General features: G+C 39.5%; 7 protein-coding genes across 12 annotated transcripts; 4 read left to right on the top strand and 3 right to left on the bottom strand.

Moving 5' to 3' along the window:
* Positions 1 to 11171: 11171 nt before the first annotated feature.
* On the top strand, positions 11172 to 30963 carry LOC128317149 (uncharacterized). Of its 4 annotated transcripts, XM_053227702.1 has the most exons (4): positions 11428 to 11791; positions 12071 to 12172; positions 28402 to 28450; positions 29267 to 30963. In XM_053227702.1, the coding sequence occupies exon 4, from the start codon at positions 29594 to 29596 to the stop codon at positions 30560 to 30562; it is 969 nt and encodes a 322-aa protein (XP_053083677.1). In that variant the 5' UTR covers positions 11428 to 11791; positions 12071 to 12172; positions 28402 to 28450; positions 29267 to 29593; the 3' UTR covers positions 30563 to 30963. The 4 variants fall into 4 exon arrangements, with proteins under 4 accessions (XP_053083679.1, XP_053083677.1, XP_053083678.1 ...); XM_053227704.1 differs by lacking the exons at positions 11428 to 11791; positions 12071 to 12172 and adding an exon at positions 11172 to 11258; XM_053227703.1 differs by lacking the exon at positions 12071 to 12172.
* Positions 30964 to 63222: 32259 nt separating this feature from the next.
* Positions 63223 to 69857, top strand: rpp40 (ribonuclease P/MRP 40 subunit). The gene is made up of 8 exons (XM_026941264.3): positions 63223 to 63464; positions 64807 to 64948; positions 65040 to 65105; positions 65931 to 66026; positions 66129 to 66254; positions 68020 to 68212; positions 68290 to 68424; positions 68552 to 69857. The coding sequence occupies exons 1-8, from the start codon at positions 63348 to 63350 to the stop codon at positions 68748 to 68750; spliced, it is 1074 nt and encodes a 357-aa protein (XP_026797065.1). The 5' UTR covers positions 63223 to 63347; the 3' UTR covers positions 68751 to 69857.
* Positions 69858 to 77258: 7401 nt separating this feature from the next.
* cdyl (chromodomain protein, Y-like) lies at positions 77259 to 92435 on the top strand. Its single transcript, XM_026941262.3, has 7 exons — positions 77259 to 77556; positions 82594 to 83320; positions 84169 to 84440; positions 84738 to 84910; positions 88592 to 88802; positions 90424 to 90567; positions 90962 to 92435. The coding sequence occupies exons 1-7, from the start codon at positions 77530 to 77532 to the stop codon at positions 91115 to 91117; spliced, it is 1710 nt and encodes a 569-aa protein (XP_026797063.1). The 5' UTR covers positions 77259 to 77529; the 3' UTR covers positions 91118 to 92435.
* A 316-nt stretch (positions 92436 to 92751) lies between these two features.
* Positions 92752 to 102245, bottom strand: trnau1apb (tRNA selenocysteine 1 associated protein 1b). Its single transcript, XM_026941265.3, has 9 exons — positions 102068 to 102245; positions 99453 to 99550; positions 99252 to 99351; positions 97871 to 97923; positions 97575 to 97706; positions 97023 to 97142; positions 96465 to 96702; positions 94946 to 94988; positions 92752 to 93057 (listed from the first exon to the last, which is right to left on the bottom strand). The coding sequence occupies exons 1-9, from the start codon at positions 102101 to 102103 to the stop codon at positions 92930 to 92932; spliced, it is 948 nt and encodes a 315-aa protein (XP_026797066.1). The 5' UTR covers positions 102104 to 102245; the 3' UTR covers positions 92752 to 92929.
* A 4453-nt stretch (positions 102246 to 106698) lies between these two features.
* Positions 106699 to 123344, bottom strand: crsp7 (cofactor required for Sp1 transcriptional activation, subunit 7). The gene is made up of 3 exons (XM_026941261.3): positions 123000 to 123344; positions 110880 to 110954; positions 106699 to 109884 (listed from the first exon to the last, which is right to left on the bottom strand). The coding sequence occupies exons 1-3, from the start codon at positions 123069 to 123071 to the stop codon at positions 108283 to 108285; spliced, it is 1749 nt and encodes a 582-aa protein (XP_026797062.3). The 5' UTR covers positions 123072 to 123344; the 3' UTR covers positions 106699 to 108282.
* A 5687-nt stretch (positions 123345 to 129031) lies between these two features.
* LOC113543252 (bone morphogenetic protein 2-A) lies at positions 129032 to 137564 on the bottom strand. Of its 3 annotated transcripts, none has more exons than XM_026941351.3 (4): positions 137491 to 137564; positions 136860 to 136949; positions 132358 to 132590; positions 129032 to 131813 (listed from the first exon to the last, which is right to left on the bottom strand). In XM_026941351.3, the coding sequence occupies exons 3-4, from the start codon at positions 132506 to 132508 to the stop codon at positions 131056 to 131058; spliced, it is 909 nt and encodes a 302-aa protein (XP_026797152.1). In that variant the 5' UTR covers positions 132509 to 132590; positions 136860 to 136949; positions 137491 to 137564; the 3' UTR covers positions 129032 to 131055. The 3 variants fall into 3 exon arrangements, with proteins under 3 accessions (XP_026797152.1, XP_026797153.1, XP_026797151.3); XM_026941352.3 differs by lacking the exon at positions 137491 to 137564 and adding an exon at positions 137090 to 137301; XM_026941350.3 differs by lacking the exons at positions 136860 to 136949; positions 137491 to 137564 and having other exon boundaries at positions 132358 to 134003.
* Positions 137565 to 137739: 175 nt separating this feature from the next.
* On the top strand, positions 137740 to 140486 carry rps28 (ribosomal protein S28). The gene is made up of 4 exons (XM_026941535.3): positions 137740 to 137848; positions 138316 to 138363; positions 139787 to 139909; positions 140374 to 140486. The coding sequence occupies exons 1-3, from the start codon at positions 137810 to 137812 to the stop codon at positions 139907 to 139909; spliced, it is 210 nt and encodes a 69-aa protein (XP_026797336.1). The 5' UTR covers positions 137740 to 137809; the 3' UTR covers positions 140374 to 140486.
* Positions 140487 to 144179: the final 3693 nt, after the last annotated feature.

Genomic DNA, 144179 nt, shown 5'->3' with positions numbered 1-144179 from the left:
TTGCAGATTTTCTGGATTCATTAAACTGTATGTCTACCCATTGTTCAACCGGTATATGGCTTCAGGTGTCAATCACCTAGCAATCATAGTAAATATTTGGGACTATTTTCTTTTCTTTTTTTTTTTTTTTTTTTCAAATGTGCAAGCTTCTTGTTATTGACCAAGTAAATTCAATATGTGCTACCAGTGTTTAACTGGGATTTTTTCGTGTGTGTGTTATTTTCCAGTCCCACCTTTTCTGTTGCGGGCCGTAACACTGAGCAGAAGGAGGGCCTGGCTATATTGGCGACACACATTTCTTTGGTGACATTCTAGTGAGTGGTCCATGCTACTAAGGTTCGTAATAATTGATTCTCCAAGGCAGCATGCCTATAGTAGTGGCATTAGTTGCTCGCCTCCTTTTGATTTTTTCAGATTAATTGATCTCGTAATTGGCAGGACTGGAACAAAACTTTTCCTCTTTGGTAACATGGTTTGTAGGTTTTAACCGAGCTTGAACCCCTGTGGTGTAACCGGGTAACACGTTCACTGTCCAGGTGAAAGTACCAGGTTCGAGGCCTGGCGGGAGATTGTGAAGCACACAAGAACCAACGTGTTGAAACGACTGATGAAGATTGTATTATGATAATGTGAAGACTACTGGTAGGAATCAACTGCTCCTTTTCTTGGTCGACCTGCACCATTAACATCTTTGTCCAATCCGCGGGTGGGTTTGTGTGAGGCGCTAGCCAATCAGCTGTACGATGGGGGTGGGACATGTTCGGAGTATGTAGGTTGTTGTTGTTTTGCATTGAGGTTATTTGTTTGTTTGTTTGTTTGTGTAATAAGAAAACAGCCAAAAGGAGTGACCCAGAAAACACTAAGAACATTTTCTCTAACATTTTTATAGACGTTGTGTGCGTTTTTGAGTCAATGAATTCTTTTTATTTATTTATTTATTTATTTATTTTTACTGTCGATGTGAAAAACAGTATCTGTTATTGCCGCGTCCAGACTGTGCCACCTGAAAGAGCATGGCACAAATCTTACCTCTAGACTTTAGGCTTTTTTTCAGTTCTCTTTTTAGGAAGCAGTTTCCCACTGAGTATCAGGGAAACACTGTCCAACTCGTTCCTACAATCAGGGATAGCGTTCGTGCGCCATCTAGCGGCTACAATACCGAGTTGTAAACTATGGCACCAAACAAGATGGAAATGGCTAACATAATGGTGAGTGAGTCAGGCAAGTGACTTTGCAGTATAGCAAATAATTGGGACTTGTTTTATAATTTACTTGACATATTTGTTTCCAAAGAAAATTTTGCAGATTTTCTGGATTCATTAAACTGTATGTCTACCCATTGTTCAACCGGTATATGGCTTCAGGTGTCAATCACCTAGCAATCATAGTAAATATTTGGGACTATTTTCTTTTCTTTTTTTTTTTTTTTTTTTTTTTTTCAAATGTGTAAGCTTCTTGTTATTGACCAAGTAAATTCAATATGTGCTACCAGTGTTTAACTGGGATTTTTTCGTGTGTGTGTTATTTTCCAGTCCCACCTTTTCTGTTGCGGGCCGTAACACTGAGCAGAAGGAGGGCCTGGCTATATTGGCGACACACATTTCTTTGGTGACATTCTAGTGAGTGGTCCATGCTACTAAGGTTCGTAATAATTGATTCTCCAAGGCAGCATGCCTATAGTAGTGGCATTAGTTGCTCGCCTCCTTTTGATTTTTTCAGTTTAATTGATCTCGTAATTGGCAGGACTGGAACAAAACTTTTCCTCTTTGGTAACATGGTTTGTAGGTTTTAACCGAGCTTGAACCCCTGTGGTGTAACCGGGTAACACGTTCACTGTCCAGGTGAAAGTACCAGGTTCGAGGCCTGGCGGGGGTAGCACTGATGGTTTCTGTTATTCCTCTGAGCAGTAGGTCAGACGTGGTACGTTGGTTTGTTCCGAACGAACAATTTGTAAACCAATTAGGTGAATGGTTGATCTTACGATTCGACGTTTGCTGTCTTTTGTAGAGCCATTCCCCCCACCAACGAAAAGGACCGTCCGTGAGACACAAAAGGAGCTGTCGACGGTAAGATTGGAAATTTGTTAGCGAGTGAGATTGTGAAGCACACAAGAACCAACGTGTTGAAACGACTGATGAAGATTGTATTATGATAATGTGAAGACTACTGGTAGGAATCAACTGCTCCTTTTCTTGGTCGACCTGCACCATTAACATCTTTGTCCAATCCGTGGGTGGGTTTGTGTGAGGCGCTAGTCAATCAGCTGTACGATGGGGGTGGGACATGTTCGGAGTATGTAGGTTGTTGTTGTTTTGCATTGAGGTTATTTGTTTGTTTGTTTGTTTGTTTGTGTAATAAGAAAACAGCCAAAAGGAGTGACCCAGAAAATACTAAGAACATTTTCTCTAACATTTTTATAGACGTTGTGTGCGTTTTTGAGTTAATGAATTCTTTTTATTTATTTATTTTTGCTGTCGATGTGAAAAACAGTATCTGTTATTGCCGCGTCCAGACTGTGCCACCTGAAAGAGCATGGCACAAATCTTACCTCTAGACTTTAGGCTTTTTTTCAGTTCTCTTTTTAGGAAGCAGTTTCCCACTGAGTATCAGGGAAACACTGTCCAACTCGTTCCTACAATCAGGGATAGCGTTCGTGCGCCATCTAGCGGCTACAATACCGAGTTGTAAACTATGGCACCAAACAAGATGGAAATGGCTAACATAATGGTGAGTGAGTCAGGCAAGTGACTTTGCAGTATAGCAAATAATTGGGACTTGTTTTATAATTTACTTGACATATTTGTTTCCAAAGAAAATTTTGCAGATTTTCTGGATTCATTAAACTGTATGTCTACCCATTGTTCAACCGGTATATGGCTTCAGGTGTCAATCACCTAGCAATCATAGTAAATATTTGGGACTATTTTCTTTTCTTTTTTTTTTTTTTTTTTTTTTTTCAAATGTGCAAGCTTCTTGTTATTGACCAAGTAAATTCAATATGTGCTACCAGTGTTTAACTGGGATTTTTTCGTGTGTGTGTTATTTTCCAGTCCCACCTTTTCTGTTGCGGGCCGTAACACTGAGCAGAAGGAGGGCCTGGCTATATTGGCGACACACATTTCTTTGGTGACATTCTAGTGAGTGGTCCATGCTACTAAGGTTCGTAATAATTGATTCTCCAAGGCAGCATGCCTATAGTAGTGGCATTAGTTGCTCGCCTCCTTTTGATTTTTTCAGTTTAATTGATCTCGTAATTGGCAGGACTGGAACAAAACTTTTCCTCTTTGGTAACATGGTTTGTAGGTTTTAACCGAGCTTGAACCCCTGTGGTGTAACCGGGTAACACGTTCACTGTCCAGGTGAAAGTACCAGGTTCGAGGCCTGGCGGGGGTAGCACTGATGGTTTCTGTTATTCCTCTGAGCAGTAGGTCAGACGTGGTATGTTGGTTTGTTCCGAACGAACAATTTGTAAACCAATTAGGTGAATGGTTGATCTTACGATTCGACGTTTGCTGTCTTTTGTAGAGCCATTCCCCCCACCAACGAAAAGGACCGTCCGTGAGACACAAAAGGAGCTGTCGACGGTAAGATTGGAAATTTGTTAGCGAGTGAGATTGTGAAGCACACAAGAACCAACGTGTTGAAACGACTGATGAAGATTGTATTATGATAATGTGAAGACTACTGGTAGGAATCAACTGCTCCTTTTCTTGGTCGACCTGCACCATTAACATCTTTGTCCAAATAAAACAAAACAAAAATAAAAGTATACAATACACTCGAATAATGTTTTAAATTAAAAAAAAAATTAAAAATTAAAATTAAAAATTAAACAAAGGCGTGACCGAGTACGCAATTCCCAGCGTATAAGCAAACCCTTTTTTAGAAGTTGCTTGTGTAACGAGTGTCTCTTAGGTTATGAGCCTTTTATTTTGAAAGGAGCCTCGTGTGCAATAGCTGCCTGCGCCTTCCCTTAGCCAAGGTAGAGAATTTCTATGTGCACGTACTGTATTTTCCTTATTTCAGCGGTTTTCTGTTATTCTACTGCTAAAAGAACATCTCCACAGTGCTCAGCTTGTTGTTGTTTTGCATTGAGGTCATTTGTTTGTTTGTTTAATAAGAAAATAGCCAAAAGGAGTGACCCAGAAAATACTAAGAACATTTTCTCTAACATTTCTATAAAAGTTGTGTGCGTTTTTCAGTTAATGAATTCTATCTATCTATCGATCTATCTATCTATTTATTTGTTTATTTATTCATTTATGTCAGTTTCCCGACAGGTCGACAAGATAGCGGACCAGGTGCCTTACATGTTTTCAGCTCTCCAGGCTTGTCCCAAATTTTTTGTAAATAATTCGCCATTAATTATCACCAAAATTTGCTCCTTTTGAAATAACAATTATCAGATAATTGTAGAACACCGAAAATGCACTAGCACCCTGACAACTAAAAAGAATCTTGCTTTTTTTTTTTTTATTAATGCAAGACAAGAATACAGAGTTGACATTAGATGCTTATACATAATACACAAAGTATCAGAAATATACATTATGTCAACTGAAATCAAAGAAGTATTAAAGATTACAAGAGAAAAAGTAGGAAAAAAATAAAGAACAGAACTTGAGGGTACGGACATTTAACCATCAATTACAGTATACAAATTAAAGTCATTGCGAAATGAAATAGTTGTTCTTGCTTTCTTATTTTCTGACAATGAGATGGTATTTAGATAATTTTTAAATTCTTTCAAAAAAACAATAAAATGCGGTTTGTTGTCAGTAAATTTACATTTGTGAATATAAAATTTACAAAGAAAAAAAATTAAGTTTATAACAAAACAAGCATTGCTTTTAGTAGAGTCAGATTCGTAATGTCCTAAAATAATTCCTTTGAAAGTAATGGATACATCTTGCTGGATATTCTTATTAATAAATGAACCAATATTTTTCCAGAGTTGTTCAGTATAATGACAAGTCCAGAATAAATGAAAGACAGTTTCGGTACAAAATTGACAAAATCAACATTTAGTATCAATGTTATAAAAGCCTTATACTTCTTCATAAAATGTTTAACAGGGTAAAATTTATTAATTAATTTAAAAGATACTTCTTTAACTTTATTAGTGAAGAAATATTTCTGTTGCAAAGACCATATTTTTTTCCAATTCAAATTTCTAAATAAACTATTCCAGTAAGAAATTACAGGCGATAAAGAAGCAACTTTTTCAATAAAAAGAGATCTAACTTTGTAATTTCTATATTTTACCTATAATGGTATGTATTGGTTCAGGAAAAGGTTTTTTAAGTGGGGAGTAATTGCTATTTTTGAAAAGCATAGTAATTCCTGATGTTATTGCTCCCATAACAATGGCGAATTCCTTTGAACTAACTGGTATGTTATATTCTGAAATAAATTCTATATAAGTCATTAATAAACCTCTGCTGTTAAATAACTGACTTACTAAAAACAAACCATTATTAACCCACTGACTAAAAAACAAAGATCTATTTTTATACAAAATGTTTTGATTATTCCAAATAAAAAATTTATGGAGGGTAAAATTGTGTTTATATATTAACGCCCAGGCCAAAAGTACCTGTTGATGGAAATTTGAAAGCTTAACAGGTATTTTGGATATGTTATAATTGCAAATCAACAGAAATTTAATACCTCCAACAAATGAAAATACTTGTTGCGGAAAAATATACCAGATTGACTGTTGATTTTTCAAAGCCAATTAAGCCAATTTATTTTAAAGGCATAATTTAAAGAATCGAAATCAATAAAATTTAGGCCACCGTTGTTATAGGAATTTAGTATAACAGACTTTTTCCATATAATGGCATTTGTTTTTCCAGACAAAGTCTACTCAAGTTCTATCAGTCAGTTTACATGTTAGCTTATCTACATAGAGAGATTGGGCTGCATAAGAGAGACGAGATAACCCCTCAGCTTTAGTGAGCAAAATTCTTCCTTTTAGAGATAAATCTCTTTGTAGCCAGCCATTCAATCTTTTCGTTTTTATTCTTAGTTATATTAATGCCAAGTATGTTACTGTGTTTTTAACAGCTACACCACAGATTGAGGAAACACAACAATTTTTAATGGGCAGTAATTCGCATTTATCTATATTAAGATTTAGACCAGAAGCTTTGGAAAATGCTTGGAGAGTATTTAAAGCTGCCGAGACTTGAGAGGAGTCTTTTAAAAACAATGTCATCAGCTAGTTGACTGATAATTAATTCTACATTTCCAATTGTAATGCCTTTTATATTACTCCTTTTAACATACAAATTAAGAAATTGCACTGCAATTAAAAACAAATAAGGAGACACAGGACATCCCTGCCTAACTCCACAGTTTAAAAAAAAACCTTGGAGAGGTACCACTGCTTAACTTAATTGAGCTATTTGCATTTTTATATAACATTTTAACCATTTTACAGAAAATAGCACCAAAGCCGATTTCTTTAAGGGCTTGAAATAAAAAAACATGTTCTAAAGTGTCAAAGGCTTTATAATAGTCCAAAAAAAAGATGAAACCATATTCATTAATTATATCAGAATAATCCAAAATGTCTAATATTAATCTTATATTATTAGATATGTGTCTATTTTGCATAAAGCCCAATTGTGTTTCATCAATGACAGAGTGTAATATCCCTTTTAATCTTTTGGCTAATACTAGAGCAATTATTTTATAATCATTGTTTAACAACGTTATTGGACGCCAATTATCTAATAAAGTAGGATTTTTATTTGGCTTGGGAATTAAAGTAATCAAACCCTGGCATAAAGTAGGTGGAAGAAAAGATTTACTTATACTTTCCTTATAAACTCTTAGCAAGAAGGGAGCTATATTTTTACTGAACATATGAGCTTGATCAGTATTACTCAATTTATTTATGTAAGATAATGATTCAAAAAAATCAAGAGCACGTTGTTTATTAAATTTAGATGTATATAAATCATTATAAAATTTGGCACATAAATTGGCAATGATTTTCTGGTCTTCACAGAGACTTTCATCAATCATAAGCTTTCCAATCAGATTTTTTTTTATTTGTTGCTTTTCCAATCTAAAAAAATAAGAAGAATTCTGCTCACCTTCTTCCATCCATCTTTTCCATGATCTAACAAATGCACCCTCAGCTTTTTGTTTGTAAAACTCATCTAATATATTTTGGTAATGGGCAAGTTCAATTTTTTCAGCTTCAGATAACACAGATTTAGATAGAAGATCTGAAATTTTGTATATTATAATACTTTCATCATTTTTTTTCTTTTTCGCCAGTTTACAGCTAAATGTTTGTAAAAGTTTACCGATTTCATATTTTGCTAACTCCCAGTTATTTTCTTTATTTGCTTTTTTCCAATAACTGCAAATTATAAAATCTATTTTTTCCCTTTACTTCTTTATAATTAAGCAGTGAAACATTTAGTTTCCAATAGGACGTAGTTCTATGCGAATAAGCAGTATCTGAAAAAGGAATAAATATAGAGATGCATTTGTGATCAGAAAGTGGTGATGGAATAATGTCAGACATAGTATTACTTAAATCTCTAGAGATAAGCCACAAGTCGATTCGAAACTGCTTTGAAAGAGAATTATTGCACCATATAAAATGTTTTTGAGAAGGATGAGTCTCTCTCCAGCTGTCAACTAAAGAAAATCGTTCCATGAACGTCTTTAAATAAAAGATTTGAATTATCAGGTGACTTTGGAGGCCATCTGTCTAAGATGTTATCCAAAGCCACATTAAAGTCCCCTCCAAAAATTAAAAAAGAATTTGGGTATTTGGTTAGTAAATTCAAAACGTGTTTTTCCACTTGATCAATAAGTTTTTCGTTCTTTTTTTGTTGATTAAAACCATAAATATTAACAATAATACACATTAAATTTGAAATTTCTATTACAAGGCAAATATAACGGCCATTTGGGTCACAATCAGAGCATACAATCTTCCCATTAAACTGATTTTTAAGGATGCAAACACCAGCTGAATTACTTGTTCCATGAGCCATCCATAAATCTAACCCCCACTGAGATCTCCAAAAATTACAATCATCTTTGGTGGAATGACATTCTTGCAAGAAACAAAAGTCAGTTTTAAAATGTTTAAGATACAAAAAAATTGCTTTCCTTTTTGTAAGGTTTCTTAACCCTCTTGTATTAAAAGAAATTATAGATAGAGGCATGAAAATAGAAATAAATCTCTAATATGAAAGTAGATAGAACAGATCTCCAAAAAAGTATTTGCAAAAATACACTCAGAACGATGAGAACAACAAACTCTATACCATTATAAATTATGTAGTGCAAATCAAAGTGCATATACACTATATTACCAAAAGTATTCGGTCACCTGCCTTGACTCACATATGAACTTAAGTGCCTTCCCATTCCTAACCCATAGGGTTCAATATGATGTCGGTCCACCTTTTGCAGCTATTACAGCTTCAACTCTTCTGGGAAGGCTGTCCACAAGGTTGAGGAGTGTGTTTATAGGAATTTTTGACCATTCTTCCAAAAGCGCATTGGTGAGGTCACACACTGATGTTGGTCGAGAAGGCCTGGCTCTCAGTCTCCGCTCTAATTCATCCCAAAGGTGTTCTATCGGGTTCAGGTCAGGACTCTGTGCAGGCCAGTCAAGTTCATCCACACCAGACTCTGTCATCCATGTCTTTATGGACCTTGCTTTCTGCACTGGTGCACAGTCATGTTGGAAGAGGAAGGGGCCCGCTCCAAACTGTTCCCACAAGGTTGGGAGCATGGAATTGTCCAAAATGTTTTGGTATCCTGAAGCATTCAAAGTTCCTTTCACTGGAACTAAGGGGCCAAGCCCAACTCCTGAAAAACAACCCCACACCATAATTCCTCCTCCACCAAATTTCACACTCGGCACAATGCAGTCCGAAATGTACCGTTCTCCTGACAACCTCCAAACCCAGACTCGTCCATCAGATTGCCAGATGGAAAAGCGTGATTCATCACTCCAGAGAACGCGTTTCCACTGCTCTAGAGTCCAGTGGCGGCGCTTTACACCACTGCATCCGACGCTTTGCATTGCACTTGGTGATGTGTGGCTTGGATGCAGCTGCTCGGCCATGGAAACCCATTCCATGAAGCTCTCTGTGTACTGTACTTGGGCTAATCTGAAGGTCACATGAAGTTTGGAGCTCTGTAGCAATTGACTGTGAAGAAAGTCGACGACCTCTTTGCACTATGCGCTTCAGCATCCGCTGACCCCTCTCCGTCAGTTTACGTGGCCTACCACTTCGTGGCTGAGTTGCTGTTGTTCCCAAACTCTTCCATTTTGTTATGATAAAGCTGACAGTTGACTGTGGAATATTTAGGAGCGAGGAAATTTCACGACTGGATTTGTTGCACAGGTGGCATCCTATGACAGTTCCACGCTGGAATTCACTGAGCTCCTGAGAGCGGCCCATTCTTTCACAAATGTTTGTAAAAACAGTCTGCATGCCTAAGTGCTTGATTTTATACACCTGTGGCCAGGCCAAGTGATTAGGACACCTGATTCTGATCATTTGGATGGGTGACCGAATACTTTTGGTAATATAGTGTATCTACACCATGGAACAGCCATTTTTCAGAACATAAATAAACGACTCCTTATTTTGTAATGCAGATTCAATTATTAAAATAATACAGTTATCAAACTGACCTTCATTTTTCCATAGAAAACAATACCTCTAAAGAAACAAAGATCTTTTTCTTTTTTTTAAGAACAACAGGCCTTTCAAGAAATGTTCCAGGTGTCAAAATATCAAAAAGGTCAAAATCAAAAGTCAAATTAAAATTAAGGTGGCATTAATTTGTGTTCATTTTACCTTAGACTACCAGCTTTATTTCATAAAATAAAATAAAACTTAAAAAATTAAATTAAAAATATGAATTCAATTTTAAATATCCTGAAAAAGCCACCAATCTCTAATTTAAACAGACTCTTGTTAGCCTACTGTCTCAGTACATATTGAAATAAGCTTCTCACAGAGCTTATAGAGTATAAAGTCTCAGGCTGGAGGGAATATTTCGATTCCTTCTACAAAAGCCCTACCTCCAATAAAGTAGGCACGTTTGTTATCTTTTCTTGCTTTCTCCACTGCTGGCCATAGTTTATTTCTTCTTTCTTTATCCGCAAGAGACAAGTCCTCTGACATTTTCATGTTATTTTCCCGTAGAAAGGTAGACTCCTTTGCTGCACGCCATACAGCGTCACGGTGGAAACGGGAAGCAAACTGCAGAATAATTCCTCTGGTTTTGTTCGGCTGTTTGCGACCTAACCGATGTACAGTGTTAATGGCATTTGGTAGTTTGTCCTTGTCCTCTGGTAAGAGATGCTGACAAACCTCGATGACCCTTCCGCGAACATCTTCTCTTTCTCTTTCTGGAATACCATAGAGTCTTAAATTCCACCGTCGCGAGTAACTTTCCAGCTGTGACAGCCTTCTGTCTTGCTCCATGGTAGTCTGCTCCATTTTGCCCAGCGTAGATTCCACCACTCCGTACTTGGCTTTCAGACTGTTAACTTCAGCACTCATGAATTCGATAGCTTCCTTCACACTTGTAATTTGCCTGGTATTTTCATTGATTACCTCCTTCATGCCAGTAATCGCTCGTGTATTTTCTCCGATCATGTTTTCCAGAGAATCAGACCGAGTGTTTATTAACTGCGAAAGAGCTCCGAGTTGAGAGAGAATAGCAACATCCGAACGCTCAGTTTTCCGTTGTTTGGCAGCAGAAGACTTGCACGGAGTGTCGAGAAGTGCAAGGAATTCCTCCTCATATAACAAATTCGTAAATTTTCTGTCACAAGACTGCCGGAAACTTGCGGCAGGATTAGCTAGCAGGATTAGCCTTCACCTGAGACACGCTGGTCTTGTTCTTTCTTTTTTCGGATTTGCCCATTGTGTCACACTCACGTAACGGGGCAGTTATTATCTAAATAATATTCTAAGTTAAGACCGAGTGGGGAAAGTTGTTTCTCAAATGCACTACAAGCAATTTATGCTATTTGAGTTTGCGGAGCACACCGATTCACATGTCGCTAGAGCGCCATCTTGAACCGCCCCCCAAGAATCTTGCTTTATCCCGCTGCAACGACGCTACTGATTGTCATGACTATGCGACGAAGATGGAAGATTCCACCGAGAAATGTAAAAGAAAAGACCCTTTGTCGCCGTTAAAGAACACACCAACAGCTAAAAGGAAGGATACAGGGTCAGAAGGGAAAAGAGGTATGAATGCGGTCTTGGAAGCAATTAAGCAGCTAACTGATAAGGTGGATACACTCGGCACTCAGATACAGCAGAACTCCATCATGTTAACTAACATAGCCAAGGTAGTCGAGTTCAACACGGCAGAAATCAAAGACTGCAAAACTCAGTTACAGTCAGGGGCGGACTGGCCATCGGGAGCACCGGGACATTTCCCGGTGGCCTGACGTTCATTCTGGCCTGCCGGCTGTGAAGTCGATCAGCCTGACCTGCGATAGGCTGGTATGCAACTGCGAATTAATTGACAGACCTCTCAATCTACGAATCAGGCAATCGCGAAGTGAAAATGACACCACCACATGACCCAACATCAGCGACGAACTGCCTAATTGGCTATATCCAGAGGCAGGCTATATTTTAGAAAATCGTGCAAAAAATGGAGCGTAAACGCAAAGGAGGAGCAGAGAGGGAACGTATAAAAAGGAGAAAAGCCCTGGCCACAGATGCAGCAAGTTGCGGCAAAATCCCAGCCATGTTCGCCAGTAAGGTAGCAGGTCGGTCAGAATTACATTTACATTATATTTACGTAATCATTTGGCAGACAGACGCTTTCATCCAAAACGACTTACAATAGATAAAATCTATTCTAAAAAAATATTATATATATGTAATGATAGAAGTTTTAAAAGAACATGTTGCAACATCTTAATGACAAACTAGCACACTGTTTTACAGATGGGGATACAGTATTTTTTAGTGCCAAATTTGACCAGAAATTTTGATTTTCCATTTCAATATGTAGTCTACAATGTTTATTTATTTATTTTGAAAAGGTAACGAAGGAAGCAACAGTAGCACTAGTGCTGCAAGTGCTCCTGCTGTTGAACTATAGGGGGTGGACAGTTCAGCTTTTGAGTCAGAGCAGGAACCTTCAGGTAAAGTTTAAGCTAAGCAAAACTAAACATGCAGGCTATACTAATATGTGCTTTTATGATTTATAAGATCATCAGTAGTAGGACATACAATTGATGGCTGCACAATTAATATAAGTATAGATTATTGAACGTGCTTATTAAATATTGCAGAGCAACTAGATGTGCAGAGTGAGAGAGAGGGATTCAGGGAAAGATGATGAGACAGTGAAAGCCAGAGGTGGCCTGGGGTGGAGTCAAATTCCCGGACTGATTTACTGTCCCAGTCCGCCACTGGTTACAGTCTTCTGTTCACTAAGTATCGGGTTTAAAGAAAGACAACGCAGAGTTAATGGAACGTGTCTTAGAGCTTGAGCGATACAAACGCCGGTGGAATCTTAGGATTCGTGGATGGAAAGAAAAGGAAGGTGAAGACATACATGAGGCAGTTGCTGAACTACTGGTGAAAATTTCCCCATCGTGGTGCTCAAGCATCAATCACATCGTGAACTCAGTTCATCGAATAGGCCGACGTGAAGAAAACAAAACAAGGCATGACATCGTTCAGTTCACTCAGAGAATACACAGTGATGCGCTGTGGAGAAAGACCAAGGACCACGCGATCTGCAAAGATCTTCATATCAGCTTTATCGAAGACCTCTGTAAAGCTGACAGGGAGACCCAAGCTGCACTATGGCCTAAGATAAAAGAAGCAAGGGATGCTGGAAAACGGGCGTACTACAGAGATGGTGCTGGATACATTAACGGACAGAAAATTACTTAAGCGCATACAAGGTATATGTTCAAGCCAAAGGCCTTGATGTTTAAGGTTTGAAAAGACCTTTTCCACTTTAAATTTGTAGATGATAAGAACTGATTGGATGGTTTATCTGTATTAAGTTCATATTGAAGGGATATTGCCTGTTTGGGTTTTCTTTTCTTAATTCTCTTCAGAGTTTAGTCTGTTGGACCGTTTGTAATATTTGCTGGCATTTGCTAATTTGTTTGTTATGAATCCTTTTTTTTCTTGTATTTCACTTAATGCTAGGGGCTTAAGAGAGATCACTAAGAGGAAATCATTATTTTTGTTTGGCAAGGGCGAAAAAGCACACTTTATTTTTTTGCAAGAAACACACTCAGAACAAGAAGATGAAAAATTTTGGGTAAACCAGTGGGGAGACAAAATTATCTTTGATCATGGGTCCACTAGATCAGCAGGTGTGGCTATCTTGTTTTGTAACTCACCTGGTAAATTAGTGACATCTAGATTTAGTAATAATGGTCACTGGCTAATTTGTGTCCTGAATATGGATGATCAGTACTATATTCTGGTCAATGTCTATGGTTTTAATAATGTAATTCAAAACAGTCAGTTGATCTCAGATGTTTCCAATGGCATCGGAAGCCTTAAACTTATGGTTAGTGATGAATGGCTTGATAGATATCCTTCCAGGTGTTATCACAGTTCTTACAACCCTGTGTTAATAGACTTTTGTCGTACTCACAATTTATTAGATCCCTGGCGATTTAAATATCCTAACACTAAACAATATTCCTGGTTTAAACCAAACAATGTAGTGAGGTCCAGAATAGATTTTTGGTTAATTTCAGTCTCTGTTATGAATTTTGTTGATGACTGTTTTATGTCAGCAGCTCCTCTCACAGATCACATTGTTATTAAATTGAGTTTTAAACCTCCTGATGTTAGCCGACGGAATAAAGGGTACTGGAAATTCAATTCTAGTTTATTAAAATGCCAATCTTTTAATGAGGGGATTAGGGCCATGGTCTCTAAGGTGATGTCTGATGAATCCATTATATCCTATATTTCTAAATGGGAGTTCCTTAAATTTAAAATGAGGGAATATTCAATACATTATGGAAAAACGCTCAGTAGATAGATTATCTGAAATTAATATTATTAAAGAAATAAATATCTATTATAATAAAACACCACCTACTGATAATGATAAACAGAAACTACAAAATCTTCTAAACAAACTTGATAAGATTTATCTTTGTAAAGCTGAAGGGGCTTTTATCAGGTCCAGGGCTAAATGGATTGAGGAGGGAGAAAGAAGTACCTCATACTTCTGTCGATTAGTTAGAGAAAAGAAGGCAAGAGAGACTTTCAATCAAAGCCTTGTTGATCCAGGGCCAGCTAATTACAGATCCAGCTCTGATCATAAAGGAAGTACAATAACTTATATTGCTCAACCTTTTCCTTGGATGATGCAACATCCTTTTTCAATCATATTAAAGATCTGATTCCCTATATAGATGATGAATTTGTAGTGCTCTGTGATGCTGATATTACTTCTTATGAGTTGGATAAAACAGTAGGTAGTTTGTCTCTAGACAAATCTCTAGGGAGTGATGGCCTTACTGCCAATTTTTATAAACACTTTTGGTCCTTACTAAAGGAGCCGTTTCTGCTTATGTTAAAAGAAGCAACTGAGACTATGACATTCCCTCCCACTATGAAACAAGGTATATTAACTTTAATTCCCAAACCTGATAAGGACCCCAAAATTTTGGATAACTTTAGGCCAATCACATTATTAAACACTGATTATAAAATTGTAACCCTTATATATGCTAATAGATTAAAAATGTTTTTACATAAAATTATAAGCGATTCCCAATCCGGTTTTATGAAGGGGAGATCTATACACAACAATATTCATTTAGTGTTTGATCTTCTGGATTACGGACATCTAATGGAAGACGATGGTTTTATTCTCTTCATGGACTTCTTGAGGCGCATGTAGATAATGTAAGCAGGTTAGCATTTTTCCACCTCAGAAATATTGCTAAGATTAGAAATATACTTTCGCTAAGTGATGCTGAAAAACTAGTCCATGCATTTATCACGTCCAGATTAGATTACTGTAATGCTTTACTATCTGGATGCTCATCTAGATGCATAAATAAGCTTCAGATAGTTCAGAACGCAGCAGCGAGGGTCCTGACTAGGACTAGGAAGTATGAGCATATCACGCCAGTCTTATCTACATTACACTGGCTCCCAGTAAGATTCCGCATCGATTTTAAAATATTACTCCTAACCTATAAAGCATTAAACGGTCTCGCTCCGCAGTATTTAAGCGATATGTTAGTACCTTACGTTCCGCCGCGCCTACTTCGCTCTAAGGATGCAGGCTGTCTATCAGTACCACGCGTTGCCAAAACCACGGCAGGGGGCAGAGCTTTCTCTTACCAAGCCCCAAAATTATGGAATAGTCTCCCAGTTAATGTACGTGAAGCAGACACGGTCTCAGTGTTTAAGTCGAGGTTGAAGACTTATTTATTTAACCTAGCATTTAGCGACTAGTGTTTTTATCAAAGGAGTAGATCTGGGGGACTCGTGGATGTTGAGTTTTATCTCCACACGGTGACTGTGAGTGTACCTAACCACTTTCCTTCTCCTTCTGCCGAGCTACACTCCTGAGCTGCCGGTGATCCAGACCTCCCCCCCTTCACTCTGGACCTGTCCACCGGCAATGCTTCATACTGCCACGAAAACGCTTCAGCTGTTTTCCATGGACTACACCAACACACATTGTGCTCACACACACGCACACTACAGTGTAAACCCATATGAGGATGGGTTCTCTGTTGAGCCTGGTTCCTCTCAAGGTTTCTTCCTATCACCATCTCAGGGAGTTTTTCCTTGCCACCGTCGCCCTGCTTGCTCATCAGAGACGGCACACACACACACTTCACTTTACTTTTGTTTGTGTAAAGCTGCTTTGAGACAATGACCTTTGTAAAAAGCGCTATACAAATAAAAATGAATTGAATTGAATTGAACTATAAAGCATTTGATTCAATAGAACACCTCTTTATTTTTGATTGTTTAAAATTGTTTGGTTTTGGAGATAAATTTTGAAACATTATAAAATCTCTTTTTTATACCAGTTTCTTTACCAGGAGGTACATCACCTAGATTTCCCATCAATCGCGGCATTAAACAGGGTTGCCCTATTTCCCCATTTCTTTTTATTATAACCACAGAAATGCTTTCTATTTTCATAAAAATTTAAATATAGCCCCATTAGATGCATTTGGCTTGCCAATAATCATTCATTTTGCAGATGATACTACCATCTTTATGAAGCAGCTAACGGAGGTCCCCAAACTATTACAAACAATTCACATCTTCTCTAAAGCCTCTGGTTTAAAATTAAATTTGAGCAAGTGTGAATTAATGCCAATTCATCAATGTCACTTAACCGAGGCTTATAATATCCCTATAAAATCCAAAGTTAAATACTTAGGAATACTTATCTCAAAAGATTCCATCGAAAACGAATATGTGAATGTGTTGAGATAAGATAAATGTCAAATTAAACTTAACTCTTGGTTATTACGTGATATAAGCTTATTAGGTAGAGTATTTTTGACTAAGATGGAAGGCATTTCAAGATTAATATATCCTGCACACACAATAGCCATTTCAAATAGAGCCATAAAAAAAATCAACCAGGTTAACTTTGGTTACATATGGAAAAAGAAAACCCATTACATGAAAAGAGTAGAGATGACAAAAGATTTTAAAGATGGAGGTTTACAAGACATTGACTTTTATTCTATAAATGGAACTCTAAAAATAAAATGGTTGAACTCCTTTGTAAACAATAACAATTTTTGGTTTCATATTCCCAGAGAATTATTTAAGAAATGAGTCAGATTCAGCGAATTATGGTTGAACAGCGAGGAGAGAGTGAGGACGTTAGAGTCCAAACATGGCGTCCGCGTGAGGGTGGTGAGAGAACACGAGTGGCTCGAGATGAAAAAATCTTGCGATCGTGTCAAAGAGTTTCTCCGTACGTTTAATCCTCCGGAGCCTCTGGTCCCTCGCGCCGCTCTTTACGGAGGTCGAACGAGCGCTCTTAAGCTGAGACACACAGCGGGGCCTGGGGAAAAGGTGCTCTACGATGACGTCACCTCTCTATATCCATACGTTAACAGCGCATGCTCTTATCCCTTAGATCACCCTACTATCATATACAAAGATTTCGGAGACCCTAGAAATTACTTTGGTCTCATCAGAGCCACAGTCTACCCGCCTCGTGGGCTCTTTTTCCCTGTTTTACCGTACAAAAGCAAGAGCGGTAAATTGCTCTTTCCTCTGTGTCACACATGTGCAGAATCATGTATGCAGAGAGACCCTTGCTCGCATGACGATGACGCCCGAGCATTGACGGGTGTGTGGGTCACTGTAGAATTTAACAAAGCCTTGGAGATGGGCTACAGAGTGGCTAAAATCACGGAGGTATGGGACTTCGATAAAAGCAGTGACTCTGTGTTCACAGGGTACGTACACATGTTTTTAAAAGGAAAGCAGGAAGCGTCCGGTTACCCGCCCGAAGCTAAGGATCTGGTCAGCAGGGAGAGGTACGTCAGTGAGTATCTGGAGCGTCAGGGGGTCCGATTAGACCATGAAAAGATAGAGGCGAATCCGGCCAAGAGACAGGTGGCTAAACTCTGTCTCAATAGTCTTTGGGGGAAGTTTGCTCAGAGAGACGATCTGCTCCGCACCAAGATAGTATCGGACCCTGAAAAGTTTTTCAGCTATCTGTTTTCCGGTAAATACGTGATCGATTACTTTGATGTTCTGGACGACCAGAGAGCATTGATCAGGTGGAGATTCAGCGACCGTTGCATTCAACCCCCAGGCAGAAGGAGTATTGTGTTCATAGCCGCATTCACCACAGCCCATGCGCGTCTCAAACTGTACAGCTACCTGGAAAGGTTGAGGGACAGAGTTCTTTACAAAGACACGGATAGTTTAATTTATGTGGTGAAGGAGGGGGAGACTCCTTTAGAATTGGGTAATTACGTAGGTGACCTGACCGACGAATTGGACGGGGATAGCATACAGGAGTTTGCAGCAGCGGGGCCCAAGAGTTATGCCTATCAGACAAAGAATAAAAAAAAAGTGGTGATGCGCGTCAAAGGGATCACACAGACCGTAGAATGTAGTGAGAGAGTCAACTTTGACAGCGTCAGAGATCTGGTGGAGGATTACCTAAAGATCTCCGGGGAGGGAGGGGTGCCGGGCGTTATCGAGATCCCTCAGCACGGAATAACTTGTGATAAAAAGGGTTTCTCGTTAAAAAACTCATTTCATTTCAGAAAAAGTTTCGGGTTGTATACGACAAAAGACAACTCTTTCCAGACGGTACTACTCTGCCGTTCGGATATTAATCTATATTTTTTTTGGAGGGGCAAATAAATAAATAAAATGTCACATCTCGAGGTTATAGAAGAAACAGATTTCGAACACAGGTTCGTCTGTCCTTTCTCTTGTATAATAGCGGGCCCTAGTGGCTGTGGGAAAACCTGTTTTGTAAAGAGTGTACTGGAATGTTCTGAACATGTCATGAATGTCGTACCCGAAAACATTGTATGGGTCTACACTTCTTACCAGCCTATGTACGATGAATTGCAGAAAATGAATAAAAAGACAAAATTTGTCAAAGGGCTTCCTGATTCTTTCGAAGATGAAAACCTGTTTCCTCAGGACTTAAACCATTTGATCATTCTGGACGACGTTATCTTTCAAGCATCCGAACATCCTGAAGTGGTTAAAATTTTCACTCAGTACAGACACCACAGAAACATGAGCGTCATGATGCCGACTCAAAACGTGTTTCAGCGAGGTAAACACAACCGTACCATCAGCCTGAACAGTAATTATCTGGTATTGTTTAAAAACCCTCGGGATAAACTACAGGTGAGCGTATTAGCCCATCAGATCTTTCCTTCACAAAAGGGTTATTTCTTGGAATGTTTCGAAGATGCCACCAGAGATCCTCACGGTTATTTAATCATCGACCTCACCCCGGGGTGCCCAGACAGATACAGGCTGAGGAGCGGGCTGCTCCCTCACCAGAGCTCGACCGTGTACGTCCCAAAAATGTCATGACGGCTCGTATAAAAAGGAACGCTCCCTTGCTCGCGGCTCTGTACTACGCCGCTCCCCGGAAACGTAAGGAGATTCTCAAATACTGCTCTCCCGACTTCGTCAGAACCTTGTGTGAGATCTCTTTAAACCTTCTCAAGGGTAACATCCCCTTAACACCTTCGCAGTACAAAAAACTCAAAAAGTGGAGAAAAATTATCAGGCTGTTGGCGGATGAAAAAACCTGTTTAAAGAGCAAGCATAGGGTTCTGAAGAAACTGGAGGGTTTCTTTTACCTTTGCTCTTGACCGTCATACCTCTGATAGGGAATCTTATCGGAGGGCTCTCTAGTAGACAATAAAAAATAAAATGACTTTGAAGAAAGCTCGGAAAATGTTTCTCGTCTCACCCCGTCGGTTAAGTGGTCTGACCCGGTCTACGGTCAGAGAAAAGGCCGAAGACGATAAAGACGATAAAATGAGGGAGGTGTTAAACGAGCCGGGGCTGAGTTCTTATGAAAAAATTAAAAAATACGACGCTTTGTTGCAGAGATATTTGATGTTGCTGAAGCAGGATCGGCGAGACGAGCGTAGAGTCACTCTGACATTACGGGAGCGAGCCGAGGATGGAGAGGGTGGAGAGGTTGACGAGGAGGAGAGGGCTCGGATCCCCGCCCGTGTGGGAGATCCACACCCCTCCTCTTCTCCCGCTCGAACCGCGTGTGCGTCAGACGGGGACGATTTCGACCGTACGGGCGATGAAGTTTTGAAAAGCCTACCCCCTCGGGGACGCAAGAACGCCGCGTACATTGTCGAGAAATTAAAGGAGAGCGGCGGGGGATGGAATTCGAAGGGGGAATTTGTTTATAAGGGTGAGACGGCGAAAGGGTCTCATATGATCGATTTATTCAAACATCTTTCTCTCTCCTATAAGAAAAAAACACCCCCTCCCACCGGTTGGACGCAATTTCTGAATACTTTTTCGGAACTGAACGTCCCTTTATCTTCGGTAAATAACCCGCACGCTCGAGAACAATACCATTCCCTGAAGGAGGGTAGCGTTACCGGTTTAAAATCACATCCTAAAAGCACCTCAGCTTCGTTATCCCCGCGATGGATCGCACCCCCTGCACCTCTCACCTCTAAGAAGTTCAGGAGCAATAAACGAATCGTTCTATCCCCTCGATGGATCGAGTATTCGCAATAATAATAAATGTCTGAGACAATTATTTTGTCAATAAAGAGTTTAATTAATCGAATCATTATGCGTACAGTCTTTCATTTTTCACAACTTGTATTCACATGCGGATAAAGAACAGCAACCCTGCCCCACTGCAGTAATCGCTTTTATTTTTAAGCCACATTTTTTCACAAAGTCATACACCATAAGATCGTTTTTTATCAAGTCCTACTCGTTGTACAAAGACAATACTTGGTCAAAAGATAAGCCTCTGGCTCGGTGGTAAAGATAATAGACGCAGTGATGACCGCATATGGTAGACATAGACTGTTGTAGCTGAGTGCTGTGGTACTTGATGTTTTCGGAGCGTTTTTCCAAAAACTGCAGGATGGTCGAAGGGTAATGCGCAAAGTCCGGGGGAAATCCGTAAGAGTCAAAAAATGTGGCTTCACCCTCCTTTTCCAGGGTTAATGCTAACCAATGCTCGCCGGGCATGTGGGCAGGGTGCGTGTTGACCACGAAGTAGGCGGGAGGTCTAAAGGAAGGATTCAGAGAGGGTAGGTGGTCGGAAGCCCACACGCCACGAAATACGTTCCTCGGAAGATGCCGCAAAAGACTCTCTAGCTGAAGATTATCCATGTTTAGTAATAATCCACCAGCACCTGTCTTTTAGAGTCAATCTCTAGAATAGAATCATAACAAGCGTAGACGATAAGAGTAGTGGTATTCGCTAAAGGCGCTCTGAATCTCATCTCCAGTCTCAAATTACCGCTCGATACGACCGGCAACGCATCGTTGTCGTCGGCTGGGTTGAGATTAAAAACGAGCAGGGCGTATCCTTCGTTAAATTCGCTGTGGTTAATACTCAGAGGTAAATCTTTCAGATGTCTCCCCGTAGCCATGAACATGTTGTAAAACTCCCTGACGGATTGTCTGTTGTTGAATTGGGGCTGGAAAGCCTTGGCGGGGATCTGTCTACCATCCTGACAGAGAGCCAGGTATTCTATGTCGTTATGTACAAAGTTAAACGGGGATAGGTCTCTTCTCCCCGTGAACGCTTCGTGGTGCACCATACCTAAAACCACGTATTTAGGAGTGGTTCCGAGAAATAGATTCTCCTGGTTACATATCCTAGAGTTTGCTGGGATGGAATAGGATTTCACGATGACGCGTGAGAGGGGATAGAGAGCGTTGGCTTTCATCAGGGCCGCCGCGTGCCCTAACCGCACAGCAGGGGCTACGGTCACTTTTTTCACAAAGAGAGACGCTCCCAGCACGTTCAGTCGGAATCCCGAGTCGCGCGCCCCCATAAGACAGAAAGCATCTCCGGCGCGTGTCAGTTTGACCCTCAGGTCGATCGAGTTCAGCAAAAGTCTCTCGCAGAAAAATATGTCCCCGTGGAGTGGGCCGAGCAGGTGCACTTCTCTAGAATTAGCGCTGAATTCGGTTTAATCCTCTGTTAGGACCATTGGCGATCGCTACAGAATCCATTGCTCCCGCATTGTGTTTGTAAAAAAGACCGGCTGTGAATTGACTCCCGAGGGTATCCGGTGAAAAGTTGAGCAGAGTCTCGATCATGGCATGGTAGGGATGTGTGGCACTCGATTGTGAGATTAGACGGTCCCCCAGAATGACGTCGCATTGACTGAATATCGTATTCAGAGGGTAATTGATGAGCCCTACCGCGGCCGCGTCGGCCAGGTCCGTGTCATCGGCGTTGGTGATTTTTACGCGGAGATGCAGCATGGTGTCATTCAGATCGAGATACTTTTCCCCGTCTCCAGGGATGAAAAACTCGATGGGCCCCGTGTCCGTGATGGCAGACACGGGAGAGATTTCGGTGTATATTTTATCTTCGATCGAAAGCTGTGTCATAGGTGCAGAAAATAGATCTAGCTCGCGCAGCGTGCACTCGAGGGATTTCTGATGCAAGAGAGCCATGTTTTTTGTTTGAATTTCCCCTACGTCGGTTAAAATATATCGGAGCTCCGGGAGGGTTTCCTCTTCGAGCGACCGCTTCTGCCGACTGTTTTCTTCTTCTTACCCGTCGAACATTTATTAGAACTCGACGAGAGGTGCTCCCCCGGAGGTCGTCTCCTCACCCTTCGCGACAAAACCACGATGCCCCCTGACCCCTCTTTTTCCGATCGTCGAAGTTCGACATTTTCCCCACGACTCTACCGACCGCATCCGTAGCGATACGGGTGGCGGCCGTTTTAAGATGGGGTTTGGCAATGTCGAACCCTTTTTTCAGCAGAGGAGATACAAAACGAAACAGTTTTGAGAATATAGAGCCGATACCGCGACCGTACATTACAGGGGCTCCGTAAAATCCTCCTAAATCGCCTCTGGCCTGATTTTCGTAGTAACGGATGAATCTGTGAGGGTCTTCCATCGCTAGTACCCGAGCCATTTTATTTTTTAATTAGTTCTCCGACACCCTCAAACGTAGCTTCGTTTGTTTTCGGTCTAAAGTGAAGCGTCACGATGACCTTCCCGTAAGTGAATTCAACCTCTTGGTTCTGATCCGTTTTTATCTCGACCTTTATGTTCTCGATGTGGCGCTTGCTCACGGGTAAATAATACGGCAGATCGAAGCGTAAAGTTACTACATCCCCGTACGCTCCGCGCACGTCGACCACCCTCACCCTCGGAGCATAAGCGTCGCCTATCAACTGAGCGCGAACCGTGTCGCAGTAACAGAACATGTGATAAAATCCCGCTCATAGATCAGCTGGGTAATCGGCCAGCTTCCTGTCGAATTCTATCCATTCTCCCGGTCTCACACCCATAATATAAGCGAGCGGTGGGTAAAACCGCACGAGTCTGACCGCCCGCTTGGAAATTGAATTTCCTCAGATAATTGTTGTAGGACAGGTAAATATCGGAGTTGATTTTTCTAAACGAAGCCTCCATCTCCGTTTTGAACTGTCCCATGTTAGCAAAAACACCCGTTGGGAATTTGTGATGACGCACCTTGCTCTTCGTCTCCGGGGTTTCTGGCTTAAACTTATATTCATAGTATGCTTGTTCTTCGGGTACGGTATACCACGTGTGAGGATAGGAAATCTCCGTCAAGGCGACCTCCCATTCCCCTTCCAGATCGATATGCTGAGCCAGATCCACGCGGTAACTGGAGATTTTGTTATCTTTAAAAACATCGAGGCTGGCGTTGGATGGTAGGGTGATGTAAAAACCCGCGTGTTTCTGGCCGTACATGACTGGGAAATGATGAACCCTCACGGACGTCGTCCGTTTTTTATATATTTTTTAAATCGCTCTCTCTGATCCAGCTGTTGAATTTCTCGGGCCAGTTTTTCCACCGTACAAAGACCTGATTTTCGCCCCTGACCGTACGCCTCTTCAGAATCTCCTCCACGTGGTAGACTTTGCCCCCGTCCGTTTTTACTTTTTGCAACTCGGCCTCATAGAAGGTGCCTTGGACCGGTTCTCCGTCGTAATCTTTCAGTCTGTACACCGGAGGGTCACGAGGGAGGCGTTCGGCCACCGAAAAAAGCTCGTCTGTAAAACTCTGTTCGTATTTTTTATCAAACACCCCTCTTAATTTCGATATCCTGACAAGATCCCCCGTCTCAAAACCCATCTTCAATCTAGCCTTCCGGAGTGGCGGCTTACCGTACAGGTTCTGAAACACTCGATCGATGTTCTCGAAGCTCACCTGAGCCGGCGCCATTTTAATGCTGCTGTGAAAACTGTTATTGTAGCTTTTCACCAAGTCCTGCAGCACGTCGAGGTATCGCAAGGTGTTGTTAGCTGTGAAATATCTCCACATTCGACCTTTTAAAGTACGATTAAATCTTTCCACCACCGAAGCTTTGAGTTCGTTGTATGTGGAAAAATGCACAATGCCATGTTTTTTCATCAAACCTTCAAAAGCCTCGTTAAAAAATTCTTTTCCGGCATCGGTCTGTAACTTTACAGGTGTCTGGCTTTCAGAGAAAATGGATTCTAGAGCCTTTACCACCTCCGCGGATGTTTTTCTTTTGAGAGTTCTAACGTAAGCTTTCTTGGAAAATACGTCTATGACCGTTAATAAATAATTGTACCCGTCGTTATAATCCGATAAAGTCTGCATATCGCACAGGTCGGCTTGAAATTGGTTCAAGGGACGCGGGGCAAAAACTCTATTTCTAGTAAAATGTATTCTGGCCGGTTTGTGTAGAGTATAAGCATCCTGCTCCGATAAAAAATCTTTTACCCTTTCCACAGACGGCGGCTTCCCCTTTTCATCTCGCACGGGCCTTCGCAGTCTTTCTACCCCTCCGAAACTACCGGGGTCGGACGGATCGTAATACGCTTTTTTTCATCGCACGCTTCTCAGACATGGCTGAACCGAAATGAGAGAAAAAGGCGAGGATTGAGATTCAAATTCTTTTTTATACACACAGAGAGAGGCGAGATTCTTTATTCAGACTCTTGTAGTAAAGTGGGTTTATGGTTCAGCTACCCTCTAGATGGCAGTAGTAGCTAGTTGTAAGGGGATTTTCATGTTTGCAGGGAGTGAGGAGCGAGTGGGTGTATGCGTCAGAAAAAAGCAATAATGTTGTTAGCTTGGGCAACTTATTTTCATGTCTTCAGGTATTGTTAATAAAGACATAAGATACAGAACTGATGGCTCTGCATTACTACAACTTTTTATTCAACTTTTTTTTTTTTTTTTTTTTATACTCACAGAGAAAGTCATGATTTTTTATTCAGACTTTTTATTCAACTTTTTTTTTTGTACACACAGAGAAAGGCATGATTCTTTATTCAGACTTTTTATTCAACTTTTTATTATTATTATTATTTTTTTTTATACACACAAACACACAAACGTTATTAATGTTTTATCATAAACAAAGTTTGAACCAAGATGGCCCAGAGTACCGCATAGTAGCTGCAAAAACACACTGAATAATCGAATATATAATAGTATAGAATAAAATATAAGAGGTACCAGCAAAAAAAAACATACTGAATAATTGAATATATAATAGTATAGAATAAAATATAAGAGGTAGCAGCAAAAAAAAAACATACTGAATAATAGAATATATAATAGTATAGAATAAAATCAAACACACGCGTGCAAAAACTATATACATATGCGTGTCGGCAAAAAAAATCAAACTACAAGCGTATATAATAGCTAGCAGCACAGCAAAAAAAACCACACTGAATAATCGAATATATAATAGTATAGAATAAAATATAAGAGGTAGCTGCAAAAAAACACACTGAATAAATGCATATATGACGGCATGGAATAAAATCAAGTTAACAGGAATAGTGGCAGTCCATGACCAGCTTTATGAAATGCTCTATTCTCTCCTCGTCAGGTTTGATTTCATCGTACATTCGGTAGATGCGCTCGTAGATCAGTCCTCCTGATCTATACCCCAGCAAAAGAATCTCTGCTGCAGGCCCAATTATGTCGCCCTCGCACGTCTCGTAAAACCCGTAGCTCTCCATATATTTCTCAAGGGCTTGGATGAACAGTGAGTTCCACAGCTTCCGCATCACACCGTGAAAGCAGGTCTGATATATGTCGTCGGGTGGGTCGAGTAAGCAGGCTGTAGGATGGCTGATCTGACAACCGTTGCATTTGGCTTCGGCGTACATTCTCAGAACCTTGTTGAGTAAATGAAGCACCGCTGATTCCAGACATTTGAAAAACTCGATCCTCTTCAACCAGCATGTGAGCGGTGCGTCAGGGTCGTCGATGAACGTCGGCAACGGGTCATCCGATCCGCAGGGTGAGTTCTCATTCGAAGGAGTGTCCTGAACCTCCATCCCCGCAGGATCCTCGTGCCCCGAGACGACAGGTTCCTCGGAGCGAGGGGGTGAAAGCTGTTGCGAGAGCTCAGGGCTCGGGGAGGGGTCGGCGGCAAAGGAACGGCGTAACTCTCCTCCGGAGATGAAGGATGGTCGGACATTCCGTCTTCTTCTTCTATACCCCTCAACACGATCGGCGGTCTTCCATATTTCTCTTTCTCTCTCTCTCTTTTGCTCTCCTCCTCTCTCGGGCGAGTCTGCTTTTATACCATAAAACGAAGTAGAGCACGACCCCCCGCCCCCAAACCCTCCAACCCCCCAACCCACTGCAATACGATCCGTGTTGAGGGCGAGTGTGCGCACGTGTTCAACAATGGCTCATTTTTTCATCGCTCAGGGCATCGTTCCACTCACGACAGCTGCGAAAGAGCGAAGTAATTTTATAGTCAATCTCCCCCATCTTTTCCCTCCACGTTACAAACGGCACGTTCAACACGGTATGAAAAACATCTGAAAAGAGCTGAAAAGATCCAGGACAAAGTACTCTCTGGGTTTCTTACATACCCCTTCTCTCTCCATGTTCTCCACACAGCGACTGGCCCTGTAGAACCAGCGAGCTGTACCTGAGGCTCTAGTCAACCATACAGCCATAAACTTGACTTTTCGCTCTGAAACCTCCGCGGTGCTGGGAAAAGTCTCCGGGAGAGAGGCCCTCCCGTTCCCTCTCCATTTTCCTTCATCCTTGTCAAAATTCTCAAGGACAACCTTCTTTAACACACCCCAGTCGTTAGAGGATAACGAGGCTAGACACGTCAAGACCCCCGGTCTCTCTCCACACTTCGCCTGATAAAACTGCAATTCCCCGGTTTCGTATCTAAACACATAGCCCCATCGTCCACCCTGTCCGCAGAAATCCAGAGGCCATTCCTCGCACAACGGACCCACTGGCGGTGCTTGAGTGCGGCGAAGATACGCGCTGGTTTTCCACGGGCCGTCTTTGTCAGAATCTTGAAAAATTGAAATAATAGTCTCACTGATAATAGAACACCCGTGATGGGCCATTAATCCTCTTTTTGCATATAACAGGGATACCGTTTATGTTGCAAAAATAAATAAATAAATAAAGTATTAATAAAAGATCCGAAATGGCACGATACAGGGGAAAAGGGGAAAAAAAAGTTTAAGACCGGAACGGCATGACACTAGCCGCCTGAAATCCGACCTTGTGCGCCGGCCGGATAATTTGCACGGGGCCCCAGACCAGGGGGTGAGAGAGAAAGGGGGTTGAAGCGCGTGAACGGACCCCCGCACGGAACACAGATGAGCGTGAACGGACCCACAAAAATTAGGGAGGGGGATCGGGGCGGGACATCCGGAAAAAAAGAAGAATCTCATCGGTCGAAAGGGGGGCGGGACTTCCCGCCACTGTGCGCTCTGATTGGATAAAAAGGGGAGGGACTCCATGACGTGGCGCACTCTGATTGGACGAAAAACTGTCAAAATGCAGTTTGATGAAAGGGGGTTAGTTCTCTCTCTAACATCTGTTTTTTCATTGTATGTATGCGGTTGCTTTATGGCCCGATATTCATGACTGGCTTTACCCAAAGGTTATCTTTGGACTTGTAATGAACAATAACAAAGATGACTTCCTTGTTAATAATGTACTTCTGCTGGGAAAATATTATATACACAAATCTAAGTACTTGAAAGTTAAACCGACGTTTTGTGCATTTTATTATGAGTTTATTTCTTATACAAAAGCCCTCAAAGTGATGAAAAAGAAAAATGCAATAAATCTTTTGTCCTTTATAGAAGAATATGATTTACAGGATAAACCCTAGCCCCCCTTTTATGTTTTTTTTCTAATTAATATATATGTATATATAATTGTATTTCTTCATGCACCTGTTCTGTATATTCTAATGTAAAAATGTACTGATATTGCCACGTTGTTTGTACATGGCTAATTGCTTAATAAATAAATAAATAAATTTAAAAAAAAAGGAAGCAGTTTTTTTTGGCCAGGCAGTGTATGTTTATATGGACTGGAGTGTACTGGAGTGAAGAACAAGTATTTTTCATCTAATATGTAGGCAGTTGTACTGTTTCAGTCTTATTAAAAGAAATAAATTGATTAATGACCTTGTACTTGTACACTGTACTTGTACTTGGTAAACATAGGCAACGAGCTTTTAAACGCTTAAATAGTTACAATCTCATCCTTTTATGGACGTGCACAAAAATACACACTTCCATAAGAGCAAAGTGTAATTTTTAGACAATCTAGCTTTTATGTACTCTAAACAAAAGTTGGCCATTTGTATGTTTCTTCATTTTGTAATCAACCATTACTGAGTTGTCTTTCTATTCTTCTTATTTATTTTAGCCAGGCAGTGAAGTTGATGGCAGTCAGGTGGAGCAGCAACTTTCAGCAGGTAGTCTACATTTAAAAACAGGTTATTATTATATATTTTTATATTGTAATCTAAAGGCTGTTCAACATTAACATAGAAAATAGATTCAAGTCCTTATTAATGTAAGTATACAAAACTATTAGCAATGCTTTGCACACAAGTTTACACTTGGGCGGCCTGTCAGAGTTTATTGACAGCCACCAAGGTATATTTTGTCCCATTAAAAAATAAACTATTTTATATTTTATGCCATTCTGCCAAACCCAGGGGCACTGTTTTCAACTTTTGTCTGTTTAAAGAACACACTTTAAACAGACAAAAGTTGAAAACAGTGCCCCTGGGTTTGTCTGTTTAAAGAACACACTTTGAGTGGAGGTAGGAGGGCTGTAAGGAAAGTGGTGGCTGAGCAGACTCTTTCCTGTCAGCATAGCTGACTGTAGTAACATCGGTCTGACACAAAAACAACATGGGGAAGCAAGAAACCCAATGAATTCACTTGATAATTTCACACTTTTGTTCTTTGACATTAGCCAGTACTGCTATTCACTGATAAGTGTTTGTCATGATGAAACCACGAAGACACCAATATAAAAATATTTTAGAGGATTTTAGACAGCTTGATAAAAATCAAGTGAGGCTTCTGGTATAGGCTCTTTACTCTGTACTTTAAACTTCTAGAAATACCCCTGCATCCATGTATAGTTTCCAAATGTAATTCAGAGAGTAAAGCATTTTTTTCTATAACTGGTGTTTATGGGTAAATTTGGACACTCACTGTTTCTTCCGTTCTTGTGTGTGTGTGTGTGTGTGTGTGTGTGTGTGTGTGTGTGCGCGCAGGTATAAGGTTTGTGGTGAACCGGTTCTTCTTTCGAACCAAGGTACCCTGCATTTGGGGAACACTGTTTAATAATCTGGTAATTTGGGTGCTAAAATATAAAATCAGTTCCTAGAGTGGTGTAGTTATGCTCATTACTTCTAGCTCTGTCTACCACTGGTCCATGAGTCCACAATGTGTTTGCATATAATAATGATTTTACCTTTCATGAATCCTATGCAGTTAGCTTCACACAACTGCAAACCCTTCTTAAATAGAAATGATTCACACTGGATCCACACCGTCTACAATAATATCAACAAATCTTCGACTAAGGTGCGTTAAACAACATGTCAAACATTCAGCTTGTTCAGTGTGTTGAGTGCAGGATGTTTAGTCACTCTTCCTCCGTCGTTAGCAATAGCTTTATTTGTGATAAATGCATGTTAGTTAGCTCTCTGACGGAGAAGATTGCAGCATTAGAGGTGCGCTTTCAGACTCTAGAGAGGGTTAGTGAGAGTGAGAGCAGCGTAGTTTCTGTAGGGGAAAGTCTGGATGCCTTAGGCGGAGTTAGTAATCCCCCAACTCCGGCATTAGAGCCCTCACAGGGGGGAGAATGGGTGACGACTCGGCGGCATAATCGCAAAGCCAAAGCTAACGCTAAGGCTCGCCCACAGGAGCACCACTCCTCTCCACTTCACGTGTCCAACAGGTTTGCTCTCCTCAGTGAAGCACCCGCTGAGAAACCTGAAAGAGCTCTGGTTATAGGTGACTCTATCTTGCGGCACGTGAAATTAGCTAGGCCTTTAGGGGCAGCAGCAGCTTTAGTTAGGTGTATACCGGGAGCCAGGGCGCCGGACATAGCAGGTAATCTTAGGATCTTAGGCAAGCACAGGTTCTCAAAGATAGTTATTCATGTAGGAGCTAATGATTTACGCCTTCGTCAGTCTGAAGTTACTAAGAGTAACTTGGTAGAGGTGTATAAATTAGCGAAGGCGATGTCCGATGCTGTAGTATGCTCTGGCCCCATCCCAATGCGGCGTGGCGATGTAGCTTACAGCAGGTTATGTTCGCTGAACTGCTGGATGTCCAGGTGGTGCTCCGAAAACAATGTAGGCTTTATAGATAATTGGACTAACTTTGAGGGCAAGGCTGGCCTGTTAGGGCGGGACGGTATCCATCCCACTCGGGAAGGTGCTGGTCTCATTTCTTGCAGCATAGCACATAGTCTCAGAACAGGCTTAGTTAATCTCTTACGTCTAAAGCGCTTATTGTTAATGAAACCATTACTGATTGGGAGTTTGATGTACTGTGTTTAACAGAAACGTGGATTAAACCAAATGAGTTTGTAGCATTAAATGAAGCTAGTCCTCCCGGGTACAGTTACATACATCAGCCCCGTCTAACTGGCAGAGGAGGAGGCGTTGCAGTCATTTATAATGACAATCTAGCCGTCACACAAAAGACTTTAATATTCATTTTGATAATCCAGATGACCCTCTGAGAACAGCAGTTGTGTCCATTCTAGATTCTGTAGGGGTTAATCATAATGTAATAGGACCCACCCATAGTGGTGGTCACACTCTTGATTTAATACTAACATTCAGATTAAATATAGAAAATATAGTCTCATGTCCACAGTCTGAAGCTATCTTAGATCATTACCTCATCTCATTTAAAATGTGTATTAATCATAGTATATGCACCTTGCCACGTCACCATGTCAAACGTACGTTCACGTCAACAACTGCACAGAGTTTTATCAGTAATCTCCCAGATTTATCAACCATGATTGGATCACCGTCTGATCCCAAAGAACTTGACCAGGCAACTGAATGTTTAGAATCAACGTTCTGCAACTCGCTAGATAAGGTAGCTCCACTTAAAAGAAAAATAATTAGGGAGAAAAAGCTAGCACCCTGGTATAGCGATCACACATGAACTTTAAAACAGACCACTCGAAAACTAGAACGTAAATGGCGTCAAACTAACTTGGTAGTATTTCAAATAGCATGGAAGGAGAGCCTTTTGAGCTATAAGAAAGCTCTTAGTGCTGCTAGATCAATGCATCTCTCCACCCTAATTGAAGATAATCAACAGCTGAAGATAGCGTTTACATCCATACTTGACTCATTGGGAGTCAATCAGTGTGTTGTAGGATCCACACATAAAGCAGGTCATACGTTAGACTTAATATTATCTTTTGGAGTTAATATAACCGATATAGTGATAATCCCGCAGTCTGAGGCAATATCAGATCACAGTCTGATTTCGTTTTGTGTGCGTCACAGTAGCATTGTACACACAGAACCGCGCTACCGATTTAGCCGTACAATAACACCTGCGACCGCGCAGAGCTTTATTAATCACCTACCAGAATTATCCGCTAGTATAGGGTCACCATCAGACCCTTTAGAACTCGAACAGGCGACAGAATTTTTAGAGTCGACATTCCGCTGTACCTTAGATAATGTAGCCCCACTTAGAAGAAAAACAATTAAAGATAAGAAACTCGCTCCGTGGTATAGTGACCACACCTGCTCTCTAAAACAGAACGCCCGAAAGCTAGAGCGTAAATGGCACCAGACCAAACTCCTAGCATTTAAAATAGCATGGAAAGACAGTATTTTAGCCTATAAAAAAGCTCTAAGGCAAGCTAGGTCCACTTACTTATCAACGCTTATAGAAAATAATAAAAGTAATCCTAAAATCTTATTTAACACCATAGCAGAATTAACTAGGAATAAGACATCAACAGAAATTTCCACAATAACAGCATACAAAAGTAACGATTTCATGAAATTCTTTGATAGCAAAATTAAAAACATTAGGCAGAAGATACAGGCCCAAAGTCCAAATTATACAATAGACTGGGAGGATAGACTAACCATAGATCAGAGCTTAGAAAGTTTTACTCCTCTTGAAGAGAATGATTTAATCTCGCTCATCTCTTCTGCTAAATCATCAACCTGTCTATTAGATCCGGTACCAACACGTCTTCTTAAGCAAATAGTTGGAACCGTAACTGAACCCCTGCTTAAAATAGTTAACTCCTCACTGAGCAATGGGTACGTTCCAAAATCACTTAAATTAGCTGTTATTAAACCACTAGTGAAGAAACCAGACCTTGACCCTAACGACTTAACTAACTATAGGCCGATTTCAAACCTTCCCTTTCTATCTAAAATACTAGAGAAAGTAGTAGCGCAGCAGCTAATTTCATATCTACAAAGTAATAATATCTATGAACTTTATCAGTCAGGTTTCAGGCCCCACCACAGCACAGAGACAGCATTATTTAAAGTAGTCAATGACTTGCTATTAGCCTCTGATCGGGGTTGCATTAGTCTATTAATTTTACTCGACCTTAGCGCAGCGTTCGACACTATCGACCATAATATCCTTCTTCACAGACTGGAAAAGGTCGTAGGAATTAAGGGCTCAGCCCTCGACTGGTTTAGATCTTATTTAACTGATCGTTATCAGTTTGTAGATGTAAACGGTGACCACTCAGCACGTTATCGAGTAGAATATGGCGTTCCGCAGGGTTCAGTCTTAGGCCCACTGCTTTTCACGTTATACATGCTCCCTTTAGGTAACATAATCCGTAAACACAATATTAGCTTCCATTGTTATGCTGATGACACACAGTTATACGTCTCAGGTAGGCCAGATGAGAATAGCCAGTTAAAGAAAGTTGAGGCATGTGCGATAGACATAAGAGACTGGATGCTAAGCAACTTTCTCCTGCTAAACCCAGAAAAAACAGAGGTTCTGGTACTGGGACCACAAGCCGCTAGAAGTAAGTTTAGAGATCACATTGTTACTTTAGATGGTCTCTCTGTTTCAAGTAGTCTAACAGTAAAAGATCTCGGTGTGATTATAGACTCTAATCTCTCATTTGAGGCGCATGTAGATAATGTAAGCAGGTTAGCATTTTTCCACCTCAGAAATATCGCTAAGATTAGAAATATACTTTCGCTAAGTGATGCTGAAAAACTAGTCCATGCATTTATCACGTCCAGATTAGATTACTGTAATGCTTTACTATCTGGATGTTCGTCTAGATGCATAAATAAGCTTCAGATAGTTCAGAACGCAGCAGCGAGGGTCCTTACTAGGACTAGGAAGTATGAGCATATCACGCCAGTCTTATCTACATTACACTGGCTCCCAGTAAGATTCCGCATCGATTTTAAAATATTACTCCTAACCTATAAAGCATTAAACGGTCTCGCTCCGCAGTATTTAAGCGATATGTTAGTACCTTACGTTCCGCCGCGCCTACTTCGCTCTAAGGATGCAGGCTGTCTATCAGTACCACGCATTGCCAAAACCACGGCAGGGGGCAGAGCTTTCTCTTACCAAGCCCCAAAATTATGGAATAGCCTCCCAGTTAATGTACGTGAAGCAGACACGGTCTCAGTGTTTAAGTCGAGGTTGAAGACTTATTTATTTAACCTAGCATTTAGCGACTAGTGTTTTTATCAAAGGAGTAGATCTGGGGGACTCGTGGATGTTGAGTTTTATCTCCACACGGTGACTGTGAGTGTACCTAACCACTTTCCTTCTCTTTCTGCCGAGCTACACTCCTGAGCTGCCGGTGATCCAGACCCCCCTACGCTCTGGACCAGATGAGCATCACTCCTGAGCTGCTGGTAATCCAGACCTCCCCCCCCTTCACTCTGGACCTGTCCACCGGCAATGCTTCATACTGCCACGAAAACGCTTCAGCTGTTTTCCATGGACTACACCAACACACATTGTACTCACACACTCGCACACTACAGTGTAAACCCATATGAGGATGGGTTCTCTGTTGAGCCTGGTTCCTCTCAAGGTTTCTTCCTATCACCATCTCAGGGAGTTTTTCCTTGCCACCGTCGCCCTGCTTGCTCATCAGAGACGTCACACACACACACACACTTCACTTTACTTTTGTTTGTGTAAAGCTGCTTTGAGACAATGACCTTTGTAAAAAAGCGCTATACAAATAAAAATGAATTGAATTGAATTGAACAGAAATAATCCTAGATTCTTATTTAATACTGTAGCAAAATTAACTAGGAATAAGACCACAATAGAAACATGCACACAATCATTATATAGCAGCAATGACTTCATGATTTTTTTCAATGGTAAAATTGAAAATATCAGGCTAGAAATTCAGACTATTAATTTAAAACCGGACAGTTCTATAACTAACCCTGTAGATGATAATATGATAATATTAGATAAACAACTACAACGCTTTACTCCCCTTGAAGAGACTGAACTAATTTCACTAATTTCATCATCAAAATCATCAACCTGTATGCTAGATCCTTTACCTACTTGTTTCCTCAAACAGATAATTCCTGAAACAATCAAACCTCTTTTAAAGATAATCAATTCTTCCCTTAGCATTGGCTATGTACCTAAATCTTTTAAATTAGCAGTTATCAAGCCCCTGATTAAAAAACCTGACCTTGACCCCTGTCAGCTGTCTAACTATAGACCAATATCAAACGTCCCCTTTATTTCCAAGGTCCTAGAAAAGATTGTAGCACAGCAGCTATGCTCATACTTACATAAGAATAACATTATTGAAATGTATCAGTCAGGATTTAGGCCTCATCATAGCACAGAGACAGCACTGGTAAAAGTTGTAAATGACTTGCTACTGGCCTCTGATCAGGGTTGTGTCTCCTTGCTGGTGCTGCTTGACCTTAGTGCAGCTTTTGATACCATTGATCATGCTATTCTCCTCGATAGACTAGAAAATGTAGTAGGCATTAAGGGAACAGCCCTTTCCTGGCTCAGGTCTTATTTGACTGATCGTTATCAGTTTGTAAACGTAAATGGTGACTTCTCTTCTCATACTAAGGTAAAGTTTGGTGTCCCGCAAGGCTCTGTTTTAGGCCCACTGCTCTTTTCTCTATAATATGCTACCTCTGGGTAAAATTATCCATAAGCATGGTATTAGCTTCCACTGTTACGCTGATGACACACAGTTGTATGTTTCATCAAAGCCAGATGACAGACACCAGCTTAATAAAATTGAGTAATGTGTAAAAGACATTAGAAATTGGATGCTTATTAACTTTCTCTTACTTAATTCTGACAAGACAGAAGTACTTGTACTAGGACCACATGAAGCTAGAAGTAAGCTTTCTGATTACATAATGACTCTGGATGACCTTTCTGTGGTGTGATTGGTGTGATTATCGACTCTAGTCTTTCTTTTGTCTTTCTTTCTTTCATGTAGATAATATAACTAGGATTGCTTTCTTTCATCTCAGAAATATTGCTAAAATAAGAAATATATTGTCACTACACGATGCAGAGAAATTAGTTCATGCTTTTGTTACCTCTAGGTTGGATTATTGTAATGCCTTACTGTCTGGATGTTCCAGTAGATGCATAAACAAGCTCCAGTTAGTCCAGAATGCAGCAGCAAGAGTCCTTACTAGAACCAGAAGATATGACCACATCACCCCTATCTTATCCACACTGCATTGGCTCCCAATCAAATATTGTATTGATTATCAAATACTACTATTGACCTATAAAGCACTAAAAGGTCTCGCGCCACAGTACCTGAGCAAACTTTTGGTCTTTTATGATCCGTCATGCCTACTCAGATCAAAAGGTGCAGGCTATTTGTTGGTACCTCGAATAATGCGGGCTACAGCTGGGGGTAGAGCTTTCTCTTACAAAGCCCCACAGTTATGGAACAGCATTCTACTTAGTGTTCGGGGCTCAGACACAGTCTCAGTGTTTAAGTCTAGGCTGAAAACATATTTGTTTAGTCAAGCCTTTTGTGAATAGTTTTCTTAGGTACAGGGGCAGGTCTGGAGGGTTTCACAGGCATAGAGTGTTGTGGTGAACTGGGATGTTTGGATGCTGTCGCCCCCCCACCCTCACACATTCAGTCAGGTTTGTCGACGGTGGAGTGGCTGGCTGCCTTATGTCCCAGGGTGCCCTCATGTCCGTGTTAGCTTCTGGCTCTCCCTTTTAGTTATGCTGTCATAGCTAGTCTTGCCGGAGTCCCTGCTTGCACTCTGCATGCAAAGTACATCGTGCTTAACCATTAGAGGAGAAAAGTTCACCTAACAATCTCTTCCTTTCTCTCCATCTCTCTCTCTCCCTCACTCTCTGTCGAGCTACACATGCTACTTCTGAGATGCCAGTGATGCCAGTGATCCTGACCCCTTCTGCTCCTCTTCGCTGCCTGACCCATCCTGATGCCCTACTTCTGGAGTTCTCATCGGTTGAGTTCGCTCGCTGCTGCTGGGGGCGGCCCCATATGGACTGCCTGAAGAACTGTTTGGATTGCTGGGGATGGCGCCACCTGGGGGCTGTGGAGATGGCATGGGGATCACATATGGGGAGCTGTACTGTAATGGCTTGGGACTGCGATTGCTGTAGTGGCTTTGGGGCTGCAGTTGCCACGAGCAGCTTCGTACTCAGGACTCCATCAGTGGACAGTGGATAGATTTTAACCAGCCGGACTTCTTGCAAAAATCCGTTGCACCCAGATGAGGATGGGTTCCCTTTTGAGCCTGGTTCCTCTCAAGGTTTCTTCCTCATATCATCTCGGGGAGTTTTTCCTTGCCACCGTCGCCACTGGATTGCTCATTAGGGATAAATTCACAGTGATGAATTCAAATATTTACAATATATTTTTGTGAATCCATTTATTTCTGTAAAGCTGCTTTGTGACAATGTCCATTGTTAAAAGCGCTATACAAATAAAATTGAATTGAATTGAATTGAATAATTCTTCAAGATTTTAATTTGGTATAAAATTACTAACTGCTACCAATTTGTACCTCTGCACAATCTGCCTCCTTCTACTCCATCCAATAATGGACACATCATGTCCATCAAGACATGGACATCAGTATCACTGACCCCTAACTAAGATCTGCTCAGTGATGTTCCTGAAAAGAAATGTGATTCCTGAGGTGATTGATCCAATCAGTCATAGAAATCAGGAGATACACAGGGAGCTGAATCATTTACGTACAGCTCACTGTGAGGGCAAAACACAGGACATTTTATGAACACATTTCTAAGTAACCCATATTAGAATAGATATAATCCAAATGAAACCCCTATTCTGTACTATTAAACACTGTGTAAGCTTATAGATAACTAACAAGCCATTATGATAACATCACTGACACTACATTAACATTAACAAGCCATAAATTAAATAAAACTAAATAAACTATTTTATACTACTACAACACCTTTAGGTATAGGTAACAACAACAGGATCAAGATTAGCTAAGGGCTAATTCTAGCTAGTCAACATTCTAGTTACTAGCATACTAATTTGCTTATTTGGACACAAATTATAAAGTACCAGGGAGCTAAGTGTTTACATCAGAGTGTTTAATAGACTAAATAAGATGGCTATTGCTTTTAATGACCGCCATTTACGCTCGTCATTTTCCCCCATACACTCCAATAACGTTAGCATTGCTACAAACATATCATATAAATGTCGAGTCTGGAACAGAAATAACTGTACCCGTATTTAGTCAAATTATAATGCAATTCACTGTAGATTTAATGCTAAGCTTGTGGCTAATGGTGGCCATGTTTGTTGTGGCATCTGCTGTTTCTGAGCCTCACTCCCATAGTGCATTGCAAAATAGCTTTAGCATTTAGCTCGCAACTCTTCCCAGAAACAGAGCACTCTCTCTTTTATTATTATTATTTATTTCGCTTTTATTTAAAGTTGATCCTCTTTTTTAGATGTATTTTTATTAAAAATCTGACTTTTTAAAAAAAAAAGTTGACTGTTTTTATTTAATGTTGATTCTTTTTATTTAAAGTTTAATTTTTTTATTTAAAGTTCACTTTTCTTGAACTTGTTTCTTTTTATTTAAATTTGCCCCTGTTAAAATGTCAGGTTTTGTGATGTAAAAAAAAAATGAAACCAAGATAAATCATGTCAGAACTTTTTCCACCCTCAATGTAAAATTACAATGTATAAAAATTAAGTGGAAAAACAATCAGAAACATTTTAGGGAAAAATAGTATAAAACCTGTACAGTCCAGGTTACAGTAACCTGGTTTCATAATTGTGCACACTCTTTTATAATTGGGCTGTGTTCAGAATGAACCAATCACATTCAATCTCATGTTCAAAAGTAATTATCATACAGTTGTCGTCAATTAAATTATTCTGATTAACTGCAAATAAATATCAGCTGTTTCTGTAGGATTTTCTTGACATCTTATTGGTTTCATCTGACTGCTGAAGCCATGGTCTGCAAAGAGCGTACAAAGCATGTACAGTATCTCACTTGTTGAAAGGTATTGATATCGAGAGGCGTATAAAAGAATTTCCAAAACATTAGATGTACTATGGAACACCGTGAAGGCCATCATCAACAAGCGGAGAAAATGGAGCATCACAGTGACATCACCAAGAATAGGACGTCCCTCCAAAATTTACAAAAGGACAAGACAAAAATTTACCATACACACACACACACGCACACACATTGTATGAAGCGAGGCTGTGGGCTAACTGACACAGCCAATCAGCGACAGTAACACCGAGTGACACGCCCCTACATTTCACCTCAAAGCTATGGTGATGTTTCCATAATACATCATCTGCTATCGTGTTACAGACTTAGTCATGAGTGTAATGAACATGAACAAAGTGGACTATTTACTCTGTCATCACTTTCCCCCTGAAATGTGTTTGTAGAAGAAATTAAAAGCTGATAGACTGAGCACACATTGTCCAATTAAAGTACAATCTAGTTTAGTGTCTAGTTTAGTGTTTTTGGTTTGAAAGAAAGGTTCACAGCTTTTCTGTTTTCTGTGTTTATTATTCAGAGGAAATACAGAATGAGCCCAGCCAAGCATTATGGGCTTGAAGCAATAAAAAATATAACTGTCCACTAATGCAGCTTCCAGTCTACTGTGTGTGTCTGTAATAATTTGACCCAATATTATTTACATTTACAGCATTTAACAAATGTCCTTATCTAGAACAACTTACAGATTATTATTATTATTCTTATGTAACACTTCTCCTGGGTTGGGGGTGACAGAGGGTGAAGGCTCATCCCACCAGATTGGATGGCTAGACACTCCTTCTCAATCATGCTGTACTTACTCTCTCGCACCGAGAGCTTGCGGCTGATATACAGCACGGGGCGCTCCTCCCCCTCCACCATCTGGGACAACACAGCCCCCAACCCTCTGTCCGATGCATCCGTCCGCAAAACAAAGAAGTCAGTAGAATGTAGGAGTGGTCCGCCACAGAGTGCAGCTTTTACCTTAATAAAAGCCTGCTGGCACGGCTCCATCCACTGGACCGGCTCTGGCACTTCCTTTTTAGTGAGATCGGTCAGTGGGCTGGTGACACCTGAATAATTAGGTACAAACCTATGATAAGCCAGCCAGCCCCAGAAATTGTCTCACCTCCTTTTCGGTCTTGAGTCTTGGGCAGGCTGCAATCGCTGCTATCTTATGAATTTGGGGACGCACTGTCCATGGCCCAAGTGGAAGCCCAGATACCATACTTCCACTCATCCAATCACACACTTCTTTGGGTTTGCTTTAAGTCCCACCAACTTCAACAATCTCAGAACAGCCCTCAGATGCTGCATGCGCCACTGCCAGTCATTACTATAAATAATGCTGTCATCTAAATAGGCAGTGGCTTAGGCAGCATGCGGACAGAGGATTCCATCCATGAGTTGCTGGAACATCACTTGGGCTCTGAACATCCCAAAAGGAAGGGCTATGAATTTGTGAACCCCAAATGGAGTGGACAAGGCCATTTTCTCATGAGATATTGGAGTGGGGATCTGCCAATATCCCTATGTCAAATCCAGTGCTGAATAAAAGCGAGCCACACCTAACCGATTGAGCAGATTGTCAATGCGTGGCATTGGGTATGTGTCACATTTAGACACCGCATTGAATTTTCTAAATTCCACACAGAACCGGACTGAGCCATTGGCCTTGGGAACCAAGACCACCGGACTGGACCAGTCACTGTGGGACACCTCGATTACACCCAATATTGAGCATGGCCATGAGCTCCTCCCGGACCACCTGTTTTTTGTGTTTGGGCAAATGATAGGGGCGCCTCCACCCCTGGGGGCATCTCAATATGGAGTTCTATGAGGGTAGTGTGAGAGGGTAGGGGTGAGAACCAAGTCAGAAAATTCCGCCCGCAACTTGGCAACCACCATGATTTGGGACAGAGAGAGGGTGGATTGAGCTGCCGTTTTAAGATTCACCTCTGATTCTAGCTCCTCCCTCTCCAGCCATGGGGACCACCTCTCTCCATGGTCCAAGGAGATTGAGGTGGTAACTCTGATGTGCTTCCTCCCTCTAGTCGTTCCCCCTCTTACCTCATATTTGACGTCTCCACCTCGCCATGTGACCTGGAAGGGCCCTTGCTACTTGGCAAGCAGTTTGGAGCTCGATGTGGGTAATAATATGAGCACTTTATCTCCTTGTGAAAATTTCTGTAGCTGAGTACCCCTGTTATACAGCCAGGACTGTCTTTCTTGGGCCTGATGCAAATTCTCCTGTGTTATGTGACTCAAGGTGTGGAGTTTTGCCCTCGGGTCCAGAACATATTGAATTTCACTTTTGCTGTCAGAAGGTCCCTCCTCCCAATTTTCCCGGATACATCTTGGACCCGTGACTGCTTGCACCCATACAATAATTTAAATGGGGAAAACCCACTGGAGGCTTGCAGGACCTCTTGAACTGAAAATAATGGGGGCTCAAGCCACTTATCCCAATTCCAAGCATTGTTGTGGAAGAACTTAAGAATATGATTCTTACCAGCCCATCCATCTGTGGATGGTAAACACTGGTGCAAATTGATTTAATCCACAGAAATTTGTACAGCTCGTGAAGGGCACATGACATAAAGCACATGCCCTGGTCAGTCAGGATCTCTTTCGGGATCCCGACGTGGGAGATAACGCAGAAGAGTGCTTCCGCAGCACTCCGAGTGGAGGTGGTGTTGAGAGGCACTGCTTCCGGTTATTGCATTGCATAGTCCACTAAAACTAACACAAAGCAATGCCCTTGAGCAGTCCGTTCTAATGGCTCAATGAGGTCCATAACCATTCTTTCGAAGGGGACCTTTTAGAGTGGCCGGCGGATTCACCAGATGACATTCACGACGTGCCGCACACGACCTGCGAACATTGCTGAGAATGCCCGGCCAATAGAAACAGACGGTGTAGTGTTTTTCCTGCCCCAAGTGCCCCAAGTGCCCCGCAATCAGATTATGGTGAGCCGCCTGGAATAACATTTCCCAATGGATCTTCTGGACCAACAATTGGGGTGGTTCCTCTTTGGTCTGAGTGTTCTGCGTCACTTTGCATAACCTATCATTAAATAGAGGTGGGATAGCACAACATTAGGCTGAATTTGCTGACCTTTGATTACTCTTACTTGGTTGAAGGCGTGCCTTAGGGTCTCATCACACGACTGCTCCCAGGGGAAATCCCAGAGGGGAATCCCTGCCAAGAGTGGAGGGGCGGAGCCCTCCTCACTCTCTGTGTCCCCATGATGTGGAACTGAGGTCGATGGCCCCAGCACCTCCTCCCCAGCCAATGCTGCACACATTCCATACCCTCCCTCGCTACTGCAGGACCCATCCACAAACATTCCTTTCACTAATGTCCGAAACCCTGGTGATTTTATCCCCAGGATTAGTGGATGGGTGAGGCGAGGACTAACTGCTGCTTTCACTATATGTTTTTGCCCCTGGAATTTAATGATGACTGGCACCAGCGGATATTCATGAACATCCCTTTGCACACATCTCACCTTCACCAAACGTGCATTTCCCAATGCCTCACCTTGAACCAGGCATTGGTGAAATGAGGTTTGTTTAGAGCCTGAATACACCAATGTGTGGTATGTAGCCCCTTGAACACTCACCGACATACAGTACATACCAGCTCAATTGGGGGCGGCCTTCCATGTGTCGGAGATCTGACCCGTTGGTCCTGGAAATGCCCAGGCTCCTCGCAATCCCAGCACACCAGCCCAGGCTTTACTCCCACACCTGTGGCCCAGGAGTCACCCATCTGAGACAAAGGAGAGACAGACACGGGGGAGAGGGAGCGGAAGGAAAAGCACAGGTTCAGGGAACTGGCTTTGGGGGAAATGGCCCCTTTTTCCATGGTGAAGGGATGGGGGAGGGCGGGGAGAAAGTGGAGAGACACGAGCGTGAGGGAGACAGAGATGGGAGGGGCTCGCCTGCCCCTGGATACACCGCCAAGTGGTTCTCTGCCAGCTGGACTGCCTCATGTAGCGATGCTGGACAGTGGCACTGGACCCATTCTGTTGTCCCCTCCTGGAGCCGGGCGACGAACTGCTCCAGCACCACAAGGTCAATTACTTTGTGGGTGCCACACTCCTCTGCTAGCAGCCACCTTCGGCAGGTGTCTCGGCGCTGCTGGGCAAATGCGAAAGGCAGCCGAGCTCACTGAGCATCAGTGTGCAGAATCACTGACTGTGCTGCTTGGGGGTGCGGTGGACTGCTACTTGGGGCTGCTAGTGCAGAACTTCCTCACTTTCTGGGTTTTGGCACCAGTGTAACACTTCCCCTGGGATGGATCAGGATCAGGAATGAGGAGGCAGGAGGCAAAAATAAAGAGAATAAAGGGCTCTTTATTCTCTTTATTTTTACTTTCGCTTTTCACTGGACTCATTCAAAGAGACACACACATGGCTCTCTGCTGGTCGGCTCTCGCCCTAAGGCTCTCGTCTCTCTCCTCCTTATCCCTTCTGCCGCTCACTGCAACACAGAACATTCGTTAGTCAAATTTCTGAGGAAGTGCTGTGTTTTGGTCCTGAGGAGGAGCTGTGTTTAGGTCCTGAGGAGGGGCTGTGGACCTGGTGCTGATCCTGATTGAGGTTCTTGAGGAGATGGGACGATCAGTGATCCCCAGCACACAGATCCCCTCATTTTGTCATCACCAGTAGTTACAGAAAGCTTCTGTTACCTGCAGAGCAATACATTTACAAATTTACAATAAGTTGTGTATGAATGTAGCTAATGTAGGAGAAGCCCTTAAACTCCTCTTGGCAGACTGTTTGATGATGATATCATTCACAAGAGAAAGCTTGGGCTCCTCACATGTGAAATCTTCTTCAAAGTTATTGACATCCCTCTTTGTTGTAATTAGTGGTTTAAAAGGGGGTGTAATCTTCCTCTGTTCCAGCAGCACCCAGTTGATCTTTTTAAAGAATGGATGAACTTTGATAGCTTCCTCCTGGCCCTGGGACACCACACAGCCAAGCCGAGTCTTGGGGCTCTTCCTCAGGAATGCTTTGAGTATGCTGACTGCCTTTCTGCTGAGCCTTGAGGGGTAGCACAGATTATCACAGAGAATGGACTTGAACAGCTTCTCACCGTTGTCAGCATCATCTCATATATGATAACACCTAGGGCCTACCAATCCACTGACTTACCATATTCCTGTCTCTGTATCATCTCAGGTGCCATGTAGTTGCATGTGCCACACAGTGTGGTGGTAGTCATGTCATCTAGAATGACCTCTTTGTACATGCCAAAGTCAGCAAGCTTGCAGTGGCCATTGGCATCTAAGAGGATGTTTTCGGGTTTGAGATCTCTATGAATGATACCGTTGTGGTGGAGGAACATGAGAGCACAGGTGATCTCAGCAGCATAAAATTGGGAGCAGGGTTCATCATGCAATGTGGTATGATAGATCCCCTCCATTCACATATTCCATAACAAAGCACAAGTAATCATTGGTCTGGAAGCAGCAGAAAAGGTACGTCAGGTAGGAGTGTTTGCTGGCCAGAGCCAGGATGCGTCTCTCCATAAGAGTGTAGTCCATGATATCATATTTCAGAATCATGTGTTTCTTAAGTATCTTCAACACATACACCTCATCAGTGCCTCTGAGTTCAGCCAGAATAACCTTGCTGAATGCACCCTTTCCAAGCATGCTGAGGAAGTTGAAGTCCTTCAAGTTTTTCCTTTCAGGCTGTAGCCTATCATTCTCTCGGCTCTCCTCTGAACTAACCTCATTCAGGGATGCACTTGGCTTTACTTTCTGCTCCATGTGATCAAGATGCAGTGTTGTCATGTCCCTGTCACATGTGCCAGATTCAGAGAGAACCACTTCTGGTTGTTTCAGAGGCTGAGGTGCTGCAGCTTCGCTGATCTTTTTCCATCTCTGTACACTACAATAGAGACACAAGCACAGCAGATCTATCACTTCTGTACATTAAAACATTATTCATTGTTATTCCTCTGAGTCCACATGGTAGTGGATTTTTGATACTATCCAACAGTTTGACACTTAGTGACAGATGTACACACATGGGAAGGCATGTGTATGTGACTTGGTTTGACAGCAATATGAGCTTGCAATATTTCAGAAATTAACTTTCTATCACATAAACTGCACCTGGTACCACCTACGAATTATGCTCCACTTGAGGCACAGGGTTCATAGGACTGGATTTGACAAAAGTGAAATAAAACTCAAACTGATCAAAATGTAAGCAGATTAACAAAAAAGTAGAAATCAGCCATTTGATATGATCAGATTTGATTAAAACAGTATATACTGTATAAAAATGATAAAATATAGTTAATGATAAAATATGAGCTGTCAATCATTTATCACCACTTTTTGTCATTTTAGCATTTATCATTCATACCACAGAATTACTCGAGTTAAATGATGAACAAGGCTGACCAAAATGATAGCTTTAATTAAAAGACATTGAGGCAGAGGTGTAGCTAGGAGAATTTGACTTTTTTAGTTCCAAATGCTTATTCATGGGTAGTTAACATGACACAAGTATAGGACAGCACATGTATATTCATGTCAAGTAAAATTTTTTGCCCAGTCATTGCTCTTTACTGATGATCATAAATGGTCAAAGAATTCATCATTACAATTCCTCTATATTTAACTGCCCCACATGTCAAAGGAACGCATCCCTCACTTTGTTTAATCACATTTTATTGGCTACCAGCTACTATGGTGAGAAACTGGATTAACCAATCAGCAATGTGCATTTTTCATGCTTCTGTTTGAAAGCTCTTGGCTAGCTTTAGTTATACTCTACGGATATAGTTATACTCTAGTGATATCAAAGTGACAGTTGATGACGTACTGGAGGCACTTTATCCCTATGACTAACATGTTATTTTATTCATTTTCAGTGGATGGAGGTAATAAAATGACACAGCACATGGAAGTAACACTGCATGGAGGTAACAAAAATGTCACAATTAAATGATAAATGATCATCATCTGCAGCACATTTCTTTATCCGCTTCCAACAACGTTCCTGCTGGTCAAGGTGTAGTGAATTTTCTGGAAAATGTAATCAGCCACACTTCTAATATCTTTAACTTTCCACTTTTGGCACAATCTTCCCTCAAATGTGGTTGTATGAGTCTTTATTTACCTTTCCACAGTGATGGCCTGCACTTCATCATCTACTCCCAGCTTCACTTTGTTCACGTTTTTCTGCTCAGCACCACACAAATACAACAATGTTCAGTTTTATGCACATAATCACATCACTAGGCACAAGTTTTACTAAGGTATTATTCTGTAAGAAATTCCAAACACTCCAGTTTCCTCTAATATAATTTATTTTTAATACAAATATAAGATCCAGTCTTACACTTCTCAAATGACAAAAGAAAGACATTGAGGTTCCCACAGCAGATCAATCTTCTTGTAAACACATATGAACACAAATGTAATGCTGTGAATGCACACACTGCACAACTGTGAATGCACTCTCTTGCACACAACACAAATTTATAAAAAAAAAAAAAAAACGGTTCTGGAATGTGTTCCAAATGATGTTATTCATTATGATGTAACAAGTGCCACCTACTGTTAAGACTAAAAACTTTGAGTAGTATTATAAGATAAGATAAGATAAGATAAACTTTATTATAAAGAAGATATAAATATGAGATCAATAATAATGTGGTTAAAGGCTCCAACAGAACAATTTATTAAGCAATGCAAGTTCTTTAGCTCATCTGGATTCATCTTTGGTCAAAATTCCCAATAATACAGTGTCCTACAGAATTATTATAATTATATTATTACCCTTCATAGAAACGAGCAAAAATTACTATCTAAAAGAATAAATATATGAAATAAGTGATAGTTCAAACAGTCATTATATAGTTTTATTTAAACTTTTTTAAGTATCTGGAGAGAATAAAAACACTGAGTCTCTTCCTGTAACGTCTAACAGTTTTGGAGATTTGTTCCACTCTGCCATGCAGAACATTTTAAGCTCCTTTATATTCTTAGTTTTGTGTTTGTGGACATCCCTTTTCAATTTAGACCGTGGTTTTTCATTTGGTTTTAAATCCTGAGATTTAAAGGATTTCATAGTCACTGCGAACTGTTGATTTTGTGTTGCTGTACACATTTCTGTTCAGGCTGCTCACATTTCTGTTCAGGCTGCTCAGATGCATTCAGCTGAACGGTGTGACCTGAAGTTGTTGTTTTGTGAACCAGCAGCATGTTAAAGTAATGTGCATCTAAAATTAAAAAAATGGAGAGTTTTTAAATGCCCCTGCCTCCCACAGTTCTTCCTAGATTTCAGTGTTTCCTAATGAAATCAGTTAGTCTTCCCCCAAATATAAACAAATAAGTAATTTAGACATGAATTATGTGTTTGTGTTGAAAAAAACACACACCAGAAATAGGTTTCTGTATTTAGCTTTTCTGTTGCAACACTCAGAAACCCCTGGCCAGTTGTTTTCAGCTGCAACATTTAGACTACTCGAGTTTAGTCCATTTGGCTTGTGAACCAGTGTCACATTGCACTGTATTAGGGGATCAGTCTAGAATTTTGTTAGGGCTAGTTCTTCATTTGCATGCTACAAACATGTTCACACACACTGGTAGATTGTAAAGAAATTGCTGTTTTATTGTGATTTTTATCATGCTTAATATCAAATCAAATGAGACGGGGTTATATCACGACAAATTATGTGGATAAATTTAATGATCTAAATATGAATCTTAATGATGGGGTGAATTACCATTTTATAATTGGTGTGAGGTTGGGTGCCTATTGTTTTGAGCAGTTTAAAACTGCAGTTTAAAAAAAAAGTTTATTTGACAGCCATGTACAGTTTACAAATGATATTCAGAGAGTAAAGCATTTTTTTGTCTGCAATTAGTGTTTCTGCAGGATTGAGAGGCCACAGTGTATATGGGTAAATTTGGACACTTCTACTCTTTCTTGTGTGTGTGTGCATGCAGGTATCATAACATTTGTGGTGGATTCAAACTGGATCCTCGTTTGAACCAAGGTACACTGCATTTTAGGAAAACTGTTAATCTGGATGATAAAATCTGGTAATTTGGGTGCTAAAATATAAAATCAGTTCCTAGAGTGGTGTACTTGTGGCACTTGTACACTAGACCACAGTTATTTTTTACTGGATCATTCAGTGGTTCCAAAATATAATCTCTCTTACTGAAGATGATAAAATGAATGATTGGTGGGCTGTCCACATGGGCCCCAATTTCAAGCCTATTTGGGACCCATACATGGACCTACACGGACATGCTCACTGGGATGACACAACAGCCTTCCCATCATAAATCATTAATCCATCTTTTTTTTTCGCAGTCTCCATGGAGGCCCTACATACAGATGCCCATACGGGCTAATGATGGGGCCCAGATGGGCCACATGTAGGCCTTTGTAGGTAAACAGGGTGGCCCCCTCGTGAGCTTTATGTAGGTTAATATGGAACAGAAAGATGGGCACATGGAGGGTCTTGAATGTGCTATATGTGGACACCATCTGGGTGTTGTATAAGCTGTATTGGCTACTTTATTTTACAGTAGCTGTTTTTAACTAGGACATCACACAGAATAAAGGATCCATAATACAGTTGACTTTTAAAAATTAACAACAAAGAACAAGCAGATCAACAACAATGATAAAATTTTTAGTAATAGTACACAAATTTCTATACATCTATTAGGGGTGTAATGCTACATTGTGACACAATGCATCACAATAGAAAATTCCATTATGTGTATCGTGGGAAAGTGTGATTCATATTGTGTAAATCAGCATTCTGTTAATTATGCATCTAATACAGTTGCACTGTTTGAACACCATAGGTCCTAATCTGCACAACCCATAAAATATATAGAGAGCACGCTGGGACCTATAGCTCCAGATCAGAATGACTGACACTGATTATAAGATTTATGGTTACACAACCACATCAAAATTCAAAATACTGACAGTTTATAGGTGTCTAAGCAGGCTCAAATCAACCAGCCTGATCTGTGAAATGTTTCAGTGATGTTTTTGTCCATCACCTATTCATTGATAAGCCTGTGTGCCAGCAAGATGAAAAACAGCATTTTTTGACATTGGTGTGCTCTTTCAAATACTATATCTGTCTTTAACCATGCAGTTTCACATGCTATAGGCTTTACCTGATTTGTGAAAACTGTCCAGAGCCACTGCCTATACCTCAGGGTTAATTTAAGGGGGTCATGAAAAAACAAGGGTTAGGATAGAAATGGCCTTGGGATGCTCAAGTCACACATCATTGATTGAAGACTGTTAAGTGTAGTACCATCAAAGGCATGTGACATAACAATGCTGCACAGTATAGCATTCTGTCACCATGAAACAGAGGGCAGGGCTGTGAGACACGCCACTGCAGAACAATTCTCTTACTTAATAAATTTATTTTATCACTGAAACACCACACATTAAACAATGCAGACACCATCTTTATTTGACCAATTCTTTTTTAATTTTAGTGATTTTTTTTTTTGCAGAGGAGAAAAGGCTACATTAAGAAATTAAAATTATTTGAGAAATGCATTAAACCACATTTTGACATAATACTTTACTTTTTACTTTGCGTTACTACCATTTTCCATAGTCCAGCTGTTCAATTTGTAGAGCTGTTTAATTTGTAGATTTTTGATTTGTAAAAGTTTATACTCCATGTCTCCCAATGTGGACCACGGAATGCTGTTAAATGGCCTGCGGCTTCTCTCTTAGAATATATGACAGGTGACCCACTGGCAAACGTATTGCAATTTTTCCTTTCACCTGATGGTGGCTAAAATGCAAGAGCTTTTTTTCCCCCTCTGACTACACAATGCAAATTTTTTTATACAATGATTTTTAGTCATGGCTACAGAGTAAAAGCACAATGTTAACAGTGAGAAGGGGCGATTTAAAAAGAGCTGGAAACCACCAAGCATGGAAAACCTTTTGTGAATTCTTGCAATCAAGTATTAAAAATGACCATTTAATTTATAATTATGTTAGTTTGTCCAATTACATACAAACTAAAATACAGGGGACCACATATAAAAAAGTGCTGTAATTCCTACACCATTCACTCGAATTGGATGTAAATACCCTCAAACTAAAGCTCATATTGATTATTTAAATTCAACTCCAGTACACTGGAGCCCAGCCCTCAGGTATTTTGATGAGGTCAAATCTGGTCCCCGCTGAATAAAGTTTGGACACCCCTATTCTAGGGTTCTTTTGTTGTTAATGATGTTAAAATGCTAAAATGATGTTAAAATGCTCAGTAATTCAGATTTTTTTTCCCACAGTGAGAATGATTTACCTCTGAGGTTACCCTGGTGTACCTACAGGTGGAAGTCCTAGGTTGGAAAGGAAGTCTGTTACAGTATACCCTGTGGATTAAGCAGGAAAAAATATTGCTATTAGAGAGATTTGAACAGACAAGACATTATGTAGACCACTGTGGCAATTTAATGTGAAACCAGTGACTGAGTTTACCCCAGAGACCTCTCAGAGCACACAGAGATTGTATCATCATTTTCATCTTTGACCCCATCAGTTTAGAAAATCTGTATTTGTTCAAATCTGTATACCTGTATATGCTCAAAGTTGCCTACAATCAGAGACAAAGAGAATAAGGACATCAACTTTTAAACAAGTTGCCTAATTACCATTTTGTATAATGTTTTTATATTTTGTCTTTATCTGCTGCCAAGACTGCCTAACACAGCTGCAATTACTAATGATAATCAACTATTTGTACTTGGAGATCAAGTATGTATTAAGCAAGTTAATTTTGACTGTAGTACCAATTTACATGGTCTTTTATATTATTTATGTATTTGTTTTAGTTTTATGTTCTTACACATTTATTCTGTCATATTTTCTGCTATGCTGCTTCTCAAGCTTTGTTAATTGCTAAGGTGTTGATGGAACTCACTGAGCCTGGATTGAGTTGTTCCGCTAAATTGAGCAAGGCCATTTCATATAAGCTCCACTTCATGGATTACCCCCCAGCCTTATGCAGCTGTTAAGATTTTGAGGATAAAAGGGGGGAAAAACCCTCCAAAACAAAAAGACTCTAAAAGGCCAGCAGGAGTCACATATGATGTGGTCCCAAGATCAGCTGATTGAACAGGTAGAATGAGGTGTGAATTCTGTTTGGGTGGAATGAAATCCTGCGCCCACACCAGCAAATTGCTGATTGGATTGTGCACACACACATTTTATGGTAATTTACACAGTAAATTACACAGACATTTTTTACAGTGTGGGACTGTCTGTAGATGATCTTTATTTATATGCACGTTATATTATCCAGTCTAAGTTAAATGCCTGCAGGGAGTGAGGTTTACTGTCTTTACCAGCGAGTCATTCCGGTCAGGCCATTCAGCTTTTTAATCATGCTGCAAGTGTTTTAAATTATTTCAGCAGATCATTTCCAACCCATCTACATCTCAAAAACCAAACAAAATACCATAAACTAGCCCAAATAATTTGGGCATTGAAAAATGGAGACATTTCTCAGCCTTTGAGTAGGAAACAAGTGTCTCACAGTTATTTCTGTATGGACATTATCCATTCCACAATACCACTTTCCCTCTCCCAAGCTTTGCAATATCTTAGAATCGCTCCTCTGGGCCGTACCCCTCCCAGTCCACCAGATACTGTAAGCAGTTACCATGGCGTCGAGAGTTGAGGAGTGAGCTCACCCTATAGGCTGGGTACCCATCAATGTCGAGCGGTGACGGTGGTTCATTCCCCGTGGTTGTGTCGTCCTGGCGGGGGCATGCTGGTTTGAGCAGGGACACGTGGAAGGTGGGGGAGATCCGATACGAGGCAGGGAGTTGCAGGTGGTACGTCACCGGGTTCACTTGGCGGACGATACGGAAAGGGCCAATGAATTGCGGACTCAGCTTGCGGTAGGGTAGCCTCAGTCTTAGGTTTTGCGTGGATAACCAGACCCTCTGACCCACCTGGAATCTGGGACGTGGGCATCTTTGATGGTCCGCCTGTATTCTTTGACGTCATATGGCACGTTGCAGGCGGACGTGGGCGCTTTCCCAGACCTCGTGGCTACGGCGGGTCCAGTCGTCTACGGCAGGTACGTCGGAAGGTTCTCCTGACCAAGGGAACAGAGGTGGTTGATACCCCAGAATGCACTGGAATGGTGTGAGTCCCGTGGACAAGTGGGTGAGGGAGTTCTGGGCATACTCTGGGCCAATGGGAGAAACTCACTCCAGTGCTGCTGTTCACGGCTACAGTAGGAGTGGAGGTACCTGTCGATCTCCTGGTTCAAACGCTCAGTCAGTCTGATGGCTACTAGGATCGTGGTGTACCCTGCAGAACTAGGGAGGTCGGTAACAAAGTCTATAGCCATGTGGGACCAGGGTCGCTTGGGAATGGGCAGAGGTTCTAACAGGCCCAAGGGGAGCTGGCGACTGGTTCAAGACTGTGCACAGGTGCTGCAGGTGCCCACGTACTCCTCCATGTCCTGGGCCAGTGCGGGCCACCAAAAGCGGTTCCTGATCAGGGCTGCGGTGCGCCGGATACCGGGGTGGCCGGAGCTGGGCGTCTCGTGCACCCACCGCATTATTCTTGGACAAAGAGGGGCAGGCACAAAGAGTTTGGTGGGTGGACAAGCCGATGGTGGAGGTTCGTTGGCCTGGGCCCACTGGATCTCCTCCATGATGTCCCATCTGATAGGTGCAAGTACTATAGCAGGCGGTAGTATCAGCTCCGGGCTGCTGGGCGCATTTATTGGGTTGAGTTGACGGGATAGTGCATCGGCCTTGCCATTCTTGGTGCCTGGTCGATATGTGACAGTGAACCGGAACCAGGTAAAGAACAGTGCCCATCGAGCTTGTCTTGGGTTCAGTCTCTGTGCGTTACACAGATATTCCAGGTTACGATGGTCAGTCAGTACTACGAAAGGGGTGACACACTCCCTCCAACCAATACCGCCATTCTACCAATGCTTCCTTGATAGATAGGAGCTCCCGATTGCCAACGTCATAGTTAGCTTCAGCTGGGGTTAGTCTTCGGGAAAATTAAGCACAAGGATAAACTTTCCCTGGGTTTCCATGGCGCTGTGAGAGTATGGCCCCGATTCTGCAGCTGGAGGTGTCCACCTCGACGATGAAGGGCAGGCTGGGGTCTGGGTGCCTCAAGATCAGCGCTGTGGTGAAGCTAGCTGGGTGAATGTGGATCGGGCCAGTTCTGTCCAACGTAGATGCTGTGGTTTACCCCGCAGGAGTGACGTCATTGGGTTAGCGATGCCGCTGTAATTCCTTATGAACCACCGGTAAAAGTTTGCGAACCCCAGGAACCTCTGCAATTCTTTGACTGTGGTAGGTTCGGGCCAGTCCGCGACCGCCTTTACTTTGCCGGCGTCCATTTCCACCCCCTTCTTTGAGATCACATAACCCAGGAAGGAAATGGAGTCTTGGTGGAATTCACATTTCGCGGCCTTGACGTATAACTGGTGTTTCAGCAGCCGGGTGAGGACTGCTCTGACGTGGTGGACGTAGATAAGAATGACGTCGATATATGCGATGACGTAGCGGTGGCGCACATCCCTGAAGATCTCGTTTATGAATGATTGAAACACTGCTGGGGCATTGATTAATCCATAAGGCATCACTAGATACTCGTAGTGCCCCCTGATGGTGTGAAACGCTGTCTTGCACTCATCCCCCTCCTTGATCCTTACTAAATTGTACACACTGTGCAGGTCCAGCTTAGTACATCCTAGCCTCCCTGAGTTGCTCTAAGGCTGCTGGTACCAGTGGGAGAGGTTAGGGGTATTGGACTGTCAACGCATTCAGTCCCCTGTAGTCGATGCATGGCCGCAGACACCCACCTTTCTTTTCAACGAAGAAGAACCCCGCTGCTGCTGGAGAAGTGGAGGCTCGGATGTAGCCCGTGGCTAGGGCTTCTTTGACGTATTCCTCCATAGCCTTGGTTTTGGGGAGAGAGAGAGGGTAAACTTTACTTTTGGGTGGCATGGCGTTGGGCAGCAGCTCGATCGCACAGTCCCATGGGCGATGGGGCGGGGGGGGTAGCTGCCTGGATCTCTCTTCACTGAACACCTCTTGTAGATCCTGGTATTTGCGCGGTATTGAGATGTTCTCTGATGTGTCGGGACTTTCGATGGAGGTCGAAAGACATGGCTGTGACTGGACCTTGCGGAGGCAGTGGTTCTGGCAGTGGGGTGACCAGCTGATCAGTTCTCCCTCCTTCCAGGACCTGACGGGGTTATGAAGTTGCAGCCAGGGGAAGCCCAGGATAATGGGGTTTGAAGGAGTGGAGATGATGTCTCCTCAAAGTGCAGTAATCCAACCTGTAGGGTGAGCGGACGGGTCTGATGAGTGATGAGGCCTCCCCTGATGGGACGGTTATCGATGGCCGTCACTCGCAGGGGGGGTTCGCATGGCAGTGTGGGGAGGTGAAGGTCCTCTGCGAGCTGTTGGTCGATGAGGTTGACGGCTGCCCCGGAGTCCACTGCTGGAACCACAATAGTACCCTGAATGTGGTGCAAAGTCACTTTTAGCGTCATACAGTAAAATACCAAATCATTTCTCACCTTGGAGGTAGATGGTTTCTCAGGGCAGTTGATAACCCGGTGGCCAGCGCTCCTGATACTCGCGAATGATAGGTCCTTGGCGGGCCACCATCGCCTGGAAATTTGCGCGCTCTGCTGGGTCCAAAACAGGCAAAGTATTCTGTAATGAATCGCCAGAGGCGGGTTGAGTAGGATCCATTGGCAGTTTAATAGCATATAATCCAAAACATCAGGCAGAAAATGTAGTCAAGAAACAGAGAGCAAAGTCAGATAAACGAGGAAGTCAAGCAGCGATGCAACCAAATCCAAAAAACACAAGGCAAAGGCAGAAAACCGTAAACGTGAACAGGGTCAAGCACAAAAGACAAACAAAACACTAAGGCAGAGAGAAAAGACTTGGTAATGTCCTGAAAACAATACTTCGCGTCCTAGTGTGGTGAACGCGCTGTTTAAATGTCCGTAAAACCCCGGAAGTGCTCCTCGTGGGTGGCGTCAAAACTCGGGCGAGGGTTCCCTCTGGCGGGCAGGTGCCAGTGGTGACCCTACAGTAGTCTTTACTCAAAATCATTAGTTCCCATAAATTATTTCTCTTCTGGAGTCTAAATTGTATAATTATTTTAAGTTAAACATACAAAAAATATATAATTGCTACTTAAAATCATTTGTTTATATAAGTAATGTCTTTTCTTGTAATTTAATTAATTATACTATTTTGATTTTGAAATTATTATTGTATTAAATACATTTGTTTCAACAGTGGAAGAGAAGAAAGTAAACAATACATTTTCATGTGCCACTGTATTTTATTGTTTATAAAACATTGCAAGGTAATACTTCAAATGTATTATTGCAGCAATAACTTGCCAACCAAAAGACAAGTAAAAACAGGCATTAAAACCGCTTGGTAACAATTCCAACTTTTTTGGAGAAGGAATATGAATGCACAGCATTCAACAATATCTGCTATATCCTTGTGAATGACTGGACACATAAAGACATGCATTAAAACTGGATACAAGCCTCTAAAACGTTCAGCTTGACTGGAGAAGGACAGATTAATTGTGTTAACTATGTCATATCAGATGAGCACTAATATGCAGTCCTGAGCATACACTTCTACGTCTTGTACTGTAGAACACAAGTGGCTGGACATTCCTGTCCCTCATTAAACTTATATCAGTTCCTACATAATACAAAATTACAAGCAAATGTTCAACATTTCCTTTGTATTATTGGTGACAAAGGAGAATGAAGCCACATGAGGCATTTGTGCTGTATTTTATCCAACTTGCAAAGGTTTGGTCTGACCTATATTCACCCCCTGTCTGCAGCTGCATGGTGTGCTGTGGAAAAAACAAAAGCTGCCATGGCTTCTCACAGACTTGTCATAGCATGCCTTTAAATTGCAAGCTTTCAGTGTTTGTAACCTGGGTTTTAGTTTACTGTGTACTGTGAGAAGTACCTGTTGGATGAACTGGAATGTGTTCTTCATAGATTTGGGGTAATTGTGATGCAGTGCATATGCAAGTCCAAACAGAATGCACATGGCTTTTGGCAAGTCTTGAATGTTGTCCATCACAACTTCTGCCTCAATGAAGATCTTCAATGAGGCTGGACTGAGATGGAGGGAAGATGAGAGCACAGCACCTTCATGATTAATGAGGAGGATCCCAACGTCAAGATGGCAGAATGAGTCATCGTCATCGGAGTCCTAACAACATAAGTTAATATAATCATGACATTTCTCATTAAATAACCATCAATGATGTTAAGCAATATAGTCTTGTCGTGGGAGAGTCAGACACATGAAGGAAGGTGTGAATTGGTTATGACTGCTGGATTAGATTAAACAAACAGATCACCCACAGATGTTGGAAAGAGCTGTTGTTATTAAGTTTTCCTTGTGTACATTTTTAACGGTTTGAGCTCCACAAAAGGACACCTATTCAGCCTCATTGTATTGGGGTGCTGGGAGATAGGGGTGATTTTTTTTTTTGGCTATTTTGTATCTTTATTCTACAGTGAAAGTGGAGAAAGACAGTAGGGTAAATGACATGCAGCAAATGGTCTGGCCAGCCATGAATTGAACCAGGGACTTACTGCTCACGGCATTTGGTCTTGGTTTTTTCAAAGAGAGGAACTAGCAAATAATGGTGAAAATTCAAGATTATGCCGTCATGGTCCTTTTAGATACTCTTTGAGAAAGTAAGAGGTTACTTACAAAGCATGCTTTGTAGAAGTCTGTGGGGTTGTCTTCAAGGACAATAGGAAGCCCTCTGACCAACAGTAACCAAATATCAGTTGGCTCTTTAGTCTTTTGTGGAGTAAAATGACAACACAAATTATATAACTAGAATGACAAGAAATGAATGGTCTATAAGAAAGCTGAATCGACCAAGTACAATTTTGATTGTATTGCACAACCAATATAGTAGCACTTTCTGTGACATTTTGTCATTAAATAAGCTGTGAAAAACAATACAAGTGTATAATGGATATGGACCAACCCTGGTCTGTTGTGAAAGCTGTGTTAACAGCTTACTAATGTTCCCTCTCTTACATTGAATTATCTCAATAAGACGAAGACTGTGCAGATCTATGCTTTCATAGAATTCCTGCTTGAGGTTGTTGCCCACAATCGTGTTGAAGTGCTTGCAAAATACAGAGAAAAATACAGAATATTACATTTCAAAAATAAATAATACTGTGGCTGGGGGATGCCAGTGTGAGGTGAGCAATTAGAATTGATCACACTGCACTAAGTGATTCCTATTGAAGCTGTTTCCTTTGCACTCTACCTGTATTGTATGTGCATCTCTCACCAGCTCTGCAGGGCCAATCACTCTCATTTGATGGTGAAATTGTCAGTTGTTAGCTTTGATACTCAAGATGTCAGAATCAGAGGTAAGTTACTACTCACACTACTCTGCAACAGCTACCTGTCTTTGCCAGCACAAAGCTCCTCCTATTGTACAGTCCAAGCCATCAAGCTGTTCATCCCAAAATCAGCATGAATAGCAAGAGTTGATTATAGTGTTCAATGTAGTCTGCTTGTTAGCCCTACATGTTCTCAGATAAAACAGAATAAAAACTATTTGCAAACAAACATAAAAATACATGTAGGCCTATCTGGCTCATAACATTTTAATTATGGCATGCTGCTGCCGCCGAGTCCCTTAGAGGGAATTATTTTCACCGGATATTATGACCAGAGAGATTTAAATATGTCAGACTTGAACAGATTTTGTTAGTAAAAAAAATGGTAATTACCAGATAATGTAAAGTTCTCTATCATTGTAGAGAAGCATTATTAGCATTATATCGCTCTTGAACATACTTGATCTTCTGTGAAAGCATTCCACCATCTTGCTTATTGCATCAGATTATCCATCTGGTATTCTCTTCTGCATTTCATCAACTAAGTCTTTGTGGGCACCCTCGAGGCCTGCCTGATCAAATCTGTCCGGAAAGTTGGGAAAGTAGTTGAGTTCACTTTTCTTTGCTTGGATATTGTTGGTAGCTGGTTCTCCTTCTGCTGAATGCCCTCCCCGGATACCTGCATTTACAAGGCTGTAAATGCAGGTAAAAAGGGTGCTTGGTTAGTGCTGCTGCAACACTTTCAAACTGAGCATTATTTGGGTATGCTGTGTGACTATACATGCTCTCTGCCAATCTTTCAAGGATCTCATATTTTAGATCTTTTGATACTTTTAGATGTGTTCTGACCCTAAGATACAGCAGATCTGCTTGCCTAAGTCTATACTGTACATCAACAGAAAAAGTTGGGATATCGAATAGTTCTGGCCACTGTGTCTGTCATTCCTGAGATGAGTGTGAGAGGATCTCTGTATCTGCTGTATTGTGTGTCACCTAAGATTTCATCAGATATTGAGACAGGTTGACCTGCTCAAGTACAGGGATGACTTTGACTGCTGGTTTTTCTGGAAGATCTGCAATATCTGTCAGACTGCATAGTTCTTAATTGAATTCAGGATCTTTGTATTGGAGAATGTAGTTGTAATTAAGTCCCAGTAATTCTTTAAGCTTGCTTATCAGTTCCTCCACTGTAGCAGGCCTCATATTCAGGGTGACCTTTCTTATATCCACCTCTGTGAGAATGACCCTTAAGGTCATCTTCTGGTGTGCCGTCATCTTGGGAGTAAAAATAAAAATTAGCTCATTAGAAATATACATGTCCTCAAGAACAGTTGGCTGCTGAGCCATTGTAAGTATTATCAGCAAAATGAAGTATGAGAGGAAAGTTACAATACATAAATATTTATATGACAGGTGCAGTGCATAATCAAAAAACAGTTTAGCACGTCTTTGAAAAAAGCTGCAAATTATGACCATTTAGGGCTACGCTTAGAATCCATCAGGAGCCGTGTTGCTTGATTGATTGCATCAATCACACTCGTGGCTTTTTAATGCAGAAAATAATACCAGAGTGTCACTATTAAATTATCTCCAAATCTGTATGCCGGAAGAGGGGAAAAGATCATTAAGCTCTTTTAGTTGCACGCACACAGAGAGGGGTTAGTGCTGTCACAGAATTCAAAACATCTGGAATGCTCATGGTACAATGCAGTCATCGCTTTTTTGCCACAATCTGTTTGATCTGCTTAGGGAGGCCTGAGCATGAACCAGCAGTGTGCATCATATCAGCACAATATCTAATTCTTTAATGAGAGTATCATATCAGCACAATATCAAATATATCTGTATTGCAACAAGAACTGTTGCAAGCTGAGGAACTCTTTGGCAGAAAATTTGTTTGACATTCTCAGGGTAAGATGCCATCAGTGCTGTAGTAACCTTGTTCATTTCAACTTAGGGCTTGAAAAATGAACTTGTGTCCAGACAGTAAGCCATCAGTTTGTGATGCTTTACAGCCAGTGTAAGAGCTACATTTCTGAAGTTGTGAGCATTACGAATGACCTGTTGAAAAATTTCTGCTTTCCCTTGAAGCGCATTGTCCAGACATCTGAAAGTGGACCGAATGCCTTACTCATCTCAGGATAATGCTCAATGAAGTGGTGTTTTGAGGAGCATCAGAATGTTCCATGCATTGTCTCCTTCAGGTACTTTATGGCCAGTGAGAACTGGGAGCAGTCTGATGGCCATTTTCATCGTATGGTCCATTTATTAGAGAAGTCATGGGCAATAGGCTGAGGCTAGTCAGTATTGTCATTAAAAGCATATGCAAATGTTTTGATAGCATGGTTCAGTGTTTCTAAAGTGAAAAATTTCTTAGAAATGGGCCCCTCCGCTTCCTTACAGAAATGTAACATACTAAGCTATCTCTGCTTAACATGATCATTGCACTGAATATTTCAGCTGAATACAAACAATTAATTTGATTTAGTAATGACAACATTTTTTTTTTTACAAAACATTAAAAAATAATTAATGACCCCTCAAAAGTTTAATTAAAACCAAATCCGAGTTTATAGTGTAAGCGAATAGGGGATCTGCGCTAGATTATTTACTTTTATATATAGTCCCGTCCAAAAGTATTGGAACTGCAAGGTCAATTCTTTTTTTTTTTTGCTGTACAATGAAGACATTTAGGTTTGAGATAAAAGATGAATGTGAGACAATAAATTAGAATTTCAGCTTTCATTTCCTGATATGTACAGATGTTGTAACAAATCCAGATAGATGTGTTAAACAATTTAGAACATGGCACCTTTGGTGGCAGAGCACCCAATGTTTAGGTTAGCAAAAGTATAGGAACAGATAGACGTAAAGTAAATAACACTTAATATTTGGTTGCATATCCCTTGCTTGCAATAACTGCATCAAGCCGGCAATCCACTGATATCACCAAACTGTCACATTCTTCTTTTATGATGCTTTCCCAGGCTTGTACCGCAGCTTATTTCAGTTGTTGTTTGTTTTGGGGGGGTTTCTCCCTTCAGACTCCTCTTCAGGAGGTGAAATGCATGCTCAATTGGATTAAGGTCTGGTGATTGAATTGGCCAGTCTCACCCTTGCCTTGTGGAGGTTGTTGATGATGTCACTGACTGTTGTTTTTGGGTTTTTCTTCACCGCTCTTGCAATGTTTCTGTTATTAACTGCTGTTGTTTTTCTTGGCCGACCTGTTCAATGTCTGGTTGTTAGTACACCAGCAGTTTCTTTCTTTTTCAGTACATTCCAAATTGTTGTATTGGCTATACCCAGTGCTTGTACAAAGGCTCTGATAGATTTTCCCTCTTTTCTCAGCTTCAAAATGGCTGGCTTTTCTCCCATATACAGCTCTCTGGTCTTCATGTTGGTTTATCCTTTTTAACAACTAATTCAGTCTTCACAGGCAAAACTCAGGGCTCAAACCAAGAGTAGCCATTCAGAGCTATTAGTTGTTTAAACAGTCAATTTAACATGGCATACCTGGGCAATAAGAAACACCTGTCAGTCACATTCCAGTGATTTTTCAAAAATATTCCAGTATTTTTGATTACCTGGGTGCCATGTTTAAAGTTGTTTAGCACACCTAGATGTACATATCAGGAAATGAAAGCTGAAATTCTGATCTATCATCTTATATTCATCTTTTGATGTCAAACTCAAATATCTTTGGTGTGTAGCAAAAACAAATGTCTTCGGTGTGCAGCCTTGCCTTTCCAATACTTTTGCAGGGGACTATAAGTAACACACGGTACCACAACACACTGTGGTGTAAACTGTATAATTAACTAGTGTAAATTATAAAGGTCAAATAAAGCATAGAATAGCACCTGTATTCTCATGCCTTTGTAAAACTCCAGGCTATGCAGTTAGGAGATCTACTATAGATCCTAAGCAAGGCTAGCTATTAATTATTAATAACCACTAATTATAATACTTATGACACTATAACACTATTATGATAATAGTTTGTTCTAACCTATCCTTCCTGAAGCTAACCGTGAATGAGCTTAGCAACAAATGTGACCAGTGCCCAAAACGTTTGCAGGCAAAGGCCCTTACACTGTAAATGCTGTTGAGAATTTGGCGCCACCTGGTGAAGATGTGGACGTTTCCTATGAAAATAATGTCTTTACACTTAAAATTAAAATTGCTTGGTATTACTCTGATATTGCAAAAGCCAAATACTATTCTTCACATGGGGCATCATAAAATGTAGGGGAAATGGTTCTATTGACAGGGAAAGCACTAGAAATGCAAGGTACATCCCGGCAATATAGCAATCTTTCTCTCTCTCTCTCATTCGCTCGATCAGAGCTCTCTCTCTCTCTCTCTCAGAAAATGCAGCCTGTCAATTTATTAAGAAACTGGAAAGGGTAAACGCCTGTCCTAAAGACTTTCCTGGGATGGGAAACTTTGTTGCAAAGCGCTTACAACCGAAATGCCTTCCATGTTAAATAAATGTCTCCTTAAATTTTTTTAAATAAAAAAACCTTCACCACATCATCATCATCAGACACCTGAAGGTTTTGCATTAAAATTGACTGGTATTTGTAGCTATTCAAGTTCCCTCCACCTTGATAAAAGCCCCAGTTCTGGCTAAAGAAATGCAGCCCTAAAGCATGATGCTGCCATCACCATGCATCACCATGGGTATGGTGTTCTTTTTTTTTTTTTTTTTTTTTTACACCCAACAAACCTTTTGTAATTATGGATTTATTATACCTTTTGAACTTGGTCTCATCATACCATAACACCAAACATTTGCCAAATGATTTGGGGTGATTTAGTTCACATGCAGAGAGTAATCAGTACTTGATATTCCTGCAGCTCCTTTAATGTTGCTGTTGGTCCCTTGGCAGCCACCCTGATAAGTTTTTGTCTTGTCCTTTTGTAAATTTTGGAGAGACATCCTGTTCTTGGTAATGTCACTGTGGTACCCAATTTTCTTCACTTGTTGATGATGGCCTTTACGGTGTTCCATAGTACATATAATGTTTTGGAAATTTTTTTGTACCCCTCTCCTGATCGATTCCTTTTGACAGTGAGACCCTATACAGGCTTTGTACGCTCTTTGCAGACCATGGCTTCAGCAGTCAGATGAAACCAATAAGATGTCAAGAAAATCCTACCGAAACAGCTGATCTTTATTTGGGGTTAATCAGACTAATTTCATTGATGACAGCTGTATGATAATTACTTTTGAACAAGAGATCGAATGTGATTGGTTCATTCACATTCAAAGCCACATCCCCAATTATAAAAGAGTGTGCACACTTATGCAACAAGTTTATTGTAACTTTTTTATTTTTCCTATTTTTCCCTAAAATGTTTCTGATAGCTTTTCACTTAATTTTATACTTTGTAATTTCACACTGAGTGTGGGAAAAGTTGGTGCACAAAATTAATGCAGCACACCTGACCAATCAGATCTGAGCATTCATCCATGCTGTGGTATAAAATGGAATCTACTGAGAGGAAAGAAGAAACACCAGTTAACTGCTTAACTAAGAACTTCTAACTCTCAAAGGAAAGTTGATTAAAGGAACAGTGTGTGTGTGTGTGTGTGTGTGTGTGTGTGTGTGTGTGTGTGTGACGGAGCGAGAGAGAGAAGGGATGCTATGGGTGTATGCTGCAGTATATACAACTGGCATTTGGCTCATATAACTAACTGGGCACTTTCTACAGTCATTTAAGAGCTTTTCAGCAACTGTTGGCATCTGAGTTTTCTTTTCAAAACCTGTGCCCACCCTGTTTTTCCCAGACCCACCCTGTTTTCCCAGTGCCCACCCTGTTTTCCCTGTGCCCACATGTTTTCCCCAGACTTGCCCTGTTTTCCCAGTGTCCGCCCTGTTTTCCCAGTGCCCACCCTGTTTTCCCAGTGCCCGCCATGTTTTCCCAGTGTCCGCCCTGTTTTCCCAGTGCCCACCCTGTTTTCCCCAGCCCCACCCACTGATCAGTTTCTGTCCTCGCCACTGCTCTGTTCCCAATGGTGGGCACTGTTTTCCCTGTGCCCAACATGTTTTTCCAGTGACCACCATGTTTTCCCAGTGCCCACCCTGTTTTCCCCAGGCCCCCCACTGATCAGTTTCTGTCCTCGCCAGTGCTCTGTACGCCAGATTCTGCGTGCTGATTTTTAAAACGCGCCTCCAGTGCAGCAGGTGGCAGTAGCGCAGCTCTATTCTGTTTGTCAACCGACATGAAAAAGGGGCGAAAGAGATGTTAACGCCGAAGTAGCTTTCCAAACTCTTTTAATTTTATAAAGCACAAACGAATTATAAGTGTACTCTCTGTGTGTAAAAATGCCTCCACATTTGGAGAAATGTCCGAGGAGAATATTAGTCTGTGAAAAATCCAACTTCTTGAATGAAGCATCACGTCATGAAGTGCACGTGTCTAAACACAGCTTCAACTATAAGGTGAGCTTAGACAATACTGCTGCCTTTAGTGCTGTTTAGCAGTACTGAACGGTTCTTTCCGTTTGGTTGACATAATGGTAGATTAAATGTGCTTGTTTGGAGGATAACATTCTTCGCTCAAGACTAAGGAATGAAAGTATTTCCAGAAATATTTCCACGAGCTCTAAATACAGCTGGCTGAGTAGTTTTCATACCACTGCACTGTTTACACTGAGACATTGAAGCAAACTCTTGAAAACAGCATCCATTAATTACTCATTAAATACATATCTGACTTTACAGTTTAGCTTTGTATAGAATATGCTAATTTAATGTTCTTGCTTTCTTATAGGACATTGTTAATTATATCTTCCGGACTGCATTTTTCTAAAATATATTGAAGTAGATAAAAAGTAGTATAAAATTCAGTGTGTAATGAAACCTGTCATTTTGTCAGTCCAGTGCTTCATGATGATGATGATGATGATAATGCCTTTCTAGGGAACTGTTCCCTTTTATATTTATATATATATATTTATGTATATTTATATTATATATATATATATATATATATATATATATATATATATATATATATATATATATATATGTTTTATATTTATATATATATAACGTTTTAGAACATTTAAACATTTATGTAGGCCACAGAATTAATGGTATTCTTTGTAATGGTGAGCAAAATAAGGTTGTAAATGTGTATCAATTAACTTTAAGTACACTAAAGAACGTTTTAAGTCTTCATTAATTCATTCATTCATCTTCAGTAACCACTTCATCCTGGTCAGGGTCGAGAACGATCTGGAGCTTATCCCAGGAACGCTGGGTGCAAGGCGGGAATACAGCCTGGATGGGATACTCGTCCATTGCAAGATCCAATGCGCACACGTTCACACACTCATTCACAACACTGGCATGCTTTTGGGAGATGGGAGGAAACCCAGAAGAAACCTACATAGACATCGGGGGGGGGGATAACATGCACTGAAACACCACCCATACAGTAACCTGAGCTCAGGATTGAACTGGGGATCCTGAAACTGCGAGGCGCAAATGCTACTGTGCCCCTAAATCATCATGAGCAATTAAAAATATTTTTCACCAGAAATGTTGAGCTTTAAACACAGTGATCTCTGACTCCTTACTGGAGAATCACTGCAGTACGGATTCACTTCAACAGACTGAGTGAAAGTCAAATGCCAAACTCTTTGCCCCAGCTGTTAACTAGATGTGACTCTTTGACGCTTTGTATTTTTATGTATAACAAAAAAATAAATAAATGCCAGGTTTGTTTGGGGACACTTTTCATGTAGTACGTTTTGTACTTAAATGTTCTGATTCGCAGATTTCTTTACTGATACCTGAATGTGGAGTACTGCCTGCTGAGATAGCAAAAGTTATCAGTAATTTCAGTTCATATTACCTTGTTCGGGATCTACCAGTATACAGATTCCTGGAAGAGGATATGCTTGAAATAATTAAGAAAGGTAAAAGCAAAGACTGCATTCTTTTATCACAGTGTTAGTTGTTTGCTTCATTTTGGTTCTGTCCTGAATGTTTTTCATTTTATTTTCACAGGCTGTTTTTATGCACTCTCCTACAAAACTCGACTTGATGAAGACAATATTATTGCTTTTTTGAGCAGTAAGTATGATTTAGAAACAAGTGTCTTTGTCTGAAAATTACTTTGCAAGAATCAGGGTGGTATTTTGCTTATGAATTACTTGAGTACCAACTGAAATCCCTCACTCAAATTTATTTATTTTTTTTTAAAGGAGAGTTAGGCAAGATTAGTCAGTTTTAGTTCTCTAACAGTAATACGGGTGGGTATGGCGTTTGAATGATTTTTAATTTTTTTTTTTAAAGCTTACTGTTGAAAATATGCAGTAATACGAAAAAATTGTATTACAGTTTTCTGTTAAAATATGCAAATGAGGGAATAGATCACTAAATTTGTGTTTATCTAAATATACCAAAAAATGGATTTGACTCATTGTCTTTTTTGTTTGTTTGTTTTCACAAACAGATTTTCACATACATACATCAGATAATTTGATGTAATTATTTCCTAAACACTGTTCACTTATATATATGACAAACATATTTTCTACAGTAGTAGTAACATGTAATGGGGCTGGTATGAAAGTATTAAAATGTAGTGTATATATAAGTTATTGATATTTATAACAGAAGGTTATAAATGGGAAATGGTTATAAATGGGAAATTATATATATATATATATATATATATATATATATATATATATATATATATATATATATATATATATATATATATATATATATATATATATAATTTTGCCCTTTATGCCTGGTCATAAATGGTGATCTAATAGGGGAAATACCAGATTTACCAAAGTAAATTATGTAATTAAAGTTTGACGCTTGAACTCTGTTTGGTGTTGGACAGGTGCACTATGTAGTGATTCTTTTTTTTCTCCTCCTCAGGAAAGTTAGTATTGTCTCTTGATAAGGACACGTATGAGCAGCTTGGCTTGGAGGGAAAACCTTCGCTATACAATCACAGAAAGCCCATGAGATATGGTGAAAAGTTTTATCAGCTTCTAACTAAATAGACAGTAACTCCAAAACTATCTAAATTTGATTTAATGTACATTTTTGCATATTACTTTTCTACATTTGCAGTTGTAACTGTGGACCTCACTGATAAATCTTTGGTTCCTGGTGCAAAGAGATACCAGCAAGTTCTGCTAAGTTTGAAAGAAAGAGTGCCGCTGAGAAGCGACTTTCTTTTAACGGATTGCCATTCAGGTTTGTATTGGAGATCTTTGAAAGATTTTATTCATTTAAGTGATTTGTTTTTGTTTGTGATGAATATCTATATATTTCCTCTTTTAGTGGTATTTTCAATTCTGTTCACACTTTTCTTCACAAAAACTACACCTGTAGTTTTTGATTAAAATGTTCACCTAATTGCTACTCCTTCCACTCAACCTCCAGCTGAGATGAGATTTCATTTCAAATCTTACTTTCAATTAGGGTAGAACTTTGTTAACTGGACACCAAAATCATTTTTCAATTCCACATTCACATCACTAAGACTGTGTTCAGTCTCACTTTAGGATTTAAGCTGTTGACCTTCTCTTATGAGAGAGGAGTTATGCTTTTGTGACTTGTTGCCTATTGTTATGAAGTAATACATGACATTTGTTTAAAAGATGACTGCAACTGGTACTAAATGTAACAGCTAAAGTATGACACAAATGTGTAGGAGTAACCATTTCATGCTTATGCATCTGACTTTTTTGTGGCCTTGATAAAAGGTTTGTGCCTACTCGTCCCTTAGTTCTCCTCAGAACTTGGGATTGAAGGACATATATTTTTAATTATTTTAATTGCTATGAATCACTTTCTGTGTATGTTTGTTATTTAAGATTGTCTTGTACAGGACTAGTAAAAGTCCCACAGAGGCTACATTTTCTTTCGTGCCTGCAAGTTGTGGAAGCCCCACCTTATGACCCAGCACAGAACAGTTTTCTACAGTTTGCAGTGAATTTAGTTTAGAATTTTAGTATTACTTTTATTTGTTCCTTGTTATTTTTGTGACTTTTTAATTTTGTTTGTTTTTCTCCCAGGTTTAGTAATTGTCATTTCCCTCCCCCTAGCTAGTTCTCCCCCATTACACAACAGCCAGCAGGTGTTTCCTCTGAGACACATGAAGCCAACCACAGCACCTTTTCAAACTGCTGCTCATGCTTTGTCATGAACAAACTTGGAGGAAAGTGCTAACTACCCTTTTCCGTATACTTCCGTATACAAGCTCACAGACACCATGATCGGTTAGTGACGCTCTGATTAACAGGGGAGAGAGTAATTGCATTTCTCCTACCCAGAGAGCACAGGAAGTTTTGCTCTCTCCATGGTTGGCTGTGTCTCATCATTATTTGAGCTTTTGATCTCCCAATGATAGGGCGAAGGCTTTATTTTATTTTTATTTCAATATTTACATGTGGCGCACCATGTTGTGTTGCCGCCTCACAGCTCCAGGGTCCTGGGTGCGAATCTGAGCTCAGTTTACTGTCTGTGTGAAGTTTCACATATTCTCCCCTTGTCTGCATTGGTGTTTTTCAGGACTCTCTGTTCCTACCACTGCCCAAAAATATGCTAGCAGGTGGATTGCTCTCTGCCCCTGGGTTTATGTTAGTGTGTGGCAGTAGTAGCTCGTGGTTAAGACATTGGACTACTTAACGGAAGGTCATGAGTTTGAACCCCAGCATTGCCAAGCTGCCACTGTTTGGCCCTTGAGCAAGGCCCTTTACCCTCAACTGCTTAGATTTATAAATGAGATACTGATGAGAATTACATACTGTTTCAACATGGTTTCAAGTACACATAACGTGCAATTAGTGTATTAAAGGTACTATATAAATAAAACAATATTAGTCATAATAATATTATTGATGCCCTGCTATGTTAGTGTTCACTTGAAGCTTTTTTGCCATTGCTTAGTGATTGTATGTATGTTTAAGACAATGTTTTCTGGGTGTGTGCTAATCAGTGTCACTCTCATGCTCAGACCGAGATGGACATCTGAAGGTTCTCATGTCTCAGTACACATACGAGAAGTGTAGGCCTACTCTTAGTACCCACAATCTGAGAGATCTGTTGTGTCCATCACTTCAGTCCTCAGATCTTCAGGGAAAGAGGCTTTCATGCACCCCAGAGCACTTCCTGGAGTGGCTGGGGGCAGTCAACCTGAATATCAGTTGGTGAGTATTCTGTGGAATTATTTGTTGAAAATGTAATTACTTCTGTTGGGCAGATGGTGTTATTGATGTTGTTGCAGTGAAAACTCAGCTACAAGTTTCCTGTCCTCATATGCATGTCCGGAGCCATGCAGTTCTGTGAGCCAGGCCCTTCTTTGCACAGTAACTGGATTCATCCCTCCTGAAGACATCTCTGCACTACTACAAGAGCTTAGGTAAGTTCGCTTGCTTTAGCAGTAAATTTCTCTGTTGTGTCATTTTGTATCCACAGGAATGTAACGAAATACCTTTAATGAATAAAAATAATGACGTGAAACATTCTCAATCTCTCTGATCATCCAGAAGGTATTTTGATGCGCCAAAGTTTGCAGTTTGGGTCTCCCTCACTGTGCATGGCTTTGTGGATAGTCCTGTGTGCTGGGGAACGACAGAACATGGCTTCCTTAAAGGGGGAGAAAACTTCTACAATTTTGTCTGCTTCAAGAAGCAGGATTACTGGTTGCACATGGCAACTGGTGCACATGATTGCTGTCCCCCATGATGAACTAGATCTGGATTGGAGAAAGAGGTTATTTTTCATTCTGCTACTTAACATTTCTGACATATGGAAATTATGCCCTGAAGACCTTTTTATATGAATGGAAATGAGATTTTTGTTAAATATGATTATTTTATCTTATTATTTGAACAATAATAAATAGTAACATCTTGCTAACAGAACACATTATTGATAAAAATGTTAAGTTCTTTTGAACAGTATTAAATTCAGCACAATACTGCAAATGGCAAGGTTTATTTGTCTCATGATGTAAGTATTGTTTTACGGTAAATGAAGCATTTATAGTCCCCCTTCTCATTCATAATATTGTAGAGCAGTTCAAAGCAGGCAATGAGAGCAGGAAAAAGGTTTCATTTTTCAACATTATGCAAACAAGAAACAAATATTACTCAATGGTAATGGGTGTGACAAGTTCTCGTGAAGTGTCACGCTTAGGGTCAAGCCACATGATGAAATCAGAGCAGTACACGATGGAAGGGAAATTAATATTGGCTGGATCAGGGTTTCCATCTACATCCTCTACAAACTCTACATGCTTCTGAAATAGTGGAAATGTAATGTAATAGATATCACTTCATAGTGGGAACACTTTTTCTTCCTTGTTCAGGATCAGGGTTTTGTAGATGTCTGAATTCCTAAATCACCTGGTAAAATGATTGAGCTACAATTGCATTCCCCTAATCACAGCCATTCATATTTTTCACCTAGTTCCAGAATGAAGGATCATGTAAGTGTTTTGTACAGAATACCTGGAGCAGTTAAGAGCACTAGCCCAAGCAGGGAAAATACTGCATGAAGTAAGACCCAGACTGATTACTAACACACACTGAAAGATCACACCTGTGCTGTATCAATTACACTGGTTACCAGTCTCTTGCCACATTCAGTATAATCTACTTGTCCTTACTTTCAAAGCCCTTTAAAATCTTGCTCCTACTTGTCTTTCTGAGCTGTTTTATCCTTACTTTCCATCGCAAACTCTTCTATATGCTGGCCGTTAATCTGGTTCTATTGCTGCTTTCAAATCTCAGATGAATGCTTTTAACATCTCACAGTACTGAATAAACAAATTTCACATATTTCTTTACATTTGGGTAAAAATGAGTTTGAGAATTCATTACACTAAAGTTCATATGCACAAATGTTTTTTTTTATGCTGACTTTCCATTTGAGTGTGACAAATGTGATATTTTGCAGAAGTGACATGAGTTATTTGATATTAGTATATAATATTGAAAAAGTTTGTGTGCAATGTGGGCAAGCAAATGTGGGTTAATGTGGAGAAAAAGAGAAAATGTTACAGTAGAGTACGACCTCTGCTTAAGCCCTACCAAGGTGTCATGCCTCTGGTCCGTGTGCTGGTGCCAATATTTGCATTGCTGTCCATGGTGCTGCTCAGGGCTTGGCTGAGGTGGTGCTTCTATTTGAGGTCCAGCATCACAGTATATAATTTCTCATTCCATTGTTTTGTAATATTACAGTAAATCAGTTCTATTCAGAAATGGTTCTATAGAGCACTGCCATAGAAGATTGGTTGAAACGATTTGTTTGCTGTTCTTGCAACAGTTAGAACAAAAATATAAAGTACAAGCTAATATTTTAAACATTAAATATGACAATACTCAGAGTAATGAGTAATTCTAGACAATTAGGTCTAGGAGTGGATCACACCTAGGAATGATTCAGTTCTCTCTGGTTAGATAGCCAGGATGGCAAGCTAATATTGTTGAGGGATACTGGTGATCACATTTAAGCTTCATGTACACCATATGGCCGAAACTATGTGTACACCTAACCATCACACCCATATGTGACTCTTCGCCAAACTGTTGCCACAAAATTGGAAGCACACAATTGTATAGAATGTCTACAATGTCAAAATAAAACTTTTTGGTTTAAATGAAAAGCATTATGTTTGGTGAAAACCAAACACTGCATTCCAACATAAGAACGTCATAACAATCATGAATTCTGGATTGTACCAGCAAATTCTACACGAGAATGTAGGGTATCTATCTGTGAACTGAAGCTTAACTATAAGTGGGGTCATACAGCAGGGCAATGACGCTAAGCATACAAGTAAGTCTACAAAGAAGCAGAAGAAACTTAACATTTTGGAATGGCCAAGTCGAAATCCAGACCTTAACCCAACAGAAATAATGTGGAAGGACCTAAAAAGAACAGTTCCTGCAAGGAACCGACATCACTGAGTTGAAGTAGTTTTGTAAGGAGGGATGGGCCAAAATTCCTATAACCCGTTGTGCAGGATTGATTACCAGTAACCGAAAACATTTTGTTGAAGTTATTTCTGCATAAGGGGGGTCATACCAGTTACTGAAAGCAAAGGTTCACATACTTTATCTGACGAAAATATTTAATATTGGATCATTTTGCTCAATAAATAAATGTAAAAACTATAATGTTTTTACGTCATTTGTTTAATTGGGTTCTCTTTATCTAGTTTTACGACTGCAGATCTATGCAGAAACAGAAAATTATAAAGAGTTCACAAACTTTCTAGCAGCACTGTATGTTTGCTGATCTTGTTGGGTAAGTTTTGATCAGGTTTTTTGATCATGTGCGAAACAGACATACGCCTAATCAATTCAGCTTGTAATCTGATACCATCTATCATGCACCTGTACCACAGTTAAGCCAAAATTGAATCTTTAAATGCAATTTTCCCCCCTTTTCACTTTTATTGTTTCTGTAGTAAGAGCTCATACACAGGCTCTATGTATGATGGACATTCCACATAATCTAAGACTAGTAATAAACAGATTAAAGAAACATTTTTCTTAACAAAAAAAAAACGTATATAGTTGATGTAGTGACAGTCTTTGTTAGGAGTCAAAAAGTGAGTGTCAGTGCTTTGTAACAGTTACTGTGCTTTGCAAAGTTTCACAGCATCGGAAAATGTGGAATCTAAACTTCTTGGTTTCTCAGTAAAATCACAAGCTGCATTTTTTGAGAGAGTGAGTGTTAAATTTATTTTATTAATAAATTAATAAATTAAACATTGTAATCATTGGCAAATTACTTTGGTATAAATGGAACAACACTGTAGATCATGCGGTTATATGAAATCAATCCACTTTGGGCCATATCACAGCACCTCAGCATGTATTATTTTCATATAACTGCATGGTTTGTTGTGTGTTATTCCTTACATAACTTCAATTGTGGTTGAGATATGTACAAAAGAGATACACATTTCAGTTCAGGAAAACCTGTAGTTTTAGAACTCTATATACAGTAGAAGAAAATGTCAAAATCTCATTATGAGATTTACATACAGTATATCTGCATATAGATTCGGAACTCACTTAAAAGTAAATGGAAACTTGGTCGAATAATCTGCTAATCAACTGTGAATCAGATGTTATACAGTAGTGAAAATACAAGAAAAAAAAGAAAAAAGTACCATGGTGCCATGCAAAGTGCGGGGCCAGTAGGGGGCAGTGATTCTTGTGTGGGTTCTCCCAGATGGAGTATCATCATGGACGACCAGAAGCATGGAGGAATCCTTGCAATTAAGTACACCATCATCTTGATGTTATGATAAATGGGAGGCTGATTCCTGAAAAAGTAGTTCAGAAATGTAGCTACCTGTATCTGTTGAAAGTGAAGAAGTGGAAGTAAGAATCTTGATAGACCTACATAAGGAGCAAATCTGGGTAAAAATATCTTACTTACACCTCTGATTATTTATCGCCATAAAAACCTCCTACCTATTGATGTGGATGTGTACTGTGAAATCAATTACAGCTCTTCCCAGAAACACCTTTTAGGCTACTGCATGTTGGATGGGCTTGAGTTTTGGGTTTGGCCATTGGGAAAATATTGACTTACTATACCTTAATATGGTAAGTTAGCCAGAAGAGGAAGCAGAGGACATCTACACTGGGCTGAGAGCTCTCCTCTTCCAATCCTCTAAGGGGTTCACCTCAAGACTTATCCAACAAAAAATCATTTTACCATGATAAATGCAGTGTTTTTCTGGGCAGAGTTAATTGGGAACATTAAATGAAAGCAAATCGTTAATGCTGTTTATCCACACACAACACTGCTGATTTCTGCTCCTTTGAAAAACACTCACTCAAGGCAGAAATTATGTCAACATTTGGACTCATCAAGATACATAATGAAAGCATTTTATGGTGTTAGAGAACAGTAGGCCTGGGAGGGAGTGGATCTGGTGTCTGCATTTCCCTTTAACTTGCCCAGTCACATACTCCATTACCAGAGGATCACTCTCCAATGGATGCCATATTGAAAATAAGCCCTTGACTTAACCAAAGGAACCAGCCTGGTTCAATCTTAAAATCTCTGTTGATGAAAACAATGCAGTTAAAGAAAGTTATATCAGTGCTTCAACCATTTAGTCCATTTGAGTCACATTGGGGCTAATTTTTCTTTCTGTCATCTTGGCAAAATAATGACAAAACACTAATTTTATTTAACAATTAGATATTTAATTCTTTACATGCCCCTCTTTTTCCTTGAAACACCAAATGTACTAAGCAATTGGACCAATCCCCAGCAAAAGGCTGGAATATGGCTTTCTTCTAGATAGTGAAATCCCAGATTCGTAAGTCACATTCTGTCTGAGTTTATTCTGAGTCATTGCACTCTGACTGTTCAACAAAATAGTCTACACTTCATGCCATTGCCTGGGCACTGCCATTAATGTTTGCAGTTGGATACCATAAATACACCAATAGCCAGGTACCCTACCATAAAACTGCCCCCACACAACTGAAAGAAAAAATTGCTGGCAAACACCATAAAATCATAAATTACTTGTGGCTTGAAGGGCTTCTACCTCCCTCCATAATCTTGCTACTAGCACAGACACAATATATTTAAGAGCCACTAAACACAAATAAATAGTGTGGGCAACTATTCAAGCCTCAGCCCCATTCTCCTCCATTCTCTGCCTCCATTCTCAGCAGTTGATCTGGGTAGATGAAAAAAAGGTTTCAGTGCGTTCTTCCTGTTTGCCTGGCAGAGCAATGTGGTTGTACTTGAGATGGCATGTATCTTGAGACTCAAGGTACTGACACAATGATACTCTACCCCAGAACCCTGCAACAACACATCTCCTTCTTCCCTAAGCTGGGCACTGTTAAAATATATCACTTGCTTTGATCTCCCTTCCATCTAGCCTCCTTCTAAAGGGTTAATGTACATGCCCACAGGGTTTCCACTTCATCAGAAGAATCCATGCTGTTGTAACACTGGTGGTTCTCCACAAGCTGCTCCAGGCATCCACAGATCTTGTATTTTATGCCTCCTTTGAATGCTGTGATATTTACAATAGACCAACTTTTTTTTTTTTAATTCTGCAGAATGTTCTATTTGTTCTCTTGCTTGCTGATAAGCCTCTTGAAATGACTGTTATCTGTTCCCAGCACATCATAAATTACCTGTGGTCGAACAACAGGACACATGGCACATACCCAGTACTAGCATATAAAGTAATATATACTTTACAGAGACAGCAGTTTACTTCATCCTCAAATCACAATCTCTGATGTATCTTTTGGGGGCACCATACTTCTGAATTCAGTTTATGCTTTATGGATTCTGAGGTCTTTTTGATTTTGGGGAGGCAGAGGCAGACAAAGCATGCAGTAGGGCTGCAACCTGAGAAAGAATATTCACGAACCATCTGTAATAGCCAGCAAAATCAAGGAATAGTTTTAACTCTGTGTGGTTTGTTGGACATGACCATTCTGCCACTTCTTCTGATGAGGCCTAAATATGACACCTACTTCACTTTCACACCACATTTTCAAAAACACTAATATAAGCAAGGAGATGCTCAAAGACATAGCGGTAATGGCTGGAAAAATTGGTCCCTCAGGAGCCTCTCTCTAAGACATTAGGTGGTTCCTGGGGCATTGCACAGCCCAGTGGGCATCAGGATAAATTCATAGAGGTGAAACAGTGTAAAAAAAAAAAAAAGGAGTTTTATGTTTATCCTTCTCTGCTACCACAACTTGACTGTAACCACTATCCAAGTCCAAGACTGAGTATCAATCCAATCTTATGAGAGGACGGGTAGTCTTTCAGCAGTTTCTAATCCACACACATTCTTAAAGAACTGTCCTTCTTCTTCACAATCACCAGGGGTGAAGAATAGGGACTGCTACTCTCAGTAATGAATCCTTGCTCTAAGAGTTGTACCAATGAGTCCTTGCTGTAAGAGTTGGGTTTTAACTTTCTCATACTGGTTTGGGGTGCCACTACCACCATTATTTCTTTCTGTATCACATCAGTGCCAGTCATTTTCCCTATGCTCAACATATCTGCATAATCCTTTAGTATCCTTGCAACTTGTACCAGGTATCATCAGATAAATACGTGACTTGTGTCTGTGGCTGTAAAAATACTAGGTTCCTGATTGTTAAGTATGGCCTCATACAAATATATGGACACCTTCAACTCTCCCACATCTACCAGCTGAAACATTATTGCTTCATCTCCCTTGAAATGACTTCAGCTTGATCTAAAATTGCAATACATGTATGCTGCTCCAAAGTTCTATGAAGTGTGCCCACATTAATGACTGGCACCATTAGCTGCTCTCTTTCTACCCATACACATGCTAGAGCAACAAAGAGGTTTCCTGGCATTGCCCCATCCTCTAATTCTAAGCCCTCAATTAAAGCATCACCAGTGTTACCCTGAAAAAAGGTTGCTGGAAACTAATCGCATAAACCCTGCAGGTACCACTATACCAGAAGCTGCCATTAATTTTAAAATGCAGTACATTACACTGAATTTAAGGGACTAATCAAACATGCCAGTAATTCACTGTACTGCTTTATTATATTCATGCCAACTAGACCCAGGACAAGATTTATTTTCAATTTAGTTACAGTTGGGTCTTTTACAATTAATACGCCACACTGAGGAATTAGTCAATAAGGCATTAAGAATTTCCTGAGCCTATTTGACTCCACTTGTAGCTTAGCTCTGCTCTTCATACGGCTCCTAAACCTGAGCCACCGGCCTCCCTGGTTTTAAAGTAGCCAGTGTCAAGGTAGAACCAGACCTCAGCTGAACAATGCCTAATTTCCTGCTTTGCCTGTCCTTCCAAATGATTATATACAAATCTCTTTGTAACATGTAAAATTAAATCTACCAAGTCAAGAATTGTGTTCTCATTTATTATATATAATACTTCAGCAGAGGTAAGAATATTACATCAAGCAGCATGTATGGACATGTATGATTTAGAGTCTTGTCTTTACTATTTGGAGTCTTGTCTTTATCCAAGAGACCCTACACAGGTTCCTGTAACTGAGAACTCAGTACCTCATTTTGGTCCTAATTAATCTCAGCCTTTTCTTTCACCAGTCTCTCTCAGTTTGGGAAAGAACCACATATGGGTGACATGTTCAAGTGTCCACATACTTTTGGCCATGTAGTGTACACCAAATGTATTTATGTTTTCTTCAGTAATCAGTTAATACACTTCAGTAATAAAGTAAAATCCATGTGAATCACTGAACCATTTTTTTTTTGTAATATTGCAGCTACTAGTGAGCAGAGGTGGGTAGAGCAGGCAATACCTTATATAAGTAAATATAAGCAATATGTCAAATTAATTCTATTAAAAAAAATAATGAATTAAGTAAAAGTAGTGAGCCAAATGGTGAGGGTGAGAAATTACTACTGAGCTACGAAACTTAAGCAACAGGTTGCTCATAACATGGGATTTACATTTCAGAACAAGCAAGGGTGAATACTTTAGGTTCAGTGTGAATAAAAGTGTTTTACTTTGCTTGGAATGATGGTTTTGACTCTTGCCCAGTTTAGCTGAAGAGATGGTACTTTTGATCTGATTATAGGAGTGTTATCTTGGAGTGGGGCAGTTGACACATAAGTAGCTGCAGGACTGTTAGGCAGTACTCATGATTATTACATATTTTCAACAAGTAAGAATAGAGAAGACTTAATAAAAGAAATTTGACATTCATGAAGTGGATTCATAAATTCAATCAACATTCATAAAATTTGACATTCATGCAATGTGTGTATAGCTATACTGTTAGCATACATTAGGCAGGATTTCCTCTTATTATTTATTATCTAGTTTGGGGGTCCATCATATCAAATGCAAGGATATTTAAATTTTTTTTTTTTGCCACAGTGCAACATGGTTGCTCCTCTCTTGTCAGTATAATATGTATATATTTTTGTCTTATGATATTATTAAACAAAATCTTGTGAATAAAAAGCTTTAATCGCTCATTATTCAATACTGGCTTGAGGACAGAAAACTTTGGAGAAATAAAATTTTGGCAAAAATGATTCCAGATTACCCAAGTCCACCCTGGCTAGTAGCCAAAACCTAGCCACGTTTTTTGCAGCCTACTTCGTTTATAATAAAAGAACTGACAAGCATATTAATATAATAATGTATTTATTGTTTAAATCCAAAGAAATTGATTGGCTATTAAGTAAGACGCTAGTTGACCAACCGTAGGAACGTCATGACCACGTGACCTCTCCACTTTGACTTCGAAGCGTTGTGTCGTACAACATTGCTTCCGAAGTTTAGAAACACTATTTTAAGTTTGTCATCACTCGCCTGGATCAAATCTTTTCGTATGGTATTTATTGAGAAGACGTGCTGCTGTGTATTAAGTCAGTACTACGGAAGAAGTTGAAGAACAAGGCCAGAAACAGAGCTGAACTGGAGAAAGGCTTCCAGTCGGATTACTCCAGCATCGAGTAGTACCAGGCCATGATGGCCACAGAGGAGCTGTATGAGGTAAATGCTGCTCAAATAACAGCGACTGCAGCGATTCACGCACTCAGGCTTCAGCGCTATCACTATTAAGTCTTGCAGTGAGTTGGACAGCTAGCTGTATAGCAGGCGGTAGATCCTGCAGTTTCTGGGTGGAATGCTAGCCGTGGCTAGTTGTTTTGTAGCTCCTACACGTTGCTTCCTGAGTACCTGTATTATTTATTGTTGTTGTATTGTGATGGAGATGTGCGTGACACTACGCATGCACTATTTCTTTTTTAAATAAATTCTTCACATGTGAAAATATGTTGGAATAAAAAAGATACAGCACTTAACGTGGAAGGTTTCCCCGGTGACCGAAAATACTTCTCTCTACTTCCCTCTTTGTTTTCTTTTTTATCTGACCAGGATGACTCTCCTACTTTATGCTTCCTAATGGTCATGTCTATGTAATATCAATATCTTAGCAAATCATATCCCAGTACACCTTTAAAGTCTACTGAGATGTATTTGAGAGATTGTTTGGTTGTAGGGCTGGGTATTTATTTCAATTTCACATCACTTCTTTATGCATATAGTTTTTCACTTCTGTAGCTTACAGTATGCTTTTTTTTTGTTGAGAAATTATGTCCTCATTAGGCCTGTTAAAATGAAAGTCTTTGAAAGTATTTGAAGAGAAATAAACAGACCAACAAACAGAAGAATTATAAGATCCCAAGATTTACATTTTGTTATATGACGTACTGGTTGAATTTGCCTTTTCCTAAAAAAGTTTAGCTAAGTGACTCTTCTGCTGCTTGATGTAGGAAAAAGGACTCGGAATAAATTCATATCATTTATCGCACGTCTTATTTTAACACATTTTAAAATGATGTTTGTGAAAAACAAACTAAGTGTGTGTCCTAAAAGTGATATTAGGCTACATATAATTAGTAAATTCCCATGTTTTTTTTTTAACTGAACATCTTGTCATGTTCTGTTGCGCACTTAAGTGTTAAAATGCCAAAAAAAAAAAAAAATTTAAATCCAGAAAGAAAAAACCTCTAAAATTCCATCAGTCCTGAAACCTTAGTGTAGTATCAGGCTTTAACTCCGTTATTATTGTTTACTATGTTTACAATCTCATGTGCTCTTTCTCTCCTGATTGGCTGTGGCTTCTGCCAGTCACTATGTAGCCAGACTGCTTTCTTGTCTTGAGATGTATTCCACTCGGAAGTGGGAAGTCAGAACGCGCAATTATGTCTTTTCAACCTCTGTTGGTTTGAGCGTGGACACCTCCTTGTTTGTCTCTTGTTTGAAACAAGTTAGCCAGCTAACTGTGATAAGTGATGTGTATCGCATGTCTTATTTTAACACATTTTAAATGATGTTTGTAAAAATGAATGAAGTATGTGCCCTAAAAGTGATATTAGACTACATGTAACTGGTAACTTCCTGCATGTTTTTTTTTCTGTGGAAAACAGTTTTAAGTGATGTTATGTTGAGCACATATTGGACACTCTCTTTAGTGACTACAGATTGTAACTAGGATGGCTTTGGGGATTTGGCATAACTGTGAGACTTACTCTTGCATAAATATCAGTGACAGGAAGACATTATGTGAAAATAAATAAATTTGAAACAGATGATACTTAAGATAACAGTAGGACATTCTCTTGTGGTTCTCTTTGCTTTTGTGAGCTAATATTCAATTAATATATAAATTGTTTGAATGCTAAACATTAAGTAAGTACTTTTCAAATATGACACCCCTTGCTTATTGCTTTATTTTTCTGTTGTAGTTATTTGAGTTATTTGATATCTTGACATTTTCCAATAAACACAATTACACGTAAGCGTATTATAGCACATCACAATAGCAAAACTTTGGCTGTGTTACCAATAGCAGGTGTAGTATGGCGATTCTCGTTACCAAAATGATACACTGGCCAAAAATGAATAAATAGGTCGAAATTGGGAAAACACACACAAACACACACACAGATTGAATCCATTGAAGAACCAAAAATCAGATTGCTAGTGCTAATTTACATTTTCCTACTTTTTTAGGAATACAAAGCTCTTTAAAATTTAAATTAAATAATAAGTAATAAATAATTCAAACTTGGTTTCATTTATTATGTTCAAATATCTCTACATGAGTAGAGGACAAAAGTATTTTATGCCTTGCTGTTTCTGAAATTTTTTGAGACCTGTGTCATCCATGTATTTTGTTATCTAATCAGTGGGTTTTGTTCTTCAGTCAGAAAAAATAGGCTTGAACAGATAGTGTTAGCACACTAGTTACAACTCTCACCAGAGGTTGAAAAGACACAGATCAGGCTAGCAGCGGGCTTTAATCACTCACTCTCTCCTGAGTTTGAAATACAAAGATATGGGAAAAAAAAACCTCACCAATACCTTCTATTATTCACTACCATCTATCCTGATTTCTCTAGTTCTCTTAATTTCCTAACTGTGTAACAGTAAAAATCAACAGGGATGAATAGGCTGTAAACCATCTAACTTTGACTAGCTTCCAGCCAAATTAGAGAACAATTAAACACTTTTCCTGTTGACCAAGAAAAGAACTAAACTATCATTTGCTTTGTGTACACTCTCATGCTCATGCTCTCTCACTCTCCTGGTTGGCTGTTGCTTCTGCCAGTCACTGTGTGTCTGGACTCCTTTTGTGCTGCATTCAACTTGCCCCGGAAGTGGGAAGACAGAACTCGGAATTGTGTCATATTCGACCTTCATGCGTTTAAGCTAAAGTACATTTACCTCCTCAAAACAGTGATCTGTATAGTCAGTGTTATAGATTTAACAAGTGAATATGTCTGTATGTTGATTGATCTAAAGCAACTACTTGTATATAAAGTCTAACTCATTTATAGGTAAGAGGTGCTACTTTGTTTACTGTTGTTGTGAGCAGCCACGTTGATTTGATGTCACTTGCTGAACTCAGGGTTCAAGAGACTGTCCTGAGTTAAGGGGGTTTTTCTTTGTTTTTTCTTAGTTGGATTGAGTTATGAGTTTTAGCCGAATACAGCAGTAAGTTGGGACATAATGATGTTTGATGTATCTGAGCTGACGTGTGGTGCATGAGTTCAAATTTACTATTGCAGGATTATCACTTGTGACTTCCAGCAGCTCAGGAGCATCATAGTATTCTTTTTCTGCCCTGATCCAATCATTTTTCACAAATCCTTTGTGCTTTACCATTAGTACCATCTTCGAAACAGGTTCACGGTAAAGCATGAACACTATATATACACCAAAACTGGCAAACAGTCCTCCCACGAGCTAGTTACGCTTTGTATGTCTCTTCGGTGCAATGCGTCGGGCGAATGCTGATTGGTTGGCAGAGAGGTGTGTCAGTTACCTAGACGGAATTGGTTTGATGAAACGTTGTGAAATTTGTTCTTTGTGAGTTTTCCCCGAGTTTCATGTTTGCTTCACACACAGTGATATGATCACATTACTGTATAATAGATTTATTTACTGAAAACTACAATCATGATATTGTGTTAATACCAATATGTTATATAACGTCTGAGGCTTTATAACAGCTGTAGTTCATTATAATGACTTGTTAAACCTGAATTGTTTATCATTATAATGACGTATTAAACCTGCAGGATTGTACACTTTACTTTATTTTTTTTTTCTAACGGATTCCCAGTAAACACACAGTGTAGGTGTAAACCACAAGTCAAGCATGTCAGTAAAAATAAAAACTAAAGCATATGTCATTCCATAATTGATAGTATTGTGGATTTAAACAGTAGTTAACTTGAAGTGCTTCTGTACAAGAGCCACTCATACTGCTGAATACAGACAAGTTAAAACACTAAAAACACTACAGAAATGCTTTTTAATAAAGATAACTTTATTAAATGGCCCCAACATGTCTCATGAACAGCAATGGCATATTTAGCATATATATATATATATATATATATATATATATATATATATATATATAAAGTAGCATTGATCAGAAATATGGGTTCTTTTCTGTTCATATTGTAGCGAGACCTTTTCACTCTAGCTGTTTACTGTTTCACTCTGTATCTGATGTATTTTGAGTAAGGCCTAATGTTTTTCTTAGTGAGCTTTTAGCCAGCATCCTGTCACAACTTCAGTGATTGCCAACTATCATTACAGTCTTTATTCTTGACATACAGAGTGAGTAGCGCAGCCAAGGCAATGTCGGATTAGAGTAGCAGCAGCACCATCTCCCAGCTCCTATCTGCCTGCTAAATTGATATATTGTGAATTTGGAGACTCTGTGGCACAGCTGAGTAATAAAAAATGAATGATAAAATCTACTGATGATTTAAACTAATAATATAAATCTATTTAGGATGATAAAGAACATTTAGGAGGGGCAAAAGCCTCAGAAATCTGGCCTAGTAATGTCCCCTGATGCCATATTCTGAGATGCATGTTTGTCACTGTGGAGTGGTAAGATCTCAGTGATCCAGCAGATTAGTACTTAGAACATGTCTTTGGGATACATGAGTTTTCAAACACTATCACTAAGGAAACTGGTTAATGTTTGTGCTTAAAAGTCATTTTCAGTAATGCATTACTATGCAATTTAAGACGCATCTCTAGTTTGTGTGATGTTGCATCCCTATGTGCTATATTGGCCCACCCTTTGCATTGTGTTCACTTCTGAGGAGACACGTATACTTATAATTGGGTGAATGTTACAAATCCTGTCCTGTTACAAAAATGTCCTTTTTGTAAATTCACATTTCATATTTCTCTTTTGTTTTCTCCCAAGCATTGAGTGGTTTTTATGCCCAAATTAAAATATATTCTGGGAAACTATATAATGGGAAGTGGTAGCTCAGTGGTTAAGACGTTGGACTCCCGATCGGAAGGTTGAGAGTTCAAATCCCAGCACCGCCAGGCTACCACTGCTGGGCCCCTGAGCAAGGCCCTTAACCCTCAACTGCTCAGTTGTATAAATGCGATAATTGTAAGTCGCTCTGGATAAGGGCGTCTGCCAAATGCCATAAATGTAAATGTAAATGTAATTCTGTGTCCTCCCTTTTTCATGCTCTCTAGGTTGAGAGAATTGTTGGTAAACGTAAAAACAAGAAAGGGAAAATGGAGTATTTGGTTCGCTGGAGGGGCTATACTTTTGAAGGAGACACTTGGGAGCCTGAAGCTAATCTAACCAGCTGCGTGGAGTTTATAAATGAGTTTAATCGTCAACACAGTGAGAGGCCAGGAGACGCTCCCTGTGTGCGCTCTACACGCAGGTCTCCCAGCACGGCTGTGGGTTACGCCTCCATCAACAACGCACGCAAGCAGATGAACAGGCCTCAGCCACATAACAGCAGTGCAACTCCTACATCTGCTCTGAGCACGCCTTCCACCAGTGTTACAAAACAACTGCAGCCACCACAGAATGCACTGGAGAACAGGGACATGGATGCTAAAGCGGACACACAACAGCAGCCTTTTTTATCCACGCCTACTGCCAGCACTTTACGCTGTAGTATGGACCTGGTGAAGTCTGGAATCAAAATCTTAGTGCCAAAAAGCCCAATGAACAGCCGAGCTGACTCGGAGCAGTCTCCCAGTGAGGCAGCACACAGTCTGGAACAGGGCGGAGAGGAGCCCGACTCCGTCCCCCCTGAAGTGGCCGTGCAGGAGAAGTCTGCCGGACATGTCCTTGTGCCTGGCCAGGAGCGGGCACGCATGGGCACACGGCCCAGGACACAGGCAGCTCTGCCTCCGCCTCAAGTTCCTATCACACCTGCTGCTGTACGCACACTGAACGGGAAAGGTACGTTATGTTGCATGTGTATTTGTCTATATTTATCTTTGTCTATTTGTTGAGATGTACAACTTATTACAGAATTCATAAATTTAACTCACCAGGAACGCTCTAGTGCATGCCCACTGCTGTGTTTTGTTTGCCGGAGAGCTGTTGCACTCTCAAATGTAGAAGCCATGACAGAATACAGACCTGCCAACCTTCACATATTTTGTGCACACGCACTGCATATTAACATCAGAGTACTCTACTATGAGTTATCATACAAAAATACACCAAAAGAGCGTCTTCTTCCTGCCCCAACAAAACCGCAGATGAGCCAATTGACATATTAACTCTGAGTTCAATAGGGGGTTGAACTCTCAATTAACTGACACTTGAGGAAGCCCCACCCCTTTCCCCATCTCACATTTCAACAAGGTACAGTATATTAGACAAGTGATATAGTAGGACTATATCAAAATGTACTGTGTTATGTATTTTACTGACTACTGTGTGTTTTTTTTTTTTTTTTTTTTTTTTTTTTTTTTTTTTTTTTTTTTTTTTAAACTACCCCCACCCACTTCCCTTTAGGTGGGACAATGCATTGTTCCTCTTCAGGGTTGGCAGGTCTGAGAATATTTCCCAATGAGGATTAATAATGTCCATTAATCCTCATTCATCCATGTCCATTCCTATATATCTGTCAATCAGTCGTCTCTGTCTTTTGATTTTTATTTTTATCTAACCATCCATCAGTCACCGTCCATCCCCATATACCATATACATATCTAATGTATGTTAACTGAAGTAAATGTGTGTTGAGCTACTTGGCATGATGTTAATACAGACTGGCATTGATATAATTTATGTCAAAGGTGCATCAACACTTATGGAGGCCTCGTCAGCCAGTGGGTCAGCCAGTGTACAGAATGGCACAGCAGGAGTGGCAGCTGGCTCAGGTGTAACAAGTTCAATAGGCAAACGGAGGCCTGAGGAACGCTCTGCCATCGACAAACGCCTGCGCTTCAGCGTTCGTCAGACGGAGAGTGCTTATCGTTATAGAGACATTGTTGTGAAGAAGCAGGATGGCTTCACACACATTCTGTTTTCTACCAAGACGTCTGAGAACAACTCACTAAATCCTGATGTGAGTGTAAACATGCCACGCACAGTTGGAGAACTGCATCAGAAGTGTCAGATCAGGGAGTCTGTGGAACCTTAATTATATTTTCTAATTATATTTTATAAGTTAAACTGTATAATTTGGGAATTTAGGATTCTTTCAGACAATCTGGACATGTCACAAATATATTTTACATATTTAATGCAGTATGCTGTTATTTCATCATATTACTCTCACACATGCCTACATTAAATTAAAAGTGTTTGTGACATGTTTTGGTAGCAAGTGATAAAAGTGCTCTCTGACACCTGAATACTGCAGGTGATGAAGGAGGTTCAGAGCGCCATGGCCACAGCATCAGCTGATGACAGCAAGTTGGTCTTACTGAGTGCAGTTGGAAGCGTGTTCTGTTTTGGCTTGGACTTCATCTACTTAATCAGACGACTTACAGATGACCGCAAAAGAGAAAGCATCAAAATGGCAGAAACGATTAGGTAAAAATTACATTCTCACAGAGTTGTTTGTATTCCTTGTTTATCTTTTTTATCAAAGTATTTAATAGTGAATATGCTAATGTAGATCTAAAACAACTTACCACTGAGGCAGAATTCATTCTGAGCACATGACTGTTACGGAATGGACAGTGCTGCAGAACTGGAATTGCACCTGTTGAGCAATAGATGTTTAAATTGGAGGAAAAATAGAGAACGTAAACTCAACACAAGGGTTGGACTAAGTGCTAAAATTAGAGGATTACCAAGTAGTCTGTTAAACTACACATGATAAATCCTGTCAGCTGAGGAATAATACAATAATAGTGATGTAGTAATAACAGTAATAGAATAATATATTCAATAGTGAGAAGTTTGTAGGTCACTTCAGAAGGTAACAGCTGCCAGAAAGGAGCAATAGAGGGAGGATGTTTGTGCATCAGTGTTCAAAGGTTTTCAAAGAGCTTTCAGGCATTTTGGTGAAGAAAGGACGTGCCAGGTATGCATGTGAAGGTTGATTCACTGATTGTCTCATCACAATCATATACTACCACAGTACTTAGTGATTTCTAGATAGGTTAGTGTCTGATATCTAACACATTTCTTCTTTTAGGTTTATAAATTTTTTTTAAAGTAGAAATAACAAGTATTATATTTCAGTCTGGTTTCCAAAAACATCATAGTACAGAATCAGAGCTGGCTAAAGTGGTCAGTGACGTACTCCTTGGCTGTTTTTTTTTTTTTTGGACAGATTTAAAAACATGATTGGTTGCTGTAGAGAAGTTCTTGTCTGGTTTAGAGCTTACATGACGGGACATTTCCAGTTTAACATCAATGGAGGTTCCTCTGAGCCTAAAAGGGTGCAGTATTGTGTTTCATAAGGTTCTGATTCATCCTTCTGGTTCAGCACTGACACTGAACCAGAGCCATCAATGGTAGAGAAGGTCAAACCAGACACAAATAAAACCCACCGGTGAAAAAGACCACTCACTCAAATGGAAGTGGATGCAGTACGCTGAAAATAAATGAATTTTTGTTGGCGGTTAATTTTGCTTCTCCCTCTTCTGATTTAGACCCTGCTTCATACAACAGGAATAAGTACATGCATACACTTTTTTTTTTTCTTTTTTAAAAGCAGTTGGTTAGTGGTACTAACAAAGGAACACACGTGACCTAAATGAGCCTGCTAATATTCTTTTTAATGAAGTGACAAGCTAGCAGCACTTAGTGTTCTGCAAACATTAGCAATCTATATAGTTTCGTGTACAGTACTGTGCAAAAGTCTTAAGCGCCCTGTTTTTTTTTTAGTTCAAACTTTGTTATAGATTTTTATTTTATGACTTCTACATTATTGATTCAGTACAAAAACATTTTAGATTTCCAAACATTAGTTTTCCAGCACACTTTTCAGACAAAAAACATACTGAAGGCTGCTGGGTTTTGCTGCAAAAATAAGAAGCAAGTGTGACAGTCAAAGTCTCCAGATGAACTGTGGCTGGTTCTGCAAGATGCTCAGTAACACTTACAGCTCATTTCCTTTTAAAACTGCACAAATTGTACCTGAGAGTACTATTTTTTTTTTAAAGCAAAGGATCGTCACACCAAATATTGACTTTGTTTCATTTATTACTGTTTACTGCTCTTTATAGTATTTTTTTTAATGTAGAAACATTGTTTCATTATTTTTGAAGGCATCTTCACTCTATAGCATTTCTTTGCATGTGCCTAAGACTTTTGCACAGTACTGTATGTGAATGAAGAAACATCCTGCTGACTAAAGTTAGCTGTTCACTGAACCAGTACTTTCCCACCAGAAACACGTCATGTCAAAACTGCCCATAAATGCCTGATTTAGCTCCACCCTGGTGAAGGGATTTACAAGGCAAAAATCTGATTAAGGCTAAACTGGGGTGTAAGGATTGTGGGGTCAACTCTCTATTTCTTTGTCAACAAATAGATCAACAATGTTTGTCAACAATGCTTGTTAATCAGTGCTTGAAGTTGGTCTGCATTCTCTGGTATACAGTTCCGGCACTTCTGTGGTTTTCTTTTTTGATTACTGTAAGCGTTTTTGAATTTCGGCACTTCTCATAAGCTCTTGGGAAGAGTACCAGGAGGTTATGAGAAGTGCTGAAATGCAAAAACGTGTACCCTTGCCTAGCTGCTGAATCAAATGGATAATCTAGCTAATAATAACAGTCACTAAGTAGAAAATAAGTTCTCCTAGAAATTAAGCGTAAAGGGGAAGGGGAATGGGAAGGGATGTCAAGAAATGTAGTTCAATGCGAGGGCTCATGCTTGTTAAAATGGAAGTGTAACTGCTGCATTCAAGCCAAAATAATTTGAACATTTAATATTTTTTTGAATGATTAATTAGTTTGGGTCTTCTGAATTGTCGTCTTCATTAAAGGTATTATACAGTACATTTCAAAGATTGACAGTTTAGTGTCTTATTAACTGTAGTGCAAGGTTGCTAAAACATGGCCAAATGGTTGTACCGGCACTTCAAGCACTTTTGGAAACAGAACTGATATTTCAGCTCACTATGCCAGTAGTCCACCACCTTTACTGCTTATAGTCACTATAGTAGGTTAGTCACTATAGTCTAGGCAGAAAGGAAAGACTGCTCTGTTATGATGTGTTGGCCTGCTGCTTGCGCTTGCCTGCAAATTCTCCGGTCTCTCAGGCTGATGGTAGCAGTCTGCCTGGCTAATGTTAGCTAGCTAGCTCAATGCCTTGTAGAAAGACTGCTCTCTCTTATGATGCCTGTGGTCCTGTGTGAAGCTGTTGCCAGAATTTTAGGGGCTGGTTTTTGGCTGAACTTGAGAGATGATGTAGGAATTTGTAAAATCACTGTAAAATCGATATTGTTTTGTCTACCCATTTAACAAGGAAACAACAGTATCTTCAGTCGTAAGAAATAATATAGCAAGATACATTTAAAAATGTTGTAATGTTCACTGTAGGGCCAAATGTATGTGGACACCTGACCATCACACTCATATGCAGGTCTTAACTGTTGTCACAAAGTTAGAAACACACAAAGACAGACATGGTTTGCCAGGGTTGGTGTGGAAGGACTCAAGCAGCCTGTACAGAGCCCTGACCTCAACTCCACTGAACACCTTTGGGATGAACTGGAATGCCAACTTCGCACCAGGAATCCTAGCCCGACATCAGTACCTGACTCTTGTGCTCTTGTGGCTGAATGAACAAATCCCCACAGCCAAGATCCAAAATCCAGTGGACAGCCTTCCCAGAAGAGGTTATTATAAGGGCAAAGGGATAACAACTCAATATTAATGCGCATGGTTCTGGAGTAGGATGTTCCATTGTCAGATGTCCACATACTTGTAAAGTATTTAAGAAACCAAGGTCTGAATGTTGCTTATTTGGTTTTGCATGGAAGTTTATTGCCTCGAAACCGCATGTCAGAATCGTTACACATTTTCCTCATCCTCTGTCCAGCTGCACTGTCAGATGTAATTGTCTATGGTTTTTGAAACTGTATGACGTAGTGTCTATAAAAGGGAATAAAAGTACAGGTATTTTGAGCCATTAGCTAAACAACGTGCTTTGAGCCAAGTGTGGGATCATTTCCCCCAAACTATCTTTAAGAGCTACTCCTTAAGTGAATGACAGTATAGCAGTTGCAGTGTTTAATTGTTAATGATCTATTCTCAGGGCATTTGTGAACACATTTATCCAGTTCAAGAAGCCAATTATTGCTGCTGTAAATGGACCTGCTGTTGGGCTTGGAGCCTCCATCTTGCCCCTTTGTGATGTAATCTGGGCCAATGAGAAGGCCTGGTTTCAAACCCCTTATGCCATCTTTGGCCAGACACCAGATGCGTGCTCCTCTGTAACGTTCCCACACATAATGGGGGTTGCTTCGGTGAGTATGTGCGTACATTTTCTAAAATGCAAGATAAATTCAATCATGTTCCTTCCAAATTACTTGGTGTATATAAATGATATATTGCTGTATGAAGAACTGCAGTTGGTTTGGAACGTATCTAGACCCCTTCAGTTTTTGCAAAATTTTTTTGTGTTTAGATTTAATTTAAAACGGATTAAATCAATTTTTTGCCATTAATATATGCACAGTAATCCATAATTGTAAAGTGATTTTTTTTGTGCAAATTTATTAAAAATCAAAAACTGAAAGCACTCATTTAGATTATTGTTCAAGTATTCAGACCCTCTAGGCACTCCAGATTGAATGTTTGCTTTGACTATCTTGAGATATCTCTAAAATTGCCTGGAGTCCATCTGTGGCATATTCAATTGTTTGGACATGATTTACAAAGGCACATACCTGTGGGTATAAGGATCCACAATATACAGTGCCTGTCAGACCAACACCCAAACCAGGAAGTCCAAGGAACTCTCTGTAGACTGAGCTAGAAGAGCCTTGGTCAGGGAGGTGACCAAGATTCCAATGGCCACAGTAACAGAGCTACAGACCTCCTTCGCAGAGATGTGACAACCTGCCGGAAGGACAGCCATCTCAGAAAATACTCCATCAGTTGGGCCTTTATGGCTATTTGGAAGTTACTCTTGAGTAAGCACTTCATAGACTCTGAGAGCAAGGCATATGATTCTCTGGTCTGATGACAAAAATTGTTCTTTTTGGACTTGGTAATACCATCCCTATGGCGACGCAAAATGGTGGTAGCAGCATCATGCAGTGGGAGTGCTTCTCAGTGGCAGGGATAGGGAGATTGGTCAGAATTGAGGAAAGGATGAATGAAATATAGAGAGGTCCCCTGAAGTACTGAATAAAGAGTCTGAATATTTGTCTAAATGAGAGATTTCAGTTTTTGATTTTTAATGGATTTGCAAAAAAAATTCTGAAAACTTGTTTTCGCTTTGTCATTGAGTTATTGTGTGTAGAGTGGGGACAAGAAGTCAGTTTAATCCATTTTAAATTAAACCTATAACACAATAATGTGTCCAAAATATAGAAGGCACATGAATACTTTTCCAAACCCACTGTAAAACCTAAAAAAAAAATCACCAGGGGCTTTATTGCTTTTTTACTTATAGGAGTCATTTTAATAAAAGCTTTTGTGATAGGGTTTACCTGTCGAGTGCACTTTAGAGCCTTTTAGGAGCCATGTTAGTCTAATTTATTTATTTATTTGTTTATTTATTTATTATAAACTCAATGGTTTAATCATGCGTTTTTGCTTTATCTTTTGTTCTTTCTTGTTTAATTATTGTATAGCCTCAAAATAAAATTTCAGTATGTACAAATATTTGTAATGGATGCAACTAGTCCACACTCAGCCAAGTAATGATTTCTCTTGTTGTTAAACAGCAGAATTAAGTCATTCTGATTTTACTTCCCAGTCACTTAAAACAATTGAACATGAAAATACACATTATAAAAAGTAATCTTGTGCTGTCAGTTTACCCTTTACCAGTCTTTGCTGCCTTTTTTCCCCCTTTTTTCCTTTAAAACACTTTGTACATTTTCAGTTAAGGTTAAACAAACTGCTTCTCTGTTTCAGGCTAATGAGATGTTGCTGAGTGGGAGAAAGCTGACGGCCCAGGAGGCGTGTGCCAAAGGCTTGGTCTCCCAGGTGCTCTGGCCAGGGACCTTCGCTCAGGAGGTCATGGCTCGCATTAGAGAGCTAGTCTCTTGTAATTCAGTTGTAAGTCATCACTTGTGTTTTCTTTTCCATAATGTTTTTTTCTTCAGTGACATTCTGCATGCTTTCATGTTCATATATTTCATTTTCTCCTTTTTTGATGCATTCCATTAGTCATGCATAACTGACATTAAGACACTTTCTCTGTTCAGTTTCTACTTTTGCAAAATAATGTTGTGTGTGGAATAACTCATTTTTATTTCCCCCCTTTTTCCTAAACCAGAAGAGAATTTAGTACTTTAATCTTTGTATCTTTTTTTTTTTTTTTTTATATAAAGTTGATGAATATTTTTGCAAACCTTCACAGTACATCTACATCCATGTCATATTTTTTTCCTTTTGTATTTTATTTTACTTCATTTTCATGATGCTGCTCTCCACCATGGCAACCCTGGAGGTCCTGCGGGAGTCCAAAGCGCTGGTGCGGAACGTTAATCGAGCCGCCCTGGAGCAGGCCAACGAGAGGGAGTGTGAGGCACTAAAGAGGGTGTGGGGCTCCCCACAGGGCATGGACTCCATACTGAAATACCTGCAGAAGATGAATGACTTCTGAGTTAATAAAAGAACATGCAAATATATTCACTCAACGTTACACAGTGGACGTCGTTCACAAGTGCCTGATGGGAAAGACAGGAATTTTGAATTTGAAATAATGGCGGTTGTAAATCTCAGTATTGACCATGTTTATACATTTGCCTGTCGAAATATGTTTCCTTTCTGAGGAGAAAGATTTCAGTTTCGGCTGTAAATATTGCAGAATACTTTTTTTATACATAGCAACTTCCCCTGAGGACACTGACACCTAACATGTGGAGAACCACCCAGACAGGGCCCTCAGTTCAGGTTCTATGCAGCTGATGGATTTTCTTCCCCATTTTTTGTTCATTTAGTTCATCACCTCCTTTAAGATACTTTAGGAAAACAATAGTTTGCTTTTTTTCCTGCTGGATTTGAAAAATATTTAAATTTTTAGCAGGATCTGTGCTTATATTCCATCTTGTTCACTGAGTATCCGTGTATCAGTCCCCAGTTTCCAGCAATGTGAGAATCTCAATCTGGTAGTCAACAGTGTTAAACTTCCAACTATAAAATTAGTTTAAAAGTTATTTATGCTTTATGAACTGTATTAAGTATTTATTGAGCAATTGGATAATGCTTTCCAGTGTGTTTTCCCTTTCAGTTGATTCATTGTAAATTTAATCTCCATGTGGTGTATTATGTTAAGAATCACTTTAATTTCTCATGACTGGTAATATTCGTTTAGCATATTGTAGATTTTTCTACTATAAAACACTTCACTGGTTTTATTTTGTCCAATCTCTTTACTGAACAAGTCTAAACTTTGTGTTTGTTTTAGAAGTCTAGTGTGAGCCACATCAATATATTTAATATTAACACTATTTGTGTATCTCTTAATTTCATTTCAGTGATCAATTCAACCTGTTTTCTGCCCAGAACACATGTATGTACGCTTGCAGAAAGAGATTCCTCAAGGGTTTGATGAATAATTAAGGGCTCTACACACTGATAAAGAGCCACACTGTTGCTTGGTTCTGTGTCCTCTACAGGTGCCCCAGAGGGACAAACCAAAGAACTCTAGCTGTAACTACGTGCAGCTTTTCCCCTGAGAGTGTACAACTGCATTTAAAATGAAGGCTATATTAAAGTCCCCGTGGGGTGTGTGTGGGAGTAAAATGCTGGAAGTGTTTAGATGAAGTTACTTTTTTTTTTTTCCATCATTGAAGGCAATGTTAAATTCATCCTGTTCTGACATCATGGTTGAAACCACACTTGAGAATTTCTGAACAAAATGCTTGCTACTGAATAAATGTGGCTGGTGCTTTAGGAGCAGCAGCAGCAATATGACTGAGTATAGTATATCTTTAAAACTGTTCAATTCTTGACCAAATACATTATCTTCAAAGTGGGGCTTTTGGCTTGATTTTTACCAACTAAAAATGTCATAGGAAACTGTAGTTTGCTCATAAAAGCTCTCTCCATAACTTAAGTACAACAAATTGGTCCTGTTGGAACAACCTTCTATATCCTTCCCAAGTGTCCTCAGATATGAGCCACAGAATGTTACACATACTGTACTGCATGTTATTTTACAAAATTTATTACATTTTAAAAGCAAGAATTTCCATCATTTTCAGCTGGGTCAAGACTGAACTCTGTACTAAACTCTGTACTTAAAAGAACAATCTTTATTTAAATGATGAAGAAAACAGAAGACTGAACAGAAATACAAAGCAACTTCCACATGAAAAAGACCAAGTGTGTATGTGTTTTTGAAAAGTGAGAGCTGGGTAAAAAGGCATTGACATTTACAGAAAGGAGATCCGGATAATCAGGACAAATTCCATTATGAGATTTCTGATGTGATGCAATCCAAAGGCTGCCAGTAGCAATTCATGAGTGACTCATAGAGCTCCTCACTGCGCTCCATGTACTGCTTGTTCAGTGACTCCACGTCCACTGGGGGGTTTGGCTCTGGAGGAAAACACCAAAGGTTAATTAGCACAAACATATTTAACAAGGCACACTCAACACCAAGTCTAGTCTTTCTTGCGACTAATTTGTATTCCAGAAATACCCTTAAAATATACTTCAAACAGAAAGGAAGCTACTGAAGAAAAACTCAGATGTTTAACCTTGCTGTGACCTTGACCCTAACATTCAACCACTTGTTCTTGAAATGTCGTGCTAAGGAGAATCTTGGACAGACACACGGACGGATAGATGGGCCAATTGCAAAAATTGTAGCCAGCCCAAAAAGTGGGCCTTGAATTCCTGAAAATGAATGTGTAAATAACATCTCTGTAATGGTAAACAGGAAGGAAGCTACTGAAGAAAAACTATTTTGGACATTTGACCTTGCTGTGACCTTGGTCCTCTTTGGATCCTTTCCAGAATCTAATCGGGTCATCTGCTGGTTACAGTGATGGGATGGATTAGTGCAATGCATTAACAACCTACTTGTCCCCAAAACACACCTGTATTGAACAAAACTGGACCCAAAAAAGCACCACTGCTAGCATTTGTATCAACACTTCCATGACTAGATCTTTAGCTAGCTTTCTCCTGCCCCACCTTTAAAATGTAATTTAAAATGTAATTTCTCAGCTTTTGCACAATTGCGGTGCTTAGTTCTTCCTGACGCTGCTCCTGTCTGTACTGAGCTGTGCTTTTTACCTGAGCTGTAGTTTTACACACTGATCTGGTCTTAGGGGTTATTTTAGGCTATATTCAAACTCCAAGTCAGAGTCCTCAGTTCCAATTTACTGCGCATATCTGGTTTCTGCATGCTCATTCCTCAAGTGACGTATGTTCAGATCTAATCAAGTACATGCAAAACCTCACAGAGCTTCTATTCTATTCATTTTCATCACTAAGATCAAACTCACATAAGTGTGTAAATTTGAGAGCAGCATTTCAACAACTGAAAAATGCTTGATTTGCAGTACAATCAAGATCAATATTAATCAATCATTATACCAAGTACAGTAAGTTGCACAAGTAATACAAGTAGAAATAACTGACAATCATAGCCTTCTTGCACACACACAACCCTTGTATTTAAATATAGGCTAGGAAATTTGTAAATTTGAATAGGGATGCACAGCCGTGTTTATTAGCACATTATCCCTACAGTTGCCTAACAGGCACATGCATGTACAAAAAGCACAGTGAAGTGCTGCTTGGGGCTGAGTGCCTGGATAAAGAGCCGTGTGCAGATGAACCACATGTCACGGTGCGGTGTTTGGAGTTATTGTATAGTTACATTAAAATATGCCAGACCCAATTTTATTCACTTTAGTAGTCTGCTTTTCAGTGTGTGATTTCTTTCAGCGTTGTGACTGAATGAACGATTTGTTTATTTCAGTCAGATTCTGACATTTCTCAGAAGCAGCCGGGGCTTTTTATGAGGCTCAGCCCTATATGACTCCAGCACAATCACAGAGCTTTAAGAGGTCTATAAAGTTTTAAATAATTTGGCTGATCAAGTTCTGATATGAATACAAATCTCACTATAGAGTGAGTTCACATAAATAGTTTCAGTTGTAGCTGAAGTACTTCATTTCCTTCATCAGCTTCTTTTGAGGGGAAAAAAATACTAATTGTCTATATTAACCTTCATGATATCATTAATGCAAAAGAAACTATTGAATATTGCACTCATTTGAATCATCCATCCACAACTTTCATTTTGTGCTTATCTTTTATGCCAAAACCTTATTTTATTTATTTTCTCTCCTCTAGTTCTTCTTGAATGACTAAATTCTCTGCTTTTTATTACTTCACTAAGAGCACCTGCAAAAATAGATCGGGTATCAGTACATTTTTGATAGTCACAAAACACTTGTCTAAGATACCTTACCTTCATTCTCCTCCTCAACCTCTTCAGTGGCATCTTGGGACTGCTACACAAAAATGAAATAAAGATTAAACTAAGTAGGGTTTAAAAAGGATACATTCAAGTAAATGGTGTGGGGTAGTAGGATGAGAGCTGTGAAACTGTTGCTGAAGTTGAACTTTGAAGGTTAAATTTTTATCAATTGTGTGCAGCAGAGCAGATGGTATTTGGGCACCACTGCATGATACCACTGCACCCTTCAGATTTCTGGCAACGTCTACCAGCATTACACATCACATGAAAAGCTGATGGTAATCATAAAATGTGAAAATGCAGTGGGTTTTGTGCAGCTGGTCTCTGTCCAGGGGGTGGTGCTGCATCTGATCCAACTCCTCCTATAAGCCTAACCTTAACCCACACAGCACAAAACACCACACTTAACTGAGCTGGATCAGGTCCAACTCCACCCCACCTAATTTTTGTTCTACAGTGAGGAGTGCTTGCATAGATATGTGAATAAACAGTAGCTAGATGGCGATTATTACCTGGATACCTTGTGTGCATACATTTGGCTGTGGTGGTTTCTAGTTTCTAAATCCCTCTAAGGCCGAAAGAGGTTTGTGCCAACCATACATGGTGCAGTTCATTAACCAGATTGGCAGTGTGAGAGCCTCCTCCCTAGCCTAGGTGTCTAACTGCCAGACTTTCCTCACACAGGGGTGTATAGCTGCAGATTGGAGTGATCGTTCCAATTCAAGCAACAAAACGACTAATGAATTGCCTGTACTCGCCTTACACATGGTACTGTCATAATACCTCACTAGGATGTCATCAGTACATCTTCTTTCAGTGTTTAGGGAGCATATGTCTGGTGAAACCATCAGTGACATGATGCAAGCGTCAGCTGCAGGCATGCAGCATAAAGCTTTTATGTTTTAGTCCATCATGCTTTCTGAGGCACATGCCAGAAAGCTTGGGCACGGTATGGCAGACGGTCCAAAACCTCCTTTAATACACTCAATATGGTCTTTACACTGCAGTACAGTGAAATCCTTCGTGACTGCTGCCGTGTGTTAGTGCTATGGGCTGCATGCCAACATCCAGTCCAGTCTGGGCCGTCATGGCTGTCACAGACTGTATGGAGCCTGCCAGCGGTCTAGGACATTTAGGATGGTGCTGAAGCCAGACTTGAGTATCGCCATTCAGAACTCCATGAAGAGACAAGATTATTCTATTTAATAGGAGTCTATTGCGTGCTTTTGAGGACAGACTGCCTGAAGCTCTGACTGTAGTCACAAGCTGTACATAGCTCCTAGGGGCACATGAGGTCTGCCGTGTGCATGGCAAAAAAAATACTATGTTATTCAGTCATTTTGTGACTTTGTTGAAGGTAATGGAATAAATGCGAGTGTGCACAAGATGGTATCCAGGTCATATTGACCATCCCTGTCGGTTAGGAGGGGTGAAATAGAACTGTAGTTACATGTGATTACCTATATTAACTGTAATGGCTTTACACATACATGCATAAACAGCTGCTTACCTCTGTGGTTGTCTGCATGTCAGGGGGCATGGGGGGCATTCCCATTGGCGGAGGGGGTCCCATCATCCCATGAGGAACAGGAGGGGGCATTGCATACGGATTATAGCCGTAGTTGTAGCTGCTATACTGATCATAACCCCAGTGTTGGTAGTAATTGTTGTAGGGCTGCTGATAGTACTGCTGCTGGTAATTGCTATTATAGTTGTGACTCTGGTTGTGGTAGCTGTTTGATTTGTTGCTGTAAGGTAAATTGAGGACAGTTTTAGTAAAACGCTTGCTAACATTCACATTCCCAGCTTTTGGCAGACACACTTATCTAGACAGACTTATAGAAATGCACTACTCATCATGCTAGAACAAACAGGCCAGGTTAGCATTTACATGTATATGTATACCCTTTAAATATTGCACCAAATACAAAGGTCCAAACCCTCTCTAGCAAGAACACTGACCGTGAACGTGATGCATCAAGCTAGTCTTTATAAATGATCACAGAAGTCGTGTGACAGCTGTTCAAGCTAACAGCTGGCAGGTCACTCCCTTTAAAAACATGTTTACCTTTTGTTGACTGCGATACTGATTCTGATGGCTTTGCCCCCCAGACCTGTAGCATTCTGAAACTCCTCCAGGGCTTTCTTCTGCTCGCTTTCATCACCAAACTTCACAAACCCGTAGCCCCTGCGTCATTAAGAACACTGAAGTGTCAGTATTTACTGTTAGACTTTCTACACTTTGAACCATGCAGCAATATATACATATTTCAAAGTTTTCAAAGAATGGTAAAACAATTTGAAATTAATTTGACGGTAGAACTTTTCTTTTACTTTTAACATGAAGTAGCATCACTTCATTTGTGAGCTGCTCTTGCTTATCCTATATGGGAAAAACGATAGTTTTAGCAGATGTAACAAAGGCAAATCACATCCATGTATAGTGTGGCCCCTTTTTGGGAAAGCAGGATAAATATTAAGCAAAACAATTGGCTCAAAATTCACAACAGTCCTGGCAACAAGTTTCTCTTAAAGAAAAAAAAAAGAAAAGAAGAAAAAAAAAAAAAAAAAAAAAAGAGTAAGAGTCAGAAACAGAAACAGACAAGTAATGTGTTCATACTTAGAATTTCCGTAGGGATCAGTGACAACTTTGGCTCCTTTGCATGAAGGGTATTTTTTCAGAAAGAACTGATGTAGCTGATAATCATCAACTTCTGATGTCAGGTCTCCAACAAAGACAGAAAATTCAGGCCTGAGAAACAGGAAAGAAATCAGTACAACATATTGTGGAAGGTGAGGAGTTTTGCACTCAAGTAAAAATCATTAATAACCATTTAGTCAGTTTAATTTGAGTCAGCTATGTATTACAGATGTGTAGCACTTAAACATCAGGCACATGAATAAATGCTGACTCACCCAGGCTCAGGCCTTTTCCCATATGTTGCATAGTTCAGCTTGAACTTTCTGGGCTAGAAATAAAATAATAGTACAATCATTAAAATACAGAAAATAAACTCTGAAAGGAAGGACCTATTTCTCTGCAAAGTAGAGAAAAGTAACATACATATATGATTACATACCTCCATCACTCAGTACAGGCTTTATCCATTCGTTCCTAACACTGACCAGTTTATTCACCAGCTTCAAACAAAGTCATTATATAAACAGCCTCAACCACCTTGATTCGAAAAGAAATTAAGCTCTGTGACTTGATCACTAATACATGGAATCGCATTCGAAAACACCACCAGTTAAAAGTTTGGACACATCTGATTAAATGTATGTGTTTCAGATCTTAAAGTAGGAACACTGAAAAGCAGGAATGCTGAGTGCCATTATATTGGCCTAAAACTAATGTTTTATATCCGTGCCTGAAACTGTGATGACTTTTCCCCACATACAGTCAAATAGCACAGTTAGGATCATTATCTTAATCCCATCAGAGGTTTAAGAGAATAAAATGGGGCATCTTACAGGAACAGCTAGCAGCTGGATATCAGACCCCCGAAATTCATTCAGTTTAAAGACTGGAATAATTGAGACTTGTTTTTAACACAAACAATATTAACGCTGATGCGTGATTCATTTCCAAAACAAAATAGTATACTTTAGATTGCTTTTAAACTACCTCGCCACTACCCAAAGCCTTTTTCAAAACTTGGAACTCAAAAAAAAAAAAAAAACAGCCAAGAAATGCAAAGCATGTGAGGGAATGTTTTTAAGACTAATGCACAAGCACTACAGCTATTTCCTCATGAAGCTGCTGAGAAAAGCAAGAGTGCAGAGCTTCACTGAGGCTAACCTGATACATTAACCTGATATATTAACCAAGCTACATTATATGCTGGGTTTTTACTTCAATTCAATTCAATTCAATTTTATTCAATTCAATTTTATTTGTATAGCGCTTTTAACAATGGACATTGTCACAAAGCAGCTTTACAGAAATAAATGGATTCACAAAAATATATTGTAAATATTTAAATTTATCACTGTGAATTTACTTCTGTTACACCTTTTGGTAACTGTACTTTTCTCAATTGTTATTCTATTGTTATGCACTGTCATTCTAAAATAAGTCAACTAGTAAAAATTTATATATAAAAAAAAAAAAAATTCTAAAGGTAGGTGTGTCCAGACTTTTGACTGATACTGTCTGCACTTTAAGGTGGGGGCCGAGAATCTATAATCTATAATGAATCCATATTAAAACAGACAAAATGGTTAAATAATAATAATAATAATAATAATAATAATAATAATAATAATAATCATGCACATAAAGTTGGTCACTTACAGGATTTGATCCTGGAACGAGCTTGCCATTGAGCCTCTGGACACACCGGTCAACACTGGCTTCATCTGCCAATTCCACAAAACAATATCCCGCAGAGCCTCTACGGGGAATCAACATGATGGAAAAAGCATTAAAAAAGAAAAACGAAGTAAAAAGGCTGACACAGATTTGTTAACAGAATTAACAGAGTTAAGGTCTTACCCTGTTACCCGATGTGTTATAATTTTAACCCCGTAGGCCGTCTCCCCCATAGTGCTGAAAGCCTGCTTGATGAAATTTTCATCCATGTATGGGTCTAACTGTAAAAAACATTATACTCATTAGCTGGAGTTAAGAACTTGTCTTTTCACTCTCAGTCATTTTTTAAATGGCTATATCTGTAATAATAAGTTAACAGCTTAAAATAATTATTTAGGGTCATTGTGTGTTTTGGGACAGTCTTCCCCCCCATTTGGGTATTTGTGTCACTCCATATCAACTCAGCCACAGGTAACTGCACCAAGATTTGCTAAAAACTTTCAGTTCATAAAGTTTGGTATAGAAGATGGACGAATCAAATGTTGTATTGATCTGCCTCTCAGTTTTTAAAATGCGTTGTATTGTATATAACAATGTTAAAGGTGTACTTCTCAGGCAGTCCAACTCATAGCAAGAAGTCCTTCAAAATAGCTGAAAATGCATTGTTTGCAACGAAAAAAGTAATTATGAAGCACTTTCCAGATGCTCATAGAAAGATCAGTATTTTGTAAATAGAAACTTAGACAGACTTAGAGATAGAGATTTAAATATGCTTAAATCACTGAGGCTTCTCCTGCTACTCTGAGCTACTCTGATGTCTCTGTCGCTCCAGTACTTAATGTTAACATTACATGTATATTTGTGAATAAACATTGTGTTTTACATATACACAATCTTGAATCTTTTTCATAATGATGCCAGCTCTGTTAGCAAATGAAATTTGGGCATAGAGTACTAAGATAATAGTTTATGCATGTAAACATTCAGGTCCCTGCCCTCAACACTGGAGTTTATGCTTCTCAAAACTGTCAAAAACAAACCTTAAATACTGAGTGGCAGCTCAGAATCACGGGTGCTTTGCACTTTAAACAAAGACTCTACAGGTAGATATGACAATTTTGGTCATGTCAAGCATTTTTCAGATTTTTAAATTACCTTAATGTATAACATGTCTTCTCTTAAACTGTAGTACTAAAAAAATAGCAAAACTGAAGGCTTTAAGCTCTGCCCACTCAGCACAAACATGTTAGGTCATACATGTGGGATTGTTTTCTATTTTTCCATACATTTCCATTTGTGCGTTAATAGATACATGATTTATTCATTCTAAGATCAATTCAATTTAATGTGATTTCTGTAAGTGTCTTTGTTCACTCATGATCACGCGTGATGCACATGTCTGTTCCTGGGTCATGATGTTTTGTCCTTGCTTATGTTTTACTCCTGTCTTAGCCTTGGGCATTATCTCTATGGTCTAGAGTGTGTCCTTTGCACATGCACATTAGTATTTATTTAAAAAAAAAAAAAAAAACAGCTGTGTCCAACTTTTCTTTAGACTATAGAACGCCCAGGTGACCATCACCCCCACATGTGTTGCTGAACATCCCATTCCAGATTTAGTCGCCCTTTGCAGTTATAATAACCTCCACTCTTCTGGGAAGGCTTTCCACTAGATTTTGGAGCGTGGCTGTGGGGATGTGTGTTCATTCAGCCACAAGAGCATTAGTGAGGTCAGACACTGATGTCGGGTGAGGAGCCCTGGCATGCAGTCAGCATTCCAGTTTATCCCAAAGGTGTTCAGTGGGGTTGAGGTCAGGGCTCTGCAGGACACTCGAGTTCTTCCATATCAACCTTGACACATCGCGTCTCTATGAAGCTCGCTTTATGCACACTATAAGACATGGGTCATATATAGCGGCCATATAGTGTTTACGGCAGTGTGTGTCATTCTGATGTTTGTCCATTTCCTTTACAAACCTTAGAAACCCCACTAACTAGAGTTACACATTAATATACATTGTATTTTTCATCAAAATTAGTTTGTTTTATATATATTTATTTATTTTTCTCTCAAAACTCTCAGGTTCTAGAAGACCTGCATATTTTTACTTTTACATTTCTATCCCTATTTAGAAGAAGAGTTCTCAAAATGTGATTATTTCCGAATTTACTTTAGACTTTAAATAAAAAAAAAAATGACAAACAGTATACCAGTACATGGTATTTTCTTGATTAAATTATAAAGAAAACTGTTCTCTTTCTCTAGAAAGCGACTTCACAGTGAAATAACTTAATTACAAAATGAAAAGTCTAGATTAGCATAATGAAGTGTGCAAATGTGTGCATGTTTAAATTTCAAAAAAAAAAAAAAAAAAAACTTGTAATAATATCAGCAAGCAACTGGGAGATATGGATGATCAGAACTGTAGTTTAAAAGCCCCAAAAGCAGTAATAACGCGATACAGTAGCGAGCTGGAGTCAGACTTCTGAAGAACATGGCTTCTCTGAGTCAGCTGGGCTAACGTTAGCTAAACAAGCCAACGGAGCCAATAAATGGACTAATACTAATGCACTAAATTACACTGTGGTTCATATTTAACTCGCATTTTCAACAGAAATCGTCAGTCGCTGAGTAATACAAACAATAGCTATAGTTTAAAACGCTCTTAAACTAGTTTTAAAACACCTCAATGGCTAGCTCAGTAGCTCTGCTCTATTAGAGTGAGCTGGTTAGCTAAAGTTAGCTAGCTGACTAGCACATGCTGCAAACGCGTAAAAGAAACGTTGTTAATACTTACATCGCCCATCCACAGACTTGTCATTCTGTTAAACATCTTGGCTGGTTGAATGTTACTACTACGATAAAGAAATCGAGATTAAAGAAGCGCATATAATCTGGAAAACACAATCGAGCCAAAACCTTGCCAACCCTACACCGCTTCTTCTTCTTCTTCTTCTTATTTCCGGTTCCGGGGGAGTCGCTGATGCAGAGCCATAGCGCCCCCTGCTGAAGATCAGTTCAGTTCAGCAGTGCTTTATTGTATGAATATTATAAATCACATTGTTAGCAAAGCAAATAGTACAGGCTGAAAAACTCACAGGTAAATATTTGAACATATTATGTATAGTGCACAGTTGGGGTCATAAGTTTACATACGCCTTGCAGAATCTGCAAAATGTTAATAATTTAAAAAAAGATAGCTCATAAACATTGCATTTGTGTTTTTTTTTATTTAGTACTACCCTGAATAAGATATTTACAGTGGTACATGAAAAAATAAGATCTTTCAACAAAATAATATAAATTTACACAGATTAATATCAATTTACACCCCCCCCCCCCCCCCCATCCCAGCTCTTAATGTAGTGTGTTGCCTTCTTGAGAATCACATTGAATGTTTGCACCTTTTGTAAGTTCTCCTGAAAAGGGTCAAAATATGCAGAAAACAAAATAACAGAGGATGTGGAGGATTTTCCTCAAAAACAGCAGGCAGTTTAACTGCTCAGGACAAACAAGGAACTCATGAACAACTATCACAAATTATAAAAGCAGTCATTGATCATCTAGGTAACAACACACAGTATTAAGAATCAAGCGTTTATAAATGTTTGATCTGGTTCATTTGCATAAATTCAGTTATTACTGTGTCTTGTGGACTATATGTAAACATCTGCTATGTGAAATGGCTTATTCAGCCCCCCCCCCAGGAGTTTAGTAATGCAAAGCTTCGTGACTCCAGCCGATCAAATATTTTAAACATGGCCCTGCCATAGGATGTCACCTTTGCTACAAGTTATGTCAAGAAATTTCTGCCCTGCCAGATCTGCCCTGGTAAACTGTAAGTGCTATTATTGTGAAATGGAAGCATCTAGGAGCAACAGCAGCTCAGCCACAAAGCAGTAGACCACACAGACTCACAGAGCATGGCTACGGAGTGCTAAAGCACGTAGTGTGTAACGATCACCTATCCTCTGTTGCATCACTCACTACAGAGTTTCAAACTGCCTCTGGAAGCAACATCAGCACAAGAACTTTGCGTCAAGATCTTCATGAAATGGGTTTCCAATGCCAAGCAGCTGAACACAAGCCTAAGATCACTATGTGCAATGCCATGTGTGGAGTGGTGTGAAGAACACTGTCACTGGACTCTGGAGCAGTGAAAATGTGTTCTCTGGAGTGATGAACCACACTTCTCTATCTGGCAGTCTGATAGATGAATCTGGGTTTGGCAAATGCCAGGAGAACGCTACCCACCGGAATGCATAGTGCCAAGAGTAAAGTCTGGTGGAGGAGGGATGATGGTCTGGGGCTGTTTTTCTGGATTTGGGCTAGACCTGTTTATTCCAGTGAAGGGTAATGTTAATGCATTTTAGACAATTGTATGCTCCCAGCTTTGTGGCAAGAGTCTGGGGAAGGCCCTTTCCTGTTCCAGCATAACTGTGTCCCTGTGCACAATGCGAAGTCCATAAAGACATTGTTTGACAAGTATGGTGTGGAGGAACTCCAGTGGCCTGCACAGAGCCCTGACCTCAAATTCACTGAACACCTTTGGGATGAACTGGAATGTCAATTGTGAGGCAGGCTTTCTTGTTTCTTTCTTGTCTGACCTAGAGACCACTGCATTTCATTTCACAATATTTGCAATATGCAATATTTGCACTTCACCAGGGCAGATGAAACAACATTCACACTAGTGAAAAAAATGTGAAATACAATACACAAACAGCATCGCTCTTCATTAGTGACACAAAAAACATGCCAGTCTACAGAAGTATATGACACCTCTGACGTCAAAGGCACTAGATAAGGTTGGAGTTGTGTAGTTAACATGTCTCTTTAAATGATGCATGGAGATCTGGGGCAGTACCTATGGACTGGCAAACTGGGATGGTGGGCCATGTTTTTAAAAAGGAGACCAGAGGGTCTGTGCCAATTATAGGGAAATCACACTCCTCAGCATTCTGGGAAAAGTTTATTACAGGATTCTGGAGAGGAGACTCTGTCCGACAGTTGAACCTAGGACTTGGAAAAAACAATGCAGGTTCTGTGCAGGCTATGACACAGTGGACCACCTCTTTCCTACTTGCACAGCTTTGCAAGTGGTCATAGGAGTATGCTAATCCAGACTAGAGGTGCTCTGCAGATTTAGAGGAGGGGTATGATCACGTGCCATGCCATTTGTCATGGGAACCACTGCAGGGATACAGGATATCTTGGCTGGTCTCTGTTTGAATGCAGTTAGAGTTGGGTCTGCTTTATTGGTTTTAAGTTAAAACAGTTTGAGCTGAGTGTCAAACTCCATCAAGGGTGTGTGTTGTTTTCATGGACACAAGATGCAGTCAAATTTGAAGAGGTCTCCAGTATGAGGGGGCTAGAGGTAAAATGCCTATTATTTGCCAGGGATGAAAATCAGCAATTCCACATCTGTGGCTGTGGTTCTCTCCCTGTAAAGAGTGGGATGCTCCTTTCAAATGAGGGGAAAACCTTATCCTCTACCTGTGGGGAGAGAATCATACTCACTAGTGATGGAAAAAAAAAAAGTGTGTGTGAGATTGAAAAATGGATCGGGTCAGCGGCAGTAGCATTACAGTCTGTGGTGGTAAAGCAGCAGATCAGTTTCTGGACAAAGCTTTCTGCTTACTGGTTAATCTATGTCCCTAACTTCACCTATAGTCACACACTGTGGGTAATGACAGAATGAATAAGTCAGTAATTAGAACAGCAGAAATGAAGTTCCAAACTTTTGGCCAAGGCAAGTATTTGTGGCCCCCCATGACCAAGGGAAACGTTTGTTGCAGGGGGAGTCCCCCAGGTTAGCCGGAGAGTTCATATGTAGACGGTAGTATGTTATTCATCTGCCAGCAACATTCCATGGTAAGAAAATGGAGAGATACTATTCCCTTACAAACTGTTCATAAAATCATAGTTTCATCTGTATGGCACATTTATTGTAATAAAGTTTTTCATAATCCAAAAACACCCACCAAACTCCTCAGCTGATCACCAATCTAATAGCTTATACAGTGTGGTGTGAACAGGTGGAGGGGGTCATCACCAGAGAATGGTAACATTGCTCGAATGACTTGCATCATGTGGCATATCTCAGTACTTAGGTGCCATGACATCATCTGCACCTACTATAGCAGAGTTGAACCAGTGTGGCACTACAGAGACAGATCAGAGTTTTCCACTGTTTTATCAGTTTAGACTTATAATTTAAAGCAAGACTGTCTTGGTTTATTTTTACAAAGCAAGTTGTATCAGTTTTTGTTTAACTGTTTTTTTTTTTTTTTAAATATAGTAATCCTAACATAAGATAAACAACTGAGACTAATAAGTACCCATTATAAATGGGTCTGGATTTGACTGGATTTAATTTCTCAAATTTCAGAAGACCACTCAGTGTTTTTATTTTGAATGGAAACATTATGTTCATTCTGAACACTGTTAAAATGACCTGAATGGACTTGTGTCAGGTCGGCAAATAAGAAATCCGAGTTGCGAGTAAATTAGCGACTGGAGTGAGAGTCCTAACTCTGAACGCAGAGTCCCCAACTCCGATTAGAACTCATGTGACTGACCTGTATATAAATCAAATGAAATCATGAAAACCTAGGCAAAGAATGTGGAAAACACTGAACTTTTCTCCACCTTCAACTATTTAGAATGACACAAACCTGTGGTCTGAGTGGTGAGTAGACCATTCTCTCCAGCTAGCAGCAATCTTGTCAGCAGTGTTACAAACCTGCTACTGACTATAAAGCAAGCAACACACCTAAAAATAGTTCAGAAAGTTAATAAGAGCTTGGGGATATGATTAAACTGTGATTAACAATTTGGCCCTAGCATCAAAGTCAGAGAATTTCCTGCAGTTTTACATTGCCCATCAATCACAACTGTTTGGAAGGCTTGTAATGCTGCATAGACACCACGGGTTTGCATAACATTCAACTTTGGACCTGTGGAGCCATAGAGAACAGATCCTAAATACCACACTGAAGTATATACAGCAGTATGTAGGGATGTACCAATACAGTACTGGCCTGAAACAGTGGAACACCATCAATCAGATCCACTGACATGTTTTATTTTGTGAACATGTCTGATTGTGAGCCAGATCCTGCAGTGAAAAACTGCCATCCATATGGGATGTAGTAAGGATATGTGCCATCCATAGTAGCGATATACTGCATTAGAATCTACCTTTCATACTCTGCAAGGCATCAAGACATTTAGAGTAAAATCAGGCTGCTACTGCAAGGCTAAAACAGAACAGTTCTAAAGATTAATGTTTAAATAAGACAATCCCACTGCAGCCCCCCTGCCCAAAAACAAACAAACAAAGAAACAAAAAACAGACATTATTTTACACCAGAACCAAAAGGCAAGAGATTTAGTGGATATTAACAGAAACGTTACCATAATGGACAAGGTTCAATCAAATCATTTATTTTGAACAAATGAGTCATGTTGAACACTGAACAAAAGTGTTGATCAACTAACTGATCAGAATAGTTTGCCATCTGGTTTTATTGCAGATTCATGATACCCTTAACATGGGTTGAGCTCATTGCTTCAAAAACAATGTGTATCCCTGCAATATCGGACATGGTTTTAAGAAATATGTTGTACTTTTCAAGTTAAGCTAGCTGAAGCCATTCCAATTTCTTTTTTCCATTTTTTTTATACATTAAAGGCACATTGGTACGAAAGTAGCAGAGCACACAGTGTTTGCAAGTCAGCAGCAAAATGACTTTCACTGCCTTAACAAAATGTTATGAAAATGAAACAAACCAGATTTAATTTAAAGGGAAGGGGGTGGGGGGTGGGGGGACCAGGTAAATGCTGAGCATAGTATAATTACATCTTAAATTAACTGACAGGTTGATGAATGTGAAAGATCTTCAAAACAAAGAATCGCCTCTCTTATATTTTGCAATGTGATCTCACTAAACAAACACTTAGCGACATTTTACATGGACTGAAATAACTATGTACAGACATGCAGATAATGCACATTTACTGTCAGAGAGAGAGAGTGTGTGTGTGTGCGCGTGTGTGTGCGTGTGAGATAGTGGGGCTGGAAACAATCATTTTACCCAAAAAAATTCTTAAAATGCTCTACATTCCCAAAGACTCTGGAAATTAACGTTTTTTTTTTTTTTTTTTTTTTTTTGTGTCCAGTAAGGCAAACAACATCTAAAGGAATGGTAACGAGTACATTTCCAGCATTTTAACATTGTCTTTAAATAAAGAGAGGCGCACTCTCTGCTGCCACTCTTCAACTGTGGCATGAAGTGAAATAAACATCTTTATTTCTTTGATATTTGCATAATTATCTAAGCAAATATATGTATTATATTTCCATTATTTCTTATCCAAGATGTCTAAAAATAGATTTTCTTCTCTCTCGTGGAAATCACATACACAGGATAAACTGAGAACAATGTAACATATGGAATGTTGGTGGCTGCACTGTTTAGCACGAGACAGAAAAATGTACACACCGCATGTCCATCACAAACAAAAAAGAAAAGAAAAAAAAACATGTGATGATGAAAAGCCTTAAAGATATTCGCACATCTTGGCAGATAAACCTTCTGGTAGGAAAAATGATCAAGTCAAATAAATAGATGCATACATGATAAAAAAAAGTATAATTTATTCTTTAAGTCACATAAAGCTTTTTTTTGTAACTGCCAAACAAGTTTCTGACTTGCTTTCCAACCTGCACTGCTTAGTGCTCTGACTCCTATACACACTGTGCAATAATCGGCCCAGTTACTCTGACTGAGCCATCATTTACAAATCGAGTTTGCAAATTTTTGTTGGTAGCAGCACATTACAAACAGGACATCTATTTAATTACCTTTTTTATTTAAGAAAACTGAAGAGCCCCCTTTTCACTCCACGTATCAGAAAACTTCAGTACAGAATATAAAGAAGTTCTGACTTTGTTTTTTTAACTCACAGTGGGGGCGATGAAAACCAAAAGCCATCAGAGCTGTTTTCTCAGTCTAGGCAGACATATGGCAGAATATTCAATTTGGTCTCATCACCATGAGAATCCAAAGATATACAATCTGTCCAATCATACCAGTTTCCCTTGGTGTCATAACAGCCATTAACTCCTGGCCAGTGCTCTTTGTCTATTCTGTGAAGGTCCTCATGTGTCACCTCTCGACTAATGCCCGGTAGTTCAGCAGTCGAGCTGCTCGGGACTAAAACATGAGTCTTCCTCGATTCTCTAACAGCGTTTTCCTCTTGTTTCAAATACTCAGTCATGAAAAAGTGTGCACCGTGGGTCTGGGCTCCAGAGGAAGTCAGAACATTGCTCTGAAGATTAAGGTAGGACTGAATGATCTCGTTTCGGGACAGCTCTTTCCAGTTCGTTTGCTGGAAAGGATTTTGAGCAGTCGTGGGTGGCCTCTGTTGGGGGGTCTCGATCCTCGCAGGTTCGAAAACTGGTGGTCCCTGGCATTCCTCCTCCTGGTGAGATTCCTTTGGAGTGAGGGATTTGATTTGTCCTGTCACTGGGTCAAAAGTCAATCTGCGCTCTTTTAAGCGCACAGGCTTCGTCCTGTCCTCTGAGGACTGGCCTTGAAGATTTACCATGTAGTCCCTGGACCTGTACTTCTTTCTTTTTTTGTTCAAGGTCACACTTTCTGACCCAGCTTTAGGAACCTCAGGTGAGAAATTGTGCCTGGACAGTTCTGAAGGCTCCTGTGCTGTACTGTTATGAAGGGATTCTGAGGTTCTCTCAATAGATCTGTTGAAGGGAACCGAGTCGTATAGGTCTAGAGTTAGACGACCATCAGCATGAGACATTTGATTTGGGGAGGTTAAAGGCAAAAGAGAGGGCACTTGGGCAGAATTATGAGACGGGCTCGACAGAGTCCCTTTTGATGCATAAGCTGAAGACCTCTTAGCCACTGTCTCACGGGCTACACTATGTGGACTTAATGAGAATTGAGGGCTACTGATTGAATGTTTGTCACCTCCATCTCCTTCTGTTCTTGATTGCTGCTGTAACACTGACGTTTTGAGTAAGGATGAAGTGCTGGGGAGTCTGGTAAGCCCTGGAGAACTTGGATGAGGCTTAACAGCATTAACAGGGATTTTGTTTTGTTTGTCATTGTCAAGATGCTCTGGGCAGTTTCTATCAGAAGGTGCATCATCTTGTTTTTCTACGAAAGGCTCAGGGCTGCCACTAAATCCATTTGATGGAGGGGTGGAAGAAAATGTGTGCCCATACGTGAATGTTTTGTGAATTTTAGTGGGCGGATGTGGACTATCCCTTTGGTCCCCCCTGTGTTTTCGGTTTCTAGACTTTTCCGCTGTAGCTGAGTAAGTGTTGTGAACATCATTTCTGTTTTTAAGTTCTGGAGATTTTTTGCTGGGTGGGGGAACAGCTGGAGGTGTATCTGTTCGGCACGGATGAGAACTGCCATTGGCTGAGCCTGGGGTGCCTTGCACTCCTCGAGAAGAAGCGTCAGTTTGGCTGGGCTCAATCAGTTTCTGCCAGTTTCGAAGGAGTTTCTTGGCACGTTTAGCAAGGTCTTCGTCTTTCGTCTTCTTCCTGACATCATTAATAAGCTTTCCCAAGCGAGTTTCCTGTATATAAAAGAAAATGATTAAATTAATAAAACTGACCAGTGTTTTTTCAGGGCACTTGGCAAGAGTGTAAATTGCAGGAGTGTAAATCAGTCTGCTGTCACAATGTTTGCAATGATTACAAATATAGAAAGCATTTTTTTCTGTTTCTGATGATCAGTTTGAATGATTTACAGTTTAATATTGGTCAGTGAAAAAAACCCACCAAGGTTATTGATCTTAGTATTAATCCTTTAACACTCTTAGAAACTGGTTCAGACATATATTTGAAGTTTCGAACCGAACATGCTGGCTTTGCACCATTTCAACTGAACAATACACAAAGTATTACATACGCAGGTACACCTTCTGTTAAAATGACTGAAGCCATAAAATGTAGAGGAATGTGCCTTAAATGCTTTATCTTTACACAATGTATAGCCCATATATCTGAGAAGGGTTAGCAAGACACTCATCTGAATAGCTATATTCACAACTTTCTTGAAGTTCTTTATTTATGCCAAGCTACTTTCAGGATACTGTTATAGACAAACAAGTATGAATAGGTTACATTCAACATGACTTTTGTACTTGAAATATTATAAGTAAAATTAAATAAGTAAAATTGGTTATAAATAAATGGCAATAATCAAACATGGATTTAGCATTCAACAGGCAATGTAACACACACACAGCTTCATGAAATTTGAACCAGCCCTATTATGTCATTTTATCTGTTGCACTGCTATAAATCATTTTAAAGAACAACAAAACACAGAAGAGGGCTAGTGGGTGCTAATGACTCGGAAGAACGTGGCTGTGGGTGTGAATACCGTTCATCATCACTGCTGTTTACTTGTCAGACATCCTCAGTACCTGAATATCTGATGGTATCGCCAGGCCTCCTTTTATTATTAAGGCTTTGAAAAACATCTGATTACATGGTTTGCCGTTAACCCGCATATCCAAAGGTTTCACACAGAGTTCTCACAAAGGTCAGTGAGGAATATACCAACCTCAAGTGCTTCTTTAGTGATTGGATATTTCTCCAAATTGGTGATAACATCAAGGACTGCAACCATGTTACAGATCTGTTGGGGAGAAAAGATCAGTACGTTAAGGTTTTATCACAATGACAGGATAGACAGACAGATGATGAGAAACCTGAAGAGACGTGTGAGATCCTGTTATGTTCTGTGGCATGTATACAGTATGTGTCAAGCTCTTATGCAAAACACTAATTATCTGACATCTCGAAAATTATAATAAGTATATACCAGTGAAAATTCCACCATGTTTACATTATTCATGTAGAAATAAATGAAGATTATGAGGCATTTCATGCAATATATAGAGAGAGCTTCACAATAACAAAATATGCAATTTTCCCACTGCTAAAGTAAATATGCTATGAAAAAAAATATTTTAAAAAATGCTATGAAGCTATCAAATAAAAACAAAAACAATAGTTTCATGAAAGTGGCTGTTATACAGACTATGCTTATTTAGAATGAATTTAAAGGGGAAAAAAATGGTGTTGTAATGATTTCTATTTAACAATCCTCTAATTATTTACTGATGTAACTGCCATGGTTCGATACGACCGAGATGAGTCTATGATCCATTGACCTAGATTCTGAATTTCTGAGGGCTGATGTTGAAAAAGCATCCCACAGTTCATCGTTTTTGACGAAAACTGACATCCAGAGGCATAAAACTGTTGTTTGATGAAGCTCCATAGATTCTCAGTGGGATTCAGATCAGTTAAAAATGCTGGCCACTCCATCAGAAGATTATTTTTGAAGCCCACTTTCATCAAGTTCTCTTCTATCTTCTTGGCACTATGAATAACATCTTTCATCTTATTGCCAGCAGCTTACTTTTTTTTTTTTTTTTTTTTGAACCAATTATTTAATCATTTTTACCAATTATTCTAGCCCACAAACATCACATCACCACCCGCTAGTGCTTTTTGAACATCCCATTATAGATTTATTTGACCTTTTCCTAATGGAAGATGCTGTGGCTTTCTATGCAGTCACCAGATCTCAACCCAAATGAACACCTATGGGTGATTTTGGACCAACTTGGCTCAACATGTTAGCGCTCTCCATCATCGCATGGAAGAATGGTGTTTATTGCTCCAGTCCAGTTCCAGAGACTTGTAAAATCTTAGCCAAGGCAATTTGAAACCGATCTAGTGGCTCATACTGGCCAAACGCTTTACTAAGACACTTTAGAACAAGCAGAGAAATGATGCAGCTTAATCTGTTTTTTTTCTTGGCTTATATAAGACTGTAATAAATGCCCTGTTGTGTATGAAATGTAATCTGCATTATTAGCAGTCCCAATACTGCAGCTTTATGAGGCAGAAAGCTCGAGGAACATTTGACAATGGGAAAACCATACTTTACAATAACCAGATGACTTTTTCCAGGGTTAGATTTTTTTTCTTTCTTTCAAGGAATAAGGAATCTCTAAATACCACACTGTAGGAAAACACACAAAAAAAATACTACTAGCTATCTTGATTATGTTTTTGTGGAATGAGCTCCTGCTAATTTAAAGGGAAAGAAAACAGGAACCAGGGCTTTAATTTCCTTTCATTTTTAATCAAGTTATGCCTGCACAGTTGCAGGTTGTGGCCACTTCAGCAGAAATGCAGTGCGATCAGTAACAGGATCTTGCTAGCAGACAAGACTTTATGCACATGTTGGCTTGCTGGGGAGAGGAGACACGCACACACACAATAGACATTTTAGTTTGTTTAAAATGTCAGTGCTTTGCCCAGTACATTTTCTTCATAGCTGCTACACGCCTGGATGTCTGCTTGCAGAAATCATGCCAGGTAAGGAGCCAGTTTAATAAACGCAGCAGTAATTACAGTCAGTCTGCCTAAAGAAGTCTAAATTATGGAACGATATCAGAAGCAGCAGAAGCAGAAGAGCCTGAATGTGCAGTTGAAATGCTTGGGGGGGGGGGGGGGGGGGGGGGGGGGGGGGGGGGGGGGGGGGTGTAAATTTAATTAGAGTATTTATCAGGCCAGTCCTAGCCTGCGGGCCATATGTCTGACACACTGCTCTCGCTTTGAACCAAACGAGCAGAAGTTTTTCCGGCACGCCTCTGGTGGATAACATAACACCCCATATATACGTGCACATGAGTTTCTGCGGTTTGCTAAAGCATTGCTGGATTCGCCAGCCGAAAGTTGGCTAGAAATCAAGTGTCTAGTCTCTTGAAATCTCTTTTCTACAAAATCAAATGAAACTATTGCTAAATGCTTAATTAGAAGTCATTGCAAGAGATTTGTGTCAGCAAATGCTTTAGCAAATGACAGCTACAGAAACCCATGTGCACATATACAAGGTTACAGGGTACCCACCAGAGAATAAAAAAATAAACAAACAAACATGTGCTAGAAGACAGCTAATTAAACAACTAACACTGGCATTTAAATTGATTTCTTGATAGCCTGAATTTTTATCACCTGAATTTTTTAAGTTTTCAAAAACATCACATTTCCCCCCCAAGCATTACAAATTGAGCTTCAGGTTCTGCAGACTGATTTTATTCCACACTAAAAACTCTAAACGTGCTTGTCACACAATGAACGTCATGATTTGATTAACTGGTTGAATAGCTATGGCCACATTCAATTAAACATAATCCTAATCAGTTCAGATACTACCCGTCAAACTGTTCATGTGTGTTTAAACCCTCAGTAAAGATGATGGCAGACAAAAAAAAAAAAAAAACAAAACCAAAAAGACATTAATAACAAATTTAGTCAACACAACTCACTGAATTAATCAGCAATTTTTTCCCTGCCAATGAAACAGAAGAGTGATTAGTAGCGTTGCCAACTTAGAGACTTTGATGCTAGATTTACTGACTTTTTAGACCTCTTTTGCGGCGTTAATTTACAAAAAAAAAAAAAAAAAAAAAAAAAAAAGTGACAAATCTAGTGACTCTTTGAGTACATGTTAGTGGCTGTCTTGAACTCAATGCAGCTCTCCAGCTCACATCACAGCTGCTGATACACAAGTTGAGAGAGCAGGTTCACTCAGCTCACTATCAGCACATAATGCCTGACTGTGCTGTACCAATCAAGCATCAGCACCCTCCCTCCCACCTTCACACTTTTTTCTGTTTTAAACTTCCTTCATGGAGATATTTACGAGTTATAAAAGTGAGTGCCTGCTTCCTTCATGACTATTCACCTTTCACGACTACTCACTGTCACTGATTCTTTTTGTCTGCATTCTTGACAGAAAGTAGAGTATTTTGTAAATGCACAAAGTTTAGTTTGTGGTGCCATGACAACAGATGACTTAAGAAATAAGTAATTCATTTCTTATCAAAAGAAATTCTAATCCATTTTTTCTTATTCTGATAAAATACAATTCTATTCTACTTTATTCTACATGAAAGTCTTCCTTCTTCATGTATCCTAATTTGTAATTTGATATGCCAATGATCATGATAAATAATTAATTATCATATTAATATAATTAATATGATAACTAATTATTTATGATAAATAATTAGTCTATGACATCATCTAGCAACATTTTGAGTGTGCCTTAGCTACCTTCCTCTGAAAAGATCTGGCAACACTGTTGATTAGTCGAGTGAAGAGATGACGATGACGCTCAAATGCGGTGTGACTTTTACCTGATTGATGTGGATGACGCTGGTAATCAAACTGAAAATCAGTATTTCCCATTGTAAATGTATAATTCTTTAAAATTTGGCAGTAATGTTTTTATATTATAAATGTAGAGGGAGACACAGGCATCTTTCCAGCAGAACTGGAATGAAATCTTTAATAAAGATTAACAAAGAATAAAGAATAACAGAGACCAATTAGGCCAAAGTACGTTTTCACAAATATTTTAATAAAATGCACTTAACAAAATGTAAACAATTATTTCTAAAATGAAAACAATCAAGTATGGAAACTTATTTATTATTTATACACTAATAAAAAAAATTAAATACAAGAGTTATATCACAACTACTAACGTCTTCAGTATTTAAAATGCGATAAACGGAAAGGTGATCGACAGGCGAGTGAGTATTAGTGGATCCATTAGCTGAGATGGTTTTACATTATTAACATTTTTAAAATATTTGATTCGTGGTTCACGTTTTTTTATTTATTTTTTTTATTTTTTACTGCACTTCACTTACAACCCTCGTTTCGACCGTTTTGATGGGTCCTTGGCTAGGTAAAATGTCACGGCACCGTTGTGTTACCTAAACAAACTGAGGAGGAAGCGCAAGCTAAGGAGCCGCCTACTCTTGGCCATTATCTGTTTGTTCATGTGTCTGTCAGGGAGAACACGAGCTGGACTAGCGAGTAAAGTCCTTTACAAAACCGCTTGGGGTGTCATGTTTGAGCATTTGTATTGCAACTGACAAAATGTATTTAGCATCACGATACACAAGATCTCTCTAAAAACAGATTATGGAGACATTTTAATCATTCGTCATATAGATAATATCATATATATCATATAATCATATAGATAGTCATATTGCCCACCGCTAATTCATTTTCCATTTTAAAAACAGCAGTAACCAATTGAATTTTCCAGAATCTTAATAGCCCAAAGCCCCTAAAAAGACAAGCATTTCTACCATTACAGGTTTAAGGAGTGGATGGGACAGCGCAACAATATTATCATCTGTGGGGTCAGAAACTGCTGGATCACCGAGACTGGACAGTTAAAGATTGAAATAACATCGCCTGGTCTTTTTCCAATCTTCAACTACTCAGTCTGAGTGAGTCCGTGTCCACTGTAGCCTCAGATTCCTGCTCTTGGCTGACAGGAGTGGAACCCAATGTGATCAGTTGTTGCAGCTCATCTACCTCAAGGTTTGAATTGTTGTCTGTTCTGTAGGGGTGCAACGATACACAACATTCAAATTCGATATGATTTGGATACAGTGGTGCCTCAACACGGTACATTTTCGCAAAAATTGATACTAACTGATAATGGAAATCTAATATGATTAAACCAATTGACATTATAAAAGCAAAATAATTGAAACTTAATAATGGCAGTGTGTGTGATCCATTCCACTCTTAGCAGCATAAAATGAAACAAATGCTGTGCATTAGAATGGAACAAAATGAAACAGGGCCAAACTTTCAGTGGTGTTACTCACAAGGTGGCATGTCTGAAGCACCGAGCTTTCCCTTTCAGCTGTTAACAAAATGCGCTGGCAGAGCTGCACTCTGTAGCCTGAAATGTGTTTCTGAGTCCTGCTTTCTCCATTAACAAACAGTAACTTCACAATTTCCATGCTGATTTCTTTAGCCCATACTGAATCAGCAAGGAAAGGCTGCCTGAATGCACTGCGCACACATGCGCACCGTATAGCTGTAAGTATGTGGTATTAGCCCCGGTGTATTGTACACACATTTGGCCAAAAGTGCTCCCATAAGTTAGACTTTAAAGATGTGGGGGAATCTTTCAGCACCTGCCTGCTGCTAGACTGAGGATCTAGTGCACTAGTACGCCAACATATTCGCTCATGGAAAAACACTGTGCTTAAGAGAAGCATGTTCTTTTTAAATCCCTGCAGCTTCTCCTGTTTACAAGAAAGCTATTTATTTATTTATTTTTTTCAGAGGAGGGAGTGAGGGCTTGATGAAGTTTAAATGTATCACACCTCACATAACATAAGCAGTATTTTATAATAAACAACCTACTTTATTATGCAGCGTTAAATGTATTGTTAGATACACTGACGCATCGAGAGCCATGTATAAAACAAAACAATACAATGCATTGTATCTTGTAATCGCTGATTCCTGGTATAAGAATTTACAGAACTCTTGGAAGCTTGTGGCTGAATTATTATTATGCAATTATTATTATTGTTTCTAGTAAGTGTTAGCAGGCATGAAAGCATTGATTGCTGGTGCTTCAAAATCACATCATTTCTGGCAGTCCTGATGGCATGTGATTTTGGAGAGAATGTGTTTGACGTGCGCCAAGCAACAGAACGAGAGGGCAAGGCAAAAGTTTGGTGTAACTGCTACCTAATAATTAGCAGCTCCTCCATTTTTATTTACCAAAGAGACCACAGTCCCACTTTCTTGTTTGCTGCTGGCTCACAAGAATGAGGCTCGTGAATTTACAGGTCAAAGTTCACCTAGACAGTCAGCGAGAAGTAAACGTAACCGCAAATGTGAGTCTTTCACTACACTTCAGTCAGCTACATTTCCTGCTGAGCGGTGGTAGTCAGTCTCTGGGTTATACCAATAAAAATCATGAGACTTTTATTCAGTTTTTCATTTTCTGAATCTCTGGCCATGCCAAAATGCCTCTGTGCAAATGTGTGTGTGTGTGTGCTGCCAATTCAGGGCACCCAGTGTTCCCGGGATAGGCTCCAGATCTACCGTGACCCTGACCAGGATAAAGCAGTTACTGAAGATGAATGAACAAACACATTTTCTGCACCCTAGTGGAAATATGAGGGTAGTTACCAATACAGTCGCTGGCGCACAACACCCAGATGTGTTCACAGATACAGACACAGAAGTATAAACCAGGCCTAACCTGCACACAGTGCTGTCCTCTGTATTAGATTATTGCTTTTCGTGTACAATGTCACTGCCTTCGTGTGAAAGTAGGGCACAACCAAACAGTGATTTCAGTATTTGAATACTGGAGCCTCAAGCGGTTAATTATTTGACTACCCTAATCAGGAACAGTAAAAATGTTGGCACAAGATGGCCATTAGTTTTCGTGACTTCTAACTAGCGGGTTTTTTTTTTTTAAACACATAAACCTGTTCACAGAGGTTGTGTTTCACATACCGTGAGCACCCACAGCATGTCAAACAGTGTGAGCTTCTAAATCACAGACTTCAGCCAATGAAGGACATGTGGTTCAAACGTGCAGTTAAACTGCATTTACTTTCCAGGCTGTTAATACACTGAGTACACTCAGCTCTGAGTAAGCTAATCTACTAGAACAGCTAGCTAGCTAGTTTTACATATACTGAATGGTCTACGTATGTGGACACCTGACCATCACACTCAACTGTAAGCCTTCACCATACTGTTGCCACAAAGTTAAAAGCACACAGTGGTACTGAATGTCTTTGGATGCTGTAGAATTACGATTTCGCTTTCACTGAAACTATGAGGCCCAAACAGGACGATGCACAAGGCGAGTCCATGTCCATGAACCATGTCACGGCCTGCACAGAGCCCTGACCTCAACCACACTGAACACCTTTGGAATTAAGTGGAACGTGGACTAACCGCTAGACCTCGACACCCGACATCAGTGCTCGACCTCACTGATACTCTTGTAGAAAAAATATCTAATGAACGGCGTTCCCAGAACAGCGGCAGCTGTTACAGCAGCAACGTGGGGACCAACTGTGGAATGGGATGTTCAGAAAGCACACATAGGCGTGACGGTCAGGGCGTTTCACACTTTGCTTAAGATATTCAAATGAGCAAGTACATGTTTAAATTAGAGGTGCCAAACACTCAACTGTGTCTCTCTGGCAGTCCAGAGATCCACACTCACCCCGAATGCGTAATGATAGTGTAGTGTCAAGGGTCGCACTAAGTGTTGCCCTCAGTCCATTTTCCATATGAGCTACTTGCAGTAGAAAGAGCAAAAATGCACTTTTTTTTTTTTAAGTCTGTTTTAGGCAACTCCAGCATTTGATGATCAATTATAAGCAGGTAAATTCATATTTCTGCCTATTTTTTTTATTTGGAGAGCAAGCCTAGCTGTTTAGTGTTTAATAATTAATGAAATAAGTCTAGTTCAAGAGCTACCAGAAACCCTGCAGTTTACTAATTAATCATCATTATTTCTCTAGTGTCCATTATAAAGGTCACTCAGTTTGTCATACTGCTATACAGGATTATACAACAGTTAGTTCTGGTCCACTAATTTGATTGGTCGAGCAGCGTTCTAGGTATAGTATAGATATAGTACCTATATTTCCTATAACCGCACTGGGATGTTTCACCGTGCGTATCATTCCACTCGTCTGTTCGAAACAGCTACAGTAGTGTTACACACATCATCGATACTTTTCAGGAACATAACTTATGTAATATGAAAGCTCGACAGTTGAAGATGAAAAGGAAAAATTTTACTGGGAGCACATTTAACAGGAACGTACAAATCAACATGAGCTAGCTAGCCAGCTAGCTGACGTGCTGTAAACCGAGTGTGGCTTCTTCAGGATCTATTTCCGCTAGTGGATAAAAATAAACAGAACATTTGGCCATATTGTGCCTGAAATGTCACTCACTCAATATTAATTTCTTGTTTATAGAACTGTTGTATAAAAGCAATAACACACTCACAATCAAGCGTTAATATCAGCACGTGCCGAAATTCAGTACTGCACTCTTGCGCGATTTTGCAAAAGAGCAGTCTTTTTCGGCCCAATTAAATGACAGATAAGCCAATCTACATGTGAATCTGGAATGATTTGCGCAGGTGTTTCAAACTTGCCAATATTAACAGAAACTTCCTGGAAGCTGCGTCCCCTTCCCCCATCTCGCCCCCCAGCTGGGTTTGTTTATTTGACTGGTGCTCTCCTGCTCAACACTGAGCAGTTTCAACAGAGAAAATGTTAGCCATGTGAACATTAAACCATCGATTTGTAAAAGGAATAGATCAAAATCTGATTTTATGGGGTTTTTTTCCTAAATGCTTCCTGCATATTGCGGCAGAATCATTTAAAAATCCACCATTTTGCTGACATCTCGCATTTGCCATAGTTCCTGTCTGCATAGCTGATAATAACATGCTGTGTTTGACAAAGTTGCAATGCAATTCCCCACCTCCAACCAACCGGCTTTATGTCAAAACAACATGGCTGGGCACAGCATCAGAAATAAACAAAGCAGCACTTCTTAACTTTAAGTGAGTTATACTCTATACACAAATATTTGCTTTAGATCCATCAACATACGGACATGTTAGCTTGTTAAATCTATAACACTGACTACACAGATTACTGATGAAGAGGTAAATACACATCACTTACATCACAGTTAGCTGGCTAGCTTGTTGCGACCACGGTTTCTCCTCACTTTGCAAGTTGGACGTGCAAAGGAGAAAAATTACATCATTCCATCCTGCGAATTACCACTTACAAGGCAAATACACCGTCCCCTAGTTTCTTCAAAACTGAAATAGTGGAAATTCTCATTCTTCCTGTCTTTTTTTAGGCTAATGGCTCTGGATGATTAAATAGTTTATTGCGATATTTCAAAATGCAAAATTGCGACCAGGGAGAAATCAATATCGCACAGTCTACAGTACACCATAACAGGTGCCGATGTTTTTTGCAAGAAGAAGAGCTCACGTTCCTGAGTCTCATTTACTCCTGAGCTAGGCCTGTGGGATATGGTGATACATACCGCAGGACGACAGCAAAATGTCTACTGATAGATATTTTCCTATATCTTCTATATCGCCAATGTCGCAAAAGCCACGTTTGAACAGCTCATTTACATCACTAAGGTTGGCGTGAGACAGAGGTGTGTTGTAACAAAAACAAGCATAACACAGCAAAGCTCTGACACAGAACAGGCATCAGCCCAACAAAAAGATGAGGAACTTGTATGTAAAAAGGGAGTACTTCTGTTGTCTGGATGTGGTTTGGGTATAATAAATGACCAGAAAACGGTCGTTTGTAAGGTATGCTGCAGACCAGTCAGGAGTACATGCGGTTATTTTGTATAGATCATTGTTTTATCTATTTTAGAGAAAACATAACATCATGATGTATATCATTTCAAAATATGAAATTATCCATATCGTGATATAAGATTATGTTCATATCGTCGAGCCATATCATTTATCGTCATTAAAACTTATTTCGTCCGTAGCGATCTGCCAGCTGTAATTACAAAACTGTTCAGCTAAAAATGTGACATGAGAAAGTGGGACAGTGAATAACTGGTATGTTTATGTTTAATGTGTTTCCCATGTTGGCGTAAAATGAGTATGGTCATGCACAACTTTGTTATGCAGCTACAGGTTGGATAATCATGACAAGTTTGTAGATAATCATTTTAAATAAAGAGCCCAGCGTATAGACAGTGTGGGTTTGTGATTTCAGTAGGTTTCTATGGAGTTTACAGCTGGAATTTTTTTTCGACACACCTCTAACGCTTATACAGCTGGTCTGGACTGAAATAATTTTTAAAAGGAAACAGAATAAGGTCTTGACACGACACACTAGGTGTGACTAGGACTTCAGTCAGTAGTTCAGGGCCTCAGCGGCTGAGTTGCCACTGCCCTGATGTGTGACAAACACATTTACACATCCACACATTCCTGTTTATAAATATGAAAGAAGCCTACTGACACTGTGCAACTACATACAGCAACGTCACACAGTCTCCAAAGCATCAGAAGCATCAGTCTCCAAAGTAACACAAAAAACAAGTTATTAGTTGCAATTATATGCTACATGGAAATAGTTTGAGCAAAATGAATATGCTTTAAAAATAAATTTATTTATTTATTTATTTATTATTATTATTATTATTATTGTTATATTAGGGCGGCACAGCAGGCAGCGTTGCCGTCTCACAGCTTCAGGATTTCCAGATTGATCCTGAGATTCGTTCGCTGTTGGAGCAGAGTTCCACATGTTCTCCCTGTGTCTGTGTGGGTTTCCTCCAGACTCTCCGGTTTCCTCCCCACTTCCCAAAATCAAGCTGGTAAATAGACCGACTATGACAAATAATCCCTAGGTATCAGTGTGTGTGAAGGTGTGTGTGCATAGTGCTCAGAGTGTATTCTCACCGCTCGCCCAGTGTAAAGCTGACTGGACTGCAGATGATGAATGAATTACTACATTAATACTATAACTGGTTTTTAGCTTCATGTTATCATGGAAACCCTGGTAACTGTAACTGGGCACAGGTCCTACATGAAACACACTCTTGGACCTCCTGGCCTCAAACGTTGTGTCTATCTAACTGGTGACATGAAGCCACTTGGCTAAAAAAGAGAAACATCTTTAAAATGATAAGTTCAGAAGTAGGATCTTGAACTCTAAAACTCTGAAGGACTGATTGATAAGCATAATGCTGGACAGCTAGACCAATCACAGTCACAATCTATTCATGTTCAGGAGATTTAATTTAATGGATCAAACACTGTGTGTATGTATACACAATAAAGTTTTCAGTTAACGTGAACGTCATAATTATGCTCACTCTTATTTATCATCAGCAAACATGCTCAGTGCAGCTCTGGGAAGAGTAACCCAACATGCACTTTGCTTTAATCACTTCACTATGGTGCTACATGGCAGGACAGCTAGTCAGGACATTATACTGCTATTAATTCATTACATATACAGCACAATCTGACAGGACGTAGTGTTAGAGTTCTTCGACACTGAATATCAGTTTAAAAAAAAGGTAGAAATAATGTTTAAGAATGTGCAGCCCAGACTCACTTAGCGAATTAGCTTCAACTTATCGTTAGCTACATGTGAAGGGGAGCAACACGACTAGCTGCCCTTAATGGCCTTCTTAACGTTTAGTTATTCTGAGGAATAATTAGCGACAAAATAGTTTCATTATTCTATATTTACGTAAACTGAATTAATGAATGTCACGTTTTATTTTGCTTTAACAACTAATTTTTCTTGCCTGGAGCAGCTAGCTGGCGACCTGCTACCTTGCTGTAGCTCCGTTTGAGAGGATGCACTTAGCTTAGCGCTAGCTAACGTTAATTATTGTCTAACTTACGTGCATGAAGAATAGGAATGTTTTCTGTAAATATAACAACGTAAGTAACTAGTTATTCATCACAAATGTAGTGTGTGAAAGCTTGAGTTAATAAAAGCACTTGTTGTGGGAAGCTGGCTAACCATACGAACAACTTTAAACGCTTCGTCGCTAAACTTCGGCTAACAGTTAGCCGGCTGCTTCAGCAGCTTAACCGGCCATCTTATTTCACAATAAACCGAGCTGATACTGACACCGACGTCTTGTTCGATGAGTTGAGGTAATTTGCTTTAAATGTATTTTAGGGAAATAAATCAATTAGCAAGTTGAGGCTACAAAAACGCAAAATAACAAGGTGTCGCTAGTTAGCTAAGGCGCTACTCACATTGCTCTGGCTGTCGATGGCCTGCAGCAGCCGCTCTCTCATCTGCTGCGGGGTTGCGGAGGCCGTTGTCATTGCCTGGTCGGGGCGAAGCGGCCGACGGGGGAAAATCCTCCGAGTTTAAGGGTACGTACACTGCAGAAACTACAGCTCTTTCTGGATATTCGAGTCGTATCCTATCCGCATGTTTCTTATATGCACTGTTAGCTTAAGAACTCCTAAATCATTTCAGCCGAATAATGAAGATTCGCCAGTTGTCGTTTCTTTTCGCTTCATAGCGGTGAGTGCCTCCCCGATTTCATGAAGCGAATTGGATCAAAACGTTTCCTCAATGCATTATGGGAAACTGGAGCTCTGAAAACGTCATCACGTAAGCGCGCGCACAACGTAACGCTACGTTCAGTGGCTGTGTTCCAAATGGCGTAGTGTGTAGTGTACATTTCACTTGTGCACCCACCAGTACATGCTACGTATACCATTCCTCGCTTACAACAGAATGCATTTGGTACACACCCTGAATATACACTATACAGAATATGCTCGAATACTTACCTGTCTGTTTTTGTTGTTGTTGTTTGCTTATGTTTTTTTGTTTTTTTTATGTTTGTTATATTTATTCATAAATGCAGATATCCTGTATGTGTATTATCTGTATAACCTTTAGTTTAATCTACCTGCACTATTTGCTTTGGCAAAATCCATCCATGCCAGTAAAGCATGAACTGAACTGAACCGAACCGAAATGACCTGATTCTTTTGAAGTGAATCATTTGCTTTGCCCGGGTTTAGAAACTTCGATTCATTTCGGCGCAAATGATTCATTCAGACACTGATTCAAACTAAGGGTATTAGGATGGTTCAAATCTGCAGTGTAAACGGACAGCTTGGATGAAAGCTAACTGTATTACATTTCACTTTTGGACAAAGCTTCATAAGTTAGATGTCTGATAATTTATAAATGCATACTGATAACTGATTAATAAGCTTTGTTCATGCCATTTATCACCCACTGCTGAGATTTCAGCGATGGTGACAAGGAAACTGTGACAAAACTATGGCAACCATCACTTTTTACCTTATTGTAATGCTATTCACATATTCATATGTCACATATCTCACATTTCACCTTAAACTTACTGCATGGCACAATAATGCTTCGAAATCATAGAGTAACTTATTCTTCCATGTATTAATACAACGCTCTTCCCACACTGTTTTCAGTTCCCACTTCCCACATTATTTTCAGATATTTAACAATACTTGATTTGATAAGTGCCTATGAGTTATTGACTTAGGCTTATTAGAAATAATATATAGCTTGTATGACAGGACTACATGCTGTTTATGAAAGGGCATTTTATTTATATGCAGGAATAAGAAATGTAATCCAAGTTATTGTATTCAAAGTAGCATTATATGTAAATTTGGGCATTTACTGCAGTATGAATAATGAGCTTCCCACCTTCATATGTGGCCTTAAGTTGGTGCTTGAAGTCTTTGATGTTGACAGTATATTTTCAGTTTGCATAAGTTACAAGGAAACATAACCTTTGTTGTGTGAATCCTTCATGCTCATAAACGCTGAAAAAGTATGGCCATGGATGTTCAATAATCTTGTCTTCATCATCAGAAGAATCCATTCTTTGTAGCTCTGTACATGTAGTATAATCCTGTTTTTCTAGACAGGTCCATGCAAGCTGAGGGGCCTATGCATGGTCAGTGTTGGGGGGTGCAAGAGGTGTAACTTTGGGTGAGGAGGGTGGCTACAGGAAGCCAGTGGAGGGAGACGAAGATGGGTGTGATGTGGGTCCTTTTGGGCTGGTCGAAAACAAGGCATGCTGCTGCATTCTGAATCATCTGGGTTTGACGGAGCTTGCTGGGAGGCCGGCAGCACTGCATTACAGTAGTCCAGTTTTGAGATAACAAGAGCCTGGTCTAGTAGCTGTGTGGCATGATCAGTGAGATAGGGTCTGATTTTCTTGATGTTATACACCTGCAAGAACGTGCAGTTGTTGAAAGTGGACTGCAAAGTTCAAGTGGTCAGCGAAAGTCACCCCAAGGTTTCTGGCTGTCCTGGTTGGCATGAATGTGGTTGAGCCTAGCTGTACGGTGAGGTTGTGGGTGATTGAGGGGCAGGCAGGGATGACAAGAAGCTCTGTTTTTGCCAAGCTAAGCTTAAGGTGGAATTTCTTCTTCCAGTTCAAGACAGACAGGCAGGCAGATATGCGTGTTGAGATTGATGGATCTTCAGGCTGGAAAGACAAATACATCTGAGTGTCATCAGCATAGCAGTGATATGAGAAGTCATGAGACTCAGTGACAGGCCCCAGATATGTAGTATAAATAGAAAAGAGCAGTGGACTCAGAACTGACCCCTGGGGTACCCCAGTTGTGAGTTGCTGCGATTCAGACACCCCTTCCTTCCATGATACCTTGAAGGATCTGCCTGAGAGATAGGATTCCACCAAGTGCAGAACTGTTCCGGTGATGCCTAGACTGGAGAGAGTTGACAAGATAATCTAATGATTCACAGTGTCAAAGGCAGTGGGGAGGTCAAGTAACATCTTGAGGTTGATCTTGCTAGTCGTAAGGCTTCAGTGACAGAACGCAGAGCAGTCTACGTGAGATGACTGTTTTTGAAGCCAGACTGCTTGGTGTTCAGGAGGTTGTTTTGTGTGAGAAAAGTGGAGAGTTGATTGAAAACAGCTCCTTCAAGAGTTTTGGACAGGAAAGGGAGGAGGGAGACAGGTCTGCAGGGTTAAGTGTTGTTTTTTTAAGCAGCAGGGTAACCTGGGCCTGCTTAAATGAGGTGAGGAAGGTGCCCGTGGAGGGGGATGTGTTAAAGATGTGTGTGAGTGCAGGTAGTAGTGTGGGAGAGATGGCCTGAAGAAGGTAAGAAGGGATAGGGTCTAGAGGACAAGCTGTAGGATGGCTAGAGAGGAGGAGCTTGGAGACATCCGTCTCTAAGGGAGGGGAGAAGGAGGAGAGTTGAGAATTGCATGTAGAAGGAGTATTTCTGTGGGTGTCTGGGGTGGAGAGTTGGTTCCTGCTTGATGTAAACTTGTTGGAAAAGAAAGTGGCGAAGTCATCTGCAGTTAGAGAGGTAGGAGAAGGGGGAAGAGAGGGATAGAGAAGAGAGGAAAAAGTTGTGAAGAGAATATGGGAGTTAGTAGTGCTGCCAATCTTCTTCTGGTAGTATGTGGCTTTAGCGGTAGAGATACTGTGGGAAAAAGAGAACAGTTTGGTAATTGGTTAAGTCAGTCAGATCATTTGATTTAATCCATTTCCTTTCTGCTACCCTGAGCTTGGCCCAATCATTACAAAGAGCTTCCAAGAGCCAAGGCCTAGAGGGTGACGTGTGAGCTGGCCTTGAGGTTTGGAGCAGATGCTGTCAAGAGAAGATCTTAGAGTGCAGCATAGCATGTCTGTTGTGGTATTTAAGTCCAGTGAGGTGAAGTGGCTATTGGAGGGAAATGAGGTTGCGACAATGGAGGAAAAATGTGTATGGGAAGGGGAGCGGTTTAGCATACAGTTCTCATCTTTAATTATTTCATTATTAGATTATCTTACATCACTTACCACAGTTCTGCTTCCTCTTTTAATCTTCTTCTTGTTTTCTCATTCTTTTCTGGCTTCCAGACAGGTACGTTCTCTTCATTTTGAAAACTGTGACAATTCAAAATAAACTTGTGCAGGGTCCCTTTAGGCGGGTTCCTGGTTTATTGTTGTACATTATCCCTCAGATGTTTTGGGGGAGATTTGCACTTTGAGATTTACCATTTTTGTGGACCTAGTGTCAGCCTTTAGGGGGCACCCTCAAAACCTGTGGTCCCAACAATTGCCTGCCATGCCTGTCCTGTAGCGACACCTCTGCTTGGAACACAGAGAGGCTCCGACAATCAATACTGTCTTTCTTCTCAACAAAGAAGTCTTCTGTGGCTAGAGACATGGAAGGGTGGATGTACCCCAAAGCCAGTTCCTTGACATAATCTTCCATGATTCTGGTCTCTGCAGCTGAAAGGGGGTAAATTCTACTATGTGGAAGAGAAGCAGCAGGTAAGACATCTATAGTGCAGTTCGAGGGATGATGTAGGCGTAACTCGGATGCTTTTGTTATGCTAAGGACCTCACCTAGGTCTACCTATTGCAATTTCTATCAAGGAATATGCATCATGTTTGCTAATAAAATGCAAACATGTTTACATTACATTTACAGTATTTGGAACACACTCTTCTCCAGAGTGACTCATAGAAGTGCTTTGTCGTCGCCACTAAAAACATATTCTCACGCTACGACCTTGTTTCAATGTGGAAAATCAGCTAATGAAGAAAACCCCCCAACAGCGCCATGTGTCGCTACCTGCTTCACCACCAGATGGTGCTCTTTCACCATCTATGAGCGTGACCATTTTGCCTATAATTACCAACCTCCCATCAGTCTCCAGCTTTGGTAGAAGTTTGGAAAGCTATATCAGCCCCGAAATGGGTAGTTAAGACAATAACCAGTGGTTACCTGTGATTATCCACAGACAGGAGAGGACTCTGGTTCAGGTCCATTTAACTACAGCAAATCCACATAATAAGTCACAGAAATTTCATGCTCTTTTTCTGGGAGGAGCCTAACAATGGACATACTCTAAGTGCACTTGCAACACAGTGTCATTTTATTCACCCAACCCAGTGCTGTGAAGAGATATGAGACAGACACAATTTCATTATTTTTTAGCTAATGCCTTTTAATTGTTTGTATTTGATAAGTTACACACCCTGTTAGGTAGGTAAAAATGTTTTACTGTGCACTGTCACTTAGTGTCATTTGGTTTCAGAATAAGTCAGACAAAAAGCATTTTCACTCCTTCCTTTCTTCAGACTTGATTTCCCTATCTATGTGCACCCAGATCTTTCTGTCATGAGCTCCTCCATGTTATTTCTATCATGAGATCTCTCGTGCAATTCAGAGAGGAAGCAAGAGTGGAATATTGCACATACCTGAGACTATAGGGCCTAATGACATCAGCCATTCAGTTATTGCCGTTAGGGCTACTGAGAATGAGAGACTTTATGATGTGTATTTTATCTCTCCACCTTAGCCCCATTTACAATCTCCATCAATATGCCCATGCTCTCTACTTGAACTTATGAACAATGGTAAATCCTTCACCACCATTAGGTCTACCAGGAAGCCATTTCAGCATGCTAAATTTGCTTCAACAATGCAGCAGTTGGTCATCACTAGATATATGAAGGAATTCGGTTGTTCCTTGCTAGTCACTATGCAGCTTACCACTACCTGGGACCTCTCCTTGGTGCTGGAAGCATTATCCCTGTGGCCATTTGAGCCCTCCATCTTATAAGACAGCCCCACACCTGGCATTGGCCTCAGGCTTTAAGTTTTTCCTCAAGCATAATCCAGCCTTTATGCCTAAGTGCTTCCCTGATTACCTGTGTGGTATGGAAGCTATCTGCTTTTCATCCACCACCTTTTTCCTCAAAGGCTGACTCCACTTTGACCTGTGTGTTCTATATACATATACTGGGACAGAACAATAGAGGGGTTGGGTTGGAGGGCAAGCAGTATGAGGCCTTCCTTGGTACTGGATGCATACTGGATGCATACTGGATGCATACTCCTATCTGTCAATTCAGACTTGGTGCAGCTGGATGCTTTAGCAGAGGTCAGGTACGTATGTCCCTCCTATAGGTAGATCTCTCCACTCGATGTTTCAGAGAACTGGAGTAACAGTAATGTTGACAATTGTTCCATTGTTATTTTGACTAAAATGCTATTATTTTGCACAGTTTAACTATATTTAAATTGTTGTTAAGGTATATAGTGTATGCAGAACTTATTCAGACCCCTTTACACTTTCTTCATTTTGATACATTATAGTCTCATTGCAAAATGGATTAATTTTTTCTCTTCAATATGTAAAAATACCCTTGAATGAAAACACAAACAGGTTTTGACAAAGCTATGTTTTATTGAAAATAATTTTAAAAAACATATTTTTAAATTATTAAAAATATCACATTGACAGAAGACCCTTTGATATTACAGTGTAAAATGGTAGTTGAGAGTGTATGCCATAGAAAAAGCAAGGACAAAGGACCTAGACCTCTAAGATAGGATCGTGTCATGGCACAGATCTGGGGAAGGGTACTGAAAAACAGTGAAAAACAGTTTTTATCATTGTTAAAAGTAAGGAGTGTCCAGATGCAAGTCACTCATCAGAAAAAGGCACATGACTCCTCAACTCTACAGTGAAGCATGGTGGTGGCAGCATGCTGTAGGGATCTTTTTTGTGCAGCAGGGATTGAGAAGATTACCAAAAGGATGAACAAATTAAAGTACAGAAACCTGCTTAAGGGCACTTAGGACCACAGACTACAATGAAGGCTCATCTTCCAACATGGTAATGACCCAAAACATGGACAGCAAAGACAATGCAGGAATGGCTTTCCATCAACTGTCAATTTCATCTGATAATAGCAATAGTTGCTTGAAAATCACCTTTTAGTAATTAACCCCCTTTAAATACATAACAACATTTGTGTTCTTTCATCAAATTTCTATAGAAGACCTTGCAACACATGCTGGATGAATTATTTAATAGAATGTTTCACATTTTTAACCTGTTGTTAAGGGAAAAGTATGGTAATTTTATTTACATTGGTACAGTGTTAAACGGCTTTCTAAGATGTGTACTCGAACTGTTGGATAACACTGCAAGTAAAATATTAAAATTTATAGCTGTTTTTCATTTACATTACAGATGTCTGGTCAGTGGAACACAGTGGGATAACAGACAAATACATGTCATTTTGCAGAAGTGTAAAGCTTTCATTTATAGTGGTAAATAGTTACACTGTCTATCACATCTACCAATTGGAAAAGTGAGACTAAGCTTCCTATGAGACACTTGTGTTCAAATACCACAGTTTTTGAACTTCAACTCGTGACGTCAGAGGATCTCAATGTGCTGGAAAGAATGTGTTACATGATCTGATAGGTCTGTGTACATGACCTAGCAGATGCCTGTGATTGGAAATGACTGTAGAATGAACTCCTTATCACTCAGTGAGAGGATGAACTGTCAAGTTTTATGATCTGTAGTAAATGACATACTGAACAATTGAAAATAAGTGGTGTTCACTAATGGTTTTTGTTATTGTTTTATCTGTATCTGTGTATATTGCGACAATAGCAATATCCAGTGTTGAGGTCAGATAGTGATAAAATAAGGCCATAGGTGCCTCAAGTATGACTCTGCTCTAAATGATGTTTCCATTGTATCTTTATTGCTTTCTTAAAGTGATTGTCTCTGTAAAATGCCTACTCTGAATAAATGGGTTCAAAGTGATCTTTTCACTTTCTTTGTTCATTAAAATGTATAGCTCCAGTGACATCGGCTACAGTGACATGCTTCATTCTCTGTCTTTACCTTTGTTGGTTCCCTTGTTAGTCAAGGCCATATGGGGTAGAAATATATATGTTCAAGGTTATTGTACTGTAAAAGAGTGTCATATCTTTGATTACTGGCACTCCCTGACCTTGAAAAATTATCATAACAGATTGTTTACTTTAATATCTGCTGAATACACTTCCGTAAGCCTGCCATTATACACAATGGTATTAGAATGATTCGACAAAAATAGTATGTACAGGAAAATTAAAACATTTCACATAGTAAATACGCAGCAAGTAGAAATAAATTAATTACATTTAACAAAATTATTCAAGTTACTGTTTTTTAAATACTAAATGCATCACTTACACAAATGGTTTACTCGTCTATAACATAAGAAAAGACAAGAATACAAAATGTCATTAATAAGTTATAATAAATAATTTAAACTCTACATGTGAAACTAAGGCTTTTCTTTGCTTTTAATACTGAGTATCCAGGTGAATTTTCTCCTTCAAGGAAGAAGAGTCCCATCAGCGAAATGTTAGAAATGTAACCATGTCCGTGTACAGCATTGTTGTGCACCATTTTTGAAATTTAACAGCACAGTAAAATTTTTCCCAAAACTGTAACCATGAGCCGGCTTAAAACCTTTAGGCACAGTGGCATTTGGTAACGATTAAATCATTGAAAGATGTTAGTTTCAGCTTTCCCCGGCTATCGTAGTGCATGAGAATCATGGGCTCATAGTCTGCTGGCACGCAACATGGGCGAGGCGTCGCTCCTTTGGTCAATCGATGTAGACGTGACTTTATCTGAGTGTGCATACTGGCTGGTTTGTAATTGTGTGGGCAAGAGCCATCACAGAAGTACATTGTGTAGCCAGCAGGAGCCACAATCCAGTCTGACCAGCCGATCTCCTCAAAGGAAACACTCAATGACTTCCGACCACAGTAGCTGTCATCCTCAAAGCTTTCTCCATAAGTGGAACGAGGTTTTCTCACTTTACCATCCATTAGCTTAAGTTCCAAACAGACCTGTGGAGTGGGTACAGTTTCACCTTCTTTGTTTCTAACAAAGCCAATGTCAGCAATTAGTAAAACATCACTAGTCTTCACTAGCCATCGGTTAACTGCAAAAGTCACATCCATTGTAACATTGTGGCCTCTTGATTTAAATTTTTTTGAATAAAACACCTTCTTCATATAAGAATGGGAGGTTAGGTGTATTCTAACCAGAATTTTCTGATTGTGCAGTGGTTGGTCAAAATTGTTATCCAGAGGTCTTTGAAGTCGCAGCTGTGCTTGTGCCAAGAGAAACTCGTCTGTTATATGAGACTCCCTGTGAAAAACAGCCCTGAACCATTGAGTCACTGATTCAGGACCAGTCTGCTGAGAATTCAATGGCTGCACTGTAAAGAAAGATATTCATTAAAATGCTGTCATGGTTTTATTTTTTATCTCTGCATATGTTTAATAAGTTTTTAAATATACAGTTAATTACAGATGTAATTTTGCCAAATGTTCATAATACATTTTTTAAAGCACCAGAACTGGTAGAAAAGCCTCAAAGGAATAATTTGCGCCTTTCAGCGCTCACAGCTATTTTATCAGTTATCAAACACATTTCGTGCCATTCATGCACTTCTGAACATAACAGTTGACAGACTAACCAAATAAACAAGTCATTTATTAAAAAAACAGTTATATTTTTGTTCATACTTTGCACAGTAATGTCACTTAAACAGATTTAAGATGCAAGCTGTCCATAAGTTCTATTGAAATTGTTCATAAACTACCTTTGACTAAGGAGTCAAAATCTTGTTTTATGCAAAATCAGTTAACACTATTCTACAAAAGACTAGTCCTGGACTACAAGAATGTTAAGTGTTAAATATCTGTTGCCTCAACAGCATAGTCCAGGCTTAATCTGAGTAATGGCCTTATTTTATTTACCTGTGGTATGAAGGAAGAAACTGGAGCCACTCTGAAAAGACTGCATATCCCTCCTCATGTTCTGATATTGACGGTATATTCTGATTAGTTCCTGATAAGACGACTTTCCTCTAGATGGTGGCGGTCTGTCCATCCCTAAGTACTCCAGCATACTAGTTTTAAGAGCCTCAATCTGTAGAGTTTGATTTGTTCCTGTATAATCCTGAACGGCTCTGGATACTCGTAGACTGGAACTAAATAAGACAAGCCAAGCAAAGAGAACATAACATTGAGTGGCTGGGTTCTGCATGACAAACTCTTTTTCTGATGCTCTCATTGTAATGGTTGATGAAACTCCAGACATACTTTCCTTTATAGTGTAGCTAACCACGCCCACTGCTGGGGATTGTATGCTTTTCCAAATTACCATCTATCAAACCACCATAAACCACTGCATTGTAACAGATATTACTTCACAGACAATATGTGTTCATCTGTATATTTCATAAACCACATTTACATATGTACTATATGGGAAATAATGAGTGTGATGGTATGTAAAAAATGAGGTAAAAATATTTTTTGATATAAAATCAGTACACACAAAATTATGTACACGTGTATTGTATTTTCAAATAATAATAAGTCACCGCACATTTCCAGCAAACTGTACAAAAATATATAAAAATTCTTGACTCTTACACAGCGTGGATGAGTCATACACCTTACCTTGTCAACAGCGTTTGCAATAATGACACCACCCAGCCTTGTGTCATTCTGACATGTTTGTGTGCTATTGACCTTGATTTTTTTTTATTGTAATTTGCTAATCTTTGTCACAGACTTATGCGGGTATGAAGAATACAGTAAGGTGTTAATTATTTGCACCATTTAGTGTACATGGGACATCAGCTAGAACTGCAAAACACAGGTTGATATACAGTAAAACTGATTTCCAAAAGGTTTTGCTCAACAAAAGGTGATAATTTAAATAAACCTAATAAAACATTGCACGTGTAGAAAAAGCATTCTAAAGAATCCTTTTGAAAAATTATGTGAAAGGTGCTCAGATAGGTTTCAAACATGCATTGTAACATTGGTCATGCCAGATTTCAAAGGGAACATTGTTGAGTAATCAGGCTATTTTGAGGAGAACAAAAGGAAGGTTCTATTTTGAAATATGAATGTGACGTTTACAGCAACGCATGTATACCAAAGATAGTATGCTTCACCACACCCAGAGCAAACTCTCTTTTGGGGGTGGGTGGGATATGGGGAGTCAGACAATACATTTTACAGGAATAAGTTTACAGACAAATAAGTAATGCCCATTATATTTCCTTTAAATATTATGGACAATAATCTTCCAGTTTTTCTAATTAATTGTAATTTTCATTCAAGGCAGACAGTCATGTACCATGCATCATTATGTACTGAATCAATTATTACTATGTTATAAATAACATCCTAACGGTTTCCGGTAAACAGTGTTATCATATCAAATTATGATAAGTGATTACAACATGAACATAGCTTCTACCTGAATATTATGAATGAAATGAAAGCAATTGTAATGGTACAATTAGCCATTATAGAAGAACTATAGTATATAGGGAGCAACAATCTCATGTCAAAGCAATACATCATTTTTTTAGCTTGTTAGACACATTTCTTTCACACATTCCAAACAAAGAATGTAGAATGTGTTGCTCTTTTTCTATATGTCTTTATGCATGATATATAGATGTTGAAGCACACAAAATCTTAGATCTAATCACTGCAAAAATATATATCCTAGCAAGTAAAAAGTATCTTGGAATAGGCAAATTCAATCAATATTTATCATTACATAGTTATTAAACAAATATAACATTATTAAGCCTATTTCGGGATATTCGAAGCTTGAAATTGTCTTATTCTATTAGCAGATAATTTTGCTTATGTTAAGCGTTTATTTCTAGGAATAGCAACATGATCTGCATAGAATAGAATAAGGCAATTTTAAAAATAAGACAATTTAGAAATAGGCTTAAGTGTCTTATATTTGTTATATAATAATCTCATAATGAGAAATATTAGATAGCTTTTCCTTTATTCCAGATATCTTCACTTGCTATAATTTTTTTATCGTTTCATTTAGCATTTTATTTATTTATTTTTTAAATTCATTCATCTTCAGTAATCGCTTTATCCTGGAATATTGGAAGTGAGTGAGAGAGAGTACACCCTGGATGGGATGCCAGTCCGTCTCATTTCTTTAATACTATTTGTAATAACAAGTTAAGACTAAATTTGCCCCATTGCACAATCATTTATAGCTCTTTCTGTCCTTCACTGACTGCATATAACCATACTGCTGGTTATGTGTGCTGTATCTTAAACAACCCTATCAACAGATGACAAACAGACCAGACCACAACAGCTGACAGATGAAGATTTTTCAAACAGAAACAGAATCACTTATTAATTATTCCAGGGCTCTTTTTCAAACTTAATATAAAACAAAAAGAACAATATTCCATTAATATTTAAATTAACAAGTCCGTCTATGAATTTCCTCCACGTTAACAGCAATAATTTCTCAGACTTCTTCAACATAAAAAATTTAAACCAATACGGTTATTTCTTGTTTGTTTTGGATGGAGAAGCCTTTTCCCTGCTTCTGACAAACAACAGGTGACAGAAGTCATACATTTTCAATGGAAAGTCACACAGGGGTTAAGAGGAACACTGACTCTGTGGATGCTGGGATCTAATTGAGGACGCAGATGCATTGAAAATGCTAAACTTGTGCAACTAGAAGTAATATACTAACCAGCCACTTTATTAGGAACCCCTGTACATCTGCTCACCACGGTTGTAAAGAGTGGTTATTTGAGTTACTCTAGCCTTGCTGACACCTCAAACACATTGACCTCGTGTCTGTGTGGGTTTCCTCTGGAATCTCCACTTTCCTCCCACCTCCCAAAACATGCCCCTATAAGTGAACGGGCTACTTGCTCTCTTTGACACATTTCTCGCATTTCTGGTAGTTGGACCAAAACCGCCAAAGGTTGGAGAAGACCAGCAAAAAGCACAGTGCCATTGAATGGAACGGTGGTATCCAATTTCAACTGAAGACATCCCGTTAGCAACAAGACAAGCTACTTTGCAGTGAACTGTGTAGGAGTGAAGATTAGCTTGGGTGTTTGTTTCTGTTTATAGGTATGTTCTTACTTTCATAATTGTGCATATATAACAAAGCATACAGTTTGAAGTCTTTCTCCAGCTTGCTAGAAGACACTGGATACACTGAAGACAATGAAGACAGCTGAACATCACTGACATTAATCTTTGGGGGCTCTTGCAGACACGGAGTGAAAATACCATGATTACGACTGCACTGAATGAACTGGAAATGCAGGAACCATGGTAATATAATGCGGAAGTGCTTGTGCAAGAAGCCAACTGACTACGCTAAACTGCCCCTACGTGTGCATGGTTCTGTGCTTAACTTTAACTTAAATTAAAGTAAAAATTTAAAAAGATTCCACACATTATTGCTGCAGCAATGCAATTGGACCCTCTTGCTATCTTAGTCACACATAGAAGCGAGCCAAACACGTCTTATTGTCGCTAGAACTGGCTCTACAACATTATGCAACTACAGTTTTCGTTGGTTTTTGTTATTTTTGTTGTTATCGCTGGATGCTTTTCATGGCTGCACTGTGTGTGATTAATGGCTGTTAGAGAATCGTGAATACAGAATACTAGTGCATTTTCAGTGAGCGCATCACAGGATCTATTTGTCTCACCCTCATTTTCACAAAAACAGCTCTTCAAAAATGCGAGAGGGTTCAAAGATTCAGCTAGTTTGCGAGCTACACATCAATAGTGTGTATGAGGGAGCATGGCATTCATACCTAATCACATTTGTTTGTCACCTAGCAAGCTACAAAAAAAGTCATAGCTAACATAATATTAGGCTACATGGACAGAGTGCCAACCTACTCACACACTATGGACAACTCAGAGATGCTAATCAGCTAACAATGCATTTCTTTGGACTAGGAGGAAACCAGAGTACCCAGAGGAAGCCCCCAAAGCACAGGGAGAACATGCAAACTCCACACACACACACACACAGGACAGAGATCGAACCCCCAACCCTGGAAGTACGAGGCAAACGGGCTAACCACTAAGCCACCGTGCTCCAGGCTACAGTTATGAAGTAAACTAGAATAAAGTATTCAGTATAAGTATCTAATGGTAGCTAATAATACAATTCAGTGTTATACTTCCAAACAATGAATATCATTAACATAAAAAGTTCAGTGTTTGCTCACTTGTTTGCTCTTTGTGGTCAGTGGGTCTAGGGAATAGTTTGCTTCTGTGTTAGCCAGAGATGTTGTAGTGGGAATTATGTTATTATTCAGATTAGCCTATCACAGTGAGATTTACCAAGTCATTCAGTATGGTTAACCACACTGAAAATAATAATAATAATAATAATAATAATAATAATAATAATAATAATATCTTACTGGGGTGGCCAGAGGCTTGGCCTTGCTTCAAGCTAGAGAGACACTGGCTACTCCTTAGCCCATGGGGGGGATGATGAGGAGCCTGAAACACTTAAATAAATAAAATATATTTATTTATATAAATAAATATATTATTTGTATAAATAAAACCACTGTGTGATCTGTACAATTATATTGATAAGTGTGACATTGTCTTGCATTTTGGGTGCAACAGGCATAGAAAAAAATACCTTTTTGACAGTTCCACTGAAAATGATTAAAATAAACATGCTAAAAATATGCCATAAATGACATAAAACCAGATCTACTGGATTCCTATTGGTTAATCCTGATTCTCAGTAAAGTGACAGGTAGCCAATAAAATGTGATTAAATGAGGTAAGGGAAGCCCTTGTTTAACCTTTAATGAACATCATTATGGCATGGAGATGATTCTGCACCAGACACAATAATCCCCTGCTGAACACATCTGTAGAGCCTTGCTGATTTAACAATTATTTAAATAGATTTCAAAAATACAGTGCAGAACTAATGTTATTCTGTTGATTAGAAGGTGGAATTTGGTGTCATTAAACAATTTCAGACATAGTCATCAAAGGAGAATAAGCACTAATAAAAAAAATCCCACAAACTTTGATCGGTTTGGAAGTTAACACATGTGAGCAGTTTAGAAGCCAAAAGAGAAGTTAGTTTCCATAAGCCCACGTGACATATTTCAGTTCACATCAAAAGACCCGGAACCGGAAACGTATCTGGACTAACTGTACGCTATTTTGCGCAGAAATAATATCTTAAATTCACAAATATATTGAGTATTCGAGAACAAATATTTATTAAACACTGAAATATAAATAAAATAAACCGTAATAAATGGAGAAAATGCCATTTTTATTTTAGGTATATATAGGCTCCTCGCACCACGTGACTTCCTTTCCCAGCGAAGCTGAAATCATGGACGCCAGCCGCGTGCAGCCTATCAAGCTCGCCAGAGTAAGAATGATTTAAAATACTGCTTAGTTTCGGCCAAAATGTACATTTAATCGTATTTATAAAGTAGCTAAAACTTCATTTGTTGTTTTTATGCCAATAGAAATGAACAAGCACCACTCTGTTCGATGTATAAAGTGGTTGTGTGATTCGGGTGTGATGGTGGTGTCAGGCTAACGCTGTTCATGGGCTAACTAGCTAGCTGCAGGCGCTAGCCACGCTGTTGTGTTTTATGAGCCGTGTATATGGCCAGAAGATTTCGAACAGAAAATTATATATTTTTTTTACGTTACAAACGAAATGTATACACACTAGGGCAGATTTGGCTGTGTGGTGTACGTCTGCTCTTGGCAGCGTTGTTATTAGCTTGTGTGCTGAAAACATGAAGTATGTAGCCTCTCTGCTAAACCAGTGCGCCGTTTAAAGTCTGCTATCTTCTGCAGAGTGTTTAATCTGTTCCTCTGTTCCAGGTCACTAAAGTGCTCGGGAGAACCGGCTCCCAGGGCCAGTGCACCCAGGTGAGTGTATAACACAAAGTACCACACAGCTGTAATATATATATAAAATTAATTTAAATGTCATATCTAACCTAAAACTGAAGCTTCTAACATTATTCTTGTATGTGTGTGTGTATATATGTGTGTATATATATATAGGGCTCTTCAACAGATTAGGAAAATGCCAGTGGTTATATAAAATAAAATTGCCCACAATAACTGAAAAGTTGCTATCAATAACCTTAAATGAGTATCTTTTTTTTTCTGTTAAATGTCATATCTAACAAACTAAAAAATATATATATATATATATATATATATATATATATATATATATATATATATGTATGTGTGTGTGTGTAAGGTTCAACACTATATGTATGTGTGTGTAATAAATGTGTGTATGTGTGTATATATATATATATATATATATATATATATATATATATATATATATATATATATATATATATATAGAGATAGCTTTTATAAACTGTTGCATTGATCTGGTGTAGGCAACTTGGCAGCTTTATGCTGTATGAAAAGACTAAAGCTTTGCACTAAAGTTGGCTTTATGCTGTATAATTGTGGGCCCAGTTTTTGCACACAAAGGCTGCACATTGTGCAAAGGGAAACAACGTGCAAAGGGAAACAATAGTGGCAATGGCGAAACATAAATGAAGCACAATAATGGACAGAAAAAAATCTATTACCTCAAGCTTAATTTGGAGACTGTATGTTTCTCACCCCATTTTAAGCATAGACTTGAATTGCACTGACAAGTAGAATGTAATTTTCTTTAATCCGTGGTCTGTTGAGGGATCTTCAGCATGTAATCTGACATTGAACGTTATCGTACAGTCTGCTATAGAATTTGGCCAAGATTTTATTGGGATCATATCATACAGTGTGATGAGTAATATTCTTAAAAGACTGGAAATTACACAATATAAAAACTATCTTAAGAGTGGCATCCCTTTCCATTTTTTGGGGGGGGGACACCCCATGGTAGAGGTGTAACGCTCAGGCAACTTGAATTGATGCATAAAAGGCAAAGATTGAGAAAAAATTGAGCATACAATCAAATAGGTTATCGATTTTATTGTAATTGATTATTAAAGAGCTTATTGTAAAGGAACAGACAATTGGTGTGTAAAATTGGTCATTTTTATACTATGGTTTGTTTGACCAACTTTGGTGATCTGTTGGTCCAGTTTTTAACTGTGATTCAATATTAAGGTAGATTAAAAAAAAATTAAAAAACAGCACATTATTATTGGGTTAAGGATTAACACAATTAATACAGGCCTTAATTAATTTAAAGCTCTTTAAATAAACAGGCTTTATAAGCTGTGAAGGATTTTGACTTCATCGTACACTTAAATTTATATCATCTCTTGATTCAGAGATGGTTTTGTTTTTCATCTCTCTCCTGTTCCCCCAGGTGCGCGTCGAGTTCATGGACGATAGCAACCGAACCATCATCAGAAATGTGAAGGGCCCAGTGAGAGAGGGAGATGTTCTGACACTTCTGGAGTCTGAAAGAGAAGCAAGAAGGCTCCGATAGGTTAGATATTAAATGCACATTTCCCAAGGAGCATCATATGCTTCGACGGGCCTGAATCACAACACCTGACATGCATAAATGTGTTTCAAGTTGGTTTAAGTCTGTCTAGTAATGATAGTCAGTTAAAACTCAATCTGATATGGTACTTAAAGTACATGTCTAGTGAAGAAACATTTTAAAATGTATGTGGGTGAGTCAAATGAAAAGCTTAAGTTTTTGCATTGTTAATTGCAAATGGCTGTCACAAGTGTATCATTTTTGTACATTATCTCCATTTCATTCACTGCAAGTGTTCCAATGCTGAACAAGTGTCTGGATTCCTCTTGGAAAAAATGGCTCAGTTGTAATTTGTTACATTTAAGGTTTTTGTTTGACTTACCCTCATAATTAATAGTAATGAAGTGCATGAAAGTGTTGTAGTGGATGCCATGGTACTAACTCCTTTTCTCTGCTTTCCCCCATAGTGTGAGCTGGTTACAAGCTTTGAAGACCCTGGTCCCAATGAAGCAAGTCACCACCACCATCAGCTCATAGTTCAGATACATGCTAATTCAAATAAAATGAAAAATTGGTCATATCCTCTGTCTTGTCTTGTGGGTATATTATCCTTATTTTGTTTTTTGGATAAAATCTGGATAGCAACATGTTGGTCTGTTACTGAGGTTTCAATAAATGCACACAGCCCATAATTTCTTGACTCTGCCACCTGCTTTGTATAGTGACATGTGAAGCTCCAGATTTTTCATGTTCTTATTACAGAGCAATTTTTCTAGTTGCCCATTTAAATGTAGAAATTTTGAAAAGCAACAACAGAAACACTCTATCAACACTGAACAGAATGCCAGTTGATCACAGAAAACGTTCTCTTACATGAGCAAACCGAAATACTGAAAATGTAAAGTAACAAATCCTCAGGATACCACACTTTTCACTGAAACATTTAAAAACACCACCCCACAAACAAGGGTCTTTTTACATAGCTTGCCTGAAGAGGCCCATTTATATGGGCAAAGATGTTTAAGAAAAAGGAAAATATGGCAATTGTGGACTAGGTGTGTTGCAAAAGTATTTAGTTATAATGCAAACAAAACTAGAGAGGTGTCTTGATTTCCATGGTAATGCCTGTTTTTATTGTATGTATTTAAGTAGAAAAAGAAAAAAGCCCCTGTCATGTCCGTACAGTGCCATTAATTATATATACTATATGACCAAAAGTTTGTGGACACCTGACCATTACAATCATGTGATTTCTGAACATATTTTCTTTTGCTGTTATAATAACCTGCACTCTTCTGGAAAGACTTTCCACTAGATTTTAGAGTGTGACTGTGGGGATTTGTGCTCATTCACCCACAGGTGCATTACTGAGCTCAGGTACTGATGTTAAGCAAGGAGATCTGGGGTGTATTTGGTGTTTCAGTTCATCCCAAAGGTGTTCAGTGGGGTTGAGGTCAGGGCTCTGCAGGACATTCAAGTTCTTCCGCTCCAACCTTTTCAAACCATGTCTTCATGGACTTCGATTTATATACAGGGGCATTGTCATGCTGGAACAGGTTTGGGCCTCTTGGTTCCAGTGAAGGGAAATTGTAATGCTACAGTGACTTTCCATACAGTTGTGTGGTTCCAACAGTTTGGGGAAGAATCACATATGGGCGAGATGGTCAGGTGTCTACAAACTTTTGGCCATATTGTGTGCATGTCCCATAACATTGTTTTTGCACATTATTTGTTCTGTAACGGTACTCATAAAAGGTCTACAATGTAATTGTAAACGAGGTTAAAACCCACATTTTATTGGCTAGCCACTCCGATGGTGTGAAACAGGATCATGCCATTTTTCCGTTTTTGTTTGAAAACTGCTACCCAGCTGTAGCTACACTGAATGTAAAAATAAATAAATAAATAAAATCAGTGCCTTGCATTAAATGTAATACATCTTCTCTTTCAAAATTCTTGGCATTCATGCATCACTGTCCATATGCACTGCACATGTGAAGAGATATTTTTCAAAACTTGGGAGAATTAATAACAAACTGCATAGCACCATGACAGAAAACATTGTTCTCTTGAACTCTGAGAGATATGGATAAGACATCCGGTGAGATACTTGAGGTTTTCTGCAGGAGGAGAAAAAGAGGTTGATCTGGTTTCATAAGCTAAGATATAATTTCCCCTCTGTTACTAGCATGTTACATTAATTACACTTATTACTGTGTGGCCACTTCCAACTCTACTACCATTGTCAAGTTTGCTGACGACACTGTTGTGGTGGGCCTGATCTCTGATAATGACGAGAAGGCCTACCAGGAGAAGATTAAAACCCTGGAGAACTGGTACCTGGAGAACAACCTCCTCCTGAATGTCAGCAAGACAAAGGAGTTGATAGTGGACTTAAGCAGAAAGCAGGAGAGGAGCTACCACCCCCTGTGGTCAACAGGACTCCAGTGGAGAGAGTGAACAGTTTCCGGTACCTTGGTGTTCACATCACACAGGACCTGTCATGGTCCTGTCACATCGACACCCTGGTGAAGAAGGCCCGGCAGCGTCTTTACCACCTTAGACGCTTAAGAGACTTTAAACTGCCCTCTAAGGTGCTAAGGAAGTTTTACACCAGCACCATCAAGAGCATCTTAACAAAGAAGCACAACCTGGTTTGGGAACAGCACCAAGCGGGATAGGCAGGCTCTCCAGAGGGTGGTGCTATCAGCACTGTATTTTTATACTTTTTAAAAAAATACTTTCCCATTTTCTAACTTGTACTATGTTGTACTGTGTCGTACTGTGTAAGGTTGTGTGTGTGACAAATAAAATTTGAATTGAATTGAATTATTTTCTGTGGAACTGTCATAAAGGTATTTAATTAACATTAACAGGTATATTTCCTCATTCCCTCCAACCCTACTGCCACTGGGACCCAAAGTAGCTTGATGCCGCCATCTGGTGTCTGAAATAGTTCAGGTCAGTTGCTCTGGTGATTACTGAAGGGACATCAAATGACTTCAAACTAGTGGTGTGTTTCTGCACTGTCCATTAATTGCACATTTACTGATCCTCTATTGTATGATGAATTTTTTATTCACAGATACTGACATTGGCTTTGAAAGGTAGAACAGTCCCAAGAGAGAGAGTATGGAGAATCATGAAAACAAACTCAATGACCAAATGCATCAATATGCATGGAATTATGGGAAATTCACTTCCAGATTCACTTCCAGTGTTTGCTTTTGAAAGATATAGTGACTGATATTTTTAAATGTAATTGACAAAAATATGCAAAAAAAAAGCCGGTCAAGGAAGCTGTTAGCATTGAAAATTGTGTCATGTTCCTTCCCTTCACATAGTATATTCTCTCTCTGCTTCAGTACTACTGCATTTAATGGAAAATATTTACAGTGGGGACCAAAAGAGACTAGCTTGAAAATCTGGGATTTATTTTCCATTTAAAATTGGAAATAAACAGCAAGTTTTCGAATTTTGAAATGTTTAAAAACTAAGAAAAAGTAAAGTAAAACTAAAGTAAGAAAGTAAATGTTCAATATCTTAAATATTTAATATCCAAGATTCTGCATATTTCTGGGTTTCTATTTAAATATAAACAAATTTGTGATATTGACCATGTTAACTGCTTTGTACAAAAGGTGAGATTTTCCTCATGCCTAATCTCTTCTATTAAAGCACTTGATCAGATGACACTCTGATGGATTTGATCTAAAATGGATCATAAGGTTTTGCACAAACTTGTGGAGGTCCAGGCCAGCTCGAGTGCACACTGTCATTAAAGCACAAAGAGGACATACCAAATACTAAGAAAACTCTGAAACTGTAAATTGTATATATTTCAAAGATTGTAATTTTCACTCAGGTTGTTGTTTATAATATAATTTGTAATGAAAATTGTTGTATTAAATTAGAAAAAGAATGCAACATAGAAGCATTTTCTCTAGTGGACTCAGACTTTTGTATATATCCACTGTATATTTTTACTCAATTAAATTTGTAACAGATCGGATTAAATCAAATCAACTATCAGACCAAAGTATTAAGCTATCAGTACTGTAGTTACACTTTCCTTTACTGTTAGTGTTTGTCTATATATTTAATACATATTTTGCATGTGTGTGCTTTCAGCTGCCATGAGGCTAAAGCACTTACAAAGGAACGTGACTGACAAGGGAGGCAGAGCCATTAAAATATAGCAGCTTGTATTTGTTTTGTTTTCTAAATTTCGTTTTTTCACTGTTTGTTGAAGTTAAACCCAAAAGCTGCTGTG

The sequence above is a fragment of the Pangasianodon hypophthalmus genome, chromosome 21 (assembly GCF_027358585.1).
Source record: "Pangasianodon hypophthalmus isolate fPanHyp1 chromosome 21, fPanHyp1.pri, whole genome shotgun sequence".
NCBI classification, from domain to species: Eukaryota; Metazoa; Chordata; class Actinopteri; order Siluriformes; family Pangasiidae; genus Pangasianodon; species Pangasianodon hypophthalmus.
The sequence above is the reverse complement of the archived record's forward strand: the minus strand, read 5'-3'. Positions and strand labels throughout refer to the sequence as shown.

Coding starts and splice junctions, on each gene's coding strand:
- LOC113543252 (XM_026941350.3), bottom strand. CDS start 132,766: ATGGTAATTTGGAAAAGCATACAATCCCCAGCAGTGGGCGTGGTTAGC. Junction 131,814..132,357: donor TTTCTTCCTTCATACCACAG/GTAAATAAAATA, acceptor CTTTCTTTACAG/TGCAGCCATTGAATTCTCAG.
- cdyl (XM_026941262.3), top strand. CDS start 77,530: ATGATGGCCACAGAGGAGCTGTATGAG. Junction 84,441..84,737: donor ACAACTCACTAAATCCTGAT/GTGAGTGTAAAC, acceptor TGAATACTGCAG/GTGATGAAGGAGGTTCAGAG. Junction 90,568..90,961: donor TAGTCTCTTGTAATTCAGTT/GTAAGTCATCAC, acceptor GCAACCCTGGAG/GTCCTGCGGGAGTCCAAAGC.
- trnau1apb (XM_026941265.3), bottom strand. CDS start 102,103: ATGTTTAACAGAATGACAAGTCTGTGGATGGGCGAT. Junction 99,551..102,067: donor CAAGTCTGTGGATGGGCGAT/GTAAGTATTAAC, acceptor TGTTTTTTACAG/TTAGACCCATACATGGATGA. Junction 97,924..99,251: donor TCGTTCCAGGATCAAATCCT/GTAAGTGACCAA, acceptor TTTTATTTCTAG/CCCAGAAAGTTCAAGCTGAA.
- crsp7 (XM_026941261.3), bottom strand. CDS start 123,071: ATGACAACGGCCTCCGCAACCCCGCAGCAGATGAGAGAGCGGCTGCTG. Junction 110,955..122,999: donor CCATCGACAGCCAGAGCAAT/GTGAGTAGCGCC, acceptor TCTCCCCAACAG/ATCTGTAACATGGTTGCAGT. Junction 109,885..110,879: donor TCACTAAAGAAGCACTTGAG/GTTGGTATATTC, acceptor TTTTATATACAG/GAAACTCGCTTGGGAAAGCT.
- rpp40 (XM_026941264.3), top strand. CDS start 63,348: ATGCCTCCACATTTGGAGAAATGTCCGAGGAGAATATTAGTCTGTGAA. Junction 65,106..65,930: donor TATTATTGCTTTTTTGAGCA/GTAAGTATGATT, acceptor TCTCCTCCTCAG/GAAAGTTAGTATTGTCTCTT. Junction 68,213..68,289: donor GTCAACCTGAATATCAGTTG/GTGAGTATTCTG, acceptor ATGTTGTTGCAG/TGAAAACTCAGCTACAAGTT.
- LOC128317149 (XM_053227704.1), top strand. CDS start 29,594: ATGTCAAACATTCAGCTTGTTCAGTGTGTTGAGTGCAGGATGTTTAGT.
- rps28 (XM_026941535.3), top strand. CDS start 137,810: ATGGACGCCAGCCGCGTGCAGCCTATCAAGCTCGCCAGA. Junction 137,849..138,315: donor AGCCTATCAAGCTCGCCAGA/GTAAGAATGATT, acceptor CCTCTGTTCCAG/GTCACTAAAGTGCTCGGGAG. Junction 138,364..139,786: donor CCCAGGGCCAGTGCACCCAG/GTGAGTGTATAA, acceptor CTGTTCCCCCAG/GTGCGCGTCGAGTTCATGGA.